The sequence below is a fragment of the Colius striatus genome, chromosome 26 (genome assembly GCF_028858725.1).
Source record: "Colius striatus isolate bColStr4 chromosome 26, bColStr4.1.hap1, whole genome shotgun sequence".
NCBI classification, from domain to species: Eukaryota; Metazoa; Chordata; class Aves; order Coliiformes; family Coliidae; genus Colius; species Colius striatus.
In genome coordinates this window covers 2,182,271-2,322,087 of record NC_084784.1, presented here as the reverse complement: position 1 = coordinate 2,322,087, position 139,817 = coordinate 2,182,271, and the positions used below count along the sequence as shown (strand labels likewise).

The 139,817-nt window shown below is 52.6% G+C and overlaps 2 protein-coding genes across 7 annotated transcripts; both read left to right on the top strand.

Annotated features, from left to right (window-relative positions):
* Positions 1-65,499: 65,499 nt before the first annotated feature.
* Positions 65,500-68,612, top strand: ATP5MC2 (ATP synthase membrane subunit c locus 2). Its single transcript, XM_062015443.1, has 5 exons — positions 65,500-65,583; positions 66,673-66,746; positions 67,274-67,351; positions 67,974-68,134; positions 68,375-68,612. Exons 2-5 carry the CDS (start codon positions 66,708-66,710, stop codon positions 68,487-68,489), a joined length of 393 nt encoding a protein of 130 aa, XP_061871427.1. The 5' UTR covers positions 65,500-65,583; positions 66,673-66,707; the 3' UTR covers positions 68,490-68,612.
* A 1,022-nt stretch (positions 68,613-69,634) lies between these two features.
* On the top strand, positions 69,635-139,073 carry LOC104562043 (cyclic AMP-dependent transcription factor ATF-7). 6 transcript variants are annotated; one of them, XM_062015436.1, is made up of 12 exons: positions 69,635-69,703; positions 91,197-91,265; positions 120,268-120,364; positions 123,427-123,545; positions 126,934-127,068; positions 127,637-127,794; positions 130,476-130,575; positions 131,717-131,830; positions 132,022-132,168; positions 134,377-134,574; positions 135,576-135,684; positions 138,734-139,073. In XM_062015436.1, exons 2-12 carry the CDS (start codon positions 91,218-91,220, stop codon positions 138,952-138,954), a joined length of 1,446 nt encoding a protein of 481 aa, XP_061871420.1. In that variant the 5' UTR covers positions 69,635-69,703; positions 91,197-91,217; the 3' UTR covers positions 138,955-139,073. The 6 variants fall into 6 exon arrangements, with proteins under 6 accessions (XP_061871420.1, XP_061871416.1, XP_061871421.1 ...); XM_062015432.1 differs by having other exon boundaries at positions 138,731-139,073; XM_062015437.1 differs by lacking the exon at positions 138,734-139,073 and adding an exon at positions 138,282-138,718.
* Positions 139,074-139,817: the final 744 nt, after the last annotated feature.

Below are 139,817 nucleotides of genomic sequence, written 5' to 3'. Positions count from 1 at the left end.
ACATTGTGGTGGGCTAATGGACTTGGGGTACGGGGAGGAGAGAGTGAGGGAGCAGTGCTCTTGGATATCTGGCACAGAATTCGCACTTTAATTAACGGGAAAGATGCTCTGGGCGATACTTTTAAACCGACGCAGAATCCCAGACACCCTGAAATGCCCAAAGAAATGAAACCAGCGACTGACAGAGAATAATTACTCTGGGTCGGGCATTCCCGGGTGGCTTGAGCAACAGTTCTCGCTGTTCCCCCCATCCCGCCTCTTCCCACAACACCAAAAAGAACAAGAAAAAGGGGTAAAAAAAGAAAGAGTGTAAATAATTATGCGTCTGGGCTTAAAACCGGCGAAATCCCCCCACCCAGAGGCGATGAGTTATGGCGAGGCACCGCCGCGCGTCTTCTCCACTTCATTTTATCCCAGTTTTCTCCAGTTTGACCGGTTTTTCCCCCTTTTCTTCTTCTTTTTTTTTATTCCCCAGAAAAGGCCTATTTTTTTTACCATTTCCCTGCACTTTTGGACTCCCTCTAATCCTCTCCCCCCTTTTTCCCTCATCTTTGCTCACAGTATCCCCCAAAGCCAGGGAACCTCATTCCCTCCTGAGGGGTTTCCTCTCATGTTTTAAATCGATTGATTTGGGGGATTCTTGTCTTATTTTTAAACATCTTTTTAAGGTTTTCTCTTCCTTTTTTACTTATTTACTTTAAATCCAAAGTGGTTCTTTTCTGAGCTGCAGGAGAAAAAAGGGGGAAATCGGGAAGGAATTGATGCTCCGAAAAAATACCCGCCCTGTCATCACCGTTCGACCCCACTTTGGGCTGAGGAATTGCAAGAAAATGGGTAAAAATAGGCAGAAATGACTCTCTGCTGCCCCACCATCCAGTGTCTTGAGGTGTTTTTTTTACCTGATGTTCTTTGCAGGTCGTTTCTGCAGGCTTTATGGTAAAATAATATCCTTAACCCAGTTACACAACTTTCTCAGGCTTAAGATTTAAAAAGCGAATAAACCTTAAAATACACGGTTTTTGTCAAGCTTCTCCCTTTTCCCTTCCAAAAAGTCGTATTTTTAACTCGCGGGAAAGTTACCGGATAGACAAAGATTCCAAGGGCTGAAGGGCAAAAGCACCGAAAATAAGAAACTCTGTTTTAAAGAGCCAAAATAGGTTCTTGAAAAGGTCCTCGAGGCTTAAAGTCCCGGGATTTTCTAAGGACGCAAAATGCACTAATCCTTAAATAAAAATCGTTAGGTCTTTTTTTTTTTGGCAGGGTACATTTATATATGTTGTTCCTTCGGGAATTTCAATTTAGGATCCAGCCTTGGAAATATCCACTCCGGAGTGAACACGCTTCTTCCTATTCAACCTCATTTTTCTTTCCTGATTTAAATACCTATTAATTTAGGAAAGAACAGCGGTGATGGAGAGAGAAGGAAAAAAAAATAGACAGATTCGATCATTATCAGTCGCAAAACCGCAGCGTCGCTCTTTGAACTGGTAATAATTTATTTAAGGAAGGAAATCGTTTCTTCGGGCTTTATTTGCTTCTCCCTTGAAGTGCTCAGGTCTTTCCTTTCGCCTCCCCAGGCAGGAAAGTGCTTTTAAATCCCATCGATGGGCTGCCTTTTGGGTTTTTTAAGGGGAAACTATAGATCCACTTGTGGTTTTCCTAGGAGGAGAAAAAAATGGAGTAAAAAAGGGATAATAGTAGTACTAAAAAGGCAGAGAAGCAGCTCAGCACGGGTGGTTGGGTGCCAACTCGCTCCCGTGGGAATGGGAAGAGATTTCCATGATGATTTGTGCATGTCTTGACTCGGAGTCTTCCCGGTGACCTATGACTAATGCGATGAGTCCTTCCAGGCTCAGCCAGGGGGCAATGGAGGGGGGAGGTGGGAGGGAGACACGGTTCTGCCCCCCGGGCACCTGCAGCACCGGGCGCTTCCACCCCCTACTGCCGTGGATCTTTATTTATCTATTTAACGAGGGGGGAAAAAAAACCAGTTTAAAACCCGCATTTTTGGGGTTGGGAAAGGCCGGGCGCAAAAGTCGCGCAGCCGCTGCTTTCCCGGCTGTGGAGATAGCGCGTTGTCAGAGTTGCGCGGGCGCGTACGGGCGGTTTTCTCAGGCAGGTGCTACCCACCCCCCACCCCTCTCCCCTCGCCCCGCGCAGTGTTTGTTGTCCATCTCCCTTTTTTCCCTCCCCAAGCGATGTGCATCCTTCATTCTCCTCCACTCCTTCACGCTTAAAAATGTCAAGAAACAAAACATTACCTATTTTTTAAGAAAAGGGAAAAAAACCCCCTCACATTCTTACTTCTCCCATTCTCACACGATATTTTCTCTCTCTCCTGGCTGTCGGGTATTTTGTTGTAACGCCCAAATTTGATTCCATTCTCTCTAACCCAGGTGGACTCTGCCCTGGTGGGATCGGTGGCTGCTTGGGCTCAGGTTGAAGGGAAACTGAGTTGAGTTTGTCACCTCTGTGACCCTCAGTTCTCTCTGCAACTTGCAGGAAGAGACTTCTTTTTGTGGTGTAGAGATGATGTCTGGGTGTATCCCCTCTTCAGATCAAGGTAGTGATGGCTGCAGCATCCCTTGGAGATGTATATGTCCCATCTGCTCCCTATCTCGTTGTGTTTCTGGCCTTTCTCCTCTTCTCCTGATGTCCTATTCTCTTTTGCACCAACCTGGAGTAATTCTGGTGAAAAGAAAAATGAGGCTTTCTTTCCCTTCCCAGGTACATGAGACTCTGGTTGAGGCTGCAACCTTCAGCTCCAGACACTCTGTTTTCCTTCTTGATGCACAGGTGAGCTTGTGGCAGGAGCTTGGCAGGAGGCACAGGGAGGAGAGACACAACAGGACATGTAGGGCAAGAAACACTGATGCTTCTGGAAGATCTGCCCCTCTCTGCAGCTTCATAGGTTGCCTGTGGTTTCCAGGATCCCCAGAAAGCAAGTCACTGAGAGAGGAGAAGATGGGAGGCAGAACTAGACAGCTGATTTTGCAGCCCCCACGATGCTGAAGCCCTACTGAAGATGCCTTCCAACCTTCCTGGGTTGCTGGGACCAGTGTTGAGGTGATATTCAACCTGGAAATAAATGCACACCTCTCTTCCCAATGAGCTGGGCCATTGCACACTAGGGTTTACATCCTCAGGTGGTATTTTTTAGCATAAATGTTCATTTTACTTGAAAATATTGAATGAGGTCTGAAAGCATCTGAATCCAGCCAAGATCTTCTGGACATGCAACTGGGCTTGAGCCTCTTGTTTCACCCTGGCCTCCAAGGCACCACGCAAGGATTCCATTTGCTTTCCAACGTGGTTTCTTTGCTGGTTTTCCTTTACATCATCCAGCAGCCTTTATGGACTTTTAACTATTTTTATAAGAGGCCTTCTCCTCTTGTTTTAGTTATGTATTTTGCTTTTCCTCTAGCTAGAGGGGATGGTTCAATAAATAATGGTAATGAGGCTCCTGTAATTGCTTTTGGATGTGCCCGCAGATGAAATCTTGGATAAATTATTTCTTGGTGGGAAGATTTCACTTGACTTTTTGTTGTTGTTCATTTTTCCCCTTTCTTTCTTGCCCAGCTGCCAAAAAACCTGATTTCCTAAACAACAGCCAGAGCTTGGGGACTTCTGAGGGCTTTTTAAAAACAAACAACTTTACAACTTACCACCTTATAGGGTTGTTGGGGTTTTTTTTTCTTCCCCTGTGTGCTTCCCTGTGCAAGGAGAGATTTATTCTGCCTTAAATGCCTCCCTCTCACAACGGCCCTTTATGAAAAATCGCTGCCCTTACGAGATGTTCAGGCTCATTCTTTGCCTCCTAAATTTGTCAGGCGTAAATTCAACAAAATAAAACACGTCAACAAGAAATGAAACGACTCAGGCTGCTATGAAATAGTCTTCTTGGTAAGAAAATGGTACTTTTCCTGAGTTAAACAAAAGTTCAAGTTCCCTTTTGACCCAGACTGGGGTTATGCTTAAAAATTGGTGGCTGAAGATGACCCCATATTGTTAGCAAAATGTTACAGTGGAGAGGATTGGTTTTGGCAAAAAAAACCCCACAAGGATGAGGACAGAGTTGGGAAAGCTGGGTGTCAGAGTTGTGAGCTGCAGAGAGAGGAAAGAGGGATGGTTGAAGGGATGAAAACACCCCTGGAGCCATCGGTGGGGTAAGAGGATTGGCTGCAGTGATGTGAACTGATTAACAAAAGCTGAAAACAAAAAGCCCACTCACAACTAAATATGCCTTTGGTTGGCCAAGCTGAAGAAACCTTCCCACTCGGCCGTGTCTTGCATGGTTAGAAATCTGTTTTCCAGGCAAACAACAGCTTTTTCCCATGACTCGCTGCCTCTGGAAATATTCCTCTCCCAGACCTTTCTCCCCTCCCCCAAATCTGTGCTTTATTCCCCCCCTTCTCTTGGACATTTTTGTCTTATTTATTTCCATTACTAGAGCAAAACTTTCCTAGTCAGTAGGGAGAAAAATGGCAGCAAACAGCCAAGGGACTTCAAACCCAAGGATGTCCTTTCCTAAGGCTTGGAAAATCACCAGGGGAACAGTTTCAAAAGGGTCTGTTCATCTCAGGAGCTTCAAAAGTGCCCAGATGAAGAAGGATTTAACTCTTTGGCCTCTAAACCACTTAAATGTAAGGCAGAAAAAGACCATCTCACTTGCCTTCAACTCCATTACATTTCAGGGCATGGAATTTGGGCAGGATGCTTTGAAAATTGCTCCCTGGGGAAAAGGGGGGCAGGTGGGAAATTGGAGAGATGGGTCTGGGGAGGCAAATCTCTCCTGTCTGCTTTGCCTTGAGATTTGCCACCAAAGCTGCCTGAAGAAGAGAGAAGAGGCTTTGTTATAGCATGCTTTTAATTGCCAGATTAATTCTTTTGCTTTATCTGCTTTTTTCCCCTCCTCTTTTTTTGTTTCAAACAAGAGAGAGATGTGTGTTATCCCTCTGTTCCTTCCCAGGGTTTGATGTCTTTTTGTATGGCTAAGGTGCAAAAGCTGCTTGGTCCAAAAAGGATCTGGGAAGGAACCACTTTGAACCTTGCAGTGGACACCATTGTGTTTCGATCACCTTTTCCTGCTGAGTTTCAGCAGCGGTGAAAAACCTGCCCAGATAAGTCTCAACTTGTCGTAGGGGCTGTGATTTACACGAGCTGGGACGAGCAGCAATGAGAGAGGCTACAAGAATAAAAGGTAAGATTCCCTTCATAATCCCACAACTTAAACCAGTTCCCTTTTTCAATGCACAGCTGGATCTTTGAGGTTAGTGCTAGAGCCCAAAGGAGGGTTTATCCTGGTTTTATTAAGCCAAGAGCCAGCCCTTGTGCACATACAGGCACACAAAAACGCTTGGTTTTCCCTCTGCATGTCCAAAACTAAAGGTGACCTCCCTTGCACACATCCATGGCACAGTTCTGGACCTGCAGATATTATTCTGGCTTCTGGATAATAATTAATGTGTTAATTTCCACAAATGAAACACTCGAGCCTGGCCGCACACGAGGAGCAAAGTGAAGCCCAACCCGAGCGCTGGCGTGTTCGCCACCTCGTCCAATGCTGACACCCAGGATGGTGCTGGGCTGAGGAGCCAAATGAGGGGAGCTTTCATCAGAGCATCTCTCAGGCCAGGGCGAGCCGAGCCCTGGCGTGGTTGGAAGCTCCAGCTGCCAAGAAAAAGTCTTCCTTGGGCCAAATGTGTTGGTGGTGTAAGGCAAGCCCGGCTCCTTTGAAGTGTCTGGGGCAGTGCCAACTTACGCCCAGCTGGGTTTGGCCCATGGCTCATGTTTAGCAACAATATTTTTCAAAAACAAACATTGAGGAGGGAACATGTGGGTATTTTTTCCCTTAGGGCATTCAATTTACTAGTATTAAAGGAAATATTTCTCTTTCTTTTTCCTTTTCCTCCTCTCCTCTCCTCTCCTCTCCTCTCCTCTCCTCTCCTCTCCTCTCCTCTCCTCTCCTCTCCTCTCCTCTCCTCTCCTCTCCTCTCCTCTCTCTCCTTTCCCTTCCTTTCCCCTTCTTTTTCTCTCCCCTTCCCTTCTTTCTTTTACATCCTCAGGCCTGTGTAATGATCCTTCAGGCCCACTTCCTCATCCCTCCAGGATTTCAGCACTCAGTTCCCAAAGGTTTCCTCTGTCTCAGCCCATCTCAGCAGGAATTAGGTGCCTGCTCCTTGGACATTTCAGCAGGGTCACTATCAACACTTGGTCTTTGCTTAGTTGGGATTCATGGCATTAATGCCCACTGGCTTGGAAGATCTCACCCCAGTCTAGACAATGGGTTGTAGGGAATAGGTTGTAAGCCCCAAAATCTCCAGCTCAGGCATGGCCTCATGCACACTCCTGCTCCCTGAATCACAGCAAGCAGCTCTGGGGAGTGGACCTTTACTCAGCATTTGCAACCCTTGTGATTCACGGCGGCTGGTGGCTGCTCATCCCCACGCGCAGCAAATCCACCTCGGAACAACCTCTGCCAGGACGAGCCCAGCTCTCCTTTCTGTTTGCAGAGAGGTTTTCTTTTGAAGTCTCTGTCTCATAAGCTAAAAATTAGACAGAACAATTGAAGGGGGGAAGGAAAAGACATGATGGAAGCCAATGGTGGCTTTGGCTTTCAGAAGCATGAGCACCAAGGCTTTTCACAGAATCATTTTGGTTGCAAAAGACTTTTAAGTCCATTGAGTTCAACCAGTGACCTCAAACTGCCAAGTCCTCCACTAAACCATGTCCCTCAGCACCTCATCTATATGTCTTTTAAATATCTCCAGGGATGGAGAATCCATCACCTCCCTGGGCAGCCCATTCCAACGTTAAATAACCCTCCTGGTGAAAAAGTACTTCCTAAATACATGCTTGGCTTCAGCATCTAGAGGGATCAGACTTGCTGCTTCCCCAAAGTGCCACCAATTGAGGACATTTTTATTCCCCCAAGAGGTCTTGGGACCTGAGTGAAATCCACCATCACCAAATGAAGCCATCCTAAGATTTCACCTTGGGATTCTGGAGCTTGGATATCAAAGGGTTGCACAGTGTGTTTCCTCCCAGCAAAATGCACATTAGCAGGCGTCACAGCGATGGATTAGGGTGACTAGAGTTGGCTGAGGGGACGTCAGAGAAAACTCACCCCTTTATCCACTCAGAGAAGCAGGAGCTGCCTGGCCAGTCACACATGAACCAGTTCTGCAGCACCTGATGGCACCGGCCCAGCCAAGTTGAGGGATTTGGAGTGCCCTCATCTTCATGATCTCTGAAGACATGGAAGAGATTCGGGCTGTTGCACGTTCAGCTCAGGACAAAGACTTGCTGGGGGCTGTGAAATTTGGTATAACAAATCCCTCTTTAATGATCAGTTCCTCTTTAGTCCCTCATCTGCACATCACCTTGCAGACTGAGCCTTGATTGCGAGCGGGGATCCCTCCTACAGGGTTTGCTGCTGCAACAGTTTATACACACTCCATGTCCTCTCCCCTCTCTGGAGCCCAGAGAAGGGAAGTAAATGGGATCTCTGGAAACTCAATACCTTTGGAGAGGTAAAGTCAGTCCAATCTGCCCCTGTCATTGTGCTGGGATGAAATTCAGACCAGGGAGTTTTCTGTTTATGTGCCCAGACACCACCCTTCAACTCCATGACTAAGCTCTGGGGACGAGCCATACCTGCTTGCACCTCGTTTCTTCCTGCCAAGGCAGTGCAGACACTAGAGATGAGGATGAATCCAAAGTGCACAACCACATCTATTGTGTTTCATAAATCCAGAAGTTGGGAATGACCCACCGACCTCTCCGTCTGCTCAGCTCCCTCCTCAAGGATGTCCTTCTGCATCTCTGCAGAACCTGCTTCCCTCCAGCCCCTAAATCCATCTCTTCACACATCTGGGACAGACTGAGCTGCATTTTTGGGAGTGGGGAAGGAAGTATAAGAATGGTTTACCCAGGGGACTTTCTGCTCTCGTTGCTTTGCCCAACAGATTGCAAACCTGAGGTGTGCATCAACAGGAGAGTACTGACCACTTAGTGAGCAGGACACATATCCCAGCATTGCTCCATCTTTTCACCCACATTCAGCTTGATTCCCACACAGCTCCACATGCTCCATCCATTTTCCAGCTCCATATACTCCATTCATCTCTGGAGAAGGTTGGGAGTCTTTAACCATCTCATTGCACCTGGGTGCTCACCGCTGGCTCTGCCATCAGCTCACTGGTGACCTCAGCTGCTTCATTTCCCCTCCCAGGGATCCAGTTTCTTTTTCTAGAAACCAGAGATAAGGGCTGTGATTTCCTTTCAGCTCTAGCTGAAAAGCTTGCAAGCAACCCGTGTGGTTTTACAAAACTGGATGGTTTTATCACTATCTGACAGGTAGATTTGGAGTTGCTGGGAATTAAATGGCTCTCAAGCATTTACTGAGCTGTTTTTAACCTCTTAAAAAGCAATCTGAACCCATGAACAAGGAAAGGACTCCTCACCTCTAGGCTCATTTCCACCAGAGCCAAGGGGTTGTTATCCTGGAGTTAATGGTCAATGAGGTGGGATGGGACTAAGTCACCTTCTCAGTTATCTTGGCCTGAGCAGAAAGCCTCCCCGGTGGAGTTTTGTCTGAGCTATGAGCAACAGGTTTTAATGCCTCCCTTTTTGTAACAGCCAGGGCCATGTTTCATCCCTCATCCCCAGAGATTCTGTATCAGAAAAATTTATAAGCTTGGAGATGGTACTTAGGGATGAGCTAATGGAGGCCAGGGGTGCCTCTTCTGGGAAATGCTTTGGTGGTCTGACAAAGGCTGGAAAATACACCTAGACATATATATATATTTTCCACTGACATGCATTCATCAAACAAAAGACATCAGCTCCCTTGGTAGATTTTGGCAGTCCCTCTCAACCTGGGTGAATGGAAAGATCAGGAACCTGGGCAAAAGGAAGATCAGCTTGGAAACGAGTGTTAGGTAGCTTTAGGCACCCTGCAGGAAATTGCATCTGAAATGGAAAGAACATTCCTCCACATGGGATGCTGCAAGGTTTTGGGCAGCAGTGCTGTTGAGCATTGACATTTCTGTCAAAAAGTCTTGGCCCTGCTGAAATTATGTGTATTATAGAGGGCTCTCAGCACTCACAGCTGCTCCAGGCATGGCCTCAAGGCCATGAGCATGATCCCATCTGTGAACATGATGGGACTGGGCAGGCTCTGGCTGCTCAGTGTGAGTTCTCCCTGTATATGTTTCATAACACTTCACAGTGACCTTTATGGGGCCAAAAAAAACAACCCTGATCCCTTTCCTGGAGAGGCCAAGCACTGGGTACAGGAGATGGTTTAACTGTAGGCATCCTTTGGTAGTGGCCAAGCCTGATCCCACCTAAGACCCATCAGAAAGAGGCTGCAAGCTCAAAGCCCATCCTGCAAAATTAAGGATGTTTTTGGCTCTACCACAGGGGATTTGAGAGACCTGAACACTGGGCTATGCCACCTTTCTACATTGGCAGATGCTTTGGCTCCTTCACTCCAGGCATCTCTGGCCACACGTCCCTGCCCTTTACCTAATCCCTGTGTAAATCCTCATCTCCCGTTTGGGGAAGCTGCACTTGTGAAGGGCTCATCCCTCAAGATTTCAACCCCCAGCAAGTCTCAGAGGCTCATGCTGTGGTAATTGTGCAGAAATGGTGGCAATTACACCACGAAATGAAAGTCTGAAGGAGAAACCAACAATTATTGTTCAGCAAAATAACTCAATTGAAGGGGGGAAAGGCGGGAACCGGCGCCTTCGCTTTCCTCCCGTCACTCCTCCGCTGGAACTTATTTATTTTGATATAAATTACCAGCTGACCTGTAAAACACTTTACTGGCAGCTTTTAAAAATGGCCTCTCCTTCCAGCTCCTAATGCCACGTTATCCAGCAAAGAAAAAGCCGTGTTCTGCAGACGGCAGCCATCAGCCGCATTGATTTGTGCGGGCTCCAAGGATGAATGATAACCTGGAGCTCGGGGATGGATGGTGATTTATGAGCCAGGAGGGAGCTGGTGGTTTGCTCCTCACAGCTCAGGCTCTGGCACTGCTCTGGCATGAGAGTTGCATCACCATGTTGCTACTGGTCCCATTGGGAAAGGATTACTGGGAAGAGAGGATGGAGTGAGTCCCTCTGCTCGTATTCATGACTGTAGGATGCTGAACAGGGTCATGGCTTCCCACACCACTGAAGATGAGTTGAGGCTGGGTGAAAGCTCCCCAAGATGTGAGACCTGTTGGGTTTTTTTGGGTGCTATTTGAGCCAGCAGCTCTGAGTCCCTGAGATGGAGGCAACACCATGGCCAACGGTTCGTATCTTGCCCTTTTGAGCAAAGTCTCACTAACTCTAAAGCATGACCTGAAAAATGAATTTTCCATTTGTCAGAAGGATCCAGGCTCCGGGTGAAGCTTCTGCTGGACTTTGGGTGGCATTAATGTCTCTGTCTGGCAGGGAGGCTCCAAAGGTTATGCTGGTATGGAGCTCACCTAGACCTCCCCGAGACAGAAATACCGTCCCTTGTCTTCACCCGGTTACATCAATACTGTAGGATTTTAATTACCTTTGAGACCTTTAGCTCAGTCCTGATATTAATATGGCCAACAGGTCCAAAAGATATAGAGAGGTGAATTTATACACCCTCTCACACGGACACACACAGAGCATGAGTAATAATTCCTTTAGGAAAGCAGCTGAGACTCATTGAAGGGTTTAGTTGTGGACTGATCCTGTAGGAAAGCAGCTGAGACTCATTGGAGGGTTTAGCTGTGGACTGATCCAAGCAAAATGGGGATGCAGAGTCGAAAGAGAAACCCCACATCTAGGAGTGACAGCTCAGCACCACCTAAATTTCAGTTAATGCTTAAATCCAGCTTGGTTTGCACCCTCTCCTGCTGCTGTGCCCGGCACCGAGCTCTTGCGTAAGACCCCGAGGGATACGATGACGTGGCAGGATTTTCCTTATAACAAAAAAGATTTTGCCCTGCTCTGCAGGACTGGAAAATTCTGCTGGGCATGTGCAACTCTGGGTCATGCTGGATGCAAATTACCTTGATTACAGGTTGGGTAATTATAGTCGCAGCACTGGCGGTTGGAGGGCTGGGGGGGAGGGGGGGGAGTGGGTGGGGGGAAGCCCCTTTTGGGGTTTTGGGTTTTGTTTTTTTGGAGCCTGCCTGTGAATTAAATCTTAAAGCTTTCAACAGAAGAAGGGGTGTGTGTGTATGGGGAAGGGGGGACGACTCTGCTGCTCCGCTCTGCTAAGGGCATAAATCACTTTTAGGGAACCGTAAATCAATCTCTTCCCGAGCCCTCCAGCCCGTGAATGCAATGAGGCGATGGCAGAGCTCATGCTTCACAGCCTGCCTGAGACTCTGGCAAGAAAAACACTCTCCAAAAATATAAAGGAGTCTTGAGAGTGTAAAAGCCCTTCATTCAGAGTGGACAGACCCAGGAGGGTGGTAAAAGGGGCCCTGGAAATGATAGGTATTTAGATAGGGGAGGATTAAGGGGAGGGGGGTTGTTAAGGGGATTAGAGCTAGAGCACCTTTCCTACTTGGATTTTGAGGAAACAAAGTCTGAGCATCACTTCAGAGAATCATAGAATGGTAGGATTGGAAGGGACCTTTAGAGCTCATCCAGTCCAACCCACCTGCAGAAGCAGGTTCACCTAGATTAGGTCACACAGGAACATGTCCATCCCTCTGAGAAGAGGACACCTTCATGCATTTACCCTCCCCTCTGCTCTCAACATGTCCATCCCTCTGAGGACACCTTCATGCATTTACCCTCCCTTCTGCTCTCAACATGTCCATCCCTCTGAGGACACCTTCATGCATTTACCCTCCCTTCTGCTCTCAACATGTCCATCCCTCTGAGGACACCTTCATGCATTTACCCTCCCTTCTGCTCTCAACACGTCCATCCCTGTGAGGACACCTTCATGCATTTACCCTCCCTTCTGCTCTCAACATGTCCATCGCTCTGAGAAGAGGACACCTTCATGCATTTACCCTCCCTTCTGCTCTCAACATGTCCATCCCTCTGAGGACACCCTCATGCATTTACCCTCCCCTCTGCTCTCAACATGTCCATCCCTGTGAGGACACCCTCATGCATTTACCCTCCCCTCTGCTCTCAACATGTCCATCCCTGTGAGGACACCCTCATGCATTTACCCTCCCCTCTGCTCTCAACATGTCCATCCCTCTGAGAAGAGGACACCTTCGTGCATTTACCCTCCCTTCTGCTCTCAACATGTCCATCCCTCTGAGGACACCTTCATGCATTTACCCTCCCTTCTGCTCTCAACCTGTCCATCCCTCTGAGAAGAGGACACCTTCGTGCATTTACCCTCCCTTCTGCTCTCAACATGTCCATCCCTCTGAGGACACCTTCATGCATTTACCCTCCCTTCTGCTCTCAACACGTCCATCCCTCTGAGGACACCTTCATGCATTTACCCTCCCTTCTGCTCTCAACATGTCCATCCCTCTGAGGACACCTTCATGCATTTACCCTCCCTTCTGCTCTCAACCTCTCCCCACCCTCAGCACCTGGGGTTAAACCAGCCCTGGGGAGCCCCTGGCATCTTCCTTTTTACGGGGAGCTTTGGTGGCAATGAAAGAGAGGGGCTGCTCCGAGGGCTTTGTGCCTGCATGACCCAGCGAGGGAGCATTAAACTGCTCAACGCTTGAGCTGCTCACGTCGGGCTCTGCCAGTGGGAGCCACTGATTTCTCTCTTGATGAGCATTTCGAACAAGTGTATTAAATGCTCAGCATGGGTAATATATGTATTAACATGCCAGCGAGACGCAGCATTATTCTTATTAAAAGTAATTTACGCAGCCCCATCACTTGACATTTATGTTTCCAAGGCGATATAAATCTGCCTCGCCCAGGCAGGGGGGTTTCTGCATGGCTGGGCTGTCCCGAACGGGCTGCTCCTGCCACCAAAAGCTTTGGTTTGAGGCCAGGGAGATAAGAAGCAGAGTCAGAAGGCTTTTATGAAAGGGAGGGAAGAGGGGAATGTTTAGGGAAAGAGGACTAAGGGAGCATGTTGTGTCTCTCTCCTGTTTTGACTCAGCTGTTAATTTGACAGTGAATGACGATGGGGTGGTTGTAAATCTGCTGCCTGCGGATGCAGCCGGCTGAAGCCTTCTGGAGCGGTCCCTGGGGGTTCAGTGTCTCCAGGTGATGTTAAGCCCCGTGGGGTTTGGCTGTGGGGTGGCCCCTTTCACACACAGCAGCAAAACATCCCCATGTGAGTAAGGGCACAGCAGTAGTCAGAGCAACCGGCTGTGGCACGTCTCCGTGTCCCCAGGTCTGGTGTGCGCCAGCCGCTCCATGAGCTCATCGCTTGGGGGATCTCTGACTCAGTAAATGACCCGTTGGAAGAAATGAGGGGGGAAAAATACTGGTGGAAAGAGGGAAAAAAAATGAAAGAACAAAAGATGTTGGAACCTGGGTGTCATGATTTGACATCATCATGAGCTCTTTCCACCCAGCCTCTGCCCTGTGCAGTGCTGCGTGATGTCCCCGAGCCTTCATGTTAGTCCCAGTGCCTCACTTTCCCCACCTCTGAAACAGCACATCTCTTGCTCAGAGAGGTCCTGGGGAGACCCAAAGTGAGATACAACAGGCAAACAAGCTTTGCTGTGGGTTGTGTGTGTACAAGAGGGAAGAGGACCCCATAGAGGGATCCCAGAGAGTCCTGCCTCGAGCTCACGTCACAGTCCTGTCCCTGAGATGCCCCATTGCACCCCATTTCCCATTGCCTGGGCTTTGCCAGCACCCAATGTGAGGTACTCAGAGAGCCTCTCAGCCAAGCTGCCTATCTCAGGATGGGGTGAAAGACCCGCTGGAGGCATCTCTTTCTCCTGGGGGAATCCAAAAGGTGCTGAGGACAACTGGGGTGTAACTGTCTGGATTACAGCCAGGGAGCTCTGACAGACAAGAGCTGGAGTGTGAGCACAGGCACGGTTGTGCTGGGTGATGAACAAGAGCAAGGTGACATGCACTGTGTCCTTCTGCATCCCTGGCAGCTGCTGCCAGACCAAATCCAGCATCTGCAGCTCATGGGAAAGGGCCAAGATTCAGACAGGTACTGCCCAAAATCTCTCCTAGAATGAAGGCAGCCAGCAGAGCAATTGCTGGTCAGGAAAAGTATGGGGTGACCTACTTGATGTGGAGTTTAACTCAGTGCTAAGAAGAAAATAAACACCTTTAACTTAAATCTGCTCCGCTTTCAGTGGCCTATATTCCAACCTGCTGCTTTAGCAGCAGCAAGAGTCTCCTCTGCCAAGAAACACCACAGCAATGACCCGCTTCTCCTGCTGCCAGTGCCTCCAGCCCATCACGGTGGCACGAGGAACTGGAGGAATCTATAAGCCCGAAGATGATGCATAACAGGTCTCCTCCAACCTCCTTCTTCCCCATTCCTTAATATGGGATTTAGGTGGTGGGGTTTTTTCCTTCCCTTCTTAGGGATAGACAAGCAACATTTTTCCCCAGGTTTTGTTGGTTTTGTGAGCCCAGCAACAAGCTTTTTGGGGAAATCACCTTGTCCTCGTAACCCAAGGGTGATTTAACCCTATGGTGCATCCCTGCTGGGTCCAACACAGCAAATGGTGGCACAAAGGTGGATTTGGACCTCTTGGCTCTTCAGAAATGAATTCCTTAATATCTCCCCCTCTGTGTTTTCTTCTTCTTTTCCTCTCTCTTTATTTTTTTAGGGTACAATTATAGATTGGCTGCACCTCGCTGCCGTAAATCAGCATCAAAGAGCTCCCTCGCGTCAATGGGAGAACACATGTACTTACAAGACTCTGGGTGTTTGATGCTAATAAAACCAAGATTAAACGAGAGGTCGTAATCACCCGCCGAGACTGCCAGTGCCAACGTGGCGTGTGCAGCCCGGATGGGATGGAGGAACCTCGACAAACCCCAAGGGACACCCCAAGACCCTTCCTTGCAGGGATCCACTGAGGGTTGTCCCATTCCCCTCCCCCTACTCAAGCTTCCTCTACTCCCCCTCCTCTCCCCACCTCTCCCATCCCACGCTGGATTTTGGGCACATTAATCACCCTCCCTAAACTGACAGTCCGGCTTTCTGTACCTGTGGTGATTATCCAAGCGTTTTAATGACACCTTGGACCCAAGGTATCAATTAGACGTGTCAGGATAAGAACTGCCTTGAGCTGATTCAGCCCATCACCACCACAAGGCAGGGACCTGTTCCAGGCTCTCTCCGGGATGCATTCAAGCCTCTGGGGTTGGGATGGCTCTGAAATACCCAGAGGGGGTGGGTGGAGGAGAGGAGGAGGGGGGGAACCAGACAAGGATTTTGCATCTTTTATTTAGTGCCTTGCGTGTTTCTAACCCCTTCTCTTGTGCAACAGCTCCTGCAAAGAGAGGCAGGAGCGTGCTTGGATTTCTGCTGTAGTGTTGTAGGGAGTATAATGAAACTTGGGTTGGATTGTGGGGTAATTTGGGTGAGATGGAGTCTCAGAGCCCTGGTCCAAGCTGTTGGCTGAAGTAGGGTCAGTTATGGGGTCAGACAAGGTTGCTCTGGGCTTCATCATCCACCTGCCCATCTACCCATCATATTTTTTCTTCAACTTTCTCATTTCCCACATTATTTTATCCCAGCCCAGTGCATCACCCACCTCTGAGGGCTTTTAATATCCAAATACCACTGCCTAGACACAAATCTGCATCATTTTCCCCCTGACACATCCCCTCTTTGCACGTGATACTTGCAGACACTGCAACTCCTGCTGTTGATTTGATTTTCTTTTGCAACCAGACGAGAGCTCAGCAGGTTGTTTGGTTTTCCTTCTAGCTATCATTTCAGAAAGGGGAAGGGAAAATGCTCAGGACAGACCCAAACCAGTAGGTCATAGTGGTTTGGATTTGCATTGTGTCTTGTGCCTTCATGGGCCATAAGGAGCATTCACATGAGCATTGTGAGGCAGGAAAAGCAGAGTCTGGTCTTGAGGGCTTAGGAGGAGCTGCTGAGCCACAGAGACAAGCCTCTTCGTTGACAGTTGCTTTTCCAAGAGGTTTTTCCAACAGCTTTTAGTATTAAAGGGACCAAACATCTGTGGGGCAGATACACCTGTGGGGCAGAAGCCCTCAGAGCAGCCCCAGATGAGAAAGCTGTGCTGCAGGGGAGAGTTTGTCTGTTATTGCTCCAAAATCTCTCTCTGGGCAGGTGTCTCAGACCTCTTGGATCCTTTTGGGACCACCCACTTGCAGCATCCCATAGAAATGCAATGCCATCAGGTGGGGTTTGGGGCACTCAGAGGCCTGGAGCAGCTGAGGGTCACAAATGTTGGTCATTAAACACAGCAAGGGTGGATTTAAGGAGCCATTCCTCTGTGCCTTCACCAGTGGTGCTTCAAGGCCCAAACAAACCCCTATGTTGGCCACATCATGGTTAACCCATGCAGCTGTGGGATGGGACACACATGATGCCTGAAGCACATCCTGCTCCCAGCTGCTTGAAGGAGCATTCCAGCAGAGAGCAGATGTGCTCATAGGGCTTGAAATGGCTCTCACAGATGTGGCTGCTCTTGGGAGATGCAAAGCTGTGGGTATCTCTCTTCCTTTGTGTCACCCAAGATGCATGGACTCCAGGAAACCTCTTTCTCCTAACAAAGCCCAGACTTCTCCACAGCCTTTCCCTGACACCAGGCGGTCAAGTGGAGGATTTCCTTTGAGGGAGACCAAAACATGACAGAAAACCACTGTGTAGGAGGCTCAGGGCCTGGGTGCCAGCTTGGCCCTGTGGTTCCTTGTGTGGCCAATGACTCAGTGTCATTGTGGGCTCAGGTTCCTTGCTCTGAGGCTGGATTTCCACCCACAAACTACAGTGCACCCATAGCTCGACACCCTTCCTCCTGAAGAAAAGCCTCCAAGAAGACAAGAGAACCTCAAAGCTGTCATTAACACGTGGGTAGACCAGGGAGCACTCGGCGGTGACAGAGGGCCTGTCTTCATGAGCTGGCCTGCCAAAAATGTGTCTCTCAAAATGCTGGCAATGACATGTTTTTGGGAGCTGGCTGACTCCTGCTTCTCTGGAGTTAGAAAGGCTCTAAAGCCAACGATCTGTCAAAGCCTAAGGGCTATAAACATGTGGTTTTGCCACCCAAGGTCTTTCTCCTTGGCTTTTGCCTTTGCCATTCTGGGATTGGGTGTTTTCTCTCTTTTTCTTAAGTGTCTGTGGGAGAGGGCAAATTTAACACAGCTTCTGCTTCTTTGCACCTCTTGGGCCTGCAGCTACATCACTTTTGGGCCAAGAACAATGCCAAAGTTGGGAGGTTTTGCCACAAAGCCACGGGCTTGTGATGCAGGACACCTCGGTTCCTCTCTACCGCAATGTTGGCCAACCTCTGCCCATAATTCATCTGTTTCTGAGCCCCTGGGGCAAAAGGTCAGAGTTTTCCAGATGGACATGGCTGCAGTCCTCAATTAGGAAGGCATGGTGAACACATTTGGTGTAGTGCACATTGTTCAGCACCAAGCACAAATGAATTTGAGGCATTCCCAAGAGGTGTTCAACTGAAAATGACTGTAATACTCCTTTGGTTTTGTTTTAGGGAGGTGGGAGAACAAGCATTTTTGGTTATCAGACCTCCAGAGTCCTCCTTTGACAGCCCAGCTCTAAACCACCTCAGATATCTTACTCACAGAGCAGATGGTGTCAGGCTTTGATTAATATTTCGTGTAGAAATAGATTATTAAAGTAGTGCAATCATAGGGAAATCCATCAGAGCAGTTTTTTTCCCCACCAGCTGCCAACTGGGACTCTGCAATTTCCCTTCTTCCTCCACTTTGGGCTCTTCAAGGCACAAAACCTGCTCCATGGTGTGATAGAACAAATTGGACTCAGCTTGCTACCTGCTGCTCAAGCTTTTGGTTTCTTCTCTCTTCCCCAACAGACAGAGGGATTAACTTACTCCTCTTTTTCTCCATCACACTTTGCCATGAGGAAGCTCTTGCTGCTCCTTTTGCTTCCTCTTCTCTGGAGTCCTTGCAAAGATTGCTCAAGCAGGGCTGTGTTTTATCAGGCTTCTGCTCATTCTCAGCATTTCTCCTGATTTAACCCTCCAGATGGGTCTTGAACAAAGTGCTCTAAAGCAGACACACAGGTAGGACCTGTCTAGGACAGAGATATCAAAGCCTCCCGTTATAATCAAAGGTGAGGAAGAGACACCTGCAGAGGGTGAATCACCAGAGATCGGTACCCGAGATAGAGCAGAGCAATTGTCCTGTGCCTGTGCAGGATTCCTCCCCACTGCCTCTGTCAGGAGCCAGGGGGAACCTGATGGGATTTAGATGTCTCAGGATTTCGATGGGACAGGGGATGGCAGGGGCTCAGGTGGCATTTCATGATGGTTGAAGGATGGGGGTGACTTTGCCCCTCTCATTTATGCATCCTGGTGGGAAGCTGCTGTGAGGATGTGCAACAGTCTGGTGTTGCCTGGGTGCAGTGCCAGGGAGAAAACAGGATCTGCCTTCCATTTATTAGTATTGGTTTTATTCTTTTTACATTTTTCATTTATTTGGAAGATTTTTTTCCTTATTTTTTTCTGTTATTATCTTTTTTCTTTTCCCCTTTCCTTTCCTTTCCTTTCCTTTCCTTTCCTTTCCTTTCCTTTCCTTTCCTTTCCTTCCTTTTCATTTCCCTTTCCCTTTTTCATCTTCCTCTTCCTTTTCCTTTTCCTTTTCCTTTTCCTTTTCCTTTTCCTTTTCCCTTTCCTTTTCCTTTTCCTTTTTCTTTTCCTTTTCCCTCTCCCTCTCCTTCTCCTTTTCCTTTTCCTTTTCCTTTTCCTTTTCCTTTTCCTTTTCCTTTTCCTTTTCCCTCTCCCTCTCCTTCTCCTTTTCCTTTTCCGTCTCATTTTCCTTCTCCTTCTCCTTCTCCTTCTCCTTCTCCTTCTCCTTCTCCTTCTCCTTCTCCTTTTCCTTTTCCTTCTCCTTCTCCTTTTCCTTTTCCTTTTCCCTCTCCTTCTCCTTCTCCTTCTCCTTCTCCTTCTCCTTCTCCTTCTCCTTCTCCTTCTCCTTCTCCTTCTCCTTCTCCCTCTCCTTCTCCTTCTCCTTCTCCTTTTCCTTTCTACACAACACTGCTTTGATTCCAGACCATTTCTTTGTTGTTTTGCTTTCTTTTAAACAGCTTTCAGAATTCAGAGGTGGGACAGGGAAGAGCTCTACTCTGGAGCTAAGCTGGGATATACAGGCTTCATTTGCCACTCCAAGGGGAGCTCGGTGATGCAAATGAGTGGCAAAGGCACTGAGCAGAGTGGTTGCAATCCCATCTTCTCCAGGGCACATGGGAACATCAGAGTGACTCAGAGAGCTGCTGTAGCTGCTGCTGGGAGAGGAGCTAGTCTGAGCCCGTCGCTGCACGTGAGAGTGGGCAAGGGAGAGCAGGGAAGAAAGCTGCAGCTTCTCAGCAAGAAAATAGCTTTGGAAACAGCAGCATGGCTCACTACTGCCCTTGATGGCAACAAAGGAGGGGAGGAAGAGGATGGGTGGGACCATCATCATCCTCATTCTCCAAGTGTTAACCTGGGCAAGGAGCAGGGCTAGGGTGGCATCTGTTGTCCTGGCAGCCAACACAGTGCTTGTGAGCTGCACCTTCCTCATTGCCCCAAGTCTCAGCCTCTCAAAACATTGTGACATGGTAAGAAGGAGGAAGAACCCAACCAATGGGCCATAAGACCTCGTCTATGAGCACCTGAGAGCAGCTTTCAAGGGCAAAGTGAGGCTCAGGGCAGCACTGATGGGAGCAGCAATACAGTGGATGGGCATCATAGGGCTTGGGCTTCCTACCACAGGGGTTTAGTGGTGAGCTGGGATGGGAAGAGGATCTGGAGGAATGAAAAGAGTCCTGTCAAATCTCTCCTTGTCCTCCTGGGTAAGACTCTTATCTTGTTTTTCAACAGCCATGAAAGCCTCTTTACTCACCAGAGAGACTGATCCCTCCAAGAAACCTTCTCCCATCCTGATTTTGCTATCTTAGATGGGCCAGATTTGGCCCTCACAAGGTGCCCATTATCTCTCCACTGCCTCTAAGAGAAGACTGGACAAAACCTATGCCACAAGGCTAAGGTGAAACACCTCCTGGCCTCCACAGCAGGGCTGACATGTTGCTGTCTGCCTTCCAGCCTTTTTCAGGGTGGACACAGCTTTAGGAGGTAGCGTGGGGAGGTAGAGGATGGAGTTGGAGAAAGCCACCCTTGGCAGCAACAAAGCCCAGCCTCACTTGCACACCTTCCCCCTGCAGCTCTTGCCGTGCAGAGACGTGCACCTGAAGAGGTCATGAGTTGAGAGGAGACGTCTTGGCGATTCGGTTGGCAGAGGAGGCAGGGAGGAGGCAAAGGGGTGGGTTTGTTCTAGGCAAGGAGACAACCAGGCAAAAGAGTCATGAGTTCTTGGCTATGGAGGGGCCCATTCCTTGGAGAGAAAATTGCTGGCAAATGGCTGCAACATTTGAGTGTTTCTCCCCAGCCCTTCCCTCGCTGAGAGCAATATGAAGGCAATTATTAGAGCTACTTCTGAAAGGAAAAAGGGGGAGGGAGAGGAGGGGAAAGGGAAGAAAAACAAAAGGGAACAACCTGGAGAGCTGAAAGCTGCTGCCTGGATGTGGGTTTTCAACAAGACTGCTTGGCACATCTGTTTGCCTAACCCAATGCATCACACAGGCTCCGAAAGCTATAATCAGGCAATTTCAGGGTGTGGAGCTGGGCACTAAATAAGTACTGAGATAAGTGCAGGCATTGTTCACACGCCAAGAGTCGAAGAAGTGCAGACAGAGAGACCTGGGTTGGCCCAAGCCATGAAATCACAAGAGCCTTGAGGGGATTTGGGGATAGTGAGGACGGTCCTGGGATGGGATGATGCTGGTTGTCTGGAAGCAAAATGCCTGCAGGGAAAAAGGATGAGCATGAAAAAAAAACCCCAAATCAAAAAGAAAAGGAGGAGAAAAGAGCCTGGTTCTGCTTCTCTGCACCTCCCCACGCCAGAAAACCCTCGGTGTAAGTGTCAGTGGCGTCATCTCAGAAAGGTGGTGCTTGTCACAAATAAATCAGCCCTTGCCTTTTAGCTGTGATGATAATTATATGGTGTCTTAAGTATCTGTGCAAACTGTCAGGGGAAATATATGGTGAGTAAAGAAACTTGGAGCTTGCTAGCAGGGAAATGTTAAGGTGTCTCAGCTTAGCTGCTACAAAGGAACCTTGTCTGGATTTATTTGGGGGGGGGGAGAATGATGAAAGGTTGAATTCGTGTCCTTTCTTGTCCGTCAGGAGACGTTTAATGGGGTTGTATAACCCTAATGGTTTTAGGTTTTTCCTTCAAAAAAAGGAGAATTGGAGGTTTGGGAAGAAAAGTGCTGTGGGGGAGGGAGGGCAGAGGTTGGATCCTGGGCATCCTCCATGGTAATGGTGGTGGAGGTGGCCCTCAGGGCCAGGACAGTGGAGTGTCAGCACCCCAAAGTGTTGCTGCTTAGCAAATGCAAGCCCAGCGAAGCCCGGGAGTGATGCTAATTCAGGCTCAAACCCCCCAGGGCAAACACAGGAGCGAATGGCCCCGTGCAGGGATTTTCACTCACAGCTGTAGATATCATCTGGGGTTTAGGAAATCCCCAGGCCGTGGCAGGACTGGCCCCATGGGGGTGGCACTCCTGCATTGCCCTGGGCTTTTCCAAGGGCACCTGTGGCCTTTGGGCACCTGGTAGCTGAGTGTGTCACATCCACGGCTGTCACAGTGCTGAGAGAAGCTGCACACGCTGAAGGGAACTTGGGCTTTGCTTTTTCTCCACTCAAAAATGACCAATTACTCCATGTGCAAATCAGATTTGTCTAAAAAAGCTCCATCTTACCAAAAAATGATCCCTTCTTCCCACAATATTTTCTTTTTCTTTTCCTTTCTTTTTCTTCTCCTTTTTCTTTTCCCTTTTTTCTTTCTTTTTCTTTTTCTTTTTCTTTTTCTTTTTCTTTCTTTTTCTTTTTCTTTTTCTTTTTCTTTTTCTTTTTCTTTTTCTTTTTCTTTTTCTTTTTCTTTTTCTTTTTCTTTTTCTTTTTCTTTTTCTTTTTCTTTTTCTTTTTCTTTTTCTTTCTCTTTCTCTTTCTCTTTCTCTTTCTCTTTTCCCTTTTCTTTCTCTTTTCTTTTCTCCTTTTCATTTTGCTTCACCTTTTACTTTTCCTTTTCCATTCTTTTCCCTTTTCTCTTTTTCTCTGCTGCTTACCTTTCTCTACTTTTCATTCCAGCCCCCTCCCTCCCCCTTTATATTCTTTCCCAGTTTCCTTTCTTTCCTTTTTCTCCTTTCTCTTTTCCTCTCCAGGCTCCCAGTTTTGGTGAATCCACGACCTGCTCTGCACACAGCTTGGGTTTAGGTAAAGCTATTTCGGTTCTAGGTGTGGCTGCTTACATAAACTCTAATTACACCAACAAAAGCCCCATGGGGGACACGGTTACAACGGCACTGAGGTGCCAAAGATGACAATGGAGATAACAACGGACCACGTCTGCCCCAGCACCTTCAGAAGGCATCAGTGCCTCCATCCTGGGACTACAGGTAGGGAAACCGAGGCACGAGGCCATGATTTGCTCAAGGCCAAGCAGCCTCAGGACCAACCTCACCCCTGGCTGCTGCATTTCACATTCCTCCCTCTCCTCAGCAGCCCGTGGCCGGGAGCTTCTCGCACGAGATCCTACGTGAGGGCTCCTGGGTTATTAAGTGGAGCCAGGGCTCGGTGTCGGGAGGGATGCTGCAAGCTCACACATGCTGGAGCCAGGTTAATCCCTGCTGGGGCGGCTGCAGCCAGGCAGGGTGGCTCTGTGGTGCTGCTGGGTCCAAAATGTGAGGATTTGGGGCATCCTGAAGATGCAGGAACTGAGGACCTGCTGGGGTGCTTGTCCTTGTTGCCAGGAGCTTGTGGGGCACCAGAGGTGGGGGCACATCAGCCCCGGGGCTCACTCTGTCCCCACCTTTGTTGTCAGAGTGGAGGAGATGGTTTGCAAAGAGGATGGTGACAGGATGCCCTGTTGTGGCTGTACCCTGGGGGGCACATCCCTTCCCCAGACCTCCTTTTCTCACAGGGCATTGCCCCAGCAGCACCCGACAAAAGGCTTCATCCTGGGGCATAAACCCCCCCACAACACTTTGCTCCCACCTCCTCAGCCAATCCCCTTCTGCTGCCTGTGCTTCTGACCAATCCTGTGCTGCCACCTAGCTCTGCTTCCAGCCAATCCCGTGCTGCCACCTGCCTTTTTGTTCCAGCCAATCCCATGCTGCCACCTGTTTCTGCTTCCAGCCAATCCCGTGCCACCATCCCTGTTCGCAGCCAATCCCTTGCTGCCCACTCCAGGGATATATAAATCCCCAGAGACCAGCCAATCCCGTGCCACCGCCTGTCCCTGCTTCCAGCCAATCCCGTGCTGCCCCCTCCAGGGGTATATAAATCCCCAGAGACCAGCCAATCCCGTGCTACCACCCCTGTTCCCAGCCAATCCCGAGCTGCCCCTTCCAGGGGTATATAAACCCCCAGAGACCAGCCAATCCCGTGCTACCACCCCTGTTCCCAGCCAATCCCGTGCTGCCCCCTCCAGGGGTATATAAGTCCCCAGAGACCAGCCAATCCCGTGCCACCGCCTGTCCCTGCTTCCAGCCAATCCCGTGCTGCCCCCTCCAGGGGTATATAAATCCCCAGAGACCAGCCAATCCCGTGCTACCACCCCTGTTCCCAGCCAATCCCGTGCTGCCCCCTCCAGGGGTATATAAGTCCCCAGAGACCAGCCAATCCCGTGCTACCACCCCTGTTCCCAGCCAATCCCGTGCTACCACCCCTGTTCCCAGCCAATCCCGTGCTGCCCCCTCCAGGGGTACATAAAGCCCCAGAGATTTCCCTGTTCTTTGTTTTTGAGGGGAAAAAGGGGTTTTTTTTATAATGAGCCACACCAGAGCACCCAAAACTGCCCCTCACTGGGGTAAAAAAGGGGCTCCCTGCTTCATACAGCCCCAACACCACCTGAACTCGTTAGGGCCGGGTGCTAATTGCCTTTCAGAGCCTATATGAGCATGGAGGATTCTCCTTAACCCCTGCCTGGTGTTGCAGCTCTGCCACAATTAAGACAAAGCTCATTTGCATGCTGAGCTCCAGGTAAATGAGCACTTCAGGAGCGAGCCAGGATCTCTTTTTCTTTTTAAATGTTCCATTTTTTTCCTTCTCCTCATCTCCCCCTCCAGTTCTTTCGCTTGTTTATTTATTGGCCTTTTATTGCGATGGATATTTGCATGGAAACTGTTTCCTGCTGTTTCCCTTTCCCACTCCCAGCCATCATCCTCGGGTTGTGACATTCTAGTTTCCATGGCAACGCGTTGAGATGCCACAGAGGACCCTGCACTGCCTTCAGGTGGGGAGCCAGGCAGATGGAGCTGGTGAGGAACAAAGAGGGGAGGGAAGAAAAGACCCATTTTTGTGCTCAGAGCTTTTGGGGTTTCATTGCTGAGCTGGCTGAGGATAAACCCATGGGGCTGAGCGTGTCTGAAACCTGCTCGCCTCTGTTTAAAGGGCTGGGATGTGATGGGGAAGCTGTTGCTCAAGGGCAAAAGGGATGAGGTGGGGTTTCTACCTGCATTCCAGAGCATCCTATTTCACCCAGGGTTTGCCCAAGACCCAGATGGGTTCATATATCTTCAAGAAAATCCCCATGGCATCTCCATTTGAGGACACAGGGAGGTGCAATACAGCTTCTCTATAGGTAGCTCTCTTGGTCCGTTTTCCTAACCCCCTAAATCCCTGTTCTCCTCCAGATCTGCCCTATTTCCAGCTGAGGCTGCTGGCTGGGCTTGTGCCTTCCCCTCCCAGGCTGCAGGCAGGGATGTCTGGAAATCGTTAATCCCAAGAATGCCGCCGGGTTTCTGGCGCGATGGGAAGGGGACGAGGTCGGTCTATAAAACCTGAGCAGCCTGAGAGCGGGTGGTTTGTGAGCTCACTCCTCCTTGTCCTTGCCCTCCTTGGCAGAGGTCGGGCTCTTGGCTTTCCTGAACCCATCCTGAAGGCTGCTGCATCTCCAGATGTTTGTCATCCTGGTAGGGCTCCTTGGTTGGGTATGTGCTCGGCTTCAGCCTTGTCTTCCTGCAGAGACATGGCCCAAGGTGTGGCTGCACCAGACCCCAAATTCACCCTCCAGTGTAGGGGAGGAAAAGATGAGATGTCTCAGTGGACATCAATGCTTTGCTTGGCTTCCCTTGACGCCTATAGGTGACCTTCTCTTGGGTCCAAAGACCTGATTTCAGGGGGATGCTGTGAAGTTCATGCTTCACCTTTCAGTATGAAATCTGCCTCTGTAAAGGATGTGATGGGTGGCATTAGGTAGAAACCCCCAAAGTGCTAATTCCTCACAAGTCTGATGCATTTTAGCTGGGGACAGCAGAGGGAACCCTGACATCTCGCCTCCACACGTGTGTGAGTCCACATGGTTGACGTGGAAGTTGCACCTCCAGGAGAAAAGACATCATGGGACACCTCCATGGCTTACCAAAGATAAAATCCAAACCACATCCAACCAACTTCTTCCTCCAAACCTTCCCAAAATGGACACCAAAGCTTTTGGATAGCTGCTGGCATCAGTCCTGCACCACAAATCCACGTGCTGGCCAGCTCCCACCTCGCTTTTGGATCCCATTTTGAGCAGAACTTCATCCCTCCTTTCCCCAGGACCAGCCCTTGATACCTCTGTGCCGTCTTTTGTTGCATTTTTATTTCTCTCCTAGTCTATAAAATGGCAGTAATAGGTGCTGCAAATCAAGGGTGTCTGGATTCTAAACACGCTGCCACTCGCCAATGGGCTCTTTGTGACCCCGGCACAGCAATGCTGATATGTGGGGGTGGGTTTTTTTGCACTGAAAAGAGCTTAGAAAAGATCATTTCTCTGCAAAACTAAACCATCACTTCCTGCAACAAAGGAGGGAGTTATTACTGCAAAAAAAAACCCCCACTAACACCCCACCAACCAACCCTGCTGACTGCAACCAAGACACATCTTCGCAGTATATTACTGCTTATTGGAATATTCCCTGCATCTACTTCACCATATGTTTGTCCTCCCTCATTTTAGCTTGTGCTGCTCTGCTAAATTACATGTTTAAAACCAACCAAAGTAGAAAGGAGGAGAGGGGAGACTGGGAATGCACTGAAGGCTTTTCCTTCTGCAAAAAAAACCACCCCCTCCCCATCTCCAAACCACGAAGCATCGCTCACAGCCTGAGCCAACCCCAATTTCCTTGTCAATTAAGTTTGGGAGGGGAGGAAAAAACCAATAAATAGACCCCCCACCCCCCCCAAAAAAACCCCCAAAGTGTTGTGGCTGCATCTCCCTGTTTTTTTTTGCATCTCCCGGGTTTTTTTTGCTTCCCCTCGGAAGTGGCAGTGGAACAATCGGCAGCTCTGTTCGTGCTACTCTCTATTCATACGGTAATTAGAAAGCTGGGAATGACAGGCCGTTTAATGACGGCTGTAATATGTACCTGCATCTCGCACAACAGCTGGTGCTCTGGAGAAAATGCAGCCATGTTTCTTTGAGATGGGCTAATAGGAAAATCTTGAGCTAACAAGGAAATAAATCTCCCCAAGGCTAAACTTCGCAGAAAGAGGAGGGGGTGGGGGTGGGGGGGGGAACCAACAAAACACAACCCACACCAAAAAAACCAACAAGAAATGGGTTTGTGTGCAGAGAAAGGAATTTTAAACAAGTCGGGCCAAATTCAGCCCGGCTGGAGCTGAAGCGGCGCTTCTGCACACATAACGGAGCTCAGGACCTGCACCTCAGCGGGGTTGGGGTGGGGTGGGGTGGTTGGGGTGGGGTTTTTTCTTTTGCTGTTTATGTTGGTATAAATCAAAGCTGACACGTCCTGAGCTGCTGCCTTTACACCGGGCTGTAAAAGCTGCGGCTGGGCAGATGCGAAAGGACGCGGCGGTCGGGGCTGGGGGCTTCTCCCTGGGGCTGGGGGCTTCTCCTTGGGGCTGGGGGCTTCTCTCTGGGGTTGGAGGTTGCTTCTCGGTGCTGGAAGCTGCTCCTCAGGGTTGGGGGACTGCTCCTCGAGGCTCAGGGCTGCTCCCTGAGGCTGCTCCCTGGGGCTGGGGGCTTCTCCCTGGGGCTGGGGGCTTCTCCTTGGGGCTGGAGGTTGCTCCTCAGTGCTGGAAGCTGCTCCTCAGGGTTGGGGGACTGCTCCTCAGGGCTGCTCCCTGAGACTGGGAGCTGCTCCTCAGGGCTGGGAGCTGCTCCCTGTGGCTGGAGGCTGCTCCCTGAGGCTGGGGGCTGCTCCCTGAGGCTGGGGGCTTCTCCCTGGGGTTAGGGGCTTCTCTCTGGGGTTGAGGGTTGCTCCTCAGTGCTGGAGGCTGCTCCTCAGGGTTGGGGGGCTGCTCCTCAGGGCTGCTCCCTGAGACTGGGAGCTGCTCCTCAGGGCTGGGGGCTGCTCCCTGCAGCTGGGGGCTGCTCTCTGAGGTTGGAGGTTGCTCCTCGGTGCTGGAGGCTGCTCCTCAGGGTTGGGGTGCTGCTCCTCAGGGCTGCTCCCTGAGGCTGGGGGCTTCTCCCTGGGGCTGAGGGCTTCTCCCTGAGGTTGGAGGTTGCTCCTCAGTGCTGGAGGATGCTCCTCAGGGTTGGGGGGTTGCTCCTCGGGGCTCAGGGCTGCTCCTCAGGTCTGGGGGCTGCTACCTGAAGCTGGAGGCTGCTCCCCAGGGCTGGTGTGTGCCCTTCACTACCCGTTCTTGGCGTGAAGTGGAAGCCAGGGTGGGGGCATGACTGTGGCACAGGGCCCTGTGTCAAGGGGGATGCAGCAAAACCCCCACAGGATATCACAGGGGATGAAGAGTGTTAGGAGGGATCGACCCTCTTGGCTGGAGGTGCTGATGTCATGTGTGATGTCCAAGCTCAGGCTAAAAAACAGACCTTGGCATGGCCCCAGGTGACAGAGGGATCACTCAGAGACAGAGCTGCAGGGATGCAGCCTGTGCACGGGACAGACCCACACATCTCTGTGTCAGGACAAGGGGTTACCTCTCTCCCTTGGACACCAAATCTGATTTGGCAAGAGGTTGTGGTAGCCTCGGTGTTTTCCTGAAGAGCAACCACCTTCCCAGAGTCTCCTTTGCCCTCCACATCCCTCCAATATCTGCCACAGGTCTCCTGCTTTGGTCCATGAGATCCACCAGCCTTGGTTGCCCTCATGTTTTCGTGGCAGTTCTTGGGTGTTGGCAGCTGGGAGGAAAGACAGAAAGGTGAGATCTTTCGGCATCCAGCTGCTCCTGCAAAGTCCCTCTTGCCTAATTCTGCCATGAGGAGGGTGATGGATGGGGCACAAGGACATCCCTTTGCACAGCAACCCAGTCCAAGAGGGACCACCCCAAATCTCACCCAGCCCTTTAGGTGCCCGACAGGAGCGAGCTCAGCTCTTCCATCCCTGTCCACAGCTTAACTCCTTCATCTAGTGCTCCACAGCCAGGAAAGGGAGCAGGATGGGATCAGGACCCTTGCTCTGCCATGAATTACAGCCACGGGGCTGCTGAGCCCCAGCCCAGCGAGAACCCGCCGGTGCACTGTGGCCGCGGCGATGATTTGCAGCTCGGCCCAGCCCAGCTCTCTGCGTGCCTTCTCCAAACGGATCCGTCTGAACCGGCTCAAGTTCTCGCCAGCACTAATTGATTTCTGCTTGCAGCCGGCTCCCTTTCAGCCCCCTGCTAGCCCCCAGCCCTCAGGAACCCGGAGATAAAGCCCCAGGGTCTCAGTTTCCTGTAGTCAACCTCCAAACATCTGATCAAGTGTCTTAAGTTGTGTGGATTTCTCTTCTTTCTCTCTTTTTTTTCCCCCCCCTCTTGCCTTTCCCTTTCTCAGGCATCCCCAGGGAAGTTCCCAGAACCATTCCTCATTTCTTCCAGCCATCTGCTCCGACCCACGTGGAGAAAAGTCTCCCTTCCTCCCAAACTCCCCTTAAAAACCACGTTAATCCAACCCGCTTGGGTCGCACATGGGGTATTTTTTTGTTGCAAGAGGGACGTGGGAAACAGCTCCACAGCAGGAGAAGAACCTCAAAGGAAACCCAGAACAAGAGGGAAAGCTTTTAGGGGAGCAGCAGATGAAGGGAGTGAGGATGAGCGCTGTAGCATCCACGGTGCCACTGAATAGGGGTGTCTTGATGGGGAAGGGGGGGGCACCCCCTGCCTGTTGTCAGCCCATAAAAAGGAATCCTGCAAACAACTTCTTGGTTGTCCTTGCAAAGGAGCTGCTGCTCTGCTTCATCCCTCCTCAAGGCTGGAATTGAAGGGCTCGGAGGGGGTGTGTGTCCCTTCCTGGAACGGCCGCCTCTCCGCATGCTGTGAATAATATTCCTCTTTTTCCATCTGTGATTAGATTTACGACCCGGCAGCTCTGCTCAGATCTGGGTCTGAATTCGATGGTCGATGCTGGAATGTGATATTTTCCTAAACGTCCCTGTAGTGCCATGAAATCCAGTTATAAAGAAAACAAGGACATGTTTTAACAATAAAACCAATGTGCATGATCTAATTAAATGGCATAATAAAATTAGGAAATAAATGCACAAGGCATGAAAACCTGTTCCTTGAAAAGTGAATCAAATTGGCTACTAAAATGAGCGTTTATTCCTCGTGAAGGAAGCTGGAAGATCTTGTTCTCCCTTCTCCAGGAAGGGATCTCCAAGCTGTCTCCAGGTTTTGGGAAGGTTTAGCTGTTGAAGGTTGTTTTTCTCTGAGAGCTGGACGCAGCCAGAGGCAGCCAGGAGGGGGAAAAGGAAAGAAATATTTGCTCAGTGGATGTATTTACCTGCTGGAAAACCCATCCCCTGCACAAGATGAATAAATAAAGGGCAAAAGAACCCAATGTGCAAAGATCAGGGGAGGGAGGGATTTGTTGGCTAGGGGTTAAACCCAGCAGGACCCAGCAATGTGGCTGGGAGACAAAAACCATCCTACAGAACTGCTATTGGCAAAAAAAAAGAGGAGCAAATTTGGTTGCCCAACTCTGAAGCTCCTCTGAGGTGCAAATAATAGAGATTCCTTCTTATGCATAAGCTCCCTCGTGCCATTCAACAGAAGGTTTGGGAGCTGGAGGAAGGGAAACTGAGGCAAGGGAATTTAAACTGGGGGATGTTCCCAGCCCATGGCCGTGAGAGATGACAGTTCTCTGCGTGCAAAGCGGAGGAGGCAAAGGAGGAGGAGGTGAGTTTGACTCACCAGCTTAAAGCCTTGCATCCCACCGCCTTGGCAGGGAAAGAAAAGAGCGAGGCCAAAGCTGGAGCCCTGGTTTTGCAGCCAGCACCGGGCAAAGAGAAGAGCTTGGCTCTGTCTGAGGGTCTGATGCTAAAACCTGGCAGCCTTGGGGTGCTCAGGATGAGCTGGAGGCTCGTTGGGTGGAATTTCCAAGGGTTTGGGGTGGTTCTTTTAATCTTTGGACCTTATAAAACTTTGCAGATCAAGCCTGGAGTTTGCAAACCTCGAGGCTTTGAAGCAGAGAGCTCCAATGCTTGCAGGCACCCTGCTTATCGTGCGTGGTCCGAGTTAGGCTGGTACCAACAACCACCAAGAGATTCTGGGGAGGCTGAGAGGCACCTGGGGATGCCCAACTCTTCCCTCCCCTCTCTCCTGGCAACACCTCGTGATGCCAGTGGAAAATTCCCTTTTCCTTTTGTGCCATCCATCCTTCACCGAGCCCATCCATCAACCAGCTTGGCGAGCTCTCCCTCGCAACTGTGTCATCTCACGTACCCCCACGGTGTTAAATAATTAAACCATGGCACACTGTAAAGGAAAAGGGGGGGGTGGGGGGTAGAAATATGGTGATCTGTCTTACAGCTGTGGAATAAAATCATTTGGCACTGATGCTGAGATCAGATATCATTCTGGCAGGGGATGATGCCAAAGCTGAGTGTGGGTTGGGGCTGGTGGCCTTGGAGGATCTGCTGGATTTCGGATGACCCTGGTGTTGGATTTAGCCCCTGTGGTGGAAGGAAAAGCTCTCTCATGGTGGAAGGGGTTTTCTTTCAAAGGGATGGGAAAACCTGTTGGAAGATAATCGTTGCCCAACGTTGTGTGTGAAGTCATAAGTCAGCGTGGGAAGGCAGAGTGGCTGGGTTATTGCTTTCATCAGCCGCGCTGGGTGTCGATAAGGACGTGGGGTCTTTATTGTTTAGGTGAGAGCACATTTCAACTCCATGATGGATCCTCCAACAGGGACACAGCTCCATGTGGCATCTTCAAACCCACAGGAGATCCACAGCAACATCCAAACACCCTTGTGGCTGGAGCATAGGATGGGTATAACCCCCCAAAGTTTGGGGTTTTCCTTTGTGCTTGGTGTTTTTTAACCTGCCAGAGAAACTTTCTGATTTATTCTTGGCCCCCATTTTTCACGCTTAAGGGCATGACACACATTATCATTCACCACCTTCGTTTACATGTAGCAAACATAGGTCAATTTATTTCTAAATCCCCTTTTTTATGGCTCTATTGAACTATTTGCCACATTATTTATACGTTAATGCGATGAATCCCTCTGGATATCACACTGTCTAATAAATAACGCGACAAATCATTAAGCAGGGTGATAAAATCAAGCCATTTAAAAATACATCAACCTGTGTTGCTTTCGTGTAAAATAAGCTCCAGGGGCCCATCAGCACGAGAGAGGAGGCGAGAGACAGACGCACACGTGCACACAACAGACCAAAAAGAGCAGCAAAACACCTGCTTTTGCTCAATATCTCCGAAAATGAGGAGCTGGCTGTTTGGAGGTTGGCAGGGTTGTGTAAACGGTGAGGCTGGAAGGGGAAGGATGAAATGAGAAGAGGGGTTTGCATTGGATGGGTGGTTGTGGGATTAGAGGTGGAAGCAGATAGGTGAAACTCACTCCCAAAACCACACGAGAGCCAAATCCTGACGGCGCATGCGGGCACAGCCCTACTTGGCTGTCAGCATCATCCCAAAGCCGTCACGTAGGTAACGCAGGCAGAGCTGGCTTGCTGCAACATGCCAAGGTGTTTGCAGCTCCCAGCTTTGGGTGAGGAAAGGTGCTTGGTGGGGGAGTGGACTTGCAGTCCCACTATCATCTCTGGGAGTTTTTTGAGGGGGAGCTGTGGCCATGGGATCCCAAATCCCAGGTAGCCGAGGAACGTGTGCAGTAGTGATTGGGGAGGAGAAGTGGCATCTCATCCAGTGTCTACTCCCAAATCCCAGGTAGCCAAGGAAGGTGTGCAGTAGTGATTGGGGAGGAGAAGTGGCATCTCATCCAGTGTCTACTCCCAAATCCCAGGTAGCCAAGGAAGATGTGCAGTAGTGATTGGGGAGGAGAAGTGACATCTCATCCAGTGTCTACTCCCAAATCCCAGGTAGCCAAGGAAGATGTGTAGATGTGAGAAGGGAGGAGAAGTGGCATCTCATACAGTATCTACTCCTAAATCCCAGGTAGCCAAGGAAGGTGTGCAGTAGTGATTGGGGAGGAGAAGTGGCATCTCATCCAGTGTCTACTCAAAGCAACTGAGAGGTGGATTACTTTTGCAATCACATCCCTGGTAGCATCCAAAAATCCTTCCCAGGATGAGAGAGGTGACCAAGGCCAGCAGGAAAGCAGCATCAGGGGAGCGACAGCTCCCCTCATCTTCATCACCCACCTCTCCACATCTCTACAGGCAGATTTGCACCCTCAGCGGCTTCATCCTCCCCATCGAACAGATCCACCAGCTCCTCGTGGATCCCACATCAGAGGCACCTTTGCTGGGCACCATCTCACCCAAGCCCAAGGAGAAAAAACCCACAGAACTCGCCTGCTCGCTGCTCCAGAGCCATCGCTTGCCTCTGGCACTTACAAATGATGTAATCCACTTTATTTGTGTGACAACAAAAACGATTATTACAGTAATAAGTATAATTAGCACGAGACAATTACCATAATAATACATTTCCCTCCTTCCAGAGGGACTTTTTTTTTTTGTTTAAAAGAAAAAAACAAACCAGGTTTATTTAAGATTTTGGAAGAAACAAATAAAAGTTGCTCAATAAAGTTTCCTGTCGTGCTGATGTGTGGGGAACCAAAAGCAGCTTCTGCCAGAGAGAAGCGTGGAGCTGGAGGTCATCAGGTTGCTCTTCACCCAGAGCTTCCAAAAACTTTCTTCAGCAGCTGGGGAGAAATGGGAAATAACATGGTATAACCTGGAAAGAGATCTCCAGTGTCATCTCCTAATGGATGCAGCCTGTCGAGCTCCTTGGATGTGCCACGTGGAGCCTCTGGTTTGGTGGCCACTGTGAAAGGATCTTCCCCAAGAGCTTTTTCAGGGCTCAGCCCTTTGGCTTTTGAAGATGCTACAGGGAAGCAGAGCTTGAGGAACCACCAGGTGCAGCCATGACTTAGAGCAGGATAATTACACGGGTTAAAAAGCTGCTTTTTTGGCTTTAATTTTGGAAACACGCCCTTGGCGTCCATCCGCGGAGCAGAGAAGCTTCTCCAGGGAGCTTTGGTTCTGGAAGTGCTCCAGGGCTGGGAGTTGAGCATCAAGCATAGGGCTCAGCCATCCTGCTTGGGGGTCTTTAGGTTGTTTTTTAAACCCAGACTGGTTAAAAGTAGTCTGGGAGACGCGTTGCTGCCGTGACACCTTTGTCACCATCAGCGATGGGACGCAGGCAGCTCCAGTTGGGATGAAAACATCATGTTTGCTGCAGCTCCTGTCCCTCCACTGAGTTGAAAGAGAGGTGGAGAAGCTGTGGGAGCAGCATGGTCCCCTGCTAACCCATCCACTCCCAAAATATCACCCTCTTCTCAGTCCCCCACACTCCACTGTCTCTTCTGGGTGGTGGATTCTTTGATGGCTTCCAGGGTTGTGCTCTTTTGGTCAGAGAGGTTGTGTCCATGGAGATGGGTCAGCAAAGGGACATTTTCTCACCCAAAATGAATTTTGAAGAAGGATCCAGATGGAGCTGTGGGCACAGCAGAGGCAGTTGCCAAGGGTGATGGCCAACAAGCCTCTTGATGCTACCTCTGCGTGTCACCACGTGGTCTCATGGGCAGCGTCTCCCCAGTTGCCATGCTCAAAACCCAGGTTAAAACCAGTTCCAAGCTCAGGCTCCTTCCCTGCTTCACTGCTCCTGCCTTTTCCCATTGGATCACCCAGCGTTGCATTGGGAGGATGCCTCTTCCAGAGCACCACTCTGTGTTTTTGGGGCAGGATTTGAGGATTTTGGGTGAAGGCAGCTGTGTCAGAGCTGACTCACTGCTGGCTCAAGGGCCGAATCACCTTTTTTCCTTGGTCTCTCAGCCAAAACAGATGAGTTTTCCACCCAGCCCAGCTGAAGCAGCTGCTGTCACTCCAGGGTGGCATTTGACCCCTAGTTGCATTTAACCCTTTCCATCTTGTCCCAGGGATGGGATCTGCAGGACATCACCTCCTGCTCATCTCCTTTCCACCAGCTCTCCATGTCGAGCTCTGACCCAAAGACATTTTCTCTTCCCACCTTTGAAGCAGGCGGCGTCTCCCACCCGTGCAAGAAAGCCTTGAGTGTAAACACGAGCCTGGCCTCGGCATTTTTAAAAGATGCTTTGAAAAATTCACTTTAGGACTATTATTCCTGCAGCCTTATTATTTTCAGATGCAAAGAGCGAGCCGTTTGGCAGCCAGCAGCCGGAGTTAATACGATGCAAATGCGGCCAATCCACCGCAGCTGAACTCCTTACGTCCCGGAGTAAGGCTGCTCCCTTGATTCCTTGACAATGGCTCTTTGGAAAGACACCAAAACATCTTCTGCAAAGGAGACTCTTTTTTTTCTTCCCCTCCCCTTTCTCTTCTTCTCAAGTCTGGTTCAACAGCAAGTTTATTAGTGGAAAGGGGGTAATGAAAATAACGTGAGCTGGCATCGTAAACACGCACGCTCAGACGGAGGAGCCGAACGCAGTTTGGAACAAGCCGTGTAAGCACCACTGTATCATATTCCTACAATCCTCCCAGCCAGCCAAATGCCAATAATTAGCCATAAATAATACCTAGGCTCCTCACAGCAGGTTAATCCACTATAAACATGAACCGAGCTGGAGAAATAACCCCAGGATGGAAAACAGCCTGGTAGCCAAGTGAAAGGTTTTTTTGCACAGACAGAGCTGCTGCCAGATTTCGAGTTGCTGGATATAAACAGTTTCTTGGCTCATCCCGTGGCTGCTTGGCCACTGAGCATCCTCTGCCTCCACAGGGAGGTTTGGGGCTGCTCTGTGCTGCAGCAGGGACACCCGGCGGCTGCGCTTCTGCCTCGCCACGTTCTCAACGTCCCAGTGGGATGCAGGTGGGGTTTGCTGTGCTCATGAGGGTGGAAGGGGGTTGTTGGGGGATCTTGTTGTGAATAAGCAGCTCAAGATCCAACCTGGATCAAAGTATGTAACAGCTGGAGGGGGATTTCACCTGCCACTGGTTGTGGTGTGAGGCCAGGGTGGGTCTCAGGAGGCATCAAGGTGGTCATTTGACCTCCAGCCCCTCCCAGCCAAGTTATCCAGCAACGATGGGAGAGGAGGGTCGGCCCAAAATACACCTCGTAACTCTGCAGGATGATGTTGAAGATGATGAAGCCCAGCCACAGGTCATAGCTGTGGGTGTCTGGGAGGTGCCACCAAAGTGCTGAGATGGAGACTCAGCCTGACCCCCTGCCCTGGACCCTCATCTCCCACCGCCTGGACAGGCTGGTATCGGGTCACTCGGGATGCCAGCTTGCACTCGATTCCCTATCACAGGAGCTGCCAAAAGTTAGTCTAAATAGAGGACTGTTAAGTCAGGCAAATTCCCATCCAGGACCTCTCAGCTGCTATTTATAAAAGCTGCTGCTTTCATTAGAGCTGAGCAGGAGAGCGAGAAGGGCTCACACAAGCTGGGAGAGGCGAAGCAGAGCGGCGGGAGCAGCGTGTCTGCTTTAGAGACAGTGCCGTGGCCGTAACGCTCTGCAGATGTTGAACTAAAGCAATTTAGTCATCAGTTGCTTTCATTTTCCTAACGTTGTTTTATTTCCCCCCCTCCTTTTTTTTTTAACCCCACTCTTCCTTTCCAATATGCCTTTTTTTCCCCCTTGTCTTTTCAACCTACAGATCCCACATGCGCTTTCCCTTCCTTCTGGGGATAACCCCAGTGATCCCTCAGGGAAAATCTCCCTCCAGCCCTGCCCCAGGCTGTTCCCATGGCCTACAATCTCTCTTTAAACATCACAAGGGTAGAAACAAGTCAGGACCCCATAGGCCATGGGGGATGCCCAAGAACTACAGCATCCCCCAAAGGTCCCTCTTGGCTGTTTCTCTCTACCTCAGTCCTCTCAGCATGGACAGGGAGAGGGGTCTGGGCTGCTCACAGTGAGGGAGGCAACCAGCTTTTGTTTTTTTAAGAGAAAAAGCTTGGGTCTCTCTTGCCCAGGGGCTGCCTTCCTGCTCAGATGGATTAATGTAAAGCAAATAAAGGAATTCATAGCAAAAAGCCCCTGGGAAGGGAATAGAGGGTGGAAAAGCTCCATCAGTGGCCCCATCTACTACAGCAAGTGTTTCTCCATGGCCAGAGAAGGGATGTAGGGCTGGAGGTGGAGTCTGGAGAGGAGGAGGGTGGCTGCTGTGCGAGGACAACACAGGATGGGACATGTCAGAGTGACAATGTTGTCCCAGAGGAAACCCCCTTCCTGCAGCCAGAGAGGTGGGAGAGGGCTGGGAGCACCCTGGGAAAAGCAGCCTAAATAAACCACTGTTGGGTGTGAGCTGTGATGTGATTTGGGCAGGAGGGTGAAGAAAGGCCATTTTCTGTCCCAGCATAATTCCTTCTTGTCACTCGCCGCGAGGAGCCACATTCCAGCTCCACCAGCCGAGCCAAACTTTCCAAAAATATCTCTTTCACGAGGAGTTATGGTTTTCAGCTTCCTCTCTCGGGGCAAAATCCTTCCCTACCCCCCATCCCTGCATCACAGCATCCCTTGCAGCCAGCAGAGAAATGAAACACATGATATTTTGCCCCAGATCCCTCCCAGCTGCAGCCAAGAAAAGACACAGCTCCTCTGGAGCCAAACGTGGCCCTTTTCCAGCTCCCATGAATGGGATGTTTGGAAACCAGTTGCAATGGGTTTGGTTTCTATTTCTTTTCTTCATGGGTTCTCGAAGAGCAGGGGAGGGGCAGGAGGGCTGGGGGGAGGGGGTGGTTTTGTTGTGTTGGGTTTTTTTCTTAAGAGACATCTCTGACATCATTTATTTTACAAGTAGAAAAAAGGGGAAAAGTGAAAGGGTGAAGGGAAAAAAAAAAGGGGAGGCTGTTTATGCAATTGTTCTCTGCTTGTGGGTGTGTGCCTTACCTAATAACCTCCAACCTGGAGGCCAACGCCACTGGATTAGGCAGCAATGCTGGGACCTGCCAGATTTCAGTGAACCAGCAGCAAGATGCTCAAAAGAGGCCCCTCCTCAACCCTTTGTAGACATCAGAGAATCCTCACCTCAGCATATCCCCTGCAGTCACTTCCTCTGCTCCATTCATCACATAGGCTCCTTTTCATTCCACCCCAGAGGGTCCTTATTCCACCCCAGAGGGTCATAGAGTCACAGCATGGTGGGGGTTGGGAGGGACCTTTAGAGCTCATCCAGCCCAATCTCGCTGCAGAAGCAGCTCCCACCTAGATCAGGTCACACAGGAACGTGTCCAGGGGAGTGTTGAAGAGCTCCAAGGAAGGAGCCTCCACACCCTCCCTGGGCAGCCTGAGCCAGGGCTCCCTCACCTCACACCGAAATAGGTTTGTCTTATACTTAAGAGCCCTTTTCACCCCACCCCAGATGCCTCTGATTCATTCCCCCCCCCCTTCCTTGTGGCTGAACTTCAGGGAGAATTCCCTTTGCCCAATCCCTTTGGGATTAGCCCCAAAATCGCTGCTCTCTTGCATAAGGCTCATACCTCGAGGATGACGCCACCGCCGCCGCCAATTAGGGATCATGTGTTGGCAATTAAAGCTCTTTTGGTATCGTTGTGAGAGGAAATAAAAAGGCAAATATCAAGTGGAGCCCATTAGATGGGCTAATTGGCTGGCTGCACGGAGAAGGGTGTTAAAATGGGGCTTTTTAACTGTGGCGTTAATCTCCCCGAAGACAAACTGTTTGTTTTCAACCGCTTTTTATGACTCCTTCACTCCCACACACACGTTGTATGTTTTGACCCCGGGATGATGGACAGAGTTATGGGAGAGAAACTGTAAAAAAGTAATTAGGAATTATGAAAAACATATATAGGCTTTTGAGGGGCGGGTGGATGAGGCAGCGTGGCCGGTGTCTCGAGGAGATTTAATGCTCTTGGGCTTTATTATCTCTATCTAACCATCCATCCTTATAAAGCCATGGCGGTACAGTATGCTGCTGTAATAGCCCCCCAAATGCTGCAGCCTGTGGAAGTGATAAGGCAGCCAGGCCAAGCCTCAAACAGCCTTTTATCCCTTTAAGCCCGTGTGAAATGGATGATTCTCCAAGGTCAAGGCATTTGGGGTGACACCAAAGCCTCATCAATCCCTCCCTCTCCACCGATGGTAATGAGGTGGGAGATGCGGGCGCTTGGCCAGGCTGCTGTTTGGCTGAGGATGAGGATGGAACAAGCTGCCCAGGGAGGGTGTGGAGGCTCCTTCTCTGGAGGTTTCCCAAGCCATCTGGGCATGTTCTTGTGCCCCTTGATTGAGGGGAATCTGCTTTAGCAGGGGGTTGGGCTGGATGGCATCTGGAGCAGAAGTGGAACAGGCTGCCCAGAGGGGTTGTGGAGGCTCCTTCCTTGGAGCTCTTCAAGACCTGTTTCTGTGAGACCTGACCTAGGTGAACCTGCTTCTGCAGGGGGGTTGGACTAGATGAGCTCTAAAAGTCCCTTCCAACCCTACCATTCTGTGATTCTATGATCCCCATCCCCACCATTCCCTGATTCTATGAGGAGCCAAGCTGTGTGTCAGGGAGCTGGGATGAGTTCCCATCACAGGAGAGGGATGGCACAACCCCCGTGGGATCCCCCCAAGTCACCAAACCCACCAAGTCAACACCATGGATGCTGCCATTGTGTTGATGCTGGAAGAACAACCAGGGTCACACAGAAGTGACCACATTGTGTGGTGCAACACGTGTGTGTGATGACCCTCAGCATCTATCTTGGTCTCACCCTGTGTGCTCAGTGCCAAGAGCTATGTATGTCCTCAATGATGCTCTGGGACTAGAAACCATTGACTCAAACCTCCAGAGACTGGCCAAGTGAGGAATAATATCAAAAAAGGACCTGTGGGGGTCATCAGGGGGGTGACTCAGGGTGGGAGGTGCTCAGCAGCAGTCAGGATGATACCATCACCCACTCTGGCAGATCTCTCCCACCAGACAGACTCTCCCCCAGCAGTCAGGGGAGGCAGTGAGGCCGGATGCTGGCAAGGAGCTGACAATGAAATGAAAAACATCAGGTTGGAGACTCTCCAGCTCCTTGACAAGGCGACTACTCACAGGCAGCGATGCCAGATGAGCCCCGGCCAAGAGGCGAGGGCCAGCTCCCCGCGGGGACACCGCTCTGTGCCGGCCTCGGCAGCAGCAGAGGCTGGGAAGGGGAGGGGAAGGAGGGGGTTGTACAAACACCTCTGTGCCTGGGATTTTTACAGCTTGCTTCTAAAAAGATTTAGGTCCTCCAGGAGGAGGTCTGGGGGCAGGCAGCAGGATGCCGGCTCCTTGTCCGTCATGACGTGGAGGTGAGGTAGAAAGTGTCCTGAAAATGAGCCATTTGGGATCAAGGGGTGATGTCTGCTCCAGGCTGTAGCACATTATCCAAGCCCAAGGTGCTGGTTGGGTCCCACCTTCCTCATCTTCAGCAGTGGTTTCCAGACAAGGGCATTGTCTGACTTGTTCCACCACCGTGAAGGGCTTCACACTGCCACTGTCTCAGCCCAGCTCTCAGTGCTTGCATGGGATAAGGAGCATGAAAGCTGTGGGGTAAGTAAATAATCCCTGTCCTTGGCATCTTCATCTTTGAGATCTTCAAGCTTTGGTCATCTCCAACAGTCCAAGGTTAACCAAGAGTCCTCCAGGATCCCTTCCAGCCAACACCACTGGTGTCCCTGCAACCTCAGCTGAGCCCAGTCCCGCTGTGACACCCTGAAGATCCTCAACAAGAGCCCAGATTTGTCTCTTAGTTGTTCTGGAGCGACCAGAGGTCATTTTCCTCCTTCTCCTACCCCACATTCACCTCCAAACCTTGCAAAGAGCTCTGGGCACATCCCTGCTCCTCAGAAACACACAGGGAAATGTGAACTCACCCTCTCTCCTCCAGATTGTACCTGTTTAATTCCATGCTCTTGATTTATGACACCCAGGCCCTGGATCTGGGTACTTTCAAATTGATTCCAACCTGCTTTCTATTGATTTAGCTGAAGTCAGTCGACGAAGGCTTTATGTTAAGCAGCCGTGAGGCGCTTTTAAATCAAGGCTCTTGGCCAAGGCAGAGCTGGCACTGGCAGCTTAATAGGGAGGTATTCCCATAAAGGGCCAGTCATCTGGAATCCAACATCTGCACAGTTGTTGGGCTGGAAGCAAAGGTAACGGAGTTTTAAGTTAAAGATGAAGGTGGGGTTGGAGGTTTTGCAGGGGGGAAGGGGTCGTGGGAGCCTTCAGAATTTAAGGGAGTGAATCTGAGGGTCCAGCCTAAGCTCTGTTGTTTTGGGGTGGGTAAGTGGGGGACACCACGGTGTCCACATCATCATGGTCATGGCTGAGCTGAGAGGTCTCCCCACTGCATCCACCCTGCACATGGAAGAGTGTTCCCATCCATGAAGGAAACTGAGCCACAAGGACCCCACATCCCTCGTGCTCAGCTGCAATCATCTGCAAGATGCCACTGAACATCTCTGGGATGGGATTTGGATGGGTTGCAACTCCATCCATGGGCCCTTGCTCCCTGCCATGGGTGGCCACAGCATCCCAGGTCCTCAGCTCATCTCCTGTGACATCCCCTGACTCCCCCACAACTGGAAAGAAACCTCACGAAATCCTCTTCATTGTGTAGGTTTTATTGTGCTATAAAAAGGTGTGGATCTTCCAGGCCAGCCTGGCAAAGGAGGGAGAAAAAGATAAATAACCCATCCCTGTAAATCACACCAAGATTAATGGAGAGAGCTGAAGATAAAGCAAACAGGAGCACGTGCAGGAGTGGCAGCAGCACAGCAGAACCAACGTGTCCTTCAGGGAAGGGTGGATGAGGCCATCGGTGAAGGGGCATCAATGGTGATGAGATGTTGGTGATGGGATGCTGCAGGTGATGGGATGCTGCAAGTGATGGGATGCTGCAAGTGATGAGATGATGTGGTGATGAGATGCTGCAGATGATGGGCTACTGTTGGCCATGGGATGCTGCTGGTGATGGGCTGACATTGGTGATGGGATGCCATCCAGTGCTAACTGCTCCGTGCCTCAGTTTCCCTTCCCCAACTCCCTCTGCATGAGGTGCTCCTGTTTCCTCATCCCCTACTGCCACACACCAGCCTCCTCATCTCCATCCCCAAGCTTGGACCAGCACTTAGATGTCCAGCTCTATCCCTGTGCATCCCTCAGTTAACAACCAGAGCTCAAATCCCCTTTGACTCCTTCAAAGCTCCAGCTCCAGAAGCAAAACCCCACTAACCTGGATGCTCTGACCACTGAGCCACGCTCCCACATGCACTGAAAGATTTATCCCTGGGTAGTTGGCTGAGTTTCTAATGAGAGCCAAGACGGATGCTCCACTCACCAGTTAATAGGCTGGGTCTTGGATTAGTCACACTAACTGGCATCAATGCACTGATTTTCTTTTTATTGCACAGTATAACTCATGCCTGGGGAGGAGAGATAGAGAGGAGTCTCGTGGCACCAGGAAGATACGGCTCCAGACGGTTGCTCAGAGCTCACTGCTAAGGATTCACCACGGGTGGATGGCAGGAGGGCTCAGTGCCCTAAACCCAGGACCCTCCAGAACCAGCAGGAAGGGAAAGATGAGGACAAAGAGGGAGGGTGTGAGAGGGCTGCTGAGTTTGAGCAGCATCTGGGGTGCTGTGCCACCCTCGTCACCTCCCAGGGAGGATGGACACAGCCCCACGTCGCTGCCAATGGAGCCCCTGTTGCAGCTTCTCTTGTTTTGGGACAAATGCTGGGGTGGGGGAGAATCCTCCATCAACCCCCATGGCCAGGAGCAGCAGGATCCAGGCAGCCACAGCACCAGGATAAGCCTTGGACCACAAACCCGCATTTCAATAGACCTGGACGTGCTGGGATGAAGCTTGATGGGTGCCTATTGCATGGGTGCGGGGCTGTATCTGCAGCACCCATCCAACCTCCAGCTCACGGCTGGAAATTCCAGCTCCGTGGGGCTGGAGGAGCTCCGGCAGCCAGGCAGGAGCAGGCAGCAGCTCCGCACGCTCATGCAAAGCTGTTATCTCCCCATCTAGTGACCGCAGCACGCATAGCAAGCTGCACCACGCCGTCAATTATCTTTGGGATGCTCCCAAATTATTTAGGAGCCAAATAAACACCGGACGAAACAAAAGCTGCTGGAAAACACACCCACCAACTCCCCCTTCTCTCCCCAAAAATCAACCCCCTTCGGGTGGCTGCTTGATGTTGCAATGCCAACCAAATGAAGCCAAACTAAAGCGGGGGGTTGGGAGCGGGTGGGCTGCAGCCCTTTGTGTATCCCCATAAGAGGGGACTCAACGGAGCACCCCGAGGCATCCCCCGCCCCCGGGGAGGTTTTGAGCATGAGGCAGCTCCAACCGCAGCCGCCGCGGGGGTTTTTCCCTCTGTTTTTCCCACTCAGCAGCTCCGCCTGTGATTTATGGCTCTCGCCTAAACGCTGCCACGTGGCCGAGCTCCCGTGGGCGCCTGCCCCGAGCCCCCGAAATCCCGGCGGAGCCCGATGGGACGTGGAAAGGAGATTTGGGGTTGTCTTTGGGTTGTTTGGTTTGGGTTGGTGTTTGTTATTTTTTTTTGCACAGCTCAAGGTCATTTTTTGGGCTGAAATAGTAATAAGAGGGGAAAAAAACCACCCAGGCAAGAAACAGTGTTTGGTTGGGAGGTTGGGGCTGCTTGGTCTAGAAACTGGGGCTCTTTAGTCTGGAGGAGACTGTGGGGGGATGTCATTGATATCAGTATCTCAGTGGAGGGTGTCAGGAGGTTGGGGTGTCACTTCATTTCTGTTGTATCCAGTGACAGGATAATGAGAAGGAGCTGGAACACCAAAAAAAAATCCCTTTAAACATAAGAAAAAGCTGGTTTACTGTTTCAGTGAGGGAGCCCTGGCCCAGGCTGCCCAGGGAGGGTGTGGAGGCTCCTCAGGAGGTTCCCAAACCCACCTGGATAGGTTCCCATGCAACTTGATCTAGGTGGACTTGCTTTGGCAGAGGGGCTGGACTAAATAACCTACAAAGGTCCCTTGCAACCCCTACCATGCTATGGTTCCAGGATTGCTGCTGTATCCAGAGGGCTGAGGATGCACCCACTGGTGCTGGGAACCCCAGACACCCAAAGGAACCCCGATTTTAGACTCTTTCACCCTTTTTTCCCCCCCTTTAGGGGGATGTGGGGGTTGAAGGAGCAGTTTGGCTCTGGGTTGATTCATTCCAATCCTCTACAGCGACGCTTGGGTCTGACTTCTCCATCCCCCTATCCATCCCCAGGGCCTCAGGGCACCTATTTCCCCCTCCAAAAATACCCCTTGACTCTCTTTCCAGACAAACTCCATCCCTTTCTGACCTCATGGGACATGTCAAGCTTCACACCCCGAGACACAAAGGCTTTGGCTCTCTCTGGCTGCGACGCTGCTGATTCACAAACCCATTTCCAGACACTTCCATAACTCTCCCAAGCTTTCCAGAAGCAAAAAAAACACCCCAACCTCGGCTCCATAATTGTTTTCATGCAAATTAGAGCCAATTAAAGCGAGATAGGGTTTACTGGTAGGCGAGACAAACTTTCTGCAGAGCAAAACCTGTTTGAGTTTCGTCACAGGGCGTTAATTCCAGGTTAACGTGGGGGTGATTGCTCGGCCGTGGCTTGGGCACATGTTGGCCCCTGGCAGGTTGATTTTCATCCCTTTTTAAAGGTTTGTCTTCATTTTCGTGCCAAAAAAAGAAGAGAGCAAGCCACAGAGCTTCTGCCTGCCCGATGCAAAGGTGGATGCAGGGAGGATCCAGGATGCTGGGAATAGGGCAAGGAGGGAAACTTGGGGCTGCCTTTTGGCAGGAATGCACAAAAATCACGAGGAAGGGGGGGGGTGAAGGGGTAATTGCTTTGCAGCCTCTGGAGCCTCGTGGAGCCCCAAAGGGAGGCAGAACCTCACCAACGCAGCTGTAAAATATGCAGGGAACAAGCCAGGACAGGCTGAGCCACCCCAGCTCCAGCCGCCTGCTGCACCCGGCTCCGCTGGGGATGGAGCACGAGGAGAGACGTGTTCTCCTCACATCTCGTTTTAATCTTTCCCTTTGGCATCCCCGTGCAATTCCTGCAAAGAAACACCCAGTGGAGCTCGTGGAGAGGTTGGGTGGAGGGGTGAGGTCTTTGCTTTGGCTTTGGTTTGGTTGTTGAGTGCTGCTGCAGGGCAAGAGGGAAGCCAAGGTGGGAAGGTTCTCCTGGTGCAAAAGTAAGGTAAGGAGGGTCCAGTGGTGTAAGAGAAAAGCTGAGGTGGGGAAGTTCTCCTGGTGCAAGAGCAAACCTAAGGTGGGGAGGGTCCCCTGATGCAAGGGCAAAGCTGCAACGTGGATGTTCCTCACAAAACCAAGGCTGGGATGTTCCTCCAGTACAAAGATCGTGGTGGGGATGCTGCCCCTAAGAATGGAGATGTTCTCCCCAAAAACAGAGGTGCTCCCTGCAAGAACACAGATGTTCTCCCCAAAAACAGAGGTACTCCCTGCAAGAACACAGATGTTCCCCCCATGCAAAAGCAAAACCAAGACTGGGATGTTCCTCCCCCACAAAAACAAAACCCAGAAGGGTCTTGCAGTAGCCCCATGGTCTCTCCTCACCCAAAACCCACCTGGCACCCGCCACCTCCTGCCCTCAGCATCTCCACCCCAGGTGCCCTCAACATCTTTTCCCTCATCCCGACCGTGTTGGAAGGTTTACAAAGGAGCCCAACCCGCCTCGGAGCCCGAAACGCCGCCGTGGCAACAAGCTGGGGCTGGCAGAGCCCAGACAGGAGGCGGCTGTGCCCAGAAAATGCACCCTGGAGAGGTAAAACCCTCCCGGATTATGCAAAACCTTCAGACGCCGCCTTTTCCCCCCGAACGCCCTTCCAAACCCCGCTCCCTCCTCGCCTGCAGCGAGTCGTTTGCCTTTTGATCAGCAAATAAAATACAATTAGTCGGGTTTTTTCGTCTTATTTTTCCTCCCCCTCCACCGTCAGCACAGAAACCGACGGCGGGGGGCGGGGGGGGGTCTTCAATCTTTTCTCTTCCACATCCATCCCCTCCTTTTCTTGTCTTTTCTCCACCCCAAAGAACTGTGCCCTGCACCCACCGGTGATGCTCCCGTGCAAACAGAGGAGGATTGGGCAGGATTTGGCCCTTTGGAGAGCGTTTGCAGGAGGATTTCACCGGGTTGCAAAGCTGGGATTGCCTCCCTGGGGCTGGCTGCCTCCCGCGTGGCTTCTCTAATGGCTAATACAAGGGTTGTGCTCCAGTCCTCTGCAGAGGATACAGGTGTCTCGTTTCCCCTTTTCCCAGCTGCCTCATTCGGCATCATTTCAGAGCGTTTCTCCCCGAGATTAGCGAGGCTGATAATTGGCCAAATCCGCTCCGATTTCAGCAAGGGAAGAGCTGCCTGCAAGATGCTCGCTCCAAATATTAAGAACCGCTTTGAAATCAGAGCAGGGAAGGGGAAGTAGGGGACCAAAAGCACCCCAAGGTGCTGAGTGCCCTGGGGTTAGGGGGAAAAGAGGGTGCTGATGGTTAGAAGATGCCGGGATGAGCAGGGACACGCGGAGCTGCGGATGCACGGACATAACGCTCCCCCTGTCGAAAACGGGCTGGAAAACCGGGATCTGTCGTTTTTGCTGCCGCAGAGCCAGAGCTGCCTCTCCCGGCCGGGAGAGAAATGGGGATGGGAAAGTAGGGGGATTGATTCCCAAAACCTTATTGCCTCCATCGTGATGTGACGGATCTTGCCCTTCCACACCCCATCGGGGAGGGAAAAAGTCGAATTGCATAAAAGCGTTGCTCAGCCCCCGCGGTTTTCAGGGCAAACTCAACGTTTTCAGCCGGTTTTGACTCTGTCTCAGCTCACAAATGTTTTGCCCCAAAGAAATAAAGCTCTGGGGAGAGGTTTGACCCCGGGGAAGCAGCTTCAGATGGAAGAAGTGGCCTGGGTTGGGAGGTGGGGGATGCCAGGTTGGGAAAAGGGGCGTTAATTTGGCTGACATCCCCTTTTTGGGGTGCCTGGAAGGATGCAGCGCTGTTTCTACACCGATTTGGAGTCCTCACATCCATATTCCTGTAGCCTCACACGTTACATTTGCCTCCTACTCGCTATTTTTCCCTTGATACAACCATTGCATTGCTCTTTTTTTTGACTAACCCTTGAGGAAAAGCGGGTTGTCCCTCTGCCACATCCACAATCCCCTTCCCTCATCACCACTAAGGTCCCTGGGGGGAACGACCTTCCCACGGGTGAGCATTTTTCACCACTTTCTTTCCAATCCAAAGCCTCTCTGCCCAGCGAATCCATCTTCACCACGATGCCATCGCCCCACTGGAGACGAGCATCTCGTTTCCGACTTGAATTTATTTACCTGCAGCTCTCCAGCCTGATGGAAGAGCCTCGGGCTGATGGTTCTTTTCTCCCCGTGCAGCTATTTATAGACGAGGATATTTATAAACAAGCCAGAAACGCTCCGAACGGATCGAATAACCCATAAAAAGCAGAAGATTTGTAAGGTGGACACGAGCCCACCGAGCTCTGCAGCACCGTGGAACATCCCCTGGCTGTGGAGAAGGAGGAGATGGGGGAGTTTTACTCCTTCTTTTGCTCTGGGATTTGGTTTCTCAGGCTGGAAAATGCTGGTTTGCCACCCAAAAATGCCCCCAGAGGCCTCAGTGGATGAGTCTTTTACGAGGCTCATCACCAAACCCCGTCTTTTTGTCCTCAAAAGGGCAAATTTCACCCCAAATGATGTCCCAGGATGCAGCAGCTCAGGGCAGCGGTTGGAATCACACGAACGGGAGCTCAAAATGAGGCAAATCTCAAGGATTTGGGGTCACTTCGGAGCAGGGTGATGGGAAAGAGACACTTTGTCCATCCATTGCATACACACCCCCCCCTCAAGGCTGGCGCTGGGCCATCCGGGGATGGCTTTATGCTTCAATTAACCCCCTTCAATCAAACCAGCTGCACAGAAACCCCCCAAATCTCCATAAAACGGGGCAAAACCCCCAGGGATACAGGGGGAAAAATCATCCCGAGGGGAAGCATTGCAGGCAGCCCAAAGCCAACCAGCCCTCGGCAGCAGAGAGATGCCAGAGCCACACGAGGATTTGAGACCAGAGACTAAAAAAATCACCTTTCCCCCCCCCAACACCTTTTTTTTCCCCCCTTCCCTTGCTTTTTAATTTTATTAACACCATTTTTTTTGTGCCAAAGAGGCAGATTTGGAAGCAGAACGTGGCTTTTCTCTGGAGGCAGATAAATAAAAGGCAATGAAAGCTGAGGGAAGAAGCTCCGTCTGACCTTTTCAAAGACAATTAAAATCCCGACGGAAACGGTGTTTTAAGGAGAAGAATCAAAGCTTCACACGGAAAAAATAATCATCATAAAGTCACTTTTTTATTCTAAGAGCTTTTTCCCCCCCCTTTAGCTGAAACAACACAGCCAGAGCTGCTGCTTTGGGGGGAAATCAGTGGGGTTTTGGGGGCTGTTTGCACTTGATGGTAATTGGGGTCGAAGATTTCCCTGGTGGGTTTTGCTTTGGAGGTATTAATGGGGTTTGGGGGTGTTTATTTGAGGGGGGATTTTTTGAACCCACTTGCTTTGTATTCCCTTTTCTCCCCCATCCCTGCAGCCTGGCTCAGGTTTATAGAGCATCTCTGCGGTGCTCATTACCACCCTGGCTGTTCTTTCACACTATTTGAACTTTTTCCCCCCTCCTTTGATTTTATTATTTGATTTTATGGCTTTTTTTTTCCTCTCTCTCTCTCTTTTTTTTTACCTCTCAGGTAATACCAAGGGGGGAAAAAAAAGCAAAGCAAGAAAAGAAAGAATCCCACCCTCCATCCCACAGCCCCTTTGCCTGGAGGGATCTGATATAAAATACAGAACAATTTGTCAGTTACAACAGGAAATAAAAATGATCTATTAGAGGGACAGAGCCAACCTCCACCCAGCTCCCATCGGCAAAGGTTTCACCTCCTCGTCTTGAGAGGAGCAGAAATGCTGGCTAAGAACAAAAAAGAGACTGGAGAAAAGAGAAAAGACACTTTTTTTGGGTGAATATTTGGGATTTTGAGGGTTTGGGGTTTTTTTTCCAAGCTGGGGAAGCTCGAGGTGTTTGCAAGGAGGGGTTTTAATAACCCCCAAAACCAGAGGCTGGAGCTTGAGAAGCTTCAAAAGCTGCCAGGGCAAAAACTAGGAGTCAAAAATGTCCTTTCATTCTCTTTCCATCCATCGAGAACGGGGATTTTAGGGTTGAAAATACCCTCTGAAGGTCAAGGCTGATGTAACCAGACCTAGATCTGGGCATAATGTTTCTTAAACGTTCCACTTTGAGGCTGAAAGGGGCCAAATTTGGCATTTCTTCACTAAAAATGAGTCTTTCCCACGAGGGGTTTGTGGAGGGAAATAAGGCTGGTTTGGGTGGGGTTTTTTTTTTGCTGAGGGGGGTGAAATGGAGCATCCTGACCCAGAAAAGGGATGGAGCTCTTGGGATGGAGCCAGGCATCCTACCCAAAGTCTGCCTTTCCTCATCCACATCTTGCCCACGCCTAAGAGCAATGGGAGATGGTGGGTCGGGGGGGGAATAAACCTCTGTAATGCCTCTGAGGAACTGCTGCCTCATAATTTAGGGGGGAGGGGGATGTGATGAAACCCAAAGCCTGCAGAGGAATCTCTCAGCCTTCATTCCCCTCACCTTATCACCCATCCCATGATGCCTGTCCGGGATGTGGGGGCTTCTCCACAGCTGTTTCGACCAAGGAAACAATCAGAAGCTCTTCTCTGCTATATTTTGGGGTGTTTCTAGCACAAACGGATTGGATTGGGCGTTTGTTCTGCAGAGGGGGATGGAGGGAGAGATGGGAATCGATGAAGGTGGGATGAAGGCAGCTGATGCCTCTCACATCCTTTAAACTCAGGTAACCCCCCTGCTCCTGGTGTTTTCCACCCCCAGGTCCTTGTTGTTTCCCGTTTCCCTGGGAAAACTGGAAGAAAATGAAAACTGCTGTGGGAAGGTTAAACACTCCCCCCCCCTCCCCTATTTTGGGAGACAAAGGACTGCAGCGCCCGCATGAAACAAAGCCCTGACAGGAGGCAGATGCCTCCCGGGGAGCCGCCGGCATTAAATCACGGCCGCGACGCTGTGGCCGTGGTTTGGCTCCCGATCCTCGTGGCTGGAAGCACAGGGGACATTTGGGGACACCCTGATTCGGTGTCACTCCCTGGGAAGCAGCAGCACTCCCTGGGGTTAAGGGGGAGGTGGTTCTCAGGGTGAGGTTGGGTCCCTGTCCCCACATTGCTGGGGAGGGAGGGATTAATCCAGGTCCGTGTGTCATCCCCCTGGGTCCCTCCCTGCCTTGTGTGGTTCAGCTGCAGGATACTGGTTGGAAACTGGGATGGGACAAAGCCCCAATGGGATGAGAATGGGGGGGGGACTGGGAGGCTCAGTCCCAACGGGATGCTGAGGTGGGGGTCTGGGAGGCTCAGCCCCACTGGGATAAAGAGGGGAGGGACTGAGAGGCTCAGTCCCATGGGATGAGGATGAGGAGGATGAGAAGGACAGAAGGATGAGGAGGAAAGACAGAAAAGATGGCTAAAAGGATGGAAAGGACAGACAGACATTGGGGTAGGTCAGGTGGATAGAGAGGATGGAGGGAGGGACAGGTAGAGAGACGGAAAGGACAGACAGAAAGGACAAATGGATGGATGGATGGATGGATGGATGGACAGGACAGACTGATAGGAAGGCCAGATGTGGGCAGGAAGGACAGAGGGACAGGAAGGATGCATGGAGAGCAAGAAGAGAAAGGAGAGGGAGAGAGAGGAAGGTTACACAGATGGGAAGGACAGTCAGCCAGGATTCCTGTCTCCTTGTGCATCTCCTTCTCCCTGGCCTTGACTGCTCCCACACCAGCCTGACCACAGCACCTGGACCTCCCCCATCTCCCCACTGTCCTCATTCTCATCCTCATCCTATCCTCATCCCTGTTCCCATCCTGTCCCTACCCAAATCCCCATCCCATCACCATTCCTTTCCCCATCCCATCACCATTCCTTTCCCCATCCTATCCCCATCTCCAACCTGTATTCATCCCTCTCCTTATCCCTTCTCCATCCCCATCCTCATCCTTTCCCCATCCCCTCCCCATCCCTTCCCCATCCCCATCTTGTCTCCATCCCTCTCATCCCTTCCTCATCCCCATCCTTTCCCCATCTCCATCCTGTATTCATCCCTCTCCTTATCTCTCCCCCATCCCCATCCTCATCCTTTCCCCATCCCTCCCCCATCCCCATCCTCATCCTTTCCCCATCCCCTCCCAATCCCCATCCTCATCCTTTCCCCATTCCCATCCTCATCCTTTCCCCATTCCCATCCTCATCCTTTCCCCATCCCCATCCTTTCCCCATCTCCATCCTTTCCCCATACCACCCCCATCCTTTCCCCATCCCCTCCCCATCCCTTCCCCATCCCCATCCTTTCCCCATCCCCATCCTTTCCCCATCCCCTCCCCATCCCTTCCCCATCCCCTCCCCATCCCTTCCCCATCTCATCCCCGTCCTCCTCGCCGGGGACAGCACTAAATAACAGCGGGGCCGCGGCGCTCTCCCACCTCCCGCATAATCACCCAACAGCCACGCTCCTGCCTTCGCCTTTTTGATTTTCTGCTTGAATTTCAAAGGCGCCGCGCGCCCGCCTGCATACAAATGACCGCCTTTAGCCCCAAACCCAGAGGAGGTTGCAGTGTCTCTTCTCTGGTGGGTTTTTTTTTGGCCGTTGCCATGGAAACCATCCCTCGGTTGCTCTTTCAACTTTCTGAGCATCCCCCGGCCGAGGCGGCGGCGGCGGCCGTTCAGCTGGAAAAGGTCCCCGTGGTGTGGTTCTGGTGGCAAAGACTCGAGGGGACGGGCAAGGACGTGCCGCAGGGGGGTGTTTTAGGCGAGGGAGGGGGGAACCGCAGGCGTCTGAGTCCCCAAAACGATCGTGACCTTGAGTGTCCTCCGCTCAAGGGTGAGAAACGGGGTTCAGAGGGGAGCGGAGGCACCGCAGCATCCCCGGAGGATAAACCCCTGCAGGCAACTCTCTGGAGGGGAAGGGGGTGACAGCAGCGTGGGCACCGCTCCTTATTTTGCCCGGTTTTTACCCAAAATGAGTCTCCCCGGCCATTTTGCAGCTCTGCTCATGTCGGCTTTACGACCCGCTTGTAATTAACCCAAAGTCCCGACGCTCAGCACCAGAAAAGCAGCCGCGGAGCTGCGGTTCCAGGGGGTTTGGGGTTCAGGCAGCACCGTGGCCTCACAACTTGGATGTTACCAAGCTTTTGGGGAACCCTTTCCAGCCCCAAACATGCAGCTCCCGATTCTGAGGCAGCTCCATCCCCACACCCCAATTCCCTTTCCAGGTGGGAAAACTGAGGGATGGAGGGAGTTGAGCATCCTCCCCGGGTTTCAGCATGAGGAGATTTGGGGTGTGGGAGGAGGGAGGTGTCCCAGGTCTCCCCAGGACAGAGCTGGAGGCTGAATTCATCCCCCTCCTCCTCATTGCAGGGCTGTGCCCCTCTTCCCCTGCCGCAGCCTGCCCTGGCATTGATTTAAAGGGCTGTAATGGGAAGCAAAATGAGCTCGTTTTAATGGGTTTCCTTCTCTTTTAAATATTCATTTTTTTTTCCAGAGGCTTTGGTGGGTCTTTTCCCCTCCTTTTGTCACTGGGGCTGGTGGAACGAATCCCATTTCCCAGCTGGCTTTGAACACGGGTGGCTTTCAGAGGCAGCACCCGGGTGGCCACCAGCCTTGAGAGCTCATTGCTCCCCCAAAATGCTGCCGTGGGAGGGGGGGAAAGCCTCTGCTCTGGCTTTGGGGTACCCCAGTGTGAAACTGGGGATGGGGATGATGGTAGGAGGGGGGTCAGGGTGTGACTGCAGCCCCACTGCAACCCCCTGACCCAAACCTCAGCTTTCCCCCACCATAAGAACTTTTGACTGTTTTGGGGGGGGCTTTTCTCAACCAAATCTGGGAGACATTCCATTGCTTCCATCCCTCCCATAACCCACCAGCACACCCCATAACCCACCTCCCCATCCCATGACCCACCTCCCCACCCCATAACCCACCAGCACACCCCATAACCCACCACTTCACCTCATAACCCACCTCCCCATCCCATGACCCACCACCTCACCCCATAACCCACCACCTCACCCCATAATCCATCTCCCCATCCCATGACCCACCAGCACACCCCATAACCCACCAGCACACCCCATAACCCACCTCCCCATCCCATGACCCACCTCCCCACCCCATAACCCACCAGCACACCCCATAACCCACCACTTCACCTCATAACCCACCTCCCCATCCCATGACCCACCACCTCACCCCATAACCCACCACTTCACCCCATAATCCATCTCCCCATCCCATGACCCACCAGCACACCCAATAATCCATCTCCCCATCCCATGACCCACCACCTCACCCCATGACCCACCACCTCACCCCATAACCCACCTCCCCCCATAACCCACCTCCCCATCCTATGACCCATCACCTCACCCCATAACCCACCACCTCACCCCATAACCCACCACCTCACCCCATAACCTACCTCCTCATCCCATAACCCACCACCTCACCCCATAACCCACCTCCTCATCCCATGCCCCACACCTCACCACCACATCCCATTGCTCCCCACCCATCCCACAGCCCACCAGCCACCTCTGAGCTCATCAACCCCCATCTTCTCATGCTGATGGGGACAGAGGGGACAACAGGGGTAAAAATCTTTGGGGTTTGGTGGAAACCCTGAAGAAGAAGAAGGGGAAAATATGAAGCCCCTGAAGCCCCCTGAGGTGATGCTGTTCATCCCTGCAGCACTGCTCCTTTCAAGACCTTCCTTAGGAGAACAAAGGGAAGGCAGAAAATATTGGGAGAGAAGATGCTGGATTGATTCACACCCCCCTCCCTGCCTTTTGTTGCAGGTTCCTGGTTGGGGAGGAGGGGGGGGGATTTTGAGCCTATAAATCAGTGCTCCTCACTCAGCTGGTGTAACTGGGGTTCTTAACAAAGCTCTCTCCAGGGTTAGCACCCCAATACTCACCCATGGGCACCCCAAATCGAGTGTGCTCCAGTGAGATGGGGGTTTTATAAGGCACTAGATTCTGGGGGTTGGGGGACAGTTTTGGAGCTCTGGAGGGTTTCTAGTTGCAGGATTGGAGGGGGAATGAGTGGAAAAAAGGGGGTCACAGCCAGGCCTGCCTCATCCCCAAACAGATTTGCCCGGAGCAAACGACCTTTCCCTGCTCTGCCTCCCCCTCCCTCACTCTTTGCTTTTTTTTTCCCATCTTTTTTTATGTGCTCCCTCTCCTCGCTGCAGGGAGATTATTTTCTGTAGCATCGTGGTGCAGTGCAGAGAGCAGCTGAGGAAGAAAGAGCTGAGCCCTCACCTCCCCTCCACCATCCCTCTGCACCAGCCATGGGAGCCCCCCAAAACCTCCCCTTTCCACCCCCCCCCCATCCAACCCTAAGAAGAGCAGCTCTGCAGGGCTGCAGAGGGGGGAAAGAAACATGTTTGCTGAGAGAGGAGTTAGGGGGAGTGTTGGGTGGGCCCCTAAATGCAGCCCTGTGGGGTGGGACCCCCATTGCAAGTGGGGCTCCCTCCCCATGTGCAGCCTCGTGGCAAGTGGGGTCCACAGAGAGGAAAAGGGGGTGGAAATTATTAAGGAAGACGTGGCTGCAGCAGTGTGTGTGTGTGCACAGGCATGTGCAGGGGTACAGGTGCACACACACACACACACAAACATGCACTACATATGTGCATGCACACACATGCAGGGAATGCAGCCACATGCACAGCCATGCACAGCTATGCACATCCCCAGGCATGAGCACGTGTGCACATGTGCAGCTGCACATCCTGCATGCACAGGCATGCACAGACATGCACACACACACATGCACAGACATGCACAGCTATGCACATCCCCAGGCATGAGCACGTGTGCACACGTGCAGCTGCACATCCTGCATGCACAGGCATGCACAGGCATGCACACACACACATGCACAGACATGCACACACACATGCACAGACATGCACACACACACATGCACAGGCATGCACACACACACATGCACACACACACATGCACAGGCATGCACACACACACATGCACAGGCATGCACAGACATACACACACACACACATGCACAGGCATGCACAGACATACACACACACACATGCACAGGCATGCACACACACACATGCACAGGCATGCACACACACATGCACAGACATGCACACACACACATGCACAGGCATGCACACACACACATGCACAGACATGCACACACACACATGCACAGGCATGCACACACACACATGCACACACACACATGCACAGGCATGCACACACACACATGCACAGGCATGCACACACACACATGCACACACACACATGCACAGACATACACACACACACATGCACAGGCATGCACACACACACATGCACAGGCATGCACACACACATGCACAGACATGCACACACACACATGCACAGGCATGCACACACACACATGCACAGACATGCACACACACCCCCCTCCCCCATGCATGCAGACACACGTGCATGGACACAGGCATTTGCACACGGGCACACACGTGTAGACACACACATCCAGGCATGCAGACACACGTGCACACGCAGCCACACGCGTGCAGACACACAGACATGCCTGCAGACACACACACACACACTCCCCCGTCCCCTCCCACTCCCCCCTCGCCTCTCCCGAGGGGTCCCGGCGCAGCCCCGGCGCCGGCGGTGACTCACATCGCTCCCCATCAATCTCCACCGCTCCAACCCACCCTCCCCGCTCCCCCCCTCCCTGTTCCCCACGGCTCCTTCCACACCCTCAGACCCCCCCATACCCCCCCTGGCTTCCCCTGCACCCTCACATCCATCCCCCCCCCCTTCATCCCCGCTCCTCTCCGCATCCCGCGGTCGCCCCGGCAACGGTGTCCATGGAGCCCGCAGCATCCCTGGAGCCCGGCCCCGCACCCACGGGGGTCGCGGTCGTGGGAGGGGGGGCAAGTTGGTACGGGGGTTGTCACACACCCGTGGGGGGTGCCACGGTGGCATTGAGGGGGGTGTCATTGATTTGAGGGGTCCCACTCGAGTGGGAGGGGGGTCACAGTGACATTGAGGGGTCCCACTCGTGTGGGAGGGGGGTCACAGTGACATTGAGGGGTCCCACTCGCGTGGGAGGGGGGTCACAGTGACATTGAGGGGTCCCACTCGAGTGGGAGGGGGGTCACAGTGACATTGAGGGGTCCCACTCGAGTGGGAGGGGGGGTCACAGTGACATTGAGGGGTCCCACTCGAGTGGGAGGGGGGTCACAGTGACATTGAGGGGTCCCACTCGAGTGGGAGGGGGGGTCACAGTGACATTGAGGGGTCCCACTCGAGTGGGAGGGGGGTCACAGTGACATTGAGGGGTCCCACTCGAGTGGGAGGCGGGGTCACAGTGACATTGAGGGGTCCCACTCGAGTGGGAGGGGGGGTCACAGTGACATTGAGGGGTCCCACTCGAGTGGGAGGGGGGTCACAGTGACATTGAGAGGTCCCACTCGAGTGGGAGGGGGGTCACAGTGACATTGAGGGGTCCCACTCGAGTGGGAGGGGGGTCACAGTGACATTGAGGGGTCCCACTCGAGTGGGAGGGGGGGTCACAGTGATATTGGAGGGGGGTCCCACTTAAATGAGGAGGCCATACTCACATGGAGGGGGGTCACAATCGCTTGGGGAGGGGTCATGACCGTGGGGATCACCTGTGTGGGGGTTATCACACTTGTGCACCAGGGATCACACTTGGGGTGGGGGATGAGATGCTTGCACGAGGGGCTGATCACACTCACACCAGGGGGAGGGGGAAAGAGGCAAAGAGGCAAAAGGAAAGGGGAGGAGAGGGGAGAGGAAATAACAAGGGGAAAGGGAGGAAGAGGAGAAACAAATTCTGCTCCATTTCCCACGAAGAGCAGCAGAAAATCCGGATTTAGCCCAGCTTTGTGTTTGATGAGCTGCTGCAGGGTCGGTGCTTGGGGTGGACATTGAGGCGTTTGCCCAAATTTCAGGGGGTTTAGCCCCAAATTTAACCCCCTTTCCCCTGTGCAGTTGCAAAAGTGGGGTTTTCTGCTCAGAGCCTGGGGTTATTGTCCCCAAAAGTGGGGTTTTTTCAACCCCAAATTCAGGCTGACTTTGATGGTGCTGCTGAGAAGGTGTTTGGGCTTGGAGATGGCTCAGTTTGGGGGGGTTTGTCCCCAGATTTCCCCCAGGACATCTCTGGCTGGGGTTGGGGCAGGGTGAGATGCTGAGGTCAGGTTTTTGACTTGAAAGCTGCCCTGGCATGAGCTGGGGAGTGTGATGGATCTGTGGGGGCTGGAGAGGTGGAGTGTGGCAGTGCCAGTGTCCCCCCCATGTCCCCCACCTGCCCCATTGCTGCAAATCCCACTGGTGTCCCCAGGAGGGAGATGCTGTCCTGCAATATGTGTCCCCAAAGGGTTGGAGGCAGCAGCCCTGTGAGGTGTTGTCCCAATTCTAGGGCAGTGTTCCTCACCCACACATGTCCTCAGGTCTGACAGGTCATCCCAAAGATGGGATGCTGTCCCTGGCCATAGACACATCCCCACATCTGAGATGTTGTCCTCAGGTCTGAGACACTGTCCCCAACCCAAGACACCATCCCCAGGTCCAAGACACTGCCCCTTGACCCCAGACATGACCTCAGCTCCAAGCCACTGTCCCAAGCAACTCCTTTTGGATCCAAGACACCATCCTCCATCCCCAGATGTCATTCCCAGGTCCAAGACCCCATCCTTTGACCCAAGACCCTATCCTTCAAGCCAAGACATCTCCAATCCAAGGCATTGTCCCCTACTGAGGGCACCACCTACCTCCACCATCCTCCAGTCCAAGGTCCTCCCAGGGCACTGTCCCCAGGTCAGAGATATTGTCCTTTAACCCAGGATGTGCCCCCAGCTCTGAGACACCACCCCCAGGTCCAACACACGGTCCCAAAGTCACATCCTGGGGTGCAAGAGACCATCCCTGACCTTGGACACATCCCTAAACCCCAGCTGCTGTCCCTAAGCCCAGGCAGGAGATGTCAGAGAGCCAAGGGGCAAAGAGAAGGGTCTGAAGGACAGAAGAACCCACGGGCTGAGGTGAAGAAAACACCCCAAGAGCAAAAAACCTTCTGGAAAACATCCACCATCAACCCAGCACAACCTCACACCTGCCACAGGAAAACCCCCCACATGGGCTGGGCTGACTTCTCACCACCTTTCTCAGCAAGGGGAGGTGGGATGGACCTAAAGCAAACCCCAAGCCCCTAATAAATCTGTGTCCCCTGCCCGTGGCAGCGGCGTCCAGCCGGACACAGACTCTGCCCTGGATCCTGCAGCACTGTCAGAGTAAATCTCGTGGCTCTTTCAGCATCAGCAAGACCCCAATAAATATCTCCATTTCCTCCTGTCCTGGAGGGAAGATCTGATCAGCTTTTAAATGTCAAAACATAAAGTAAAGTTTGTCATAAAAGAAGCCTGTAAAATAAATAAATAAAGAGAGGGAGAGAAAAGCTTCTCCAGCCCCCCCCAACCCAAACCCCAACCCCAACCCCAACCCCAACCCCAACCCCAACCCCAACCCCTCACCCTGGGAAGGGAAAACAGGACCCAGGTTGCCAAGTGCAGCCCTGAAAGTGTTGGGGGATGGTTTGGGTACCCCCCATTTCCCCATCAGTGGTGATGTGACTCATTTAAAGTCCCCCTCACCCTGAAACACTCCACAGACCCTGGGGGTGGGAGGGATGGGGAGCAGCTCAAGGGAGGTGAGAGGGTGCCTTTGTGATTTGGTTGGCATCCTAAATTGGTCCTTCATCAGCATCACCAGGGAGGGCCAAAGGAACCCTCCAATTCCCCCCCCCTCTAAAGACCCCTCTGCCTGGGTTTGTCTCCCCTCCTGGCTCACCAGCAGCAGCTTTGATGCCTCCCATGACACCATCCCATTTGGGCTCCTCTGAATCACATCGTTTCATGTACTAATTAAGCAATAAGCCACAACAGGGCAGGGATTTATGGGGCTGTATTTCAGGCTGAGGTGTGTGGTGGCACTGGGTGGCTGCCAAAGCTTCCCCTCACCCCCAGCACCCTCCTTGAGTGGCTGCACTGCCCGAGGCTCCTTGGTTGCCACCCTGCTGGTCCCAGGTGACATCCTGGAGGTATCACCTGCCACCCTGGGGGTCCTAGTTGCCACCTTGGAGGTCTTAGATGACACTTTAGAGGTCCTGGATGTCACCCTGGGGGTCCCAGGTGCCACCTTACAGGTCCTGGATGTCACCCTGGGGGTCCTGGCTGCTACTCTGGGGTTCCAGTTGCCACCTTGGGGGTCCAGATGCCACTCTGAAAATCCTGGATGCCACCCTGAGGGACTTGGCTGCCATTCTGAGGGTCCCAGATGCCACCCTGGGGGTCCTGGCTGCTACTCTGAGGTTCCAGTTGCCACCTTGGGGATCCAAATGCCCCTCTGGGGGTCCTAGTTGCCACTCTGAGAATCCCAGATGCCACCTTGGGGGTCTTGGCTGCCATTCTGAGGGTCCCAGATGCCACTCTGGGTGTCCCAGCTACTATCCAGATGTCCCAGTTGCCATCCTGGGGGTCCAGATGCCACTCTGAGGGTCTTGGCTGCTACCCTGAGGGTCCCAGATGCCACCCTGGGGGTCTTAGTTGCCATTCTGAGGGTCCCAGATGCCACCCTGGGGGTCCTGGCTGCTACCCTGGGGTTCCAATTGCCACCCTGGGGGTCCTAGTTGCCACTCTGAGAATCCCAGATGCCACCTTGGGGGTCTTGGCTGCCATTCTGAGGGTCCCAGATGCCACCCTGGGTGTCCCAGCTACTATCCAGATGTCCCAGTTGCCATCCTGGGGGTCCAGATGCCACTCTGAGAGTCTTGGCTGCTACCCTGGGGGTTCCAGATGCCATCCTGGGGGTCTTGGCTGCCATTCTGAGGGTCCCAGATGCCACCCTGGGGGTCCCAGCTACTATCCAGGGGTTCCAGTTGCCATCCTGGAGATCCAGATGCCACTCTGGGGATCCATTTGCCACTCTGAGGGTCTTGGCTGCTACCTTGAGGTCCCCAGATGTCATCTTGGGGGTCCCAGATTGAAACTTTCAGGGTCTCAGGTGCCACCCTGTCACCCACTGCCCCATGTCACCCACTGCCCCATGTCACCCACTGCCCCATGTCACCCACTGGCCAGGAACGGGCCAGGACCCGACGTGGCTGAAGCTTCAGTGCCCTCTGCCCTCCCACAGCAAAAGGGCAGTCAGTCCCTGGCACTGCCCCCCGAGACCCCCCGAGACCCCCCCGAGAGCCCCCTCCCTGCCCCCGCGTCCCCCACTCGTGCCTCAGTTTCCCCAGCCAGCATCACCTCCCTACACCCCCAAATCCCCTCTAAAAGCTGGGGTAACCCCCCCACAACCCCACACAATCCCCCCTCATCCTCATTCCTTCCCCATCCATCCTCCTTTCCTCCCCGTTTACAGCATCCTACTCTAGTGCCTCAGTTTCCCCAGCCAGTATCACCCCCCTACACCCCCCAAATCCCCTCTAAAAGCTGGGGTAACTCCTCATAACCCCCCCAAAACCCCCCCACAACCCCCCCACAACCCCCCCATGACTCCCTCATCCTTCTTCCTTCCCATCCATCCTCCTTTCCTCCCCATTTACAGCATCCCCCACTCGTGCCTCAGTTTCCCCAGCCAGCATCACCCCCCAAATCCCTTCTGAAAGCTGGAATAACCCCCCACAACCCCCCCCCAATCCCCCCCAACCCCCTCATCCTTCTTCCTTCCCCATCCATCCTCCTTTCCTCCCCGTTTACAGCATCCTACTCTCGTGCCTCAGTTTCCCCAGCCAGCATCACCCCCCTACACACCCTAAATCCCCTCTAAAAGCTCGGATAACCCCCCCACAACCCTGTTCCCACCTCGACCCCCCATCCTTCTTCCCCTGCCATCCTCCTTTCTTCCTCCCCCTCCATTCTCCTCCCCTTCCCATTTACAGCATCCTCCTCTCGTGCCTCAGTTTCCCCAGCCAGCATCACCCCCCAAATCCCTTCTGAAAGCTGGAATAACCCCCCACAACCCCCCCCCAATCCCCCCCAACCCCCTCATCCTTCTTCCTTCCCCATCCATCCTCCTTTCCTCCCCGTTTACAGCATCCTACTCTCGTGCCTCAGTTTCCCCAGCCAGCATCACCCCCCTACACACCCTAAATCCCCTCTAAAAGCTCGGATAACCCCCCCACAACCCTGTTCCCACCTCGACCCCCCATCCTTCTTCCCCTGCCATCCTCCTTTCTTCCTCCCCCTCCATTCTCCTCCCCTTCCCATTTACAGCATCCTCCTCTCGTGCCTCAGTTTCCCCCGCCAGCATCACCCCCCAAATCCCTTCTGAAAGCTGGCATAACCCCCCACAACCCCCCCAAAATCCCCCACAACCCCCGCACGACCCCTTCATCCTTCTTCCTTCCCCATCCATCCTCCTTTCCTCCCCATTTACAGCATCCCCCACTCGTGCCTCAGTTTCCCCAGCCAGCATCACCCCCCAAATCCCTTCTGAAAGCTGGAATAACCCCCCACAACCCCCCCACAATCCCCCAACCCCCCCACAACCCCCTCATCCTCATTCCTTCCCCATCCATCCTCCTTTCATTCCCATTTACAGCATCCTCCTCTCGTGCCTCAGTTTCCCCAGTCAGCATCACCCCCCTACACCCCCAAATCCTCTCTAAAAGCTGGGGTAACCCCCCACAACCCCTCCACAACCCCCCCACAAGGTCCTCATCCTCATTCCTTCCCCATCCATCCTCCTTTCCTCCCCATTTACAGCGTCCCCCCACTCGTGCCTCAGTTTCCCCAGCCAGCATCACCCCCCTACACCCCCCAAATCCCCTCTAAAAGCTGGGGTAACCCCCCATAACCCCCCCAAAACCCCCCCACAACCCCCCCACGACCCCCTCATCCTTCTTCCTTCCCCCCTCCATCCTTTTCCCCTCCCCATTTACAGCATCCCCCACTCGTGCCTCAGTTTCCCCAGCCAGCATCACCCCCCTACACCCCCCAAATCCCCTCTAAAAGCTGGGGTAAGCCCCCATAACCCCCCCAAAACCCCCCCACAACCCCCCCACGACCCCCTCATCCTTCTTCCTTCCCCCCTCCATCCTTTTCCCCTCCCCATTTACAGCATCCCCCACTCGTGCCTCAGTTTCCCCAGCCAGCATCACCCACCTACACCCCCCATATCCCCTCTAAAAGCTGGGGTAACCCCCCCACAACCCCCCCACGACCCCCCTCCCCTCGGGGCCGCCGTCACGCCGCGCCGGCTTTGCAAATCCCGCTATTAATCGCAAGGTCAAAGCCATTACGGGGATATTAAAAGCAGCCGAGCCCAAGGGAAGGGGGGGGGGAAAGGCAGAGAAAAAGGGGGGGGGGGTCTAAGGGATGGGGGACCCCCCCTTTCTCCCTCCCTCCCGGCTTTGGAGGCGAGCACAGAACATTGCTTTTTAATTTAAGCCGTTAAGGTCAGTGGCAGCAAATGGAGCCGCGGGTTTAAATCAGGGGAGGGGGGAGAAAAGGGGAGAAGGAGGGAAAAAAAGCAGGGAAAGGAGGGGAAAAAAAGAGAGAGGCGGGGGGGGGATGGAAAGGGGGGTAAAGACGGACGGACGGGGGGGGTTTGGGGGGAGTTGAGGAGGGTTTTGGGGGGTTTGGAGGAGGTTTGGGGAGGGTTAGGGGGGATTTCGAGGAGGTTTGGGGGCAGTTGGGGACGGTTTTGGGGGGTTTGGAGGAGGTTTGGGGGGGGTTTGGGAGGGTTTTGGGGTGTTTGGAGAAGCTTTGGGGGGTGTTTGGGAGGGTTTTGGGGGGTTTGGAGGAGGTTTGGGGGGTTTTGGGGGTGTTTGGGAGGGTTTTGGGGTGTTGGAGAAGCTTTGGGGGGAGTTGGGAGGGTTTGAGGGGGGTTTGGGGGGTTTGGAGGAGGTTTGGGGGAGTTTGGTGAAAGTTTGGGGAGGATTAGGGGGAGTTGGGGAAGGTTTTGGGGGGGTTGGAGGAGGTTTGGGGGGAGTTGGGGAGGGTTTGGGGGGTTTGGAGGAGGTTTGGGGGGTTTTGGGGCTGTTTGGGTTTTGGGGGGATTTGGTGGAGGTTTGGGGGGTGTTGGAGAAGCTTTGGGGGGAGTTGGGGAGGGTTTGGGGAGGTTTGGAGGAGGTTTGGGGGTTTTGGGGGTGTTTGGGAGAGTTTTGGGGGATTTGGAGGAGGTTTGGGGGGTTTTAGGGGTGTTTGGAGAAGCTTTGGGGGAGTTGGGGACGGTTTTGGGGGGGTTGGAGGAGGTTTGGAGGGTTTTGGGGGTGTTTGGGAGGGTTTGAGGGGGGTTTGGGGGGTTTGGAGGAGATTTGGAGGGTTTTGGGGGGTTTTGGGGGAGTTTGGTGAAGGTTTGGGGAGGGTTAGGGGGAGTTGGGGAGGGTTTGGGGGGGTTGGAGGAGGTTTGGGGGGTTTTGGGGGGAGCTGGGGTCTTTGGGGGAGATTTGGGTGGAGGTTTGGGAGGTTTTGGGGGGTTTGGAGGAGGTTTGGGGGGAGTTGGGGGGTTTTGGGGGAAGTTTGGAAGGTTTTGGGAGGGTTTGGGGGTTCTGGGGCAGGCTTTGTGGTGTGGGGGGCCTTTGGAGGAGGTTTTGGGGGGAGCTGGGGTCTTTGGGGGAGATTTGGGTGGAGGGTTGGAGGGCTTTGGGGGAGGTTTGGGAGGTTTTGGGGGGTTTGGAGGAGGTTTGAGGTGAGTTGGGGGGGTTTTGGGGGAGGTTTGGAAGGTTTTGGGAGGGTTTGGGTGAGTTTGGGGGCGATTTGGAGGGTTAGGAGGAGGTTTGGGGGCAGTTGGGGGGGTTTTGGGGGAGGTTTGGAAGGTTTTGGGAGGGTTTGGGGGAGTTTGGGGGGGAGTTGGGGAATTGGGGGGGTTAGGAGGAGGTTTGGGGGGAATTGGGGGGGTTTTGGGGGAGGTTTGGGGGGTTTTGGGAGTAGTTGGGGGGTTATGGGAAGGTGTGGGTGGGTCGAGGGGTTTTGGGGCATTTTGGGGGAGCTTTGGGGGGTTTTGGGGGAGGTTTTGGTGAGCGATGGGAGATTTGGGAGGAGGTTTGGGGAGGTTTTGGGGGGTTTAGAGGGAGGTTTTGGGGGGGTTGGGCGCTGGACAGGGGATTAAAGGGTGACTGGGGGCGTTGGGGAAGGTTTGGGGAGGGGGAGCCCACCCACCCACGCGTGTCTGCAGATGCACCCTCCCATCCCCCGCACCCCACGGGTGCTCCCCCACCTCCCCCTCCCCTCCCCTCCCCCGCGCTGATGGATGAGCTCCCTTCCATCCCGGCTCCTCGTTATTGATTTTCCTTTAATGAAAGTTAATTAGAGCAATGATTTAATTAACAGCGGCTCGCGCTGCCTTTTAACGGCTTCCCGAGTTAGGGCTGAACGTAAATCCACTGCGCTGACACCCCAAAACCCCCCCGCAACCCCCAACCCCTCCCCCAACCTACACCCCGGAGTGACACAGTTGGGGGCACCCCAACATCCTGGGGGGGTCTCTCAGCAGTTTGGGGTGACCCCGCACCCCCCTCAAAGCACTTCGGGGTGACACAGTCCCTGTGGACCGTGGGGGGGGGTTCAGCACTCAGGGGTGACACTGACCCCCAGAACTTTGGGGGGGCTCCCAGCACCCTGGGGTAACGTCCCATCACCCCGGGGTGACATTGACCCCCCAATATCTTGGGGGATCCCCCTCAGCACCCTTCGGTGACCCCGACTTCCCTCCAGCACCCCGGGGTGTCCCAGACCCCCAGCACTTTGGGGGGACTCCCAGCACCCTGGGGAGGGTGTCAGAAGTTTGGGGTGACCCCACACAGCCCCCCAAAGCACCCCAGGGTGACATAGTCCCCGTGGACCATGGGGGGAGGTCACAGCACCCCCCAGGGTGACACTGACCCCCAGAACTTTGGGGGATCCCCCCAGCATTTTAGGGGGGATCCCAGCACCCTGGGGTGACCTTGACACCCCCCCCCCCAGCATCCCAGGGGTCTCCCAGCACCCCGGGGTGACACTGTGTCCCCCAGTACCTTGGAGGATTCCCCCCAGCACTTTGAGGGGGGTCCCAGCACCCTTGGGTGACCCTGGCCTCCTCTCCAGCACTTTGGGGGTGCCGCAGCCCCCCAGCACTTTGGGGGGTCCCAGCACTCTGGGGTGACCCCGGCCTTGTCCCCCAGCACTTTGAGGGTGCCGCAGCCCCCCAGAACTTTGGGGAGGTCCCAGCACTCTGGGGTGACCCCGGCCTCCCCCTCAGCACTTTGGGGGGGTCCCAGCATTCTGGGGTGGCCCCAGCCTCCTCCCCAGCACTTTGGGGGTGCCACAGCCCCCCAGCACTTTGGGGGGGTCCCAGCATTCTGGGGTGGCCCCAGCCTCCTCCCCAGCACTTTGGGGGTGCCACAGCCCCCCAGCACTTTGGGGGGGTCCCAGCGCTCTGGGGTGACCCCGGCCTCCCCCTCAGCACTTTGGGGGGGTCCCAGCATTCTGGGGTGGCCCCAGCCTCCTCCCCAGCACTTTGGGGGTGCCACAGCCCCCCAGCACTTTGGGGGGGTCCCAGCGCTCTGGGGTCACCCCTACCTTGTCTCCCAGCACCCCGGGGTGCCGCAGCCCCCCAGCACTTTGGGGATGCCCCAGTCTCTCATCAACACTTATCTCCTCCCCCCCCAATTGCTCTCACCGCGCCCCTCGCATCCACCAGAGGGCGCCACGCTCGGCCCCGCCCCTGCCCTAAGCCACGCCCCCTCCCTTAAGCCCCGCCCCTCCTTAAGCCCCGCCCCCTTAAGCCCCGCCCCCGGCGCTGCGAGTTCCCGCGCCACCAGAGGGCGCGCAAACCGCCCCCGCCAGGCTCCGCCCCCTCCCGCCCAACAGGGGGCGCTGCGGAAGGGGGCGGGGCGGAAGGGCGGAGTCACGTGGGCGCTGCTTCCCCTCGCGCCTGCGCAGTCGCTGCCGCCGCGACCTCCCGCCGCCGGGCGCCAGGTGAAGGGGGGGGGGGGCGGTTAAACCCGGCTCTGAGGGCACAAGGAGGGGAGAGACCCCCCGTGGGAGCGGGGCGATGGGCGACAGACACCCCCCGTGCGGGAAGGGACGGGCCGGGTCCCCCACACGCGCCTCAGGCCGCGCTCTGGGTGTCAGCGCCGGGCCGGGCCGGGTCGGGCCGTCAGGAGGGTGCTGGGCCAGGGCTGCGCTCCACAGGCTGAGAGAGGCCAGGGCAGGGCCAGCGAGATGCTGAGGGATGGGACCCAGGCTGGGGGTGAGCTGCTGGAGAGCAGCTGTGGGACAGGGCCCTGGCAGTGCTGGGGGGCAGCAAAGGGAACGTGGGGCAGCACCGTGGGCTCGTGGGCAAGGAGCCAATGGCAGCCTGGGGGGCATGAAGAGAGTGTGGGCAGCAGGGCCAGGGAGCTTGTGCTGCCCCTCTGCTCTGCCAGAGCTGGGGAGGCCTCAGCTGGAGTCCTGGGGCCAGTGCTGGGCTCCCCAGCTGCAGAGAGACAGGGAAGTGCTGCAGAGAGGCCAGGGCAGGGCCAGCAAGATGCTGAGGGATGGAACATGTGTGTGAGGAGGAAAGGCTGCAGCCCTGGGGCTGTTCAGCCTGGGGAACAGAAGCCTGAGCTCAGGGGGATCTCATCAGTGCTGCTCAATCCCTAAAGGGGGATGGATGGGGCCAGGCTTTGTGCTGGGGTGGCCAGTGGCAGGACAAGGGGTGATGGGCACAGGCTGGGACACAGCAAGTGCCCCTGGCCCAGGAGGAGCAAGTCCTTTGGTGCTGAGCTGAGAGAGCCCTGGCCCAGGCTGCCCAGGGAGGGTGTGGAGGCTCCTTCTCAGGAGGTTCCCAACCCCCCCTGGACACGTTCCTGAGCCTCAGGCTGCAGACCCCAAATTCCTGCACCCTAAACTGCCTCTGTGGTGGCACTCAGGCAGGAGCTGTCACCTGGAGGACAAACACACACCCTGCCCCACCATCCCTGCATGCCTCAGACCTCCTTTGTGTCCTCCCTGCCACTGCCTGGCCCTGGGACCACATCCCACGTGCTGCAGCTCCTCAGGCCCCGCTGTCTGTGTCTCTTCCAGCCGTGTCCCATCCGTGTGTCCCTCCATCCCTCACCATGTTGGCCTGTGCAAAGTTCCTCTCTGCTCCTGTGCTCGTGAGTAGTGACAACTTCCCCCTCCTTCACCCTCCTGATCCCCTCTGGGGGGGATGAAAGGGTGTGGGAGGCAACATGTGACCTTCTTAGGGACAAGGGGAGAAGTCTGGGGACAGATTTAGAGCCACTCTGGGTTGAACTGATGGTGAGTGGAGCCCCCAGAGCTCAGATGCTCTGGTTAAAGATCATTTTATTCCCTTTGATGGTTACTAATTACCCATGTGGAGGTGGATCCAGCCCTGGGAGTAAAGAGCCTTTGGCTGTGTGCCACTGCCTGAGCCCTGTGGCTGTGGGCAGCCCCTGATAGGGCCATGGGGCACCCAGGAGCTCTGCCTGGGTGCTGAGTGCTGGGACAGGCTCTCCCAGCTGGGTGCTACTGCCTTACAAGGTGCCTCAAGGGGCTGGGTGTGTTTGGGGAGTTCTGGAGGTGACAGTGCTGACCTGCAGGTAGAGTTTTGCTGCCCTGGGGGAGCACAAGGTGAGAGGGGTGTGTGTGTGTCCAAATCTGAGGGTGCTGTGTCTTGCAGGTGAGGAGAAGCTCCCGGGTGCTGTACCAACCCCTCTCTGCCTCTGTGCTGAGCAGACCTGAGGCCTGGACAGAGCAGGTAACAGACCCAGCTCGGGCTGGGGGGCACAAGGAGGGCTGGGGCTGCTGAGCACAGGCCCTGGGAGGGGCACAGGGAAGCTGGGGAAGGGGCTGGAGCACAAGGGTGCTGAGGAGGGGCTGAGGGAATGGGGGTGTTGAGCCTGGAGGCTGAGGTGGGACAACAGCACTATCTGACACTCCCTGACAGGAGGCTACAGGGAGCTGGGGGTCAGTCTCTGCTCCTGAGTGACAGGACAAGAGGAAAGGGGCTGGGGTTGGCCCAGGGGAGGTTGAGGCTGGAGCTGGGGCAGAACTGTTTCCCTGAGAGGGGTGTCAGCCCTGTGCCAGGCTGCCCAGGGAGCTGGGGGAGTGCCCAGCCCTGGAGGGATCCCAAAGCCCTGGAGCTGAGGTGCTGAGGGGTCAGGGCTGGGCTGGGCAGCGTGAGGGGAGGGGGTGACTCCAGCAGCTTCAGGGGCCTTTCCAAGCCCAGTGATCCTGTGCTGAGCACTAGCCCCAGGAGGAGCCCAGGGGAAGCGACTGTGGGGGCGACACAGAGAAGAGGCTGCAGGGAGCTGGGTGTGGGGAAACTGAGTCACTGGGAGGGTTGAGAGATCAACCCCCACCTTCTCCCCTCTCTGCAGGCACAGCCAGGTGCCCACAGAGCCATCCAGACGAGCTCAGCTCACCGGGACATCGACACGGCCGCCAAGTTCATCGGTGCTGGCGCAGCCACGGTGGGGGTGGCCGGGTCTGGCGCCGGCATTGGCACCGTGTTTGGCAGCCTCATCATCGGCTATGCCAGGTCAGGGGGACACACACACACTGGGGGGAGGAAATGGGGCAGTGAGGGGACATCTGTGCCCCTTGCTGACCAGCCTCTCCTCTCCCTCTCCTCTCCCTCTCCCTCTCCCTCTCCCTCTCCCTCTCCCTCTCCCTCTCCCTCTCCCTCTCCCTCTCCCTCTCCCTCTCCCTCTCCCTCTCCCTCTCCTCTCCTCTCCTCTCCTCTCCCTCTCCTCTCCCTCTCCTCTCCCTCTCCCCACAGGAACCCTTCCCTTAAGCAGCAGCTCTTCTCCTATGCCATCCTGGGCTTTGCCCTCTCCGAGGCCATGGGGCTCTTCTGCCTCATGGTGGCCTTCCTCATCCTCTTCGCCATGTGATGGAGCTGGAGGTGGTGACAGTGACGGTGACTGAGCCATGAATGGTGTCTGGGGGGCACAGGGGAGACCACTAACCTGGGCCCACAATGGGCAGGAGGAGAATAAAGACGGTTTGATAACGGAGTGTCAGCTCTTCGTGTCTCCTTGGTGGCCCCATCTCATACCACTTGCCCTCCCTGGAGAGCTGGCAATGTTCCCAGCCTGAGGCTAAGCCCAGCTGCCACCCTGAACCCTCAGCCACCTCCCCAAGGGGATGGAAACATCCTTGACAAAGATGGCCCTGGGCTGTCACCTTCCTCTGTCCTTGCCCAGGGACATGACCCCGTTGGGGACAGCTCAGCTGGGAGCATCTGCCTGGCAGCCTCAGGGCCATGAGCTGGGCTTTGGGCTCGTTCCTGGCTGGAAGAGGCCTCAGTCTTGGAGTGTCTCTGAATGTCTGGGTGTCCCAGTGCTGGGATGTCTCAGTGTTGGGGTGTCACAGAACCCCTGGGTGCTGGGGGCTGGAAGTGCCCTGCAGAGCTGCTCCAGCCCCAGCCCCTGCTCCAGCAGCTTCCCCTGGCTCAAGGGGCACAGGAACGTGTCCAGGGGATGTTGGGAACCTTCTGAGAAGGAGCCTCCACACCCTCCCTGGGCAGCCTGGGCCAGGGCTCCCTCAGCTCAGCACCAAAGGACTTGCTCCTCCTGGGCCAGGGGCACTTGCTGTGTCCCAGCCTGTGCCCATCACCCCTTGTCCTGCCACTGGCCACCCCAGCACAAAGCCTGGCCCCATCCATCCTCCTTTAGGGACTGAGCAGCACTGATGGGATCCCCCTGAGCTCAGGCTTCTGTTCCCCAGGCTCAACAGCCCCAGGGCTGCAGCCTTTCCTCCTCACACACATGTTCCATCCCTCAGCATCTTGCTGGCCCTGCCCTGGCCTCTCCCCAGCACTCCCCTGTGTGTCTGGAGCCGGGGGAGTCCAGCCCGGGTCTGTGTCTGTGTGTCCGGGGCTGTGTCGGTCTGTCCCGGGGCTGTGTCGGTCTGTCCCGGGTCTGTCCCCGCAGCCTCCGGACGATCCATGTGGCCCCGCCCCCTTTCGATTGGCCACGCCCACAGGCCCCACCACGCCCCGCCCCCTCCCCGAGGCCCCGCCCCCTCAGGCCCCTTATTGGCCCCATCGCTGTTCCTTCCCCTCCGGTCTCGCGAGAGTCCCGCGCGTGGGGACGAGGAGCGCGAGGTGGGGAGGGGACCGGGGGTGGTCGGGTTTGGGGGGGGGGGGGGGTTGGGGGGGGCCCAACGCGAGAGGCGGCAGCAGCCAGCGCGAGGCCCCGGCGGCGGCGCGGCTCGGCCCAGCCCGTCCCTCCCTCCCTCAGGTAACCGGCGGCTCCCGGGCTCGGCGGGCCGCGTGGCCGCCCCCGCACCCCCCGGGAGGGGCCGGTGGCGAGAGCAAGCGGCGGAGCAGCCCCCCGGGGTGCGGGTGTTTGGGGGGGGGCGGCGGAGGGGGGGGAGGGGTGCGGTGGGGAGCCCCGGACGGCCCCTCCCCCCACAACTCTCCCTGAGTTTTCGTGAGGCGGCTTCTGTGGGGCCCCTTTGCCCCGCCCTTTCTTTGATTGACAGCTCCGTTTGACCAATCGGCTCGCCGCCAGGCTTGGAGTGGCGGGTGGCGCAGCCAATGGGGATTTAGGGGGCGCCGCGATGAGGGGAAAGCGCCTCCCCGGAGTGGGCGGGGCCAAGGGAGGCAGCGAGGGGCCCGGGCGGTGCCTGAGGGGGGAACCCGGAGGCCTTGGGGGCCCCTGAGGGGGGGAGACGGGACAAATGGGGGGCTGGGGGGGGGGTGTGTGAGGGGCGAGGTCAACGGGGTGCGGGGCGTCAGGAGGATTTGGGGGCCGCGGAGGAGGAGGGTCCGCAAGGGCCTCGCGGGTAGGGGTCTGGGGGACATGAGGGGGCTCGAGGGGTTGCAGAGAGGGGATGGGGCTGTTGAGACCTTTGCAAGCGTGTGGGGGTGAAAGGAGGGGTTAAGGGGAGAGGGTCTTGCGGTGGTATTCCAGGAGGTGATGCCTGGCGAGGTGTTTGGTGAGGGACTGTATCTGGGGGAGGGTCCTTGAGGAATGGGGGAGCCTTGGAAGGTAGGTGAGAATTGGGGGCAGAGGGGAATGTTTTTGAGGCTGGAGATACAGGAGAGACCCTTTGGTGTGCAGGTCCTGGTGGGACCCTGAAGAGATACAGGGTGTCCCTGGGGATGGGGAGCTGGGGGATCAGAGGAGACCCTTAGGGGGACCCCTTGAATGGTGTCTCTGTTCTTCTCTGGGTGAAGAAGCTTTGGGCTGAGCACAGGGGCTCATGGCTCTCGTGGGGGAGCTGGAGAGGGTCCAGGCATATGTTGAGGGTCTGCCAGCAACAAGCAGAAGGGACGTGGGGAGGTTGTGGGTGCTCACAGGAACGAGGTGAGGAACAAGGTGTAGACTGGGAGGTCTGCAAGGTGTTGGGAGGTGAGGGGCTTTTGAACCCAACACAGTCCCAGAGGGATCAAGGACTCCCATAGTGTAAACAGAGGGAATTAGCAAACCAAGCAGCTCCTTCCCAAGCCTGAAACAGTGGTTAATTCTCACTGGGCTGCTTTGAGAGCTCAAGCTTCTGAGAGCTGGTTGGAGTGCTGGGGTTTCCCCTTGCACTTGCTCATCTGGTGCTGTGAAATCTGTTGCCTCTGGGTAAGCTCTGACTTTGAGAGCACAGTCTGGGTCACATCTCAGAGCTGGTTTGTTCCTACTGCCAGAAACATTGGTATGGAGTCCCTCAACCTCTCTCAGGAAAAGAAATCAGCCAGTTGAGGTGTGAGGTGAAATGTGTACAACGACAACAAGTCCTTGTTCTGCTCAGCTTTCCTCCTTTTCCTCTTTCTGCCTCTTAATTTGTCGCTGCCTTTTCCCCATGTCCTGTTACCGTGTCTTTCCCTGCTCAGGCAACATTTCAAGTTATAAAAGTGTTGGGTTTTGCCTCACTAGGGTGTTGGTTGTGCAGGGGCTCTCTCCTGCCAGCCACAGCCTGAAGGGGCTCATCCTCTTCTTTGCAAAATGCTTTAAAAACAGTTGTTGGTTAAAACACAGTTGCTTGAGGAGAGGAATCCAGCAGCAGTTCTCAGCTACTGGCAGGGGTTTTTTTGGGAGGAGGAAGGGGTTGGGGTTTTCTTGTCACAAACTAAGAATAACTTCACCATGGAGGAGAAATTTGTGGGAGGGAGGAATTGGAATGGCCAGATTCCCTCAGGGAAAACGAGGAGGGTTAACATCCTTCCTCCCTGTTTCCTTCCAGATGGGATCCACCTTCTGTGACAGGAGTGGGGCAATTAGCTGTGCCAGCTATAATCACTTTGTGGGCTTGGAGAGGGCTGGGAAGCTTGTTTGCTCTTCTTGTTAAACAAACAAACAAACAAGGTGTGGGCTCAGCAGTCAACCTGTGAGGTTTGCACCTATCACCCACAGCCAGGGTGGTCCTTCCTCTAGCAGAGGGTTTTCTTTCTGATCCTAGAAGTTGGTTGGGAATTCGAGAAGTGGGAGAGTGGTTTAGTACCCTCTAGAGCTCAGTGCCTGGAGAAGTTTAATGCAGCCACAGGTTTCCTTAATTCCTTTGGTTAGACCTAATTGTAGTGTGTTTAAACATTTCCTCTCCCTTTTGGCACTCGCCTGTCAACCTAACTGTAAAGCAAAAAATGATCATGTCCACCTTCCTCACTGCTCAGCCAAACTAGGCCTCTAGTTATTTTAATCTTTCCTTGTAAATCAATCCCTCCAGCTGCTGAACTATATTTTCCTGAATGCCTTCCAATTTGCCAATATCCTCCTGATACCAAACTGCTTGGAGCTAAACGTGGTTGGCATCAGAACGCTGGAGAACTGGGACTTTCCCCTGAGCAGCTTGTAAGAAGGGAAAGCTCTACATGAACCTTGTGACTCTGTGAAACCTTCTCCCACTTGCAGTTTGTCTTTTGCTCAACTCTTCCCCATCGAGAGGGGTTTCTAACCTTGATTTCTGCTTACTCTTGTGTTTCTGGTTCTTCTCCAGCATTTCCCAGCCTGTGTATTTAGTGTTCTGATGGGGTTTTTTTTTGCTTCTCTGGTTTACAAAGATGTCAGGTGAAAATGGAACCTCTTGAGGTTCACCAAAGGCAAGGGCAGAGTCCTGCAGCTGGGGAGGAACAAGCCCAGCAGCAGGCCAGGGCTGGGGGTGACCTGCTGGAGAGCAGCTCTGGGACAGGACCCTGTGAGTCCTGGTTGATAATAAACTAAACATGAGCAGCAACGTGGACAAAAAGGGCAGTGGGAGCCTGGGGGACATCAAGAGTTGGGCAGCAGGGCCAGAGAGGTTGTGCTGCCCCTCTGCTCTGCCCTGGGGAGGCCTCAGCTGGAGTCCTGGGGCCAGTTCTGGGCTGCCCAGTTGCAGAGTGACAGGGAAGTGCTGCAGAGAGGCCCAAGGTGCTGAAACATCTGATGAATGAAACTTCTCATTAATGTTTTTATTCCCATCTCTTCCAAACCCCCTCAGAGCCTGACTGGACATGCCACTGACTGTGGAGGATGTTCTCAGGATGGCTTGAAAGGGGTTTTGTGGACATGGGCAGGAATTTTCCCACACCCCTTTTGAAGGGTGGAGAAGTTTGAAGGATGGGGAGGAAGAAACCAAGTCCTCCTTCCACTCCCTTTGAAAATGCAGGAGCCTGGTTGTGAGGTGCCTGTCCTGAGTCCACACAGTGGGGACAAATCCTCCCTCTTTGTGGTGGAAACACTTGACAAATGGCTTTGTAAAACCCGTTCAGCTTCTGTCAGACTCGTGGTGTGGGGTGGGGGGGAGGTTGGTGTTTGCAGCATGTGGTAGTGGAAGATCTCTGGGTTGGATTTTGGGTTTGGATTCATTTTCTGCTACATCAAACCTGATGCTTTTGGTTTTATTTTAGCCTTCTGACTTTCTTGGAGCCTCTTTCACCTTCCTAGCACTCAGAGTTGAGGTCAGGTTTCCAAAGTGATTCTTCCCCCTGTCGTTCAGCAGCCAACCACGATGCTTTTGAGTGGAAATGCTGGGTGAAAACATGCTTTGGTAGTAGATCTTTGGGACCTATTGCTTCCTGTAACTTCATTATTCTTCCTTCTTTCCCTCCCCCTTCTAAAGGAATTTAGTTTCTGGGCTTTGCTTTCAAGGAACTTGTAGCACAGAGGGTGAATGCTGAGGAGCGTGGGCTGAGCAGAGATGCAAGCAAAGGTTTTCCTGGGGAACTAGAAGGGATTTCTGCTCAGGGTAGAGGTGTGTAGGAAGCTGAAACAAAGGCACATTTGTAGCCTCACGTGCTTTTGAGTGTAACACTGAGGTTTGAATCAGCCTTCACAATATCTGCCACATCTTCTCGTTGGGCTGGTGAGTTCCTGCATCACTCGGAGTCTGTGGCAAATCTCTTCCTTCTGCTCCTCCTTCAACCTCCTTGGCCCAAAAAGCAGGAATTGGAGTTATTTAACCCAAAAAGCAATGCTTGGGTGAGCTGTATCATGGGAAGGACCTTGGAAGACACCAGGATCTCCCAGTTCACAGCTCCTGGAGGTCGGTGGTATCCAGAGATGTTCCTCTCCAAGGCTGATACTCACCCACTCGGGTTTGTTCTTCCTCACAGCCGATCCAACAGTGTGTTTTGCCACAATTAGTCTTGACTCACAGGGGGTTTGCTTGAATTACTTCCCTACAAGTTCCATTTCATAACCATCCAAGGGGTTTCTTGCCCTTTTTTCCTTTCCCCCACCTCCCCAGTACACCTGGTGTGGCACATCCAGCTGCAGGAGCCGGCCGTGCTCTCGCAGCACGCGCTTCGTGGTTCCACTCCTGCCAAAGTTTGACGTCTGGTTTTGGAATGTTGGGTACATTTCAGCCCTTTTAACCAACTCCAACACAGTGTGGTTTCACCCAGGCAAAACCAGGCTAATTATTTAGTGCAGCAGGGATTTTTTGTTTGGCTCACATCTCTTCCTCCTTAAGCTCTTTGCTGGGCTGGTGCTGAGAGGCCGAGCTGACCGAGGGGAGTTTTCCAACCTCCACCTCTTTATTTTTGCTGTTGTCTACAAGCAAAGGGGCTGCCACCCTGCATCAGGATGAGCACAGAGCTGAGCTCCCAGGCTACAGCAGCCATTTAATAGTTTTCCCCCAGGAAAGCAACACTTTTGGGTCCCAGGGAGCAGCTTTCTCTCGGGCTGGAATGTTGCTCCGCTGTCCCACCCTTGCTCGAGAGCGAAGCAGCGCTGGAGATGTGGTGCCAGCCCTTGCAAGCTGGTTCATGAATAAACAAAGCTTCTCTGCCAGCTCTGGGCCTTACTCCTCACTGTGGGTATTTCTCTGTGCACGCTCTGAGCTCTCTTTGTGAGGCAACAGCTACCAAAAACCCCCTAAAAGAGAAGCTGTACGAAGACATTTTCCTCCTCTGCTCCCAAAACAACCACCCCAAATGTTTGAACTCCTGTAGTGTGAAATGGGGGTTGGACTGGATGATCTTTGCCTTAAGATTCTGTGATTCTGTGAAATGCACGTTGTTCTTGGAGTTCAGAAGTGTGGGAAGCTGCAAAGTTGACCACTTCCCTGCCTTTTGGGACTGTGCTGCCACTCTTGCAGTGCTGCTCTTGCACAGCTTTCTTATGTTTCTTGCTTGTAGGGCATGTTGTGAGCCCTGGCTGGCAGAGACCTTGTTCTGAATACCATTGTAACTCTTTAAAATAATAATAAAGCAGTCTTTCACAGCCTTAGGTGTATGAAGGACTTGGCTAGACATGAACTTGGCAGTGCTGGGCAATAAGCAATGTCAAAATGAGAGTATTTATACCTGTGTAACTAACCACACCGAGCTGTCTTCTACCCTTTAACAGCTTCCAAAGTTGAGTAAAGCAGACTTGGAGCAGAACAAGGCTCTTTGGGGTTTTTCTGCCAAAACAGCTCTTTGTTGGTGCTGAGTCTGCTGAGGTGAAGGGAACAAATCCTGAGCTCACTGAGCAGTTAATGCTTTGCAGGGATTTCAAAGAGCTGGTGTTTGAAAATAGCTGTGTTTCTAGAGGTCCAGCTGGTCGCCTCCATGGCTGAAAGTGCTGGAAATCCTTGGCAGTTTGGAAAGTGAGGCTGGACTGCTGCTGCAGGAGGAGGAGCTTTTGAAGTAGGTTGTGTGTGGGCAAGGGAAAACTCTGCCAATTCATCTCCTTGAAGCAAAATGTGAGGTTTTCTTCTACCTCTTGCTGTTGTGGTTGCAGTGGGATCTGAAGGTAGGTTTGGCAGCCACTCATGGGCTGTTCTTCCTCTGTTCCTGCAGTAGGAATATTCCCTTGTTTATTTTGAGTGTTGGTAAAATAAAGCCAAAGGAGGAGGAGGATGAGGAGGAGCAGAGGGAGGTGAAATCCCAGAGGCAGATTGTGAATGGGGGCACAATGCTGCTGCACTTAACCACTGGGTCCTGAAAATGGGAAAGCCAAGGAGAAAACAGAGCCAAGGAAGTTTTATCTACAGCCTTAATGGGGTTGGAAACCTTTCTGTGGCAGAGAGGGCAGGGTTCCAAACACTGGTGGTGAGAACCTTCCTGAGAGGGACACCCACTGTCCTTCCTGTGGGTGACTTTTCTCTTCCCTCCCCACCTTTTTCTTTCCCTTTTGTTTCTTGGTGAGCCCTCTGGTTTTTAATAGAGAGAGCACCCATCTGCATGATCCACGTTGAGGATGCTGCATCCTTCATCTGCTGTAAGAGTTCACCTTTTGAATTATATCAACTAGATGGAGGCAATCCATTTCTTCCCTGCTAAAACCCCATCATTCCAAAACCAGAATGCATTTCTGCTTTAAACAACTCCCAATATAATGTACCAAATTTCTCCACCTTGCTTATAGTGGGAATATTTCTTGCTCCCCTCTGATTCTCTTTCCTTGTTTCTTAGGCCTTGCATATCAAATAATGAAGCCATAAAATGTGTGTGCCTCTGAATGCTAAATAAATAAAACTGCCTGCAGGCAATGTAAATAATAACAGGTGGGACAAAATATTTTTGCTTTACGACCACACGTCCTGCCTTCCCCATCCCCTGTCCCCCTGGTGCTATTTCAGGCCTGTTAATACCTTGACAAGAGTTTTACCTATAGGTACTTACTTCCAGGAGAGACTCTCCTGTTCTTAACTCCGTGCAGCTTTGACTTTCATCTTCCTTTCACACCATTCTCACCCACTGGTGTGGGGGAGGTGTGTTTGAGCTTGGCTTGGGCTCTTACATCCCATTTTCAGCTGCTTTGTTTTTTCTCCCTTTGCTTTCATTGAAACAAGGGCTCTTAAGGGTCTCAATAATTTCAGGAAATGGGACTCCAGTTTCTAGGTCACTTAGGCATTTCCTAGGTATAATAATGCATTCTCTAAGGCTTGTCATGGCTGTCTTATAATTATCTCTCCTCAGTAAGAAACAGTGGGTCTCTTAGGGTTTCTCCTTCCTTTCTTAAACTTGACTTATTTCTCTCTCCTGTAGTAGATCTCTTGCAATATGTTGTCCCTGCTGTGAAGCAGCAGATAGCTGAAGATGGATCACTGCTAATGAGGAAGTGGGAGGCAACCCCAGAGCTGTGGTACCAGCATCCAGAGGCTGCCTTTTCAAACCTCTCTTTCCTCACTGAGCTGTTGTGCTACAACTTCCAACCTGCTGGGAGTGATGCCAGAAACGTTGCTTTACCTGGTGGTCTCTGTTTAGGGCCTCTTTTATCTGCAGGCTGCAAGGATCCAGTTGGTCATGGTGTGACAGAGGAAGGAAAAGCTTTCTGTGTGAGTTTGTGGGGAAGCATTTGTGCTGTGTTGCCTTGGCTAGGTTGGTGTGTGCTCGCCTGTTGTCACTCTGGGGTTGTTCCTTTGCTCCTGGTGACGGATGTACCTCTGGTTCTAGTCAAAGTTGCAGGGTCTGCTCTGATTTCAGAGTTGACAGCAGTGGTGGGAATGAGGTAGAGGGTTGTCTGACCTCTGTGGAGAGCCTTGAGGTGTTCCATGTAGTTCCTCCTGTTTTGGAGGAGGTCCTGGAGCAACCAATTGCTGACAAATCATGCTCTGATGATAAACCACCTTGCAGCATTGAGGCTGGAAGCTGTTTAGCTGACAGTTGGTTAGGTGCCCCCATCAAATGCTCTCCCTAGGTGCTGGCAGCAACTCCTGCTCTCTGAGTCTTGCAGTTTGGTCTTTCCCTCATGCCTAAATACCTTGAGGACATCCTGTAGACTCCATCTTTCCTCCAGAGAGTGGAAGTGGAAGCACAGCTTTGACAGATGAGTAATGGGAACGTGATTTCAGATGGTCTTTGTCCATCCTCTCACCCTGGGGAAGTTGCTGACTTCCTGGTTTATGTTGGATTTTTGTCTCATGTTCATCAAAGGCTTCAAAACCCTTTGGACAGATGCCTTGTCCTATTAGAAACCTGATCCTTGGCACCTAACTAGAGAAACCTTGCCTGCTTTCAAGCATCTTTTGCCAAGCTATGGCTGCTTCAGTGATGTTTGGCAAGGATTCATTGAAAGTAGGTATTTGAAGAGCAGCAGCTACATCTCTCTTGGGAACCTGCCCATGAAAGGAGGAGGAGAAGGATGCCTGTTGTTAGGGTGATGAAATCTGACCTCCTCATGCCTTCAAAACACTGAGTGTCCAATGCAGTGCCTCTCAGCTCCATGGCAGAAAGCAGAAGAACCTCCTGAAGATGGTTCCAGATCACGTGAGCTTCTCACAGTTGTTCTCTTTTGGTTTTTTTCCACCACACTGTTCTGCATAAAGAGGAGAAAAAAAAAAACCCACCCCACAAACCAATATCCTTCCTTCCCTTTATGCTGCCTGTGATGTACAGGCATCCCCAGGGCTCAGCTGGGGCTCAGACACGCTGAGGTGACACGAGTCTCTCTAACACCTTGCTCTGGAATGAGTGGCTGAGCCACATCTGATCTGGAGGCTGGCCAGCATGAGGAGGCTGTTCTCTAATGGTTTTTATCCTGCCAGACCTGGGTGTTGGAGACACCCTTAACAAATGTCACTCTTTCCTTTTTGTTATGGTAACAGTGAACTCGTTGCTGTTTAGAGGAGTAAGTGGTTGTAGTTGGGGAACACTGGTGGAAGCTGGGCTAGGAAAAGCCTTCTGCCTGACTGGAGCCAAGCAGGTTTGTTGCCCTGATTGCTGAGACCCAGAAACATTCTTCCCCTGTGAAGTCTCTCCTGTCTGATGCCTATTTGAGTCCCTGGTTATTCCTTTCACTGGAGGTTGCTTGATGTTTGACAGGACACTGGCAGTGTGCTGAGGAGGAGGAGAGCAGCTCTTTTTCATGGCTGTTGCTTCATGTCCAAAGCACATGGAAATTCTGCACCCAGGCTGTTGATTTGCTCCAGTGTGAGCTGAGGAGAGCTGCTTTTTAAGAGCATTTTGGGGCTGACTGTCATGTCTGGTAGGAAAGGTTGTTCTGATACCAACAACTGCAGCTCACAGGGATGACAAAGCTCCAGGACTCACAAGTGAGAGGTGAGGGTGTAGAGCATCTTTGATGCCATTTGAGGATGCTTTTATGGGTAGAGGATCCTCTACAAGCTCCAGAGCAGCACTGAACACCCAGAAAGGTACAGTCAGCTGGAAAGTGGTTGGACTTTCTGTAGGTTAACTCATAATGACTTGTTAAATACCCTCTGTCTGTTGGAGATTTACTTCAAAGGAGTTCCTTGCCAAGATTCCAGTTTATACAGTTGGGTTTGCTTTATCAAGCTTATAAAGCATAAGGGTGTTATGCCTCTAAAGCACATTTTATAGCATCAGCTTTTGACCTCCTTTCCCAGGTGACAGTTTTAAGCTCTCTTGTAGCTTTTTTGGTTACAAAGCAAACATTCTCACTCCTTTCCCTCACACCCCAAAATAACTTGAAAGGCAAAGCTTAGGACTAAGAGCAGCCTGTGAAGTTTCATGGTGGCTTTTCCCTATAAAGCACTGAACCCTTTGCAATGGCTTTGGGTGATGGTCAGACAGAGATGTGAGCACCCAAAAGGTGCAGAACAAGCTCTGTTCCCAAGTCCCTGCAGGCACCTGATTGAGCTGGAGAGTCAGCAGTCACTCACCAGTGGAAATGAGCTGCCAAGTTGATTTCACAAAGCACCTAAAGGCAGGTTGGACAAACAACTTGTTTGTAGAGCCAACCCTGCACCAAGGACACCTAAATATTCAAGTGGCCTGTTTTCTTGGGGTTATTCCTTAAGGAAGATCTGCACCTATTTGGTTTTACCCCACTGGATTATGGTGTGGTTTGGTTTTACCCCACTGGATTAACATCCCAAGTGCTGTGGAAGGACTGGGTTCCCCTCCATGTGTGTTTTGTTGGGTGCAGCTCTCTCTGTCACCCTGCTGAGCCCAGTTCTGTGTGCTGACTGTGCAGAATCCTTGGTCAGGAAACTGGAGGCACAGAGCTGTTAATGGCTGCACTTAGAAAAATAATAAAGAGCCTTTCCTGGAACAGTCTCAAAGCAGCATGTTTCCTTCCTTGCATTTTAGTGGGAAATCTCTTACTATTTTTGAGAGCTTGAGGCAGTGCCTTCTGCTTCCTTCTCTTTTTGCCTAGCAGAGTAGAAATCACTGAATCCCAGAATGGGGGAGGTGGTGGGAAGGGCTCTGCAGAGCTGCTCCAGCCCCAACCCCCTGGCTCAGGGGGCACAGGAACGTGTCCAGGGGGAGTTGGGAACCTCCTGAGAAGGAGCCTCCACACCCTCCCTGGGCAGCCTGGGCCAGGGCTCCCTCCCCTCAGCACCAAAGGACTTGCTCCTCCTGGGCCAGGGGCACTTGCTGTGTCCCAGCCTGTGCCCATCACCCCTTGTCCTGCCACTGGCCACCCCAGCACAAAGCCTGGCCCCATCCATCCTCCTTTAGGGACTGAGCAGCACTGATGAGATTCCCCTGAGCTCAGGCTTCTGTTCCCCAGGCTGAACAGCCCCAGGGCTGCAGCCTTTCCTCCTCACACACATGTTCCATCCCTCAGCATCTTGCTGGCCCTGCCCTGGCCTCTCTGCAGCACTTCCCTGTCTCTCTGCAGCTGGGGAGCCCAGCACTGGATGTAGTTATGTTAATTAGATGCACAGTTATATAAATGACTGCCTTAATCTAACTCTCTCTCCTTCCTCCTCACCAAAAACCTCCCTTTGATTGAGACCAGCCTCTCTTGCAGTTCCATCTCCCAGTGGCAATTACAGCTTCTGTCGTGAGTCTGCCTGTGATCTTGTATATTCTCCTGTAGCAAGATGTATGCTCCAGCACAGATCCTGTGCAGCCATCTATAATCATCTCCTTTATTGTGGTTTTATCTCTTCTTCCCAGTAGCAGTGTAGTGCCTGTCCTTAGGGCTTGGTCTGGTGTCTTGAGCACTATTTGTGTGTGAATAGGCTTGTTTGCATCGTGGCTCCGGGTTGTTAATGCTCTTTGGCATGGCTCCCAGGTCTCAACAAAGTTACCCAAATTGATCTGGGATGGCCTTGCCACTCATTAGTCTCTGAGAATTAATCCCATGTAACTCAGGCTCATAAAAAAAAGTTAACTCCTAGCTCTTGTTTTACCTCTTGGAGTGAAAACTGGCTGTGCCAGGAGCTGTGGAGCACAGCCACTTGATCAGGGGGGAAAAACAGCTTCCCAGGCAATGAAACCTTCTGTAGGAAAGCTTCCTTCTCTTTTTTTAGGGAGGAAAAACCCATTTGAGTTATTATAAGAACATTGTTTGTGATCCAGTTGTGCCTTTGCTCCTGTTGCCAGCTAAGTACTGCAACTTTCTTCCCCAAGTCACAGCCTTCCCTGCCTCCTCCACCCTTCTTGAAAGCTCTTTGCCCTATTGGATACCCCAGGACCACTGCAGACAGGGTTTCTGAAGAGCCTGCTGGTGGAAAGACACATTACCTTAAGCTACACCTTTGCTTGGACTTGTTCCTGCACTGAGGCTGGTGTCTGTGATGGCTTTTGCAGCAAAAGCTGCTCTTTAAAATCGTTTTGGAGAGTGAAACTGTTCCAATCTCTGCCCCAGAACGTGAGCTGCAGCGAGACAGCATGGGGCAGTTGCACTGAACCATCTGGGCATCCTCATTTTGAGATGATCTCCCTGGTTAAGGGGTTTTTTTGGGATGCTGAAGCCACCACAGTGTCACACATCTTTCCTGGGTGATTGATGTGCTTTTCCTCACCTCTCCTCCTCCCATCACTGCCAGAACTCTTGGCAGACTTTTGAAACCGACGCTGGAATTCCTTAAATCATCCCTTTTGCTCCACCAATTCCTTGTTCTTTCGGAGGCTGCAGATCTGAGGGGGGTAAGCTTGTGATGGGAGACTCAAACCTTGTACTGGAAACACTCCCAGATCAACTGGAGCACAGACAGAAGAGAGGGGGAGGCTCAGTCACACCTGTGTGGGGATGGACAGCGCTTCTGTCTCTGCACTGACAATCCTGACTGAGCAGTTCCCTGGGGATGACCTTTTGATGTCCCTATCTCAAGCTATTTTCTCTCTCTCTAACTCATTTTGCAGCTCATTCTTCACTTGGGTCTTCCCTAGGTGAGTAAATCTTAGCAGAGAGAGTGATTCCTGTCAGCAGCCCCGTGCAGTTTGCTTTTGTTTTCTGTTTCTACTTCAAAGCCTATTTTTAGGAGGTTGCTCTGCAGCTCTTTTGGTTTTGTTTCATAGTTGGGGCAACCTCCAGCTTTAATTTTGTGGTCATATTAATGTAAAGTTTATCCTCATGAGTTATGGGGGAATAAACCATAAATGTGCTCGTACTGGTAAAGAGAAGAGCTTGTGCTGGCAAACTCAAAGCAGAAGGAGGAGGAGGGGTGGTTTATTTTGCTGCTCCTGCCCAAGTGTTTGTTGGGATCTGAAGTGTTTGGGCTTGTCTTGCAGGCACAGATGCAAGTGTCACACAAACATTCCTGCAATAACAATAGTCACATGCAAGTACAACAATAGAGCCTTCTTTTTCAGAGCATTTCTTCATACCAGCTCTCTCCCCCTCTTCAGAGGTGGTGACCTGAGAGTTTCTCCCCATCTTAACACCCAGGTTTAAAGAAAAGAGGGTTTTTTAAGTGGGGATTTGAGGTGATCCAAGGGAGAGGAGGGGGGAAAGTGCTTTGCAGTTGGTGGGAGCTGTGAAGGTCCCAGTGTTGAGCTGAGATGTTGGGCCACTCTTAGAGGCAGCTGGATGTAAGAGGGTGAGAGACCCAGCAGTGTCCTCAGCAGGGATGAGGGGCCCATTGCTCGTGACTTTAGCAAACCCAAAGAGGCATGACTCAGACTTACACATCTTGGCTTGAGATGGCTGCCAGACCTCAGATACTTGTCAGGAATTCAGCTGGAACGGCTCCCTGAGAGCTCTGACTGAACACAAACCCCAGCACCTTGGATCCTGACGCCTCTTAGAGCAGTTGTGGGGCTTGGGAGGGAGGTGGTAACGTGGGGCTGTGGGTAATGAGACTGAAGATAATGAAGAGACCGACTGTGGCCCTTTCTGTGGCATCAGGATAATGCTGCCAACCAAAACTATGCCTTGTCCTGCAGCCACAGGCAGACCATGGAAACTCTCTGCCTCTGGAGAGCTGGAGTAGTGCATTTGAAGGGATATGGAGCATCTTAGGTGATGGGGACAGTCTGGTTTGACATATTCATAAGCAGCCTGGATGAGGAGGTACAGCGTGGCCTCAGCAAGTTCCCTCATGGCACCAAACTGGGAGCTGATCATCTGCTGGAGAGCAGCTGTGGGACAGGGCCCTGGCAGTGCTGGGGGGCAGCAAAGGGAACGTGGGGCAGCACCGTGGGCTGGTGGGCAAGAAGCCAGTGGCAGCCTGGGGGGCATGAAGAGAGTGTGGGCAGCAGGGCCAGGGAGGTTGTGCTGCCCCTCTGCTCTGCCAGAGCTGAGGAGGCCTCAGCTGGAGTCCTGGGGCCAGTGCTGGGCTCCCCAGCTGCAGAGAGACAGGGAAGTGCTGCAGAGAGGCCAGGGCAGGGCCAGCAAGATGCTGAGGGATGGAACATGTGTGTGAGGAGGAAAGGCTGCAGCCCTGGGGCTGTTCAGCCTGGGGAACAGAAGCCTGAGCTCAAGGGCAACTCAGCAACACTTTTAAGTATCTCTCCAGCTCGAGGGACAGGGAACTGCTGCAGAGGCCAGTGCAGGGACACCAAGATGATCAGGTCACTGGAGCATCTTCCTTGTGAGGAAAGGCTGCAGGACTTGGGGCTGTTCAGCCTGGGGAACAGAAGCCTGAGCTCAGGGGGATCCCATCAGTGCTGCTCAGTCCCTAAAGGAGGATGGATGGGGCCAGGCTTTGTGCTGGGGTGGCCAGTGGCAGGACAAGGGGTGATGGGCACAGGCTGGGACACAGCAAGTGCCCCTGGCCCAGGAGGAGCAAGTCCTTTGGTGCTGAGCTGAGAGCCCTGGCCCAGGCTGCCCAGGGAGGGTGTGGAGGCTCCTTCTCAGGAGGTTCCCAACCCCCCCTGGACACGTTCCTGTGCCCCCTGAGCCAGGGGAAGCTGCTGGAGCAGGGGCTGGAGCAGCTCTGCAGGGCCCTTCCAGCCCCCAGCACCCAGGGGTTCTGTGAAAAGACCCATAAATGCCAAGCATGCTCTTGAAAACGTGTCTCTTGCTTCTCCTGCCTCTTCCTAAACCATTTCCAATTTGAAGTTTTTTAAAATGGGTTCCATGAGGTGCCAACAAGCATCCTGGGGGAAATCCTTTTCAGGAAGGCTGGTCTTTGATTGCTGTTGTTGATGCATGTAATATGTCTTAATTCCTTTTAAGGGAGTTAAAATATTACCCCTAGGTGTCTGTCTAGACTAGGATAACAGGCTTAGTTTTTTTCTTAATGGATTAGTTAACATGCTTTGGGACCACTTCAGTTTATGGACTGATCTACCAGGGGGAAAGTAGCATATGGGCTGACTTTAATATCTGCAGGGAGAATTGAACTTTGAAACAGGAGGAGATTTGGATGATTGAGGTAAGAAAAAAGGCAGCTTTCCCTCAGATCAGTGGCCCAGGCAGGTCCTTCATCCTAAATACAGGATGTGATGGGCAGCTCAAGTTGGTGTTTGGGATGGCAGGGAGAGATTTCAGCATTTGTTGGTTACTTACAGCCTTTTCCCCTCCAGCTCTTGCAGGTACCAAGAGCCTGGTCAGGGGGAGAAAGACACAGCTGTAAGGATATTTGCCCTAAGGTAATAGTTACATGTTCTGAAACACAGAGAAGACCTTCTATTAGCTTTAAACCTTGAGAAGGCAGAACAATGAAAAGGTGGTGAGCAGTCTCCTCTTCAGTTCAGCTCCACCAAAGCCTGGAGATCTCCTAGACATCAGTTCTAGAGGCCACCTCTGTCATTACCCAGAGCCAGCTCTTGTCCCCAGGTCCAGCCCCTGGTAGATGTCTCATTTCTGACCCTCTGTGGTTGTGTTTGCTTTGAGTTCTGCAGGTCCTAATTTCATATTTGGATTTGTTGGAGGGTTTTCTTTCTCCCCCCCCCCTCCCCTTTTAATTCTCTTCCTCTTCACAAGGGAATTCTTCCAGCAAGTTTCAGGTGGGTCGTGCTGAGTTATTTATGAAGCAATCAGCAGGCAGGCTTGGTGGATTGCACATAAAATTGATGTGGTGGCTGCACCACCACCACCTTCACACTCTTGACTCAGATTTTCCCAAAGCCTTCAAGCAGATTGTCTCCAATTCTTGCTTCAGCAGACCCAGGCTGCCCAGGGAGGGTGTGGAGGCTCCTTCCTTGGAGCTCTTCAAAACCCACCTGGACACGTTCCTGTGTGACCTGAGCTAGGTGGGAGCTGCTTCTGCAGGGGGGTTGGACTGGATGAGCTCTGAAGGTTCCTTCCAACCCCCACCATTCTATGATTCTATGTCTGCTTGTTCTCTGAACTCAACAGAAGCCCTCTGCTATCAGGAAGGTCTCAGCCTGCTGAAAGTGGTTTCTTGTCCATGGACACTTCAAACACGCTGCTTCGTAGCACACAGAGCAAACTACTCACCAACTGGGTGACTTGATTACCTCTTCCTTTAAAACCCTCCTAATTAAGGGCCTGAATTAAGGAAGGTCCCAGAACCAAATGATGGGAGTGGGAAGGTCCCTCAGTTGCCCACCTCAGCACTAATGTGGCAGCAGGAGCAGGGCAGGGACTGTCCCCCCACGCTGGGCCCTGGGGAGGCTGCAGCTCCAGGGCTGTGCTCAGTGTTGAGCCACTCACTCACTGCCAGAGGGACACTGAGACCATGGGACATGGTTTTGAGGGCAAAAAGTGGGATTTTAGTGAACTTCTGAGGCAAAAAGTTGGTGTTTGGTGGAGTTTTAAGGGAAAAAGTGAGGTTTTGGTGGTGAAGTCCCTGCCAGGAGGCTGCAGGGAGGTGAGGGTAGGTCTCTGCTTCCAATAGGACAAGAGGAAAGGGGCTGGAGTTGCCCCAGGGGAGGTTGAGGCTGGAGCTGAGGCAGAACTGTTTCCCTGAGAGGGGTGTCAGCCCCTGTGCCAGGCTGCCCAGGGAGCTGGGGCAGTGCCCAGCCCTGGAGGGATCCCAGTGCTGAGGGCTGTGGGTCAGTGCTGGGCTGGGCAAGGGGAGGGAAGGGCTGGGACTCCAGCAGCTTCAGGGGCTTTAACAACCCAAATTATTGTCTGATTCTAAGGGCTGAAGGTGGGCAGAAGATCCCCAGCAGATCAGATGCTCTCTTGGCTGCAAAGCTCCTGTTTATTCTGTTTCTCCACAGGCTGGGTGTGCTCCAGCAGAGCTGCTCCCGTTGAGAGCCCTGCTCTGCACAAGCTCCCCTTCAGAAGATTTGTGCTCTTCAACACCCTGTGCTGACTCCAAGGGGTGCCTGATAATCAGCACAACACACAGAGCCCGCTGCTCCCTCTCCCAGGCAGCCCCCATCTCATTTGCATGAGTTAATAAGGCAAGAGAGGACGAGGAACACACAGGGGCTTGGGGAGCTGGGTCTTATTTTGGTTGAAAACATCCTTTTGTGTTTGTTTTTCTTCAGTGAGGCAGCAGCTGCTTGTCAGGTCTGTGCTGACAGAACTTCAGAGCACGCTTCAGTAATCTGTCTGCATTTCTCCTCTTTTCCCCTTGCTGTTCCCAACATGCTCAAAATCATCAAAACAGTGAAATACTGTCCCGGGGCTGCAGGAAGAGGAATGAGAATGTGCTCCCAGTATCCAATCATCTGCTTATTCTGCCTGTTCTTAAGAACAGGATTTATTGAAGCAATTTATCCTGCCTAAATGTGATATAAATCTGAGCACATGTATGTACATACCAGTCATATTCTGTAGTGAACGAGCAGCTAAATCTTTCTTTAAAGAATGAGTGAATCCTCCTGATGCTTTGCAAGATCAAGTAAAGAGGAGAGGGAGAGGAGAGGGAGAGGAGAGGGAGAGGGAGAGGAATGGGAGAGGAGAGGGAGAGGGAGAGGAATGGGAGAGGAGAGGGAGAGGGAGAGGAATGGGAGAGGAGAGGGAGAGGGAGAGGAATGGGAGAGGAGAGGAGAGGAGAGGAGAGGAGAGGAGAGGAGAGGAGAGGAGAGGAGAGGATGGAGGAGAGGAGAGGATGGAGGAGAGGAGAGGATGGAGGAGAGGAGGGGAGGGGAGAGGAGAGGAGAGAGGAGAGGAGAGGAGAGGAGAGGAGAGGAGAGGAGAGGAGAGGAGAGGAGAGGAGAGGAGAGGAGAGGAGAGGAGAGGAGAGGAGAGGAGAGGAGAGGAGAGGAGAGGAGAGGAGAGGAGAGAGGGGGGGGTTGCACTATGTTGGGCCTGGAGAGCTGCTTGCTATGCTATCAGGAGTAGCTGGCAGGCAGCCTGAAATGCCATTGGGGTGTTTTGTTTTGTTTCCCTGCTCTCCCTTTCAGTTAGTGTTACCAAAGCCCTGGCAGTGACAGCTGAGCTGTTTCTTTAATGTCTCAAATAGCTTTGCTGTGTGTCGGAAGCATAAAGATGAGGGTGGGGGGAGAGAGAGAGAGAGCCTGAAGTTCTTGGTGGCAGTGGGAAGGACAGATCTCTGACCTACATGAATTAAAGAAGCCCAGGGTTGGCTGCCCTGTGAAATGCAGCAGTTTCCCCTCTGTGATAACTCCCCAGCAAGATCCATTTGTTGGTGGAATACAAACATCCCTGACCTCATCCCACACAACCAAGTTGAGACGTGGGGGGAGGGATGGAAATAGTCTTCAGATGCTTTCCAGGACTTGGACAGGAAGAGGCATTGCAACTGTCCTCCAAAGTGGGGTGACTTTGCTGCTCTCTCCTGCCTCTTGGAGCTGCTTCATGGCTGGACTGTGGCTGAGGGCACTGGCAGGGGCTGCCCAGATGGAGACATCCCAACCCCAGCTGGATGAGTCCCTGTGTTCCCTGCTCTAGGTGCTGCTGCTCTGGCAGGGGGCTGCACTGGATGAGCTTTGCAGGTCCCTTCCAACTCTTCAGACTCTGAAGGCAGTGCTGGACTGGTTTTTGTGAGGATTTCTGGGGTTTGGGATTAGTTGGAGAACAAACTGTCAAAACTGGTGCCTCAGGCTCCCTTTGTAGTCCAGTTCACTCCAGGAAGGGCTCTCAGGCTCTTGTATTCCTGGGGCTATTTCAAGTGTCATTCAAACACAGAATCCCAGACTGATTTGGCTTGGAAGGGACCTTAAAAGTCACCCAGTTCCAACCCTCAGCCACAGTCAGGGACACCTTCTGCAAGCCCACATTGCTCTGAGCCCCATCCAACCTGCCCTTGAACCCAGGAGCTCCCACAAGTGCAGAGTGATGCCCCACACTTTGTGGGCAAGTAACCAGTTTGTCAAGAGCTGCACAAACCATTGAGTAAAAACCAAAAAGGGATTCAGAAATCTGGAACCAATGGCTCCTGCCTCTACCTTCAGCTCAATAAGACAATGCTGGCTGCAGCTCCTGTGCTGAGCTGTGGGATGGATCAGTGTCTCCTGTGGGCAAGGAGGACAGGCACAAAGTTGAGACTAGTGACAGTCTTGAGTGTTGGGAGGAGACAAAACAAATCTCTAGGCTGCTCAAAACAGCAACCATTGTGTTTCTTTGGTCTGTGTCCCCACTCCACAGCCTCACCTACCACCAACACTGATGGCAAGTAACTCTGGCAGTCATTGAGCTGATGTTTCCTTTGTGTCTGCTCTGATTTCTCTTGTTTTCTTACAGAGAGAGGAGTAGGTGAGGAAGGACTAAGCACTGTCCCTTGACTCATTCAGAGCTGCAGCTTTCCCCAAGCTACGTGGGAGGTTTAGGCACAGCATTTTTGCACCCCAGGCCCAGGAGGGGTTAATCAGTTTTGTGCTTCTCTTCTTTGCAGAGTCAGGGATTCGATTTGAGCAGTGGTTTGGTGTTACAAGAAGGTTGGTCTTCTTCATCCCTCCTTGCTAGGGGCTGCTTGTACCTGTTAAAACCTTCCAAGGAAGCCTGGGCACCTCTGTGCCTTCAGAGCAGGTCGGGTGTCCACTGTTAGGACGCAGCAGATGCCTGTCAGCCAGCTTCAGGGCCTGAAGGAGATTCCTCTTGGAGGGGGAGCAGTTGGTTGGTGCTGATGGAAGCCAAATCCCTCTTCATTTAGCAGGCAAGAGCAATGTGTCAGTGTTTTGGTTTGTTGAATTCCCAGTTTGGAGCTTTGGCAGGAGCTCAGAAGAGTGGTATGCAGAGTCCTATCGTTGTTTTAACCCATCCTCATTCAGACTCATCTTGCTGCTGTCTGTGTCTGTGGCACCTCCAGGCTGCACCAGGGCTGAGTCTTCTTTCACTTAAGGAAAAACTTCTTTGCTGTAAGGATGATGGAGCACTGGGACAAGCTGCCCAGGGAGGGTGTGGAGGCTCCTTCTCAGGAGGTTCCCAACCCCCCCGGACACATTCCTCTGCCCCCTGAGCCAGGGGAACCTGCCTTAGCAGCGAGTTGGACTGGAGCAGCTCTGCAGGACCCTTCCAAGCCCTCCACCATTCTCTGATTGTTGCTGAAGGCACAGAGGCTTTTCTGTGGGCTTTTCTGGGCTGCTGCTGGGGTGGGTGGCTGTTCCTGGCCATCTTTACTGCCTTTATTACGCCGCTTGTCCCATGCCAGAGGGAGCGTTCTGGCCGCTCGCCCGTTCCATTTGTGAGAGAGCCATTTATCCTTTGTGCCTTCATGTTTGCATAGGCCCTGGAGTTTTGCCTAATAAATCCAACCAGAGTCTAGTGTTGCAGACATCTCTCTTTTTATTTTGTGGGAGAAGGAACTGGCAGCTCCTTTTCTCAGAGCTTTTGGACCTTGGTGTGTGTGTGCTGCAGCCCAGACGGTGCTTGGGGAGGGGAATTCCACCTCCCATTTTAGCTGCACGCTGCCCTAGCACGTGGTAACAGAACCACAACCTTCAGGGTTGGTTTTTCTTTTCCTTTCCATATTAAGCAATCATTAATTGCAGTGTCTCCTCAATAAAAGCAACAAGGAGCCTGTTTTCTTCAGCAGGAGACGTTCACCCTCTGCTGCAAAGTCTTGGAGCACTTTTTCTCAGGCAGCTCCTAAAAATAACAAGCCTTCCCCCACCCTCTCTCTGCTGCTCTGTGTGTGTTCATGGGTAGAAATACACACAAAAAGAAGAGAGCTTGTGTCTTGGTGAGCTCTTTCCTGGTTTCCTTTTCTCCTCTTGGCTGGAGCAGAGCTGCCACAACGAAGCCAAGCACTGAACTTTGGAGGAAGAGATGCTGGAAGCAATGTGGAAGAGGCAGAATGTGTTCACTCAGTCAAACCCCCTGAAGAGACAGCATTTGCTTTATTACAGCTTTTTAAAAACCCTGCTATAAAAATATCAGTGGGTGGAAGGGAACCATTCCTTCTTGAGTTTGAGGTGGTGGGGGTTACTTTATTTACTCTTTTAGGGGGTTTTATTAATAAGAATAGCTTCACTTGTAGCATAATAGGACTGAGTGTTTTGTTATCCTTGGCTATAATCTGTGATAAACTACCCCTGCCATCAGCCTTGTAGTTTACCCACTAGGGAGCCAGATTATTGCCTTGTAAAACGGAGCACCACTCCTATAATCCCTTAATTAATTAAATGACAAATTTTAGTTCTCTCCCATTGAAAATATAACTTGTACATAGAGAGGACTTGGATTTATTTGATGGCTTCTTGCTGGTGCCTTGTGGGGTTTTTTTCCACCCCCCCCCCCATCCCCTTTTCTTCCTGTAGATTGTCCCTGTCTCTGCTGACATGTCTGTGCTTTCTGCTGGAAGTGCTACAGGAGTAGAGTGGGGGACACAGCTTGTCCCCTTCATCAGCATCCTCTGTCTGGGTGGTGTCTGGGAGGTCTTTGCTGTGCCAGGCAAGAGCTGAGCATTGCAGGTGCTGCCACTGAGATGCAAAAAGCCCTTTGACCCTCTAGAGAGCTGCTGGTGGGAGCCCAGCCATGGAAAACTGCTCCTCTCCTCCTCCCTGACCTGCACTCTCACCATCCCCAACAAGCCCTTCTAGCTTGCTCCTGTGAAAAAAAACCCCCAACTGGGACCCTCCAAAGTCTTATTGAAACTCAAGACTGGCTGAATTCCTCTTCCCTGATTCTTAAGGGGGCACAAAGAGAATCCTCCCCTGCCAGCGTGGCTTTGATTAATTACAGCCCTGCAAAGGGCAGCTTCTGCTCTTGATAGTTTGTAATTTTTGGAGCTTATTTAACAATTTCCCCTCTCTCTTTCTCTCTCTCTCTCTCTCTCAGCTTAGCTCAGCTGCATGAAATATGGGAGACGACAGGCCGTTTGTGTGCAATGCCCCCGGCTGTGGACAGGTACGTTTACAGGATACTTTATAGTGAATGTGTCGTTGTGAATCAAAGTGGCTGTTTTATCACTGAGGCAAAGAGTTTAAAGCTGGTGTTTTACGTGATCACTGGAGGTAATCAGATCAGAGGATTTGCAGTGTGTAAATCCAGGTTATGAGCGAGTTGCAGGCACTCCAAAGTCATCAAATCTGCTTGGCTTTGGGGCACATTGGTATTCTGCTGGTGTTTTCCAGCAGACCCACACACAGCCCAGAGTCAAACACACTGATCTGCTCCTGGGGGGTTTTTTTCCCCCCCTGATAACATTGCTCATCTTCTTTCAAGGCTGTTGAACCAAAAGGACAGATCCTTCTCTTGTCAGGGATGAGTTAGCTGCTACAGCATCTTCTGTCAAGCAGCTGAGAATGTGACAGGGGCTGGTTTGTGTTATGTGAACCCCAAACTGCTGTCATCTATTCTGGGCTTGCCAAAAGAAAGGAGAGGAGGGAGGAATAAAAGACCCATTGTGATTTTCTTTTCCTCCATGCTCCTGTTGCCTGTGGCCTTGCAAAACTTTCTACTCCCTTCCCTAAGGCAAAAAGCTTTGCTTTGAAGGAGTCACATCCCCTTTTGGGTCCTACAGCCTCTCTCCTAGGCTCTCCCCTGCCTGAGAAGGCATCTTTTCCACCCAAAATCATCCCTTGGTTTTGCAGTGAAGCTGCTGCTTTCCTAAAGCAGAGTTTTTGGGGTCTCAATGGTGTTTTGGCTTAATGGGAGGAACCAGTTTGGGGGGGATTGTGCAATCACTGCTGGGGCTGTTTAGGTGGGAGCTGTTAGGAAGCAGTGCTTTGAGGGAAGGACAACCCTGCAGAGAGGCCAGGGAGAAGGGGGTTTGTCTCTTCTGAAACACTTGAGCCTCAAAATGTGAAGATGCCTTTTGCAAGGGAGGGGAATTGTGGCTTTTAATTAGCCATCAAGCAATACACACCCACACACAAACACACACACTTTGCTTTCCTGGCTGCAGCCATTGCATGTCAGCTTGCCAAACTATTACAGCTCTGATGTGTTTGGGAGCTCTGAGCAATCCCAGGAGAACTCCCCCTGCATCCCCCAACCTCCATTCCTCAGTGTCTTTTAATACCTTAAGTCCTCTTCATTGAAAGCAAAGAGAACTCTGCACCCCCAGGGCAGGTCCTCTGAGAGCACAGGTGAATTGTGTGCTGGGTTTCTTTTTATACTGGGTCAAAACTCTTGAGGTTGGAACTCTTGGGGGCTTGAATCTTCAGCCAGGACCCCTCAGCTCCTTGGTCTTCTGAAGCATTTTCCACTTGCAGGTGATCTCTCTTTTTTTTCCCTTGTAGGCTGCTTTTTTTTTAAGCTTGAACTTCTTTGCCTGTGAAATTGTGCAAGTCATTTATAAAATGTATTAGCTGCATTTGAGCACTTAATGATGTGAGGACTTCAATCCTACAACCCTTCCAATGGGATTCAAACAAGCAATTAAGGCAAACAACAATGTATTGAAATTTAATCTCTCGCCATCTCCCACAAATGACATCTAAAGGTGGTTGCTTCCTCCTTTTCCCCCCTGTTCCAGCCTGCTGCTTATGGGTAATTCTGACAATTCTTCATGTTAATATTGAAATGGTAGAATCTGGGTAATTCATAGCCCTGTGATTCATTGTGATCCAACCTGACCTCACACGGCGTTTCCTAGAACGTCCTTCAGTACCTCTTCAAACCAGAGTGTGTATTAAATCCTTGATCATCTAAGCTTGATTGAGAAATATATTTCCAGGGAATGGGAGGTGTAGGAAATGCACCACAGCCCTTGGTTTAAGTTGTTCTAATTGCTTTTGCTAGGAAAAAGGGGGGGAAAAAATTGCTGCCTGATTTCCAGTCCAAACCTGTTCGGCTGCAGGAGCTTGTTAATTTGTGTTTGTTAGACAGAAGATCCTTCCTATCAGATTTCTGGTGTCTGGAGCTGTTTGCTGACCCATCAAGTCACCCCTTTAACAGCCCTTTGGGTTAACACAGGGCTCCAAGCATCTCCCTGTCAGCTGGGGCAGCAGCCATGGGCACACAGCATCACCTTTTCTGCTCCCCATGGGGACACAGCATCACCTTTTCAGCTCCCCATGGAGACACATCACCTTTTCAGCTCCCCATGGAGACACATCACCTTTTCAGCTCCCCATGGAGACACAGCATCACCTTTTCAGCTCCCCATGGAGACACAGCATCACCTTTTCAACTCCCCATGGAGACACATCACCTTTTCAGCTCCCCATGGAGACACAGCATCACCTTTTCTGCTCACCATGGGGACAAACCACCTTTTCTGCTCCTCATGGGGACACATCATCACCTTTTCAACTCCCCATGGGGACAAACCACCTTTTCTGCTCCCTGAATTCAGTGATTTGCCTCTCTGTGTTGAGATGTGCAGCAGCACATGAGGACATGGGAGATGGAGAAGGGAGAGCAGAGCCAAACTCATCAGAGCAGGAGACTGGAGACAATTCCTGTGAAGCCACTGGTGATTCCTCCCTTTAAAGGGGACAAAAAAACACCTTATTTTGCTTCCCAGTGTGATTCCTTTGAACCATTACCTGCTGCTTTCCCTCTGTAGCCCTGTCTTTTATGCTCTGTCCCTTTTTATCCTCCTTTTCCTTCAGTCTCTCTGTAGATTAAGGCTGTGAAGCAAACTCAGGGAAGTGAAGAGGGGGGAAGAGGGAATGGCCACCAAAAATAGATGAGCAGGTCTTGCTGTACCCCCCTCCCCCCATATCATCACAGCCCAGTGGGCTTTCAGGAGGTATGTAAACATGTTTTGGTTGCTAGGTCATTAGTGGCTGTTATTTTGGGATCCTGTGTGTGATCCTTTCCCAACAGTGAGTCTGCTGTGACACAGCTGACTTCTAAATGTGCCCCATATACTGCTTTTAAAACAGATTCTTCTCAAGGTCATGGAGCTGGTTTCTTCTTGAAGAGGACAGGTGACACATTTCTTTTAGCCCCTGACTCCCTTCCCCCTGGGCTTTCTCTGCACAGAGGGACAAGAGGTTCTTCTCCAGCAGGGCCATGGGCTCACTGTGCCTGGGGAGGCTGCAGCTCCAGGGCTGTGTTCAGTGTTGGGCCCCTCACTCACTCCCAGAGGAGAGTGGCCAGAGACCATGGGACATGGTTTTGAGGGGAGAAAGTGGGGTTTTGGTGAACTTCTAAGGAGAAAAAGTTGGGGTTTGGTGGAGTTTTAAGGGAAAAAGTGAGGTTTTGCTGGTGAAATCCCTGGCAGGAGGCTGGAGCTGGGGGTTGGTCTCAACTCCCATGTGACAGGAGGAGAGGAAACAGCCTCAAGTTGCCCCAGGGGAGGTTGAGGCTGGAGCTGAGGCAGAACTGTTTCCCTGAGAGGGGTGTCAGCCCCTGTGCCAGGCTGCCCAGGGAGCTGGGGGAGTGCCCAGCCCTGGAGGGATCCCAGAGCCCTGGAGCTGAGGTGCTGAGGCTGTGGGTCAGTGCTGGGCTGGGCAAGGGGAGGGGGAGACTCCAGCAGCTTCATGGCCTTTTCCAACCCAAATGTTTTACAGTTGTAAGGTGAGGAGGGAAGGTAGAGGCAGGGCCCTGCTTCCCAGAATGCCTGCAGAAGGCATGGAGCAGTGCTTCAAGGGAGGCTTTCCTGGAATCTATTGAGTGAAAGTCATCTGGGAGTGATGTGCACTGCTAATCAGGATTCAGATCTTCTAATCCCATTTAAAACACCCTGAGTGATGAAAGGCAGCCTTAGCACAACCCAGTGCTAGCTGTGAACTTCAGTTCTGCCCTTACAGTTGAAAGGCACTAAGTAAGTCTGCAGAATGAGACAGCTCTGGCTCATTAACACAAGGTAATTAAAACTCTGGGCATCCTGTCTAAGGCATCTAGAGCAGAGGGCTGGAAGGAAGGTGAAAGCTTTGGGTGCTACTTTGTTCCTGAGAGCAATGGTGGCAGAGGGAAGTCACTCACACACAAGTGTGTGAAACCCTTCCTGGGGTGCCCAGTGGGTGCTTTGAGCTGGAGAAGCAGCAGCAGGAGACACAGGCTGATGGATGAAGGTGCCCCATGAACAGCCATGCCTCTTCTGCTCCTACAGCCCTGCCTCTTCTGCTCCTCTCCAGGAGCTTTCAGGGATGCTGGATGCTCGAGGCTTTATCAAGTGTCATAACAGAGGAATACCTTTATCAATAAAAGGATTTGCTCCCCTCCTGTTGCCCAAACTAATGGAAGGACCATCATACTGAATCATTTCTGCCAGGAGCAAGACTTCCCCTGGCCCCTACCTCTTCCCTCCACACCATTTCCCTCTTTATCAGCCACACAAATCATCACCCAGCTCCTAATTCCAGTGTTACACAGGCCATTTCCTCAACCAGTCCTTCACCTGCTTCTCTTTCTCTTTTAAACCCCCCTCCCTTAATTTACCAACTGATTCCCCTCAAGCCCTGAGCCCTCACCTGAGGTGACTTGGGCTGTGGGCCACAAACACCGAGCCCAGAACTCTCCACGAGGCCACAACATGATTTTTCTTCTTCTTTCTGGGTTTATTGTATCCTCTTATCTTGTCATATCATAGAAATAATGTTTATGGCATGGAGGCCTCAGCATCACTTGGCATTTAACCAACCTCAAAGGCAGTTTATTGCTTTGTATACTCTGCTGCCGTGACCATTATCCCTTAAATCTCTATTGCTTTGTAATATACGAGGCAACAAATGGCTCCTGCCATTGGCTAAATGTGGAACTGGAGCTAAGGTGTGTTTTGTAGCTTGTATAATCCAAACCAATATAGATTATTCCTTTTATATGACTCCTGGCCTAAAGAGAGGGGAGGGGAAAAAGCAAGCAGCCCCTCTTCTCTGCCTGAGAAGCTCTGAGGTCTCATCACACAGCAAAGTTTCAGGTGGCCTGGAACACACCCAGGGCTGGGGTTGCTCAGGGGTGTCTTTTTCCTTGTTACCTTTCAATTATAGGATGATTTGTTTGGAAAAGACCTTCAGGCTCCCAGAGATCAAGCTCACCACTGACCCACAGCCTCAGCACCTCAGCTCCAGGGCTTTGGGATCCCTCCAGGGCTGGGCACTGCCCCAGCTCCCTGGGCAGCCTGGCACAGGGGTGACACCCCTCTCAGGGAAACAGTTCTGCCTCAGCTCCAGCCTCAACCTCCCCTGGGGCAACTCCAGCCCCTTTCCTCTTGTCTTATCATTCATTACTTCATTTGCCTTCAGAAGCCCAGCAAAACCCTGCTTATTCCCTTTAAAACCACCAAACCCCCACTTTTTCCCTCAAAACTCCATCAAAACCCCCAATTTTCCCTCAGAACCAGAGAATCATTTGGTTGGAAAGGGCCCTGAAGCTGCTGGAGTCCAGGCCCACCACTCACCCTGCCCAGCACAGCACTGACCCCTCAGCACCTCAGATCACACAGTGGGGTCCCTCCAGGGCTGGGCACTGCCCCAGCTCCCTGGGCAGCCTGGCACAGGGCTGACACCCCTCTCAGGGAAACAGTTCTGCCTCAGCTCCAGCCTCAACCTCCCCTGGGCCAACTCCAGCCCCTTTCCTCTTGTCCTGTCCCTCAGGAGCAGAGCCTGACCCCCAGCTCACTCATGTCTCCCCTCAAGAGGTTTGCTGTGGATTCCCCACCCTGGAGATGCCACTGTCATACTGGTGAATCTTCATCCCAGTTTCAGGTAGCAGCTCCACCAGTATGAGGAATAAATCTTGTCCCTGTCTCTGCAGGTCTGACAGCAGCAAAACATCCCCAGTGGAAGCAGACAGTTCAAGACAATGTATTGTGATTCACAGGAACAGAGTGAAGCAAGCAGGCAGGCATGTAGAGCAGCCCAGAGGCCAGAGGAAGAAAGTGCCTGTGCCCATTTGCTTTACACCAAAGCATCTTTCTTTTGCTGTAATGCCAAAGGTTTGCCTTGTCACCCTCCTCATGTCCTTCCAGTTATGGCCTCAAGCAAGAGGTGAGGATATAATTAATCCCTGTCTTGAAGCTGCCAGGAGCCACCTTTAGAACCACAGCATGGGTAGGGCTTGGAAGGGACCTTTAAGAGATCATCTGGTCCAACCTCCTGCTAAAGCAGGTCCCACCTGGCTCAGGTCACACCTTTACTCCCAGCAGCAAATCCAGAGGGGTGTGTTGGCCTCCCTGGCAGCCCCCAGCCAGGCCCATGAGTGTGCAGGACACGGATGGCTTCGGTTCCAAATGAGCACGAGGAATGAAATCCTTGTGTGTTCATTTACCAGCCTCCTTAGGGCTGCCTCTTGAGATTTGCTTCCTGAAACTCAGCAAGGGAAAGCCAGACAAAGCACCTAAAGGAAGCCCAGAGAGTTCCAACCCTATCTTAGAGCAACTTCAGCCCAATTGGCTACCTGCTGCTAGAGCAAACAGCCATTTCAGTGCTTGTGAAGCAGAGTTATGACACCCTGGCTTCCAGTAGAAGCTGTTACTGTCCTGGCACAGGAGCTGAGTGGGCCTGGACTTGGACAGAAGCATGGGGTGTTTGTCCTAAAGAATTCAGTCTCCCAACAGCTCCTGATTTAATGAGGAAGGAGCTGTAATGTCTGTGCAAATCTGTGCCTTGTTAATCAGGAGAATGGCTTCTGTGCAGGGGGGTGGATAACGCTGATGGGGCTTGGGGAGGGTGGCAAGCCAAGAGCAGGACTTGCAGCTGCCTCTTCCAGGCTTGTGTGGCACCATCAACAGCAGGTCTGAGCTCCAGGGAACCCCAGGTGCCCAGGGCACAGGGGCTGGATGCCCCAAGCTGAGGGCAAACACTTCCCATCTGCCACAAGCCCCTCGCAGGTGGCCCCGAGGCAATCCAAAGCCTTTCCCTGGATGCCTGGAAAGGTCTCTTCTCCTTGGGGCTGAGCTGCAGCTGACTCCCCACCCTCTCCCAGCCAAATATTAAACTGAAAAATCATGCCTGTTTATTGATGGAGAGAGAATCAAATCCATCTCCCAGCTTTTTGTTATGCTTAGGCACAGATACCCCTTGTCTGTAGTTAACATGCAAAGTCACGTCTGCCTCGTGTCCCTACTGCACCCAAGTGATTTGAAGAGCTGAGCCATAAACTAGACTTGCTTGGGGTTTTTTTTTCCCCCTCTGGTTTTTAAAATGGAAGGAAAGGGAGGGAAACAAGTCTGAAGCTCTGTGGCAAGGAGCTGCTGGCTGGATAACTCCTGCTCGCTTCACATCTGCAGCTTTGCTTCATTTGAAGCCGCCGCAGCAGCTGAAACCAAAAACCCTACAGAGAAACAACCCTGCTTTCAAAAAGGCTCTTCTGTTATTTTACAGGAGGGCAGGTTTTCCCTCTTGTTAATGACTTTCTTCCCAAGCCAGGCCCCCTTTTTTTTCCCAGCTGCACACTACCTGTAGTTGGAGCAGAAAATGGCAGATGCTCCACAGGAGCCTGGAACAGGGCGAGGGTGGGGGTTTGGTTGAGGGTTTGTTTGGCTGCAGCGACTCTTTAGCCTCCAAAGAAGTGAATTCATTGCAATTATAACTCAAAAAGGGTTTGAAATGCTATCTCCCACCTCTAGCAGAAGGTGGGTTTTTTTGGGGGGGGGGGGGGAAAGAGCTAATTTGGAATAATAATAAGCTGGAGAAGGCATCTGAAACCAGTAAACGTTTATTTTTTACACTCCTATAACTTAAAAACGGCCAAACCAATTTAAACCAAATTGGATAATAAAAAATATTGCTCCTAGGCTGAGCCCCTGTATGCCAAGTTCCAGCCTAGAATGAATTTTTATGACCAAATTATAAACCCCCTAGAAATGAAGGTTTAAAATGGAAATGTTGACAGACCTTTAACTACAAAAGCACTGTAAGAACTCCTCTCTCTCTCTCTTTTTCTTTCCTTTCTGTATGAAATGGCTGGTTTAAAATATAATTAAGGCTTAAATATTATTTCATAGCAGCATTTCCTGTAAGTTAAAACCTTTATCATTCCTATGGCTGGGATTCATTGGCAGTTCTGAGAAGGGGCAGCTCTGCTCTCTCTCTCACTTTGCATTTGGAGCACGGTGCTCAGCCCCAACACAGACACTTGTCTGTCAAATGGAAATGGCTCTGGCCAGCTTTCCAAATTCCCCTCTTCGAAATAAGAGCCTTGGATGCCAAAGGACCTTCAGACACAATCCTGTAGCTCTGGGAAGAAAACTGCCACGGAAAGCTCTGCCAAAGCCTCAACTTTTAATAACGTGGAAGGCCACCGGCTTGGTTCTTTGCAAGGAACCCCGTTTGCATCCCCTCTGGCTGATTAGGTATTAATTAGGAGTTGTGCTTTTAGCTTGATGGCTGCTTTGGTGTTCTCAGCACATGCTGACAGCCTGTCAGGGTACTTTGGAAAGCCTGGGACTGAGCAGCCGGTCTGGCCGTGATAAATCTGGAAGCCCATCGTGCTGCAGAGCGGCAGCTCCAGGAGCTCGTCCTTGCAGGAAAAACAACCACAGAACCCCTGAGTGCTGGGGCTGGAAGGGCCCTGCAGAGCTGCCCCAGCCCCAGCCCCTGCTCCAGCAGCTTCCCCTGGCTCAGGGGGCACAGGAACGTGTCCAGGGGGGGTTGGGAACCTCCTGAGAAGGAGCCTCCACACCCTCCCTGGGCAGCCTGGGCCAGGGCTCCCTCAGCTCAGCACCAAAGGACTTGCTCCTCCTGGGCCAGGGGCACTTGCTGTGTCCCAGCCTGTGCCCATCACCCCTTGTCCTGCCACTGGCCACCCCAGCACAAAGCCTGGCCCCATCCATCCTCCTTTAGGGACTGAGCAGCACTGATGGGATCCCCCTGAGCTCAGGCTTCTGTTCCCCAGGCTGAACAGCCCCAGGTCCCACAGCCTTTCCTCATAAGGAAGATGCTCCAGTGATCATCTTGGTGTCCCTGCACTGGCCTCTGCAGCAGCTCCCTGTCTCTCTGGATCTGGAGAGATACTTAAAAGTGTTGCTGAGTTGCCCCTGAGCTCAGGCTTCTGTTCCCCAGGCTGAGCAGCCCCAGGGCTGCAGCCTTTCCTCCTCACACACATGTTCCATCCCTCAGCATCTTGGGAGCCCCCCAAAGAGCTGCTTCCTCCCCTCTCCTGAAGTGGAGCACACGCTGTCTCACCCCCATCCCACGCTCCTCCCTCTCCATCAGTGCTGGTGTCACCCTGGCCCCGTGCCATGGGGCAGGATGGTGCTGTGCTGCTCTCACACCCCACCCAGCATGGAACTGGATGTTCATCCCCATCCCCTTTGCTGGCACTTGCCAATTCCTCTGGTTTGCTGTTGCCTTTCTTCCCTCCCCCCCCTCAATCCTCCTCTGCCCTCCCCACGTGAGATGCTGTCAGTTAAAAATAACCCCGGGGTGGCTGCTGCAGTGGAGCTGCAGGGAGTGTTGCAACACCCTGTGCTGCCTGGAAAGTGGGAGCAGGAGAAGGGAGAGTGTCCTCTGCTTGGTGTCCTCTGCATTTTCCTGCTCTCTGCTACCCCTTCTGCAGGTGAACCACCTCCCTGCCTTTAACCCTGCTGCCAAATACAGCCTCAGCAATACAGATGACAGCCAGGGTTGCTGTTGGGGTGATATGATTTTGGCTGGTGCTTTGGTGGGAGGTTCTTTTTAAAGCCTTCATCACAAGCCAGTGCTGCAGTGTAACCTGGACACTGGGGAATGCCTGTAGGTGAAACTCCAGGCTCTGGTGCTCGCCCTCCCTCTGTCCTCACAGCAGGAACCGCTTCTCCCTTCTGCAGCCACCTGTGAAGGGCTGAGCATGGAAAGGCAGCTTTTCCCTCCTCCTCAGGGACAAGCCACAAGCTGGACCATCCCTAAGGCCATTCTGGGAGGCAGCTCTTTAGAAAAGGACAAAGCATGGAAGCTAAATCTGTCCCCAACACTCCCTGTGTGTATTCTGAAGCTGCTGCAGTGGCCTCCTGTGTGTGGAATCCGACTGGCAAAAGGCTTCTGGAAGCTGCAGTGGACATGCTTGAGAAGGCTCTGCTGCAGATTTCACCAGCAACCTCCCAGATCTGACTTGAAATGTATCTTAGGGAAGGAGTTTGTGCATGAAATGATGTGATGTGGGTGAAATCCTCCAACTAGCAGGAGCTGCTTTAACACAGAGAAGTAACTTCAGCTCCTGGTGGTGCCTTTTCAGTCGAGATTCGCTCAGGAACGTCTGTGCTGTGACTTTGGCTTCTTGCTCTGGAAGATGCAGCAAGGTTTGGGAGCAGCTTTTGCATTTCTTTCCTGGCCAATGCCTCTCCTGGAACAAACCCTCGTTTGCATTTCTCAGCCATATTGGCTGCTGCAGCAATTCAAATGAAGAAATAGCACCTCTGGAGTGGAGGCAATAGCTGTGTGATTCCTCCCACACACCCCCCCCTCCCTGCTCTCATCTCCCTCCCTGCTCTCATCTCCCTCCTTGCTCTCATCTTAGAGGCTGAAGACTATCTAATAACCCCTTTAAAATATGCAGAAGGCAGTTTTAATGCAGGGCCTGTCAGAGCAAACGCTGTGGGGAGGACGAGCTGGTGCTGCAGAGCATCGGCCGCTCTTTCTCCCAGCCCTTCATGAGCATTACCCCTTCCTTTTGGCATCCAAACAGGGAGTAGATGAGGCAGAAAGCAACCTGTAAAACCTCCTTCATGTGGCAATAGAATAACCCAGTAAGAGAGCTAATTGGCCTTTTAGAAGCAGCTCTTGTCCAGGAGGATCCTTCCCAAATGACACGGGGCTGCGAGGCAGCGGCACCGCTTCCTTCCAGGGCTCCTTTCAAAGTGGGTTTAACCTTCCTCAGTCCATAGGAAGGGCACTGAGGAGTGTCTGAGATTGTATTTCTAGGGGGGGAAAAAAACACAAGTGGCTTGTTAAGCCATCTGCTTCTCTGAGGAGGTAAAAGGGGGGGCATTTGCAGAGTCAGCAAGTAGAAATCCATCCAGGAGAAGCGCAGGCAGCGGGGATGGATTCCTCTGCAAACAGGCAGAGGTGGAGATCTGCATCTAAATTGAGGTGAAGATGAACACACCCTGGCTACTCTCCTTTCTTTGATGCTTTTGTTTTAGGGCTGATGATGATAGGGAGCATCCTCAGCTTGTAAAGCAGCCTCTGCACCTCACCAGGGGGCTGTGGGGTTTGGGTTCTCAGACTCTCCCTTCTCGCCTCCCCTCACCACACCAGAGCTCCCCATGGCCACCCCACACTGGCAGCACCCATGGGGTAGTGCCCATCCCAGCTTCTGGAGCTTCTCAAGACACTGCCACGTTTCTGATGGGTTTAATTGAGGGGTTTTGTCATTTTGGCTTTGTTTGGGGTTGGTTTTTACCCTTCTTCCCAGATGATGGGACAGTTCCCACTTTGCTGCAGCAGGGAGGGTTTCCCCTGGTTTGGGAACATGCTTCAGAGCTCTACAAATACCCACACAGCCATGTCCTTGCAGGGAATGGTTTCTTCTCTCTTCTTTTCCTTGATTGAAAGGCATTTCACAAGCGTGGAGTCTGTGCTTTGAGCAAGCTCAGCTCAGCCCAAGCCTCCCCAAAAGCTCTTGCTCTGTATCAGCCACACAACCAGCGTGTGCTGCCAGCACAGAGCCATCAGTTTGTGCCAGGCTCTTTTTATTAACTTGAAATTAGACTGAGCTAAAAGCTTCCTCGTGGTCTTGAGCTGAACAACAGGAGCAGAAAGCTGCAGGTGGCTGCATCTTGCAGCCCAAGGATGGGCCAGGCTGTGACTGTGTCTTTAACCTCAGGATGATCTTGGTCTCAACAACTTGGTTTTCACCCCCTCTGGGTCTGCCCAGATGAGAAATGCAGAGCACTGGGTTTGGAGGAGGGGTTGGTTAGGAAAGGAGAGATCTGAGGGGACAATCCCAACCTGCTTTATGCTCAGAATTGGATTTCTCCTGCCTCTCCTGAGCTTTTGGGGGAGTTTTTGTGGCCAGTAAAATGCTTCATCACATTCAAAACAGTCTTTTGAAGACGAGTCTGTTTGGTTTTGTGGGTTTGTGGTTGTTGTTGCTCAAAGCCTCACTCACTGCCTGGCTGCTGACTCTCAAATGATGAACAGTGTGTTTTAGTGCAGGAACAGGTTGTGTTTTAGTGCAGGGAACAGGTAACTCCCTCCCCAAGGGCAGATGCAGCCCGGTGGCTTTGACAAAAGCCTTGGGCTACCTTTGAGAGGCTGCAGGAGTTGGCAGGATTCTCTCCAAGCTTCTTGCAGAAAATCCAGCCAAGTTGATGCTTAAGGATAAAAGAAGTAAGGAGGGGGGGGAAGGTCTGTGGGATTCCCATCATCTCCCCCAGCAAAACCAATGCTGCAGCAGCTGCTTTGGGTCACAAGGAGACAGACACAGGCGTGTTTCCCTTTGGCTCCTCAGACCCTACATAGCTACAAATAACCAACAAACCTGTCACCTCCTTTAATTCCAACACCTAAACAACCAGGGGGCTTCTTTGTTATCATGATGGGGTTTTTCCCATGAGCCCCACTTCCCCTCTTCACTTCTGTCAGCCCACAAAACCCCACCTGAGCTTTGCAAAGAAGGGCTCTCGCTCAAACCAGGTGGGGAAAAGCTTCTGGGAAGAAGCTTCTTGCACTGTGCTCGCCTCTGGCTCCTCTCATTTGGGGCTGTTTTCTTTCCCCTTGCACTTAAAGAGTTCATCCACTTCGTTTTTATGAAGGGCTGCAGGTGGAAAGTGATGTGCAAAGGGTTTTGCAGGAGGCAGGAGCTGCCAAGGAGGCAATTAGAAACCAGCAAGAGCTTTGAGCTGGTGCAAATTGTTGCTGGGGGCTCAGCTTCAGCTGCAGAAAGGCTTTTTGCTGGGGGTTCAGTCGTGTTCCTCATCAGAAAAGCAGCTTAAAAATCCTCTTCTGGTTTGTGTGGGTGTGTGGGGGGGTCTTTTAGATCCTCCCAAGGATGCTCACAGGGGCATTGTTGGGCTGACAGAGGCCGCTCCGCCCCTCTGCGGCAACCGGCCGGGCCGTGGCGACTGGCGCAGAGCCCGAGCACAACCTGCCACATCCCTCCCTCCTCCCAGGAAAGCAAAATCCCCCTTGTTGGAGGTGAAAAAAAGCCCACCCCAAAACCCCCTTCAAGCTGTAACACCTCAGATCCTTTCTAGAGCTTTCCCATGAGATGCAAGAGCGAAAGCGGAGCTGTTCCCAGCAGGGATTTCTACTCGGGTTGTTTTAAGCTTTAAGGGGGGTTTTTTAGGGTAAACTTCCTCTGAGTGGTTGCTGTTTGATGTGAGAACCTTCCTTAAAGGCTCAATTCTTGGATGGAGGTTGTAAAAAGCTCCCAGTCCCTCCGTTTGTGATGCCTTTGGAGGTTTGTGAAGGGCTGAAGGGATCCGCCGCATTCTCCTGCTGCAGAGGGGAGGTTGGAGGCTGTTGGTGCACAAAGGGCTGGGGGGAGTGTGTGTGTGTCTGTGTGTGTGTGTTCAGAAACACACACAAAAAGACCCTTTCTGGGTGTTTTTTCTTCTCTCTGCATCAAAAGGGCACGTGGCTGCTCTGCAGAAACCCCCTTTGTGTGAAGGCAGCAAGGGGGAGGTGGATTTTGTTCCCCCTTTGCCACGTTGAGCTTTGGAGGCTCAAAACACATCCTGAACATGCTGGAGAGAGAAGCAAAAGTCAGTGCAGGAGAGCTTGTTCTTAAAAAGATCATCTCTCTCCTTTTTTTGTGTGTGTGTGTGTGTGTTCTGGGGGGGTTTGTAAATCTCCTGCTGTGGTAAATCTCAGGAGGAACGTGGCATCGTGTTTATTTAACACCTGCTTAATGATGCGAGCTGAGGAACTGCAGCAGCACTTCCCAGGCTCTTGGACCAGCTGTTTGACTCCAAGAATTTCTTTCTATGCTGGATTAAAACAATAAAAACATTAAAGTCCTCAAATTCCCCCCTGAGAGTAAACAGCTAGACAATAAAGGATTGTGTGTGTGTGTGTGTGGGGAGGGATGGGGTGGGAGACTTTTGCAGCGCTGCAAAACAAGCCATAAATTCATCTCAGCAGCAAAGCCTGTGAAATGAAACCATTGCATGGAGTGAAGTTCTTTGCAAAGCCTGGAATCACTTTGGCTTTGGGGCAGTGGGAAGATTTCTTTGAGTGGGGGAAGCTCCTTAATGCCCTCAGGTTATTTATAAGTGGGAATCGTGGCTGGTGTAGCTGTGGCATTAGGCAGAGGAGCAGGGTTTGGGTTTGGGGGGTAGAGACTGGAATCACTTTGGCTTTGGGGTAGTGGAAAGGTTTCTTTGGGGAGGGGGGAGCTCTTTAATGTCCTCAGGTTATTTATAAGTGGGAAAGGTGGTTGGTGTAGCTGTGGCATTAGGCAGAGGAGCAGGGTTTGGGTTTGGGGGGGTAGAGCCTGGAATCACTTTGGCTTTGGGGCAGTGAAAAGATTTGAGTGGGAGAAGCTCCTTAATGTCCTCAGGTTATTTATAAGTGGGAAAGGTGGTTGGTGTAGCTGTGGCATTAGGCAAGGAGCAGGGTTTGGGTTTGAGGGGAGGGAGGTTTTTATAGTAGCTGGAAAAAAACTGAGGGGAATTTGAGGCATCTCCTTCATTTTGTCTGCTCAAAGCCCCATCCTGGGGCATTCAGAGGGGTAGGTCCCACCACCAGCTACACAAAACCCCTCATTTATAAGGATAAATATCCCATTTAACAGATTTAAACAGAGATTTCAAGGAGGGGATGGTTCCACCCTCATCCCATGTGTGTCTGTGTGTCCTGCTGCCTCTTCCCTTTGCCCTTTTCCTTCTGAGCCTCCTCATTTCCCCCACTGCTGCTGCAAGGGCTGAGGATGCCATCCATGGCTTCATTCTGGCTGCTGCACTAGTGAAAGCTATTTTCACAGGGGTATTAAGCCTCTCTTTTGTTTCTGTAGCTGAGGATTTGGTGTGTGTGTGTGTGTGTGTGTGTGTTGGGGGGAGGTGTTTCCTGGTCTTAAAACCACTCTGTGATTGCTGCGTTTGCTTGTCTCCCTTTTTAAGAGGCTGGTGTGATGTTTGCAATAAACCCCCAGCGTTTGGAAGCTTGAGAGGCAAATGTAAATGCCTTTTGCTCCACACTGCATGTGCAGTTTTATTATCTGCAGCCCATAATGTTGGGTGTTGGGGGGAGGAAGGGAGGGAGGGAGGGAGGGAGGGAGGGAAGAGAAAAAAATGGTCTCAGACCCTAAGTATGGGAGGGAAAGGGATTTTGGTGACCTCAGCTGTATATCCCTACATGGCTGAATCATCACCCACTTGGCACCTGGGTGGGGGTAACCTCTGCCTGGGAAGCTGGAGAGGAGGGTTGTAGGTCAAAGGAGGTGGGAGAGAAGCTTCTGGGGGAGAAAAAAAGGCTTCTTGCACTGTGCTCGCCTCTGGCTCCTCTCATTTGGGGCTGCTGTTTATCCCCTTGCACTTAAAGACTTCATCCACTTCGTTTTATGAAGGGCTGCAGGTGGAAAGTGATGTGCAAAGGGTTTTGCAGGAGGCAGGAGCTGCCAAGGAGGCAATTAGAAACCAGCAAGAGCTTTGAGCTGGTGCAAATTGTTGCTGGGGGCTCAGCTTCAGCTGCAGAAAGGCTTTTTGCTGGGGGTTCAGTCGTGTTGCTGGGGGTTCAGTCGTGTTGCTGGGTACACAGCCAAGCTGGGATTGAATCCTGGTGTGGAGACAGTGGAAAGCTCCCTGTCATGAGCTCCTGTAGTGGCAAAGGAAGGTGGGAAGAGCAAAGAGACTTCCCATCCTTAAAAGGGACATCTTGACTGACCCGACTTGCTTGAAAGACAATGCAGTTGTGTCAATGATTTGAGAGAGCAAACCCCCCCAGCTCTAGATCCTGAGTGCAGGATGGAGTCAGGCAAAGAGCTTGGGAGTTAAAGCCTCTGCAATAGTCTGCTCTGAGGAATCATAAATCTCCAGAGAGAAGAGGGTCACTGAGAAGCTCATCAGGGTGGGAGCAGCCGCGCCGCGGTAATGTGCCCATAAATCTACCTGTTCCGATAAAACAGGTGGCTCTTCCGAGAGGCAAAATGAGGCAAATGCTCTTCTTTTTCTCCCCCCTCCCTCCCTGCTGCTGCCTGTCTCCTTTGAAAAGCTTAATTACCTCCCTGTGCTGACATCTGATGGCTTGGCACTGGCAAAGCTGGGCTTTGCTAAAACACGGGACTTGTGGTTTCCTTCCCTTGTGTGGTCAGGAAAAGAGCCAAAGGGCCAAAGTCCCTGGGAGGAAGGTGAGGAGAGGGGAGAGGCACAAAGAGAGGATGTGCTTTTTGTCCATGGTGTTGGGGAGATTGTTGTCAGAGGGGTTGTTTGTGCACCTTTGAGGGAAGACCGTGAAGGGAGCTACAGGCTGGGTTAGTGGAGGAGGGAATCGTGCCCTGGGGTGAGACCTGGGAGGATGAGGATGGGTGGGGAGGGGTGTGAGGACAGGAGTTGCTGTGTGACCTGCTCTAGGTGGTTGGTTGGTCCTGCTCTGGACTGGATGATCTTTTGAGGTCCCTTCCAACCCTTAAGATTCTGAGAGTCTCTGATGGGTTTTGGTTGAATTCCTCAGTTCACCTCCTGCCCTGGGACATCTGTGGCAATGAGAAGTGGATGAAGCCATCCTCTCCCACCTCTCAGTGTAGATGAAAGGGCTCAGACCCCTTCTTATTTCTCTGACTCCTCCTTATTTCTCTGACTCCTTTCCACAATGCCACAGTTGCCTCTCAAGGATCCAGAAGCCACCATTTACCTCCTGGATATCCACTTGCTGATACCCTCAAGAGTCACCCTCCCCAATGCTTACACCTCCTGAGGGTATTTAAGTCATGCCCATGCTTCTGGTTGTCTGTGTCCTCACTTTCCTTATCACTTCTTCCCTCTAATTAGCAACTGCCAACATTAAGGGTGGGGGGAACCCCCAAACTTCTCCACCCTTTGAGTTCTCCTTTCACATGGTTCCCCTCCAGACTCTTCCTGTTGCAGCTTTCCCAGGACAGCTCCTAACCCAGGTCCACCATCCACCCTCCTCCCTTTTTGTTGGGAGGGGTAGGGGGACAATACAACCCATCAGGAGCAGCTCACACACCATGAATGAGTGGGCACAGACCCAACATTGCACATGAATTGAAGGAAATGGACCTTCCAGTGCATTAAAAACCCTGAATGGGGGAGAGCATGGCATCCTCAGCCTGATTGTGGTGGTGTTCAGGGGTCAAGGCTGAGTCACTCTGGCTTTTTCAAGCACACTGGGCACAATTGAGTTCTGGTTTATTCTTCTTCCATTGCAGCTCATTTTTGGAGGGGGGAGGTTTAGGGTTGGTTTTCTCATAGCCCTGAAACAATAGTGCAGTGGAGAGGATGCTGTTGGATTGGAGATGAAGGACTGGATGTTGGGAGCAGAGTCTGGTGCTGGAGCTTTCCCAGGGTAATCCCACCATCCCTATTCCTACAACCCTGTCCTGCTGCTCAAGGACATGACCAACTGCTTGAACACAACTGTGTTGGGTGTCTGAGGTCCAAGGGAGACCTCAGAGTCCCACTTTGGGCTCTGTTCTGCTTGGACACAGCTGTGTTGGGTGCCTGAGGTCCAAGTGGAGTCCCACTTTCATCTCTGTTCTGCTTGGACACAACTGTGTTGTGTGTCTGAGGTCCAAGGGAGACCCCCTGAGTCCCCCTTTGGGCTCTGTTCTGCTTGGACACAACTGTGTTGGGTGTTTGAGGTCCAAGTGGAGTCCCACTTTGGGCTCTGTTCTGCTTGGACACAACTGTGTTGGGTGTCTGAGGTCCAAGGGAGACCCCCTGAGTCCCCCTTTGGGCTCTGTTCTGCTTGGACACAACTGTGTTGGGTGTCTGAGGTCCAAGGGAGACCTCAGAGTCCCACTTTGGGCTCTGTTCTGCTTGGGCACAACTGTGTTGGGTGCCTGAGGTCCAAGGGAGACCCCAGAGTCCCACCTTGGGCTCTGTTCTGCTTGGACACAACTGTGTTGGGTGCCTGAGGTCCAAGGGAGACCTCAGAGTCCCACTTTGGGCTCTGTTCTGCTTGGACACAACTGTGTTGGGTGCCTGAGGTCCAAGGGAGACCCCAGAGTCCCCCTTTGGGCTCTGTCCTGCCTCATCTTTCCCTCTCCCCATGTTTCCAACCTCGCTGCTGTGCCGGGGGAGCGTCGCAGAGGCTCTGCCAGATGTTGGGGATGTGCAGGCTGCAAGACTCCCCATTGTCACCCCTCTTTCCACCCAGGATGTTGATGTAGAGCTTGGCAGGGAGCAGCAGAAGCCAGAGCAGCAGCATCCAACACGGCACCTGCTGCCAAAGCCTCTCCTCTCCCGTGCAGCACCGACAGACTTGGCCACCATCCAGAGGCTTTTGAAGATCCCTTTGCAGCCTCCCAAAGCACAAATCCTCAGCCCTGTAGACAAATTAATCGACTCCAGTTTGGGATTTAATTATTTCTAGCCATACATTCATGTTTCTGGGGGTACAAGTGACGGGGAGGGGGAAGGAGGTTCCTGTTCCTTGTCTTTCCACTCGATGGATTGTCCCCGGCCGGCGCTTGGGGCTGATGCCGACGCTGGTTTGTTTTGCTGAGAAAAAAAGACTCTCTGCTCCCAAGATTATTCATTCAGGAGCTTTGCAGGGTTGGAAGCAGGAAGGGTGACTCATTTGGTAAACAGCAGAGGCTCGCAGGAGCCCGGGATTGGGTTTCTGTGGTCGATCTCAAGTCTTTAGGGGAGGATTTCGTTGGTTTGGTTCGTTTTCTTTCACCTCTTCTCCAGCACCAGCATCAGGGGCTCTCACTCTCCTTTCCCCTCATTGCCTCAGGAATAATTCCCCCTTTTCCTCCCTCCCACAATGCCACAGACCTCCCTAAACTCAGCCCCTGCAGCAGGGCAGGGGTTTTTCAGAGCCTGCCTTTCCCCTTTGCTCTCCAGACCCTGCCAGGCTGAGCTCCTGACAACCCACCCACCGCCTCCCGCTTGAAATACGGTCGAGGAAACAGCTGTAATTGCCTTTGTTAATGTCTCTTTTGATTCTGCAGTGCTTCTCAGCCAGTCCCTGCTCCTCTCAGCTTCTTCTCCTGAAGTATGGTGCCTTTTCCCTTTTTATTTCCCTCTGTCTGCTTAAGGTAGTTGGAGGGGGGGGAAGAATTGATGGCTTTAGCCCAAGGTCACACTGAAAAGCTGCAGCGCTGCTGGGATTCGAGCTGGGGATGTAATAATGATTCACATCCAGGCTGGAGCTATCTTGGGGAGAGAAGGGAAGGAGGGGGGGGAAAGAGTTCCCATGGGGCAGGAGCAATATCCAGAGGCACAAGCTGTGGAGTCGCTGAGGCTTTCTCAGCTCCACCCCTTCGCTCACCTCCCTTAATTACCGCAGCGCCTCTCCTCTTCACTTGTGTGGCAGCTGTAATTAATACCTGGCTTTTAATAACCTTCAAACGAGGCTCCTGGAGGGGGAAAAAAAAATCATTGCTCCACCCCGTGGAAGTCAATAATTATTGCACTGGCCCAAAGTTCCAGGAGAGAACTGCAGGGATCTGCTGCCAGGGGGATGGGGATGGGGGGCTCACACCTCATGTGCTGCCAAGGGGATGGGGACAGAGCTGGGGAAGGGTGGGATGATTCCTCAGGGTGTCTGAGGAGGATGGTGAAGGTGTCTTTGGAAATCCTGCCTGCTCCCAGGGCAGTAGGCACATTGAGGAGTTTGATCTTCCCAGGATGGGTTTGGATCGTGGGGTTGGGGCTGGAATTCCAGCAGAGGCAACCTGAGGTTTGGGATGGGATTGCAGTGGCCATCCCAGGATTTAGGCTGTTAACTCCCATCCTGGGGGTTGGGGTGGAATTCCTGTGGCTGGAATTGCAGCAGCCAGCCCAGGATTTGGGCTGGAACTGCAGTGCCCATGGCAGGGTTCAGGCTGGAATCCCTGGGGGAGCTGTGCCTAGGAGGGCTCCTCATCAACAACACAGGGTGCACTGTGGGCAAAACAAGGGCCCAATTCCCTCTCAGATGCTCCATAAGCCACCTCAACCATCTGCTGTTTTGCTACCTTCAGCCCTTTTGAGAAGGGAGAGGAGGTTCACAGCCCTCCAGGGTGCTGCAGAGTCATTCCTCAGGAGCTGGAGACCTGCATTTGGGAGCCAAAGCATCCAATGTCCAACCCAGCTTAAATCCCAGGGGGATGAAGGAATTCCTGACCCAGCAGGTCAGCTGATGGCCCTTCCTCAGGGTCACAGATTGCTTCTCCACTCAACTAGGCTGGAGAGATGAAGGGAGAGGCTCTTCCTACCACATGAGTCTTTATTCAGGTGGGTGTTTTTAAACAGCAAAGTTGAACAGAGAGTTTATTGAAGGCTTTACCCCTGTGTGTCCTTGGCCTAATGCTTCCCTCCTCACAGCTCCATCAGTGTGCTGGAGGCCAGATGGTTGCTGCTTTCCCCCCCTGCTGAAACACCTGCATTTCAGTGGAGGGGCATGTGTATGAGAAGCCCTCTGGGATAAGTGAAGCTATAGAAATGTAAATGAAATTATTTACCTACTCAGAGTTAAATGCTCTGCCCTTCTGGCCAAGGAGGAAAGGATGGGATGGGCTCCAGAACCTGCTTAACTCTTTGGTTTATAGCACAGGGAAGTGACCTGAGTATCTCAAGCACTAACTGGCAGTGATTTGCTAAGAGCCCCAATCCTCAACTGCCCATCCAGATCCACTCCCTGGGTCCTGGCTGCTTTATAAACCCCCCAGAGCAGCTCCTCTGTCACCTCTCAGGTGTGACACGTTGGTATCTTCACCTCCCCCTCAGCCCAACATGAGTTTTGGGGGGCAGGTGAGAGGACACAAGCTGCAGCAGCAGCCCTGAGCCCTGGTAGCTGTAAAAACACAAGCACATGATCCCCCCCCAGTAACAAACAGGACCTGAAGGCAGATGGTTCTCTCTAAATAACAACAAGCAGCTAAATGCTTGTGGCTTGCACAAGATTTGTCTCTAAGTGTTTGTTAAAGGGCTTTTGGGATGGTTTGGGCTGTCTCACAGCAGCACCCCCATGGGCTGAAGTTGCTGATTCTTCTTTCTTTCTAACAAGGAAAGGAAAGGGATTGAATCCCAGGGCAGGATGGGAGCAGGTCTGGGGTTTTGTAAAGTGAAAAGGGGTCCCTGGAGTTGCCTGAGGTTTAATCTTGATGCAGGTTTGCAAGCAGAGGGGGTGAGGGAATGGGGGAGCTGCAAGGGGGGCTTCCACCAAATACCTCCAGAGCCCTTTGTGAGGTGCTTGAGCTGACTGTGGCCTTTCTGAGGGCTCTGAGTGAGCAGAAAGAGGCTTTTCCTCCTGCCTGTGATTTGGGGAAGGGCAGCAGCGGCTTAATGCCAAAGGGTTTGCAGATGAGCTGCAAGAAACAAAAGCTGAGCCCCCAAAGGGTGACTGAGCTGACTTCCCCCGCTTCCCTGGGGCTGAGGAGGCCGTGGGGATCCCCTCTCACCCTTCTGTCAGGGTTTTCAGGTTCCTTTTGGGGAGCTGGGATGAAATGCCCTTGGCTCAGGGGTGTTCTCTCTGTGAAGCCCCCCCTGAGCAGCCTCTCTCCCCCTGCCAAAGGTTTTGTGCCTGAGCAAGGAGTGACAGAGCTCCCTCTGAGTATTCCTGCCATGCACAGGCTGGCTTTGGTTTGTTCTTGAGCTCAGAACCCTTCACTCCACATTCAGCCTCACAGAGGTGCCTTCTCTCCCCTCCTCTCCCCAAAGGCTGCTGCCACTGAAACAACCCAACTTGCCACAAGCAACAACAGTGACCACCTGGGAAACAAACCACAGCCACCAGCTTTCCAGTGGCAGCAACTGAGCTCATCTGAAACCTCCCTGAGCACCACCTCCCTCTCAGGAACCCTCCAGAAAGGAGACAAAGCTCAACTCTGGGTGTTTTCACCCCCTGAGTGTAACACCTGAGGTGACTTGGCTGTGTTATCCTTGCATTCTTCCCAACCAACAAGTCTGTGCAGTGTTATCTCCTCCTTGCCTTGGTGACACCTCCTTTTGCCTATGGAAATCTGCCCATCTAGGGGGGGATTCACATAGTCCCAGGCAGATAATTGTAAATGATCCCCCCCCCCAGCCTTTAAGCTCTATGAATCACTCCAGGATCTGGGCACTTTATGCACATTAGTGAATTAATCCTCCCAGCCTCTCTGCAAGGGGAGGGGAATTAGCCTTGTCATTGCTCAGCTGGGAAATGGGTGAGATGGAGCCCAGATCTGCACCAGCACTGGGTTGGGAAGAGGGGACAGGAGGAGGGGGGAGTCACATCACTCACCACTGTAACAGCCGACCTTTGGGCACCCAGCCCTTGGGGGCACCCATGACCCTGCATTAGTTACCTCTGCAACAGGGAATGTCTCTCTCTCTTTCTCTGTCTCTCTCTCCAGCTCTGCCACGCTGTTAGAAATCCGTCTGAGTCCTGTCAGGAGCTGAGATGGATGGACAGAGGCGTTGGCAGCAGCTCTGCCGCAGCCGGGAAGCGCAGCCAGGGTGTGCTGGGTGGGCTGCTGGGTGGGCTGTGGTGCCTGCAGGAGCTCCATCCTCTCCCCTGGACTGTTGCCTTTGCCTCACCTCTGCATTGGGAGGTCCCTAAATGAAGGAGGTCGCTACCAGGCAGAGCCCAGGACACCACCCCTAGTCCCTTTGCCTTTTAGCTGATGGGATTGCTCACCTCAGGGCATTACCACAGCTTTGGAACCAGGGAAAGCTGTTGGAGCTCCTCTGAAAGTCAGTGATTTGAGCTCCTGGTGCAGTCATTTCCCCTCCAGCACTGCAGTTGCAAGACACTGTGCTGTTTTCTTTTGTTTCCCTCCATACCCAAGTGTTTAACCATGTCTTAGCAGTACCTGGTCGATGCCACTTTGCCCAAGGCAGTGCCAGGAAGGGAAGGGAGACCCCCAAGACACCCCCAACCCCTTTGCCCTGGGCTGATGGCACTGGCATTGCTCACCACACAGCTTTGGAACCACAGCAAGCTGTCGTGGCACCTCCTGGAGTCAGTGCTTTGAGCTCCTGGTGCAGTTATTTCCCCTCCAGCACTGCAGTTGCAAGACAAGTCTTTTGTTTCCCTCCATACCCAGGTGTTCCAACCGTGGCACAGCAGTACCCTGGGCAAGAATCACTCACTGCTGTGCTTCAGTTGAAGGGCTTGGAGCAGCGTTTTGGCTTCCCCAGCTTCTTAATTCAACCGTGTGATGAGCTTGGGGGAAGCAGCTTTTGACTCCTCAGGTCTGGCTGAGGCAGTGCCAGGGCTGGTGCTGGAGGCAAGAGGGTGCCCATGGAACAGTTTGTGCTGTTGCAGCCTCGCACCAGCTCTTGATTCAAACTGTTCTTTTGGCCGAGCCAGCGGCTCGGTGCTCAGCCGGTGTTTATGTGCTCAGAAAATTACTGTCAAGGTTAAAAAATAGCCGTGCAGCTTGTGAGCTGGAGCTGCTGGGAGAGCCAGCCAGCTCCCACATGGCCCCGAGGGCTGGATGCTGTGGCTTCGGCTCTCCAGACCCTCCTTTTGCAGCAAACCACCGTCTTTTTGCATCAAACAACCCTCCTTTTGCACCAAACGACCTTCTTTTTTTGCATCAGACGACCTTTTTGCACCAAACCACCTGCTTTTTTCCATCCAACAACCTTCTTTTTGCACCAACAACTCTCTTTTTGCATCCAGCAGCCCTCCTTTTGCACTAAACAACCCTCCTTTTGCATCCAGCAGCCCTCCTTTTGCACTAAACAACCCTCCTTTTGCATCCAGCAGCGCTCCTTTTGCACCAAACGACCTTATTTTTGCATCAAACGACCTTATTTCACCAAACCACCTTCTTTTTCAATCCAGCAACCCTCCTTTTGCACTAAACAACCCCCCTTTTGCATCCAACAACCCCCTTTTTCCACCCAGCAACCCTCCTTTTGCAGCAAACGACCTTCTTTTTTTGCATCAAACGACCTTTTTGCACCAAACCACCTGCTTTTTTCCATCCAACAACCTTCTTTTTGCACCAACTCTCTTTTTGCATCCAGCAGCCCTCCTTTTGCACTAAACAACCCTCCTTTTGCATCCAGCAGCCCTCCTTTTGCACTAAACAACCCTCCTTTTGCATCCAGCAGCCCTCCTTTTGCACTAAACAACCCTCCTTTTGCACCAGATGACCTTATTTTTGCATCAAACGACCTTTTTGCACCAAACCACCTTCTTTTTCAGTCCAACAACCCTCCTTTTGCATCCAGCAGCCCTCCTTTTGCACCAAACGACCTTATTTTTGCATCAAACGACCTTATTTCACCAAACCACCTTCTTTTTCAATCCAGCAACCCTCCTTTTGCACTAAACAACCCCCCTTTTGCATCCAACAACCCCCTTTTTCCACCCAGCAACCCTCCTTTTGCATCCAGCAGCCCTCCTTTTGCACCAAATGACCTTCTTTTTTTGCATCAAACGACCTTTTTGCACCAAACCACCTTCTTTTTCAGTCCAACAACCCTCGTTTTGCACTAAACAACCCCCCTTTTGCATCCAACAACCCCCCTTTTGCACTAAACAACCCTTTTTCCATCCAGCAACCCTCTTTTTTCCATCCAGCAGCCCTCCTTTTGCACCAAACTACCTTCTTTTTGCATCAAACGACCTTTTTGCACCAAACCTCCTTCTTTTCCATGCAACAACCCTCCTTTTGCACTAAATAACCCCTCTTTTCCATCCAGCAGCTCTCCTTTTGTACTAAACACCCCTCCTTTTGCACCAAACAACCCTCTTTTTGCATCAAACGACCTTTTTGCACCAAACCACCTTCTTTTTCAATCCAACCACCCTCCTTTTGCATCCAGCAGCCCTCCTTTTGCACTAAACAACCCTTTTTCCATCCAGCAACCCTCCTTTTGCACTAAACAACCCTCCTTTTGCATCCAGCAGCCCTCCTTTTGCACTAAACAACCCTCCTTTTGCATCCAGCAGCCCTCCTTTTGCACCAAACAACCCTCCTTTAGCACCAAACCACCTTCTTTTTCAATCCAACAACCCTCCTTTTGCACCAAACGACCTTCTTTTTGCATCAAACGACCTTTCTGCACCAAACCACCTTCTTTTTCAGTCCAACAACCCTCCTTTTGCATCCAGCAGCCCTCCTTTTGCACCAAACAACCCTCTTTTTGTACCAAACCACCCTCCTTTTGCACCAAAAACCCTCTTTTTGTACCAAACCACCCTCCTTTTGCACCAAACGCCCCTCTTTTTGCATCAGACACCACTTGGGAGCCTTTCCAAAGCCAAAGAGAAAAACCTTCAGCCTCTCTTTGTTTTTCACCCCATGCTTTCCTAAACCCAAGGAAAACTTGGGACTAAAGATCCCAGCTTCAACCTACCTACGAGTGTTTATTCCCTGGCTCTTGCTCTAATGGAGATTGGCACGTTTTTAGGCAGCTGGAAGGATTGTGCCCTATTAAAAGAAAGCTTTTGAAATGAGCACATTTATTCATGGAGCTGTCACAGCCTGTTGAGTAAAGGAACGGGCAGACATAGGGTCTGCTCTCAAAGCTGTTCTCTCCAAAAAGACCTTGTGAGCATCTCGGGGGCTAAATCAATCCAGCCCCATGTTTACTCAGACCTCAAATGCTTAGGAAGCCAAAATCAAGGGGGTTTTAACCCATAGAAAGCCAAAATCAAGGGGGTTTTAACCCTTAGTCAAAATCAAGGGGGGTTTAACCCTTAGAAAGCCAAAATCAAGGGGGTTTTAACCCTTAGTCAAAATCAAGGGGGTTTAACCCTTAGAAAGCCAAAATCAAGGGGGTTTTAACCCTTAGTCAAAATCAAGGGGGTTTAACCCTTAGAAAGACAAAATCAAGGGGGTTTTAACCCTTAGTCAAAATCAAGGGGGTTTTAACCCATAGAAAGCCAAAATCAAGGGGGTTTTAACCCTTAGTCAAAATCAAGGGGGGTTTAACCCATAGAAAGCCAAAATCAAGGGGGTTTTAACCCATAGAAAGCCAAAATCAAGGGGGTTTTAACTCTTAGTCAAAATCAAGGGGGGTTTAACCCTTAGAAAGCCATAATCAAGGGGGTTTTAACCCTTAGCCAAAATCAAGGGGGGTTTAACCCATAGAAAGCCAAAATCAAGGGGGTTTTAACCCTTAGTCAAAATCAAGGGGGGTTTAACCCTTAGCCAAAATCAAGGGGGGTTTAACCCTTAGGAAGCCAAAATCAAGGGGGTTTTAACCCTTAGCCTAAATCAAGGGGGTTTTAACCCCTTCAGAGGCTGCTTTGGGTGCCTCTCACCCCCCCCAAAGCCTTCACAGCTTCCTTTTTCATTCAGACCCCCACCAAATAGGCTGAAATAACACTGTTGTATGTCAGCTGCTGATGGAAGGAGATTAAATATTAAAGGCAGTGCTGTGGCTTTAACTCATTCTGGTTGGGGGTTTTTCTCTCCTCTATTCTTCCCCCTTTCTCTCCCCCCCAACCTCCCCTCCCCTTCCTCGCTCCCCCCCACCTCGTGCTTTTCTTCTCTCTCTCTCTCTGTGTAAAATGACATGATTTAGAACCCAACTGCCAGACTCAGCCTCTAGGTTTCAACGTTTGGAAATGTTCTGTAGAAAGATATATTGTGTCTGTGAGCGTTTCTGGTGCGGAGAGAGGAGAGAGCTCCCGAGCTAGTGAGACCACATAAAGATGTTAAATAGAGCTGTAACGGGGCGGGCGAAAGCAGGAGAAGGGCCCTGACGTTCAGCAAGAGGGGAAGGGGGGGTTGGAAAAAATACATCTAATCATCCTGCAATGGAGCAAAAAAAAACCAGGAGAGATTGAAATAAATCCAGTGGTAGCTGAAACGTGCCTCTGATGGAGCTGGGGCTGGAGATTTGGGGGTGAGGAGGGAGGGGAGGGGGAAATGTGAGCGCGTTCTCCCGCTGCTTCGCTCCTCTCCTGTTTCTTTAGTGCAATACTTGGAGAATTGGGGGATTTGCTTCCTTTTTCTCCTCCCTGTCTCCTTCATGCTGTTGGAGCAGCAGCTGCCTGCCTGCTAAATATTCATCCCAAATGCTCCTTCATCCTCACCCCCCCAAAAAACCCCTCAACCTTATTTTTCTCCTCTCACCCAACGATTTGCAGCTCATTGCTGAGTGAGGTTGGCAACACAGTACCTTCACCCACACACCCCTCACCCTGGGGTGATTTTGGGCCAGAAACATGACCAAATGTGGGTGCCCAGCCTGTTCTCTCCCTTTTCCACCAGCTTTTTACACCCTGCTGCGAGTTCTCCGTCTCTCAGAGAACGAGGCAGCGCTTCGCTCGCTTCTCCTTTGTTTTTGGCCTCGCTCAGAGCCCAAATACTCCTTGGGAAGGAGTCACTGAGGGGTTTGGAAGCTGTGGGGAAGGCAAAACAACCCAAAATGTGTGTCTGTGTGTGTGTGTGTGTGTGTGTGTGTGTGTGTGTGTGTGTGTCCTGAGCAAAACCATCGAGAAATGCAATTCGAGGTTCCGCTCCCGGGAGCGGCGTCTGGCAAAGCCTCAGCCTCGGAGAGGGGGTTATGTGGGTAAAAACCTCGTTGTTTTTTCTCCTTGTGAGCACTTTAAGACCCACCAGCTTGAATTCTTTAATCTGAGCCCCTGTTAGGAGTCACCATCAAAAGCACCTTCTGCTACAGCCGCGTCTGAAGGACGCTTCGCATCATCCCCTTGTTATTGCGCCGAGGGGAAGATGGATGAGGACGCGGCTGGATGAGCCCGTTGTCTTGGCAGTTCCGTCCCTTTCCTTGTGTCATATGTGTGTGTGTGTGTGTCCCCCATCCTCCTCCCTCCTCACCGTCGCCACACAGCTCTGGGGAAGGCGCCTTGGCGGCTCCCAGCCTGGAAAAACACAGATTTGTTGGCTAAAAAGAGTCGTAAATAAAACATGGAGATGGGGGGGGGGGGGGGAAAAGAGCGAAGTGACACGCTCGAGCTAATTCTCAGGAACAGGTGGCTTTGGGTTGGTTTGTTTGTTGGCTGGTTTGAAAGAGACATTAAAAAAAAGGGAAAAGGGAAGGGGAAAAGGGCAGAAATCGGCTCGTTTTTGCTGCAGCGGCAGCGGCTCAACGCCGAGCTCCGGGCGCATAAAACGCTGCGCAACGGCCCACACCGTGCCCTCGGCCTCCCCGTTTGTCGCAGTCTATTAGGAGAGGCACAATCCATCCTCAGCTCTTTATGATTCTTTGCTTTAACCCTGTCTTTGTCTTTTTTTTCCCCCCCCTCCTCTTTGCTCTCACATTCCCCTCTTTTCCCTCATCTCTGGTGCCGCAGAATGGGCCCCGGTGCTGTGAGGCCTTTTGTCTGGGTGTCAGGCCGCCATCTCCCTGCCCTCACAGGGGTGGGGTTTTGTCCTCTCATTCTCCCACATCCCAAAAGCTGACACAGGTGGGGTTTTTATGCTGGGGTTGTCCCACAGGTGGAATTACAGATGGGGTATTGACAGCAGGTGAAATGTCTCTGTGTGTGTGTGTGTGTGTCCCTCTCAGGCCTTGCCACCTCGGCAATGGTTTTGGGCTGTCTCCGTGCTGTGGGCATCGTCCTCTGCAAAACCACAACCTGCCTCTCTAAATGAGTGTCAGAAAGTGTCACCAACCCCCCCAAAAAAAAGCTTCCTGACCCCTAATAACACTTAATTCATCCCTCCATTAATTAGCCAGCAACAAAGCGACATCTCTCATCAAACAGGGCTGGGGGGGGGGGGTGGATTCATCTGTCTCACATCAGTCTCAGCCGCTCGGTGGCTTAATAAAGGATCCTAAACCCCCTTCATGTATAGGTTTATTGATGTTATTTGTGTGTGTGTCCCCACAGAAGCCCTCCCTTTTATTTTTCCACCACTTATCTTCACACACCACGTCTCAAACAATCCGTCCCCGCTCTGGTTTCGCTTAACGCTCGGCAGCCCTCGCGTTCCGCTCGCTCTCCAGGTGGCTTTTTCCACCCCTTTATCCCCCTTTCCCCCCCCAAACCTATTTCTTAACCCTTTTGGAAATTGTATTTTGGGGTTGTTGTTTTTTTTTGTGTGTGTGTGTTGTGTTTTGCAGAGGTTTACAAACGAGGACCACCTGGCAGTTCATAAACACAAGCATGAGATGACATTGAAATTCGGCCCAGCTCGCACCGACTCGGTCATCATCGCAGGTATGTGCCGTTCCTTGGCCACAAAGCTTCCCCCCACCACCACCACCCCTCCAAAAAAATGCTGCACATTCATCTCACCCTGACTGCAAGATTAATACCAGCGACCAGATGCACTGCAAAACGTCCCTACCTCCCATAAAAACCCCTTGTGATCTGCATTTAATCAGGAGGAAAGGAAAAGCCAGAGGCTTCCAAGTTGCTTTTTCATTCCCCCCTCTTTTTTTTTATGGCAGGATCAGGTTTTGTGAGGTTGGGTTTTTGGGGTTGTTTTTTTCACTTCTTTGCTTTTTGGGGCTGGTTTTCTTTTTTAGCTCTCACCCTTTTTATTAAGACTGGAAGATTTATGGACAAAAAAAGCTCTTTCACGTTCCTCTCTCTCTTTTTCTCTGTGTGTGTGTGTGTGCTTTGAGGATGATGAAGAAAACCTGACAAAGCCAGCTTCCTCTCCTCAGCCCAGGTGTCAATTTTCTGGAGCTTTTTAGGCTCACAGTTAATAAATCCAAATGCCATCGAGTGCACCAGCTACTGCAGGGAGTGGGAATTTCACTGAGGAGCTCTGAAGCACTCAATGCAGCCTTTTATAAGATTAGGGAAAGGCAAACCCCAAACACAAACCCCTCAACCCAAGCCATGGATATTGTTGTCTGGCAGCAGATTGTTGTCAGTCACAGACACTCTCCTGCCTTTGTCAGTCTCCTTTGGGCTGCTGAGATAAAGGGCGTGAGGTTTGGGTTGAAAAGCTGGATGAAAAGGCTGTTGGTGAGAGCAAAGAAAGGAGGAGGAGGAGGAGGAAATGCTTCCTGAAGCCTCCAGGGTTCATAAGGGGGAGAAATGAAGTGTCTGCTTCAAGAGCCCAGCACCTTTTTCCCAGGTTCAGCTGCAGATTTGGTGTTGAAGTAGGAAACAGGGATTCAGGTGGTTTCTTTGAGGCTTCACATTAATTGTGGCTGGGGGTAAAGGGTTGTAAAAGAGCTCGTGCAGCCTTTGCTGGGAAGGCAAAAAGCTGCTCCCAGGGGAGGGCTCGTTGAGACAAAACGAGCTCCAGGAGGGAGAATTCATTTAAATGGGATCAGGCTGCTGGGAATTGATGGCAAAGAATGTGGGGCAGAGGCAGAAAGGAACTTCAGCTTCCTAAAGGTCATTTTATCCGTTGGTTCCCTCCTTTCTGAAGTGGATGCACAGCAGGAGGATTAATTTCTGCTCAGTAAACCCAGGGTGTAGCTTGGCCAGGCACTGATGAGGAGAAGAAACAGGGCACGGTGCTGTCTGTGGCTGAAGTCCCTCCTGCTCTCACAGGGATGCAGCACCCAGCATCTTTGCTGCTCCCAGAGGGATGTAAATCCCTCCTGTGCACAAACTCTGAGGGCTAAAACCCTTGGGTGAGGTGGAACATGGAGTTTTTCACAGCAGGAACAGCAGCCAGGGCAGGCCCAGCCCCTTCTCCCACCTCCTCTGGGTTGATATTCAGTGGATCAAAAGCCCAAAGCCCCCTCTAAAAAGAAACCCCAACTTAACTTGCCTGTAGGCAGTGCAAAACCAGCCTGTTTACCCCAAGCTTTCCCTGGCTGAGCTCAGATAGAGCTGCAAGGTGAGATTTGAACTGGCTTTGAGATCTGGGGTGTTAATGCCCTACGTTCCTAAGATCTTTGGGGGTGATTTGTTGTTTTAAGCCCCCATGTCTCTGGGTTTTCCTGTTCTCTTCCCTGCTTTTTGCTTTGTGCTGAGCTCAGGGGCAGCAGCCTGTGTGTTAATGAGCAGGAGGGTTCAGCATCCATCTCCCCCCATCACTCTGTGCAAGGGAGTCGTAAAGGATTGTTCTCTCTCACGCGCTTCTTGGGGTGATGCCGTGGGCAGAGGAGCTGCTGGAGGTACAGACTGGAGGGAGGGGAAAGGGTAAGATGAGAGAGGTTTATATGGCTTTGCTTTGGGGTGTTGGGAAAACTTCTGCTGGAGATTTGGGCTGCTGTTAAATGAGGAACCGTCCGAAAAGAGCCCCGAGAGCCGTTAAAGCGCTGGATACAACAACCTCCTGCTGAGAGCTTCGGCTGACAGAGTTCCTTGGTTTAATGAAGATCTGGGAGGGGAATCAAAGTGTGCTCAGAGAAGGCTTTGGGGGGTGCTTTATGAACAAAAGCAATAGGTACAGGGTTCAAAGTCAGGCTGGGAAGAAAGCGGAGTTCCGCGGAGCCGCTTCCCGACTTCCACCCCGAGGTGAAATCAAAGGGGGGATGTTTGCTGGGTCCAGGAGCATCTGTGCCAAACAGCCAGTGCTTGCTGCAGGAGCTCAGGTTAAACTACCCCAGGGATCCCCTTTTGTTTTTTGTGCTTAAAAATCCAGGTGAGTTTCTGTGCCAGATGGATCCTTGCAGCGTGTCGTGTGCTCGCGCCGGAGGCTCCCGCGAGTTTAACCTGAGCTCCCGACACAGGCAGCACAAAACCCACCCAGAGAGGCTCACCCAGAGCAGGGGGAACATCTCTTTCTGCTTTTATAGGCTGGGTGATGGCCAGAAAGATCATGACTCAATGTGTTAAGGGGGTGGCAGACGGGTCCCTGAGGGATTGCTGTGGACAGCGGGGGTGGGTTATTAACGCTCGGTCCGAAGATGAGACTCTTCATCAGAGGTGGAGCTGCTCCCATCAGCCCTTTCCCACCCTTCCACCTCTCATCACTCCACACTTTGTTTCAGGGAGTTCAAACCTTAGTGTTTTCTTTCCTTGCAGTGACAAATTCATCCCAAGGACAGGGTGAAAAGAAACCCCTTTCCCCAGGGGTTTCCCCAGGGTGGGAGGGACAGGACCCGCAGGCAGGACTCTCACACGCTGCTTATTCCTTCAAACACTGTCTTACTGGAGAAACAAATCAACAAGAAACCATTTCCCCTCCCCTCTCTGATTTGTCACTTGCTTTACAAACACATGTTGTGTCAGAGGAGCAGCCAGGCTCCCACAAAGCAGAGGCCACGTCTGCTCAGGGTCCCCCCTCGGGGACGACTTGAGGTGGTTAAAAGAGTTTTCTACCTTCTGTTTTTGACCAGTGATTCGGTGTTTTACAACCCAAACAGATCAAACCCCGACCCCAACTCGCTTCTTGAAGAACTGTGAAGAAGTGGGACTCTTCAATGAGCTGGCCAGCTCCTTTGAGCACGAGTTCAAGAGAGCAGCAGAGGATGATGAGAAAAAGGCAAGAGGGAGGAAGGCCTTGGTGGCTGTAAAATCAGGCTGGGTGCATCTTGTGGGGGTTGGAGGGGGCTGGGGCTGCTCTGATCCGAGGCACATGTTGTAAGATGACTTAAGAGTGGTCTCAGGTTTAATGTTCTGGCTTATGTGGGGCTTGATTTCCCTGCTTTGGGGTGACTTTGGCTGCCTGTCCTGCAAGCCAAAGCCTGGTTCATTATTCCTTTGTCTTCTCACTTGAGGGGGTTGAAATAGGGAGTACCTAAAATACCTCCCAGCTTGGGAAGGTGATGAAGGAAAAGAGCAGGGCTGTGTTGAGAGCAGAGGCAAAAGAAATCACTCCTTGGGGATCAGGATCCTTCACGGTGATGCCTCGAAGGTGCGGTTGGCAGAGCTGGCTGAGCTCAGCCCTGTGCCTCCAGCATGCAAATGGAAGGAGGAAAGAGGCTGTTAGTGACAGAGAGAGGGGCTTCATGGAGGAAAGAGGCTTTTCCCTAACAAACAGAGGGGGTGTCATGGGGGAAAGAGGCTTTTTCAACCAGAGAGAGGGGCTCTGTGGAGGAAAGAGCCCTTTATTAACAGATAGAAAGAAGGGACTGATGGAGGAGCGAGGCTTTGTGTGACAGAGAGAGGGGCTTGTGGAGGAAAAAGGCTTTTAATAACAAATAGAGAGAAGGGGTTCATGGAGGAATGAGGCCTTTTGGAGCAGAGAAAGGTGCTCTGTGGAGGAACGAGGCTTTTAGCAGAGAGAGGGGCTTCAGGGAGGAACGAGGCTTTTCCTAACAAAGGCTTCAGGGAAGAACGAGGCTTTTGCTAACAGAGAGAGGGGACTGCTGGAGGAACAAGGCTTTATCTAACAACCAGAGAGGACTCCATGGAGGAGGGGGAAAAAGAGGCTCTTTGTAACAAAAGAAACTCCCTCATCACCAAGTGCTATCGATCGAGGCCGGGCCCGGCCAAGCTGGGAGCGCAGAGGTCTGAAGGACAACGGCATCTCATCAGGCAGCAGCTAATTAAAGACATTTTCCCTTCTTTCCCCTCCACCCCTCCTCCTTTTTTCCAGGCTGTGAGGAGCAGCAGATGGGTGTTGGGCTCTCATTTAGTGACTTGATGTATGTGGGTCCGTGCGGCCGCAGTCGGCGGCTGCTCAACGCGAGCTGGGCCACGTAAATCTTGGGCGAGATGGGGAACGGAGGGATTGGGAATTACACACCCCAAAGTGTCTCCAGCCTGCTCTCCTAATAACAGGGCTCTTTAAAGCAGAAATTGATCTCTCTCATTGGTATGCTGCAGTGGCATTTTATGCTCTTTCTGCTCTCTCCCCCTCCTCCCTTTTCGCTGCCTTTTGTTCTCCCACAACTCGGGCTCAATGTGTTGTTCCCCAGCTCCAGGAGCCACTGCAGGTTGTGCAATGCTGGGCTCTGGGAGAGGAGATGAGCTGAGAAGGGAAGGAACAACCTCCTCACCAGCACAGGCTGGGACCTGGCAGTGCAAGGGAACATGCTCAAGTCCCACTTCAACATAAAGAGCAACTCCTTTGGGGTGGGGGTGAGGGAGCCCTGGCCCAGGCTGCCCAGGGAGGGTGAGGTTGTTGTCTTGCTTTTGGGAAAGGGAACATCCACAGGCAATTTGGGGCTCAAATCTGACCTTTGTACAAAGAGCTTCAGCACCTGAATCACCTCAAAGGGTCCAAGGAGAAGAAAAGCAACAGGGAAAGGCAACAATCTCTTGGGCCAGCAACACCCCCCCCTCCTCCTGCCCTCCTACCAGAGCCAAACTCCTTCACACACACCAGTGGCTCCTATAAATAGCAAAGCCCATTCCTCCAAGGATGGGATTTGCCCTTTAACCAGTCATTAAAGAAAAAGCCCAAGGGGTTTTCTGCCTCTGAGGGGTCATTTTGCTGCCTGAGCCCACCCATCTCCCTGCCTGGAGCTTCAAGATCTTGAGGCTTTTAGGTCTTTTCTTCCACTTTAGGATGTTTTCACTTTAGGATGTGGCTGCAGGCTGGATGTTCCTGCAGTGTGAAGCTCTGGGATGCCTTCAGGCAGGCAGGGAAAACCTTCTCCCTCCTCCAAACAAACCCCCCACCTCCTTCTGCAAAGGCAAAAAGTCCCTGGGCCCAGATGGTTTGTCACTCACCAAACCTGGCCAGAGCTGCTGCTGCTGCATTTCTGAGATGCTTTCAACATTTGGCCACACCAAACCCCAGTTGCTGCTGTTTTGTCCTCCAGTTCCAAGGGTGGTCTCAGACACCAGCCTGTTAATTAAAACCAGAGGCTCAGCAGGAGCCTTCCCCTGGAGGCACTTTAAGTGGTTTGAAACTTCCCTGCATGTTAATCCCTTCTCCTTTGTGATTCCAAGTGCAACATCTCTGCTTAAAGAGAGCAGGTAAATGCTGACTGAGAGAACGTCCCTGGGTGCCCAGATTTACCTTCTTGCTGCAGTTTCCCCCCTCCCTGGAGAGGATTTGAGCTGCAGCAAAGGAGGAGGTTTAGCTTAGAGCCTCGGACAAACTGTCAGCAGTGAAGGAAAGCACCAGGATTGATTGTGGAGGGAGGGAGGGGAGAGCAGGTTGGACAAACAGCTGCCAGGATTGATTTAGGGAGAGTTTCTCCTGCCCTGGACAGAGGGAGGGAAGGGATTGAGGGAATGCCCAGCTGAATGCAGCACCCTGCAGCTGGAGTCTCCCTTCCCTCCCTATGCACCATCTTCTCTCCCTCCATTTCTGCAGTGGCCTCACAGTTTCACCCCTTCTCCCTCATCACCACCCTGCCCTTTATCCTCCCCACCCCCAGCAAGTCATTAACTGGTTAAACTGGGGCACGTGGCAGTGCTGGAAGCCAGGGTGGGTGGTGGCAAGTTGCCAGGTTGAGGCATATGGTTGGGTTTTATTTTAATGGGGAGCTCATAGATATTTAATAACTTGCATGGCTCTTTGTTTGCTTTTGATAATCGGGCAATAAAGTAATTCAGGCTGATTTATACAATGCTTTACAGCTCAGCCTGTGAATGAAAGTGCCTTCTGTAACTCACAGGCATTTGGCTTTGTTACCTGTTCTCCTCAGCAGAGCCTTTATTGAAATGGAGAAGGGGAGGGGTGGGGGGAAGAAAACTTCAATCCCTTTTAACCCCATGGACAGAACTGTGTGTGTGTCACAGAGAAATGGTGCCATCTGGGCTCAGAGAGTGTCTGTCCTGAGCCTGTGTCTGGGTTTGGATGGCACCACTCTCAGCCTCAGGCTCCCAGATGCTGCTCCAGTCCAAATAAATAATAACCATCATAATTTGGCAAGAGCTCAGAGGCTGGGAGCTTTTCCTCTGGGAGCAGCTGAGTGTTTCACAAACAATCTGAGCTAATTGTCCTTTTCAATCCGTGGTTGGTTTGCTTGTAGAGCTCTGGAGCCTTGGACATGTCTCTACCCTCCACCCCAGACGTTAAGATAAAGGAGGAAGAGCCAGTGGAGGTTGATTCTTCCCCACCAGACAGCCCTGTGTCCAAGCCACAGTCTCCACAGAGCAAGGAGAAGGTAGGTCACCCTGACCCCACCGAAGCCTCTCCTGTGGATGACAACAAGGTTTTCTCTTGAGTGCCAAGGTCTGATTTCAGCTTGTTTCCCCTCATTTTAGAAAGAAACAGCAAAGCTTGGTGGCTAAAAGCCATGTTTTAAGCCTCCACATGGCTTTGGCTAATGCAGAGAGCTGTACATCCAGCTCCTCTGACAGGGGAACGGTGCCAAACGCTCTGGGAATCCTCTTCCATCCAGACAAGTAACACATCTTCCATGAGCTGTGGGCTCCCCATGCCCAGAGGGGCTGGAGGTTCAGAGCAGGTTAATCCAGGTGACACAGTCTCAATCCCATGGGGCTGAAGTGGTGATTGGGAGAGGGGGATCCTTTCCCAGAGGCTGCATATTGGCCCTTTCCCTCCCTGACATCAAGTCGATGTGCCATCGGGTCAGTTGCTCCCCTCCCTGCCTCGGTTGCTGCAGCCAAAGGGCTTGAGTTTTCCTCTTGAAGGTAAAATCCAGCTATCAGAAGAAAGAGAAAAACCACATAATCCTCCAGCTAACATCTCCTTTTGCCCATCCTCTTCAGGAGATCACCTCCAAGCCTGTCATCATCTCTACACCTACTCCAACCATCGTGCGTCCCGGCTCGCTGCCGCTGCACCTGAGTTACGACCCTCTGCACCCCACTCTGCCTTCCCCAACCTCTGTCATCACCCAGGCTCCTCCTTCCAACAGACAGCTTGGGTGAGTACAGAAGGGCTTTTTTTTTCCCCCTTCCCCCTTGGTTTTCTGGGTAATAATTAGGTCTGTTTAAACAAGCTCCTTGATGAGCAGGACCGAGGTGCCACCGTCCCCGCTGCGGCTGCTTGGGCACAAGAGTCTTGTTGCAACCAGAGCAAGAATGAGGCTGGAAATGCAAAAAGCAGGAACTAATTGTCACAGGGTAACGAAACGAAGCAAAACTTCCCCCCAGGGACACATTCAACCCAATCCCCAACCACTCTGGGACATGCCACTGGCTTGTCTCTGATGGGGGAGCGTGAGCTGATGGCTGGGGACTCCCAAGTTGCTTCGTTTGCAGCCTGGGCTGGGCTGTAGGAAATTGGCTGCATCTTTTAATGGCTTTGGGATTTGCTCAGACAGCTGTTGCCTCTGAAGTGTAACCTCTTCTGCAACCTGCTGGCCTCCTTTCATGGTCAGCCTCTGCCTCGGGAGCTGTTTGTTTCAGCACATCTAATGACCTGCTCCTCTGGGGAAAGGCTTTTTCTTGCCTCTCTTTAACAACCTGCACTGGGAGGTTCCTGAGGTTATGAGGCTGCTGCACTGCCAGGGAGCTGCACAGAAAAGGAGCCTGAAGGATGCAGGAAACACTTTACAATGAGCCCTCAGGAGATGTGTATTTAGCCTCACTTCTATTCTTTGCTGTCAGGATGCTTCTCTGTTGCTATGCTCCTGGCCTCTTTCTCATTACCCTGGTCTGAGGTTGGCTCCTTACTTCAACCAGGCTGTGGAGCTTTTTAAGGCTGGCTCCTTGCTTCAACCAGGCTGTGGGGCTTCTTAAGGCTGGCTCCTTGCTTCAACCAGGCTGTGAGGAGCTTCTTAAGGCTTGCTCCTTACCTAAACCAGGCTGGGGGGCTTCTTGAGGTTGGCTCCTTGCTTTAATCAGGCTGTGGGGGGCTTCTTAAGTCTGGCTTCTTACTTGAACCAGGCTGTGGGGGCTTCTTGAGGTTGGCTCCTTGCTTTAACCAGGCTGGGAGGGGGTTGAGGCTGGTTCCTTTCATTAACCAGGCTGTGGGGAGCTTCTTGAGGCTGGTTCCTTACATTAACCAGGCTGGGAGGCAGCTGAGACTAGTTCCTTACATTAACCAGGCTGTGGGGGGCTTCTTGAAGTTCCTTACACTAACCAGGCTGGGAGGCAATTGAGGCTGGCTCCTTACATTAACCAGGCTGGGAGGCAGTTGAGGCTGGCTCCTTACATTAACCAGGCTGGGGTTTGGGGTATTTTTTCAGCTGCCAGTTCCTATTTTTGTGTGTAGCTTTTGTTTTCACCCTCTGGCACCATCAATCCAAACTTCCTGCTGGAAATCCTGGCTGGAGCCATTAAGGGGTTAAGCAATTGTCCTGGGCTTTTGAAAAAGGGCTTTTCTATTCCTTCTGGAACCCTGGGGCTGTTTGGAAGCCAGTCCCCACCTGCTTGGAGGCATGAAAAGACTCAGAAGTGGAGCAAGTTAGGCTGTAATATCATTTTAGGTACCCCCAGGGGGGTAAATCCCTCCTTGGGCTGCAGCTTGCATGAGGGTCCCTGTGTGAGGGCCACAGTGACTGTGTTGGGGTTACTGGTGTGACAGACATGGAGGGGAGGCTCTGACCTCCCTGGAACTCAGCTTGTTAGGCTGAGAATCTGCACAGCAGCCCAGAGGATTTGGGGACACCCAACAGAAATGAATGAGAGCCCAAAGGCACCTTTAATTCCAGCCTTGAGTTATTGGCAGGATGAACTCTGTCCTCTGTCCCTTGTCCCCACCCTGCCTGGGTAGCCCAACCTCCTCTGTCCTCATCCCTGGGCTCAGCAGAGGAGGCAGCAGCAAATTCTTGTCTCTCCCTCTCCCAGAATCAAGCTCCCAGCAGCTCTTTCCCTTCCCTGCTCCTCTCTGCCTCTGGTTCCTGGCTGCAGAGCAGATCAGCCCTCACTGGCAGGAATGATTGCCTTCCTCTCCTCAGCACCCAAAGCAGATCAGCTCTGGCTTTCTCCCTTTCCTCTCCTAGCAAAGCCAAGTCCAGAGGGTCAGAGGTGGAGCTCTGGGGGGTTTGTGATGCTCCCAGATGGGAGTGCAGAGGGGTTGGGGAGGGCTCTGTGCCCATTTCTCACCACTTTGGCTGCAAAGTCATCTGCAGTGGCAAAGCTCTTCTGGTGGTTTTAGTTTGTCCCAGGGAGTTTCCAGCATGGTGTGGGGCCATTTCTGTCTCCCAGAGCCATTCTCTGGGCAGATTTAGGAGGTTTTTCTCTGGAGCCAAGAGTCAGAACTGCTCACTAATGGAAAGAACTAAATCCTTGCAAAGCCTCTCCTGGGAGCTCATGGGCTGAGGAGTGACTGGTAGGCAGGAGCTCAGGTTCCTCCCCCTCTGCCTGCTCAGCTCTGGAGGACAGTTTGAATCTCCCTGAGGAGGATTTGCAGCAGCTCCTGGAGGTGTTTTTCTGTCTGTTCAGGTGGGCAGCACGTCCTGAGGCTTTGGCAGCCCTGGCAACCAGCTGGCACATGCCCAGGACTTCCTCAGGGGCTGCCAACCCTGGGCAGTGGAGCTGGGGGGGGGATGAAGGAAAAACAACCCCAAATCCACCAACCAAAAGGGATTCCTACTGCTTGCCCTTGAGCTCCCAGGACCTGAGATCATCCTGAAATCAACCTGAGTCTTTGTTTCTGCAGCTCTCCCACTGGTTCCCTTCCTCTTGTCGTGCAACTTGCCAATGGCCAGACCATGCCTGTGCTCCCAGGGCCTCCTGTACAGATGCCTTCTGTGATATCGGTGAGACAAACAGCCAGGGGGGGCAGAAAAGGGGACAAGGGTGGGTTGGTTTTTGTTCTTTCCTCTGTCAAATATACTCAGGCCCTTCCATTTTGTAATAAACCATTCAAATCTCTCTGTGTGCAAGAGAAGACTGGAAGAGGAGGAGGAGGAGGAGGAGGAGGAGGAGGGGCCCAGCTCTAACAGCAATAACTAGAGGATCACACTAGAGGGCAATAAGTGTGGAAAAATCCAAAGCTTTGTCTGGACAGATGGCTCATGTCATTGATCCAGGGCTGGGAGCTGTAGGATCCCTGATTAGCTGCTTCCAATTGCCTCAATTGAAACCATTGGAGCTTGCAGAGAACATGTTGCTGGTTGTTTCAGGCCAGGAAAGACAACCCTGACCTCACCAGCCTGCTCAAAAGCTCCTGGAGATGAGCCTTTTGCATAGCTCTGAGCAGAGCTGAGCTGAGCTGAGCAGATTTACCTGGTGGGTGGGTGGTTTGGAGGTCCCTGAGTGTTCCAGCTCCCACCCCAGCAGCTCTGTGTGAATCCTGCCTGTCCTGCTGAGCCTGTCTGTGTGGGTTTGGAGTGAGTAATGGCCATAAAGCTGCAGCCTCAGGGAAGGGAAATGTTGACATCAAAGTCAGCAGACTTCAGGCAGCTCCAAAGTAGCTCCTGGGCACTGAAACATCTTCCCACCTGCCTCATCTTGCTTTTGTAGCCCTTGGCAACAGCGTGCCTGAGTGGCTTAGAGAAGCAAGTGCACCCTGTTTGATGAGGGAAGGGAGCTGTGTGTGATGAGGAGGGGAAAAGCTCTCTGTGGTGTGTAGTTTTGCAACAGAAGTGGGCAAAGAACCAAAGGAGATCTCGTGCCTTCCCTTTCCATCCACTGTGTGGTGGGGAAAAGCCCTCTGGGAGGGAAGAGGAAGGGTGGGGAGGCTTTGGAGCTGCCCTCCTCATCCTCAGTGCTGGGGGATTCTGTGGCCACCAAAGGAGTGGCTGGTGGCCTTGGGTGACAGGAGGGTGTGATGGATGGCAGTGGTTAAACATTGTCAAGGGTTATAAATGTGTTCAGTCAGGGAGTGATGGTGGAGCTGCTTCACAGAGCACAATGATGGGAGCTTCCAAAAGCCACTCCTTGCTTCCTCCCTCACAGCTGGCCCGCCCCATGGCCATGGTGCCCAACATTCCTGGCATCCCTGGGCCACCCATCAACACCAGTGGGTCCATTTCACCCTCAGGACTCCCAGTGCACTCAGAAGCCAAAATGGTAAGTGTCCAAAACCAGTGGCAGAGAGGGATGGCACAACCACAGTGTTGCCATTAAACCTCGGGGCTGTGGAATCAGAAACACCCCAGTCCCCAGAGAGCCCCTTCCTCAGCAGCCTGGCTCCTGGGATGACAGAGGAGCTGCTTAAAGCTTTAACAACTCCCCTGACACCCTTTTCTCTCCTTTCCCAGAGGCTGAAGGCCAGCTTGACAGCATCATCCTCACTGAATGGCAGCAACCTGGTGGTGGGCTCAGCCAGCACCATGGTGACAGCACGGCCGGAGCAGAGTCAGATCCTTGTCCAGCACCCTGATGCCCCTTCCCCAGCTCAGCCACAGGTTTGCTGCTGCCCAGCCCAGGAGCTGCTGGGTTTCTCTGTGGGGATAAAAAGGAGTTTGTAGCTTTAAAGCCTTCAGTGCTGCTTCAGCATTGACACTCTCAAACCTCCCCCAGGCAGAACAACTTCAGCTCCACGTCTGTTTGCTCACTGAGGTCTGGAGTTCTGAAGGAACAGTTTTCCCCTTCTCCCTACTCAGTTCCTGGGGTTAAACATTCTCCTCTCAGGCAATCAACTGGGCTGGCTCCTGCCAACTCACCAAATGCCAGCCTTCCATCAGGATCACCACCTGCTCCAGCAGCTAAAGCCTTCCAAAGCTTTAATAGCCATATGCTGGAGCTGCTCGTTCCAGAGACCTCACAGGCTCCCTTCAGGCTCTGGCCATGGCAATGGTTCTGCCCACCATGACTTTTTGTTTCTGTTCTCCTGAAAGAAAACCAGGAAATTGAACCAGTTGCCTCAGAAAGAGTGTTTAGCAATCAGGGGAAAAAAACCCAACTTGAATTGGTTTGTCAGGGTTGGTGACCACTCAGGTGTTTGTGCTCTGGAAGTGAGTTACTGAGCCCAAACTGAGCCCCAGGCTGAGTGTGGTTATGTGTGTCAGAGTGGCATTGAGGGCTCCCACAGTCCCCAGATCCCTGGGTGCTGGGGGCTGGAAGGGCCCTGCAGAGCTGCTCCAGCCCCAGCCCCTGCTCCAGCAGCTTCCCCTGGCTCAGGGGCACAGGAACGTGTCCAGGGGGGTTGGGAACCTCCTGAGAAGGAGCCTCCACACCCTCCCTGGGCAGCCTGGGCCAGGGCTCCCTCAGCTCAGCACCAAAGGACTTGCTCCTCCTGGGCCAGGGGCACTTGCTGTGTCCCAGCCTGTGCCCATCACCCCTTGTCCTGCCACTGGCCACCCCAGCACAAAGCCTGGCCCCATCCATCCTCCTTTAGGGACTGAGCAGCACTGATGAGATTCCCCTGAGCTCAGGCTTCTGTTCCCCAGGCTGAACAGCCCCAGGGCTGCAGCCTTTCCTCCTCACACACATGTTCCATCCCTCAGCATCTTGCTGGCCCTGCCCTGGCCTCTCTGCAGCACTTCCCAGTCTCTCTGCAGCTGGGGAGCCCAGCACTGGCCCCAGGACTCCAGCTGAGGCCTCCCCAGCTCTGGCAGAGCAGAGGGGCAGCACAACCTCCCTGGCCCTGCTGCCCACACTCTCTTCATGCCCCCCAGGCTGCCATTGGCTCCTTGCCCACCAGCCCACAGTGCTGCCCCACGTTCCCTTTGCTGCCCCCCAGCACTGCCAGGGCCCTGTCCCACAGCTGCTCTCCAGCAGCTCACCCCCAGCCTGGGCTGGTGCTGAGCTTGTTCCTCCCCAGCTGCAGGACTCTGCCCTTGGTGCCCCTCAGCAGGTACCTCTGTGCCCAACTCTCAGCCTGTGCAGCTCTCACTGCCTGTGCAGCTCAGTCTCTGATGCCTCAGCCTCTGCAGCTCAATCTGATGCCTCAGCCTGTGCAGCTCTCACTGCCTGTGCAGCTCAGTCTCTGATGCATCAGCCTGTGCAGCTCTCACTGCCTGTGCAGCTCAGTCTGATGCCTCAGCCTCTGCAGCTCAGTCTCTGATGCCTCAGCCTCTGCAGCTCAATCTGATGCCTCAGCCTCTGCAGCTCAGTCTCTGATGCCTCAGCCTCTGCAGCTCAATCTGATGCCTCAGCCTGTGCAGCTCAGTCTGATGCCTCAGCCTCTGCAGCTCAATCTGATGCCTCAGCCTCTGCAGCTCAATCTGATGCCTCAGCCTGTGCAGCTCAGTCTCTGATGCCTCAGCCTCTGCAGCTCAATCTGATGCCTCAGCCTGTGCAGCTCAGTCTCTGATGCCTCAGCCTCTGCAGCTCAATCTGATGCCTCAGCCTCTGCAGCTCAATCTGATGCCTCAGCCTGTGCAGCTCAGTCTCTGATGCCTCAGCCTCTGCAGCTCAATCTGATGCCTCAGCCTGTGCAGCTCAGTCTCTGATGCCTCAGCCTCTGCAGCTCAATCTGATGCCTCAGGCTTTCCTCTTCATCTCCACAACCTGAAGCCCACCTGAGGACGAGCTGCCCACCTTTACCCCCAACTCCCTCCATTCCACCCAGGCCTTTCCCTACACATCTAACTCCTCTCCAAAAAGCAACCCTTGCTTCTTTTTCACTCTTTTCTTCCCCCATCCTCTTTCCCTTCCCTCTCCTCCCCCAGGTTTCCCCTGCCCAGCCCACCCCCAGCACTGGTGGGCGCCGCAGACGAACCGTGGACGAGGATCCCGACGAGCGGCGTCAGCGGTTCCTGGAGAGGAACCGAGCGGCTGCCTCACGCTGCCGGCAGAAACGCAAGCTCTGGGTGTCCTCCTTGGAGAAGAAAGCTGAGGAGCTCACCACCCAGAACATCCAGCTGAGCGTGAGTATGTAACCAGGGAAGGCTGAGCACTGCCTGTGACTCCAGGAGGGGAAGGCTCCACGGACACGATGAGCGTTGGGATGTTGAGTCCACCCCGGAGCTGGATCAGTGGCCAAAGTGCACAGACACAGGGATGTTGGGGTTGGGAAAGCTCTTGAAGGTGCTGGAGTACAAGTCCAGCATTGATTCACAGCCCTCAGCACCTCAGATCACACAGTGGGAGCCCTCCAGGGCTGGGCACTGCCCCAGCTCCCTGGGCAGCCTGGCACAGGGCTCACACCCCTCTCAGGGAAACAGTTCTGCCTCAGCTCCAGCCTCAACCTCCCCTGGGTCAACTCCAGCCCCTTTCCTCTTGTCTTATCATTCATTACTTCATTTGCCTTCAGAAGTCCACCAAAACCCTACCTTTTCCCCTTTCAAACCATCAAAACCCCAACTTTCCCCTCAAAACTCTACCAAACCCCCACTTTTTCCTTTAAACTCCCCAAAACCCCAGTTTTTCCTCAGAACCAGAGAATCATTTGGTTGTTAAAGCCCTTGGAGGAGTCCCAGCCCTGCCCTCACCCTGCCCAGCCCAGCACTGACCCCTCAGCACCTCACCCCACGGCTTTGGGGTCCCTCCAGGGCTGGGCACTGCCCCAGCTCCCTGGGCAGCCTGGCACAGGGCTGACACCCCTCTCAGGGAAACAGTTCTGCCTCAGCTCCAGCCTCAAGCTCCCCTGGGGTAACTCCAGCCTCTTTCCTCTTGTCCCTCCTTGCTTAGGAGCAGAGTCTGACCCCCTGATTGTGGTATTTGTAACATCTTCCCTTGGGTGATGTTGAAAGACAATTCATCTGTGGGTTTCAGCTGCAGGACCCTGCCCTTGGTGACCTTCAGCAGGTTCCTCTGTGCCCAACTCTGAGCCTATCTCTCCCTGACTGGCAGCTCAGTCTCTGCTGCATCAGCCAGTGCTCCCAGTTTTGTTGGTTTCAGTTGTTTGGTGTTTGTTTTGCTGTCTCAGAATGAAGTGACCCTGCTGAGGAACGAGGTGGCTCAGCTGAAGCAGCTGCTGCTGGCTCACAAGGACTGTCCTGTCACTGCACTACAGAAGAAGACACAGGGTTATCTTGGTGAGTGTTGCCTTCTGCTGCTCCTTGTTTGCCTCTCAGGAAGTCTGAGCACATGAAAGCTGCCTAAGACATGAAGGAGTCATTGAATTGGTTTGGTTGTTAAAGCCCTGGAGTCCCTCCCCTCACCCTGCCCAGCCCAGCACTGACCCCTCAGCACCTCAGCTCAAGGGCTTTGGGATCCCTCCAGGGCTGGGCACTGCCCCAGCTCCCTGGGCAGCCTGGCACAGGGCTGACACCCCTCTCAGGGAAACAGTTCTGCCTTAGCTCCAATCTCAACCTCCCCTGGGGCAACTCCAGCCCCTTTCCTCTCATCTTGTCACTCAGAGACGAACCCCCAGCTCTGCAGCCTCCTGGCAGGGAGTTCACCACCAAAACCTCACTTTTCCCCTTAAAACTCCACCAAACCCCAACTTTTTCCCTCAGAAGTTCCCCAAAACCCCACTTTTCCCCTCAAACCCACGTCCCAGGGGCTGTGGCCACGCTGCAGCCCCTCAGTGTCCCTGTGGCAGTGAGTGAGGGGCCCAGCACTGACACAGCCCTGGAGCTGCAGCCTCCCCAGGGCCCAGCACAGGGGACAATCCCTGCCCTGCTCCTGCTGCCACCCCACTGCTGAGCCCAGCCAGGATGCTGATCCAAGCCAGCATTCCTTTCATCCTTTCTTTCCCCTCATCCTTCCTGTGCTGCCTATTTCATGGTCATCAACATGGCACCTAAACCTTCCCTCTGAATCCTTCTCTCCCCTGACAACCCCACACCACACACTCCCCTGAGCATCACCTGCATTCAACAGGCAGGGGCAAAAAACAACCCCTAAAACCCCCCAAATCAGGCACCATCCTTCTCTTTTCCCTCTCCAAAGGTCTGGCACAGCCTCATTCCACTCAGAGCCTGAGTGATGTGCCCATGAAGCTCCCCCCCTGCGCTCAGCCCTCAGCCTGTTTCCTCCCCCCTCCTTTTCCCTTCCAGGAGTTTACAGTTCCTGTGGTTACCCCTCACAGCCTTTTTCTTCTGCTCCAATAACACAGATGCATTGGTACATCTGAAGGAGCAAAATGAAACCTTCCTCCCCCCCTGCCTTTGTTTATCAGTGAGATTTGTGACTGAGCAGCTCCTTAAACTAAACCCACAGCACATTCCCTGGATGGAATTCCAGCTGCCTGGTGTCCACTCAGGTTCTTTGAGCCACAATCACCTTGTAAAGCTCCTTTTTTGGAGGGATGAGCTGTTAAATGATCCCAACCCTCTGCCTCCACCTTCTCTCTCCAACCTGCTGCCCTGGCCACAGCCAAAAGGAGTTGGAGGGGAAAAGCAAAACCTCACTTGAGTATTGAGGCAGCTGGTAGAAAACTGAGCCCCAGAGCCACAGCTGAGGTTGGAAAGCCCTTCTCTGATGATTTTCTCCTCCTTTTCAACCCCCAATGCCATGAGGTTTTCCCCTCTTGCTGTGGGAAGTGCTGTTGTTTCACTCTTCAAGGGGAGGTGGCAGCACCTTCCCTGGAATTCATTGAGCCAAGTGCCCAGGAGGGAATTTCCTCCAGGCACCTGCACAGAGTGAGCAGAGACCCCCCCCCCGAAAAGAGACAGAGAGAGGGCTCCCCTTGCTCTGTTTGGTGCCTCACAGATGATCCTCTCTGCTAGAAGCTCTGGGGTAGGAGAGGGGAGGTTGGTGCTTGGGAGAGAATCCAGAGCTGTGGAAGTGTGGAGAGGAGCGTGGAGGAAGGTTCCTGCCTTTGTCTGCCTCCAGAAACTGAGAGGCTGTGTGGCTTGTGGCTCCTGGCAGGCTCTGGCTCATTGTTGTATGCTGCTGCCTTCCTCCCTTTTCCTTCCTCCCTTTTCCTTCCTCCCTTTTCCTTCCTCCCTTTTCCTTCCTCCCTTTTCCTTCCCTTCTTTTCCTTTCCCCTCTTTCCTTCTCCCTTTCCTTCCCACTCTTTCTCCTTCCCCCCTTTTCCTTCCCACTCTTTCTCCTTCCCCCCTTTTCCTTCCCCTTTTCCTTCCCCTTTTCCTTCCCCTTTTCCTTCCCCCTTTTTCCTTCCCCCTTTTTCCTTCCTCCCTTTTCCTTCCTCCCTTTTCCTTCCCCTCTTTTCCTTCCCCTCTTTTCCTTCCCCTCTTTTCCTTCCCCCCCTTTCCTTCCCCCCTTTCCTTCCCCCCTTTCCTTCCCCCCTTTCCTTCCCCCTTTACCTTCCTCCTTTCTCCTTCCCTCCTTTTTCTTCCCCCTTTTCCTTCCCCCTTTCTCCTTCCCCCTTTCTCCTTCCCACCCTCTTTCCTTCCCCTTTTCCTTCCCCCCTTTCTTCTTCTCCCTTTCTCCTTCCCACTTTCTCCTTCCCACTCTTTATCCTTCCCCCTTTTCCTTCCCCTTTTCCTTCCCCTTTTCCTTCCCCTTTTCCTTCCCCTTTTCCTTCCCCTTTTCCTTCCCCTTTTCCTCCCCCTTTTCCTCCCCCTTTTCCTCCCCCTTTTCCTCCCCCTTTTCCTTCCTTCCCCCTTCCTCCTGTTCTCTTCCTTCCCTCCCACCCTCCCCATGCTGCCCTATTTCATTACCATCAACATGGGACATTAAAGCATTACCCTAAGAGCAAAGCAGGTGACTTCTACCCAAACAGGCCCCAGAACAACCCCGTCCCTGACCCTGCAGCTGGCTTTGGGTCCCATCCTTCCCCACTTGCTCCCCTCACACGTGCTGAGCTCCCTGCAGGAACCTCCCAGCCCAGGATCCACGTGGAGGGAAGATCCCAGCACCGAGGACTCAGGTTTGTGGGGGTGAGGCTCAGGCTGCTGGTGCCACCCTCAGGGAGAAGCTGCTGCCTCCCAGCCTCAGCAGGGCACAGCTCAGGGGAGGGTTTCTCAGGGCATGAAGCACTTGGGTTGTTCCAGCCTCACTCCCATCCCTCTCCTTCCATCCTCCAGCTCCAGGCGAGGCCGGGCAGCCTCCATCACCCACAAACAACCCCTTGGCTTCAAACCACACAGACACCAAACTCCAAACCCCTCCAATTCCTCCACCAACCTCTCTCTAACCTTGTTGCTTCTTGTCTCCCCTCCTTCCCTCAAGCAGAGAGCCCCAAGGAGAGCTCCGAGCCCAGCGGCTCCCCGGCGCCCGTCATCCAGCGCGGCTCCGGCCCGGCCCCGGCCCCCAACGGCCTCAGCGTGCGCTCGGCAGCCGAAGCCGTGGCCACCTCAGTGCTGGCCCAGATGGCCACCCAAAGGACAGAACTGAGTGTTCCAGTCCCCTCCCACGTCATCATGGCCCCACAGTCCCAATCTGCCGGCAGATGATGCGGCAGAGGCCGAGGCGAGGCCGGAGCAGAGACTGAGGCGGCCGCCGCCCCCCGGCAGGACTTTGGGGAGAGGCCTCCATGAGGAGCTTTGTTTCTTTTGAAGTGATTTGGGGGGGAAAGGGGTTGTTTCCCTTTTTGGTAGGGTGGGGGGGGTTGTTTTTGGCTCTGAGTTGGGTTCAGGGCAGTTCTTGGAGCTTCTTCTTCCAGCTCCCGGCGCTGACCGGCCTTGGAGTCGCTGCTCACCCGCCATCGGAGCCCCCCCGAAGGCCCAGAGCCCTCCCCTTGCTGAAAAGCACCTTGAAAGGTTCCCTTTCAGGTATCACATGAACACTAAAACCTCCCCACTTGGTGGATTTCCCCCTTGGTGCTTTTGCTCTTCCTCCCCACCACCTTCTTTCCTTCCTCCTCCTCCTCCTCCTCTTCCTCCTCACGCAGCTCTTGGGAGGCTCAGACAATTCCTTGTGCTGCCCATGGACACTTTGCTGCTTCCAGGCATCTGCTCCCTCCCCTCCTTTCACCTGCTCCTCCAGCCACCTGAAACCTTGCACCTTCACACCAGAAGCCTCCTGGAGCTCCCAGCTGAAAGGCCTCGAGCTTTGAGTCCATCATCACAAGATGCTCCCCCCCTGCCCCAAGAGATGCTTTGGGAGGTTTCTTTGCTGGTTTTTTTGGACACCCTGGGACTGGAATCGCTGGAAATGGGTTTGGGATGATGGAAAAGGTGGCTGAGGATTCATCACCTGCTCCCAACTCCACACCATCAGCCCCTTCCCCTGCCCAAGGAGCAAGTCCCTCACACAGAACCTCCACGATGGTGGCCTTAAATCACCACCCACTCGCCTGTTCCAAGGGGAAGGAGCA

Excerpts from the sequence above, each read along its gene's own strand:
- ATP5MC2 (XM_062015443.1), top strand. The coding sequence starts at position 66,708 with ATGTTGGCCTGTGCAAAGTTCCTCTCTGCTCCTGTGCTC. Across the intron at positions 66,747-67,273 it reads TCCTCTCTGCTCCTGTGCTC|GTGAGGAGAAGCTCCCGGGT; the intron begins GTGAGTAGTGAC and ends TGTGTCTTGCAG. Across the intron at positions 68,135-68,374 it reads CTCATCATCGGCTATGCCAG|GAACCCTTCCCTTAAGCAGC; the intron begins GTCAGGGGGACA and ends CTCTCCCCACAG.
- LOC104562043 (XM_062015432.1), top strand. The coding sequence starts at position 91,218 with ATGGGAGACGACAGGCCGTTTGTGTGCAATGCCCCCGGCTGTGGACAG. Across the intron at positions 127,069-127,636 it reads CTCCACAGAGCAAGGAGAAG|GAGATCACCTCCAAGCCTGT; the intron begins GTAGGTCACCCT and ends CATCCTCTTCAG. Across the intron at positions 132,169-134,376 it reads CTTCCCCAGCTCAGCCACAG|GTTTCCCCTGCCCAGCCCAC; the intron begins GTTTGCTGCTGC and ends CTCCTCCCCCAG.